The sequence below is a fragment of the Pagrus pagrus genome (assembly GCF_965226575.1).
Source record: "Pagrus pagrus genome assembly, chromosome: 22".
Taxonomy (NCBI): Eukaryota; Metazoa; Chordata; class Actinopteri; order Spariformes; family Sparidae; genus Pagrus; species Pagrus pagrus.
The window spans coordinates 16,507,512-16,636,124 of NC_140204.1; the positions used below are offsets into that span (position 1 = coordinate 16,507,512).

Below are 128,613 nucleotides of genomic sequence, written 5' to 3' on the forward strand. Positions count from 1 at the left end.
CCGTCAGCTTAGAGGCATTGAGAAAGACAAATGTTTGGCTTTCACCCCACCTGTCATTTGCCCATGAGAAAAGCCACTAGAAAACAACACTAGTTAAAGGTGCACTATGTAGTTCATGGGAAGAAAATGTAATCGGAAGAAGAAAGATCTTCCTTAACTGACTTTTTTTTATGCCAAAACAGACTAAATGAACAAACTGTCTTTGTTTTCATGACTGAATAAACTCAATAAACAAACTGACCTCAAAGGACAACACAATTTCATTTACTTTGTTTACATTTGCCGGACCCTGCCACCTTTCTTGCTTCAAACAGTGTTCTGGGACCTTATTTTCCTCTGAGAACAGCTTGTTATTCAGTTAATTTGTCGTTTAATATTGTAAATATTAAGATTCTTAGTTTGAATTTCTTCTCCAAAGTATATTGTGCAAAATGTAACTTGGCCACCTGTCAAATTCATACTTAAAACAAATAGGGGGCAACATATCACAAGGCTAACTGTAGCTGCCGTTAGCTAGTTAGCTCGGTAAGCCATGCATCTAGCGGTTAAGACTGGGATCTCAGAGCACCAGGGGTGTGTTGGCGTTTCACCATGCAGGAGCTTTAGAGCGAGAGAGGCCGGGGCCAGCTTGTTAGCATGCAAACTTCAGTTGATATCCCTGCAACACAGTACATAAACTTCTTCAACATAACAGTAACACTGTCATTTCTTTTAAGACAGTTACAACACATATTCCTATTCGTCTTATCACAGAGAGGATCCGTCAGATGCAGGAACTGAGAAAGCAGCAGCTAAAAGAAATGTGTGATGGTGACAAAGAGGCATTTCCTAATGGGAGCCGCAGTTTTGAAGACATGAGTGACAACGAGCTGAAGAACTTCATTGTGGATGAAAATCACGGCATCATCTACTGTTACATTCCCAAGGTGATACAGACATAAACCGACCCAACACACTTACACATTGGTTGTTTCCTAGGCATGTCAGACCTAAACATCACGTAATTGATTGGATTTTGCATTTCTCAAATCAGTCATTTGTACTATGCTAGCCTTGGGCCTAGCTAAAAGAACTCATATGCTTTGGTACAGCATCACAGAGCAGCTAGCATGGCCTTAGACTCTCTGTTCTTATCTACAGGTGGCTTGTACCAACTGGAAGAGGGTTATGTTTGTCCTGAACCAGAGCAAGCCATTTGATGACCCCATGTCCATATCTGGTTACCTGGTCCACTTACCCAAAGTGTTCACTCACCTAAACAGCTTCCCAAGATCAGAGATGAAGGTCAGTTCATACAAGGACATCAGAAGTGTCCTTAAAGTATCAAATAGAAAACTAACAGAGCAGGGTTCGTGTGTCAGAGCGTTGATGTATACTTACTTGTTGACTACAGGCAAAGCTGAAGCACCACACCAAGTTCCTGTTTGTCCGGGACCCATTTATCCGTCTCATCTCTGCCTTTCGAGACAAGTTCCTGAAGGAGAACCAGGTCTACTATCCAAAATTTGGCCGAGACATTCTGCGCCGGTATGGCAACCAGCCTGATCCTCCACAGACAGCGGAAGAGGCCTTTGCATCTGGGGTGCACCCCTCATTTTACAACTTCATACAGTACCTGGTAGACCCAGAGAGAGAGAAGGAGGGGCCCTTTGACCCCCACTGGAGGCAGATGGACAAGCTGTGCCACCCCTGCCTCATACAGTGAGGCCATTTATTTAATCAAGGCTGTAGCTGTATTTTCATGTTTCTTTATTTTAAATGGCTTGTTGACCTGAAGACAAAATGAAATACATACAAATTGCACATGGTGTTTTTCTTTTTTTCTTTTAAACACAATTTTCTCATTAACAGCTTACAATTGATTAAATAACAAATGATTTATTGTAACAGCAGGAGAATTACACTTGAAGAAGCTTAAAAAAGCAACTGAGCACAAAATTGTGTGGTCCACTGAGCAGCACTCCTCAGGATGAGTGAACTGACACTGATGAGTCGATGCTGATTTCACTTGTGTGACATTGTTTTTTTCTTTTAAACTTCTCAGGTATGATTTTGTTGGCCATCAAGAGACTCTTCAAGATGATGCTGAACTGCTGCTGAAGATCTTAAAGCTGGAGGACAACATCAAGTTCCCTCCTTCCAATGAAAACATGACTACCCCTGACTATGTGTTAGACTGGTTCACAACAGTGCCCCTAGAGGACAGGAGGAGGCTGTACAAACTCTACGAGCGAGACTTCAGGCTTTTTGGCTACCAGAAGCCCAATGAACTGTTTGATGGTTGAGAGAAGGTCATGATTTGGACAACCCACCGGTGTTGAACCCACAACACTTACCACTGAGAAAATAGCAATCATTAAGGATTTATGCAGGAAAATCATGAGGAAATTATACATTTTTGATTAACTGTTCTCAAATACAGGCATCTTAAGCACTCTAATTTAATTATGGCTCTGATCTGATGTAATTACTAAGTCTAAAGACTACTAATTCTGTACATCTCTACCTTTCCTACACTACAGCACTGAAATAAAAGCTAAAACATGCTAAATGTGTAAACATTTCATGTTGGAGGTTTTCAACACTGCATATCACGGCTCCACTTGCCTCTTAGACGTACAAAAAGTAACTTCTGCCACTAGGGTGCTCTCTATCAAATCAAAATCAAAAACATTTGCCCATGTTGTGTGGGAGCACCGGGCAGAGTGGGTGGGTAAGCCACTGCTCAGCTGTTCAGAGCCCGGCTGGAGATTTGGGTGCAGAGCCAGACCTCCTGGAGGAATAAACACCAGAACCACATCAGATTCTGAACTGATACAGAGCTGTGTACCAACAGAAGGAGAGCTGAGAGAAGACTATCGAACTCTTGGGGTTAAAATGTGGATTCTTATTTACTCCTGTTTATTAACCTGACTGCAGCAGTGATCCACAGAGGTGGCCTCCATTGTTATGTATTTACATACTGTACTACTGACTGCTGACTGGAGATGGAGGGAAAATATACTTAACTATACCAAATCATGAACATCACATTACAGAGAGGAGAGAGGAAAAGAAGAGCGAGAACCACCTATCCTATCCATAGCCTATCTTACGGCTAAGGTACAGTAATATAATCTGGCTGTTTGAGAAGGTTAAACCACCAATGATGATGAAAGGTATCCAGATAAGAGCTCTGCCTATTTTTGGCTGCACTTATTTTCCATGTATATTCGTTTATGCAGCTAACAGTGCAAAACTACAGTACATCCAAACACAGAGGCTCGTTTGTTCTGAAGTTAGCTACTGCAGCAGTGGGAGTTACAGGGTTTTAACAATCTGTTCCCAAGTGGTTGAGACATGCCATTTGTCCCCATTTTCATCATCATTGCCATATAACTCAATAATTTAACCTGGATTGTTTATAGTTTGTAGTTATACAGTTCCATCACTGATGTGTAAGTTATACTTTCCTGGGTTTGTTTGCGTCTAAGGAGATCAATGGGCAAAAGGAATAAGTTACCAACCACTTCCAGAATCGTTCACCTGTTTTCAGGAAAGGTAATGGATTTACCTGCAGGAATGGTCCAATATGTTGTTGGGACCCACAGATGAAGTCATTCATTGTGGATTTCAAAATGGACTCTGAACTGAACTCAGTGTCCCAGGATTTCCCTTTCTTCACACCTAGGTGCAAAATTCAGCTTTGAGCTACTATTGGTCAGGGTGACAGATAGGGTGACCAGGCGTCCGGCTTTAGGCCGGACAGTCCGGATTTTCAATGCCCTGTCCGGCGCACCGGCGCAGCGGAGTTTTTCATCTCTGCTATGAAAAACTCCGCTCTTCAAGCCTAGTGCCTCAAAAAGGAGGACAAATACGCGTCCGGCTTGCTGCGCCGCAGAGGAGGAAAGGAGCGAACCGTTTCCTCCTCTGCCGACTTTCATCAGTCCTTGCACAGCAAGAACAGCATTCAACATTGGAATCCCAACGTTCTCCTGCAACCACCAGCACCTTTTCTTCAAAGACTGGTAACGTTGAACTGGGCTTAGATAGCGTAGCATAGCACGGCTAAGCACAGGACTTTAAACTCTGGTTGATGTAATGCATATGTGTTCAATTTATGTGTCCACTGTTTGAGTGTTATTGTGATCTCAGGTCAGGTTATTGGTAGTTTGCTTTCCTAGATGGCTAATTCGACGTTAGTCGAATGATGCTTCACACAGACTCAGGGTCTTTGCATGCAACTAACCATCTTCTATAACCTGGCATCACGTCACACAGACACACACACACACACACACACACACACACACACACACACACACAGTCCTTGAGCCTGGAGCATATCACACCCACATGCGAGATCAGTGACCACCATTGTTTCTTTGTTCTGCCAGACACACACTCACACACACACATACACATACACATACACATACACATACACACACACCTGTATAAAGTACATGTTAGTTAGTGTGTTTTCATCTTTGTGTTGAATAGAAGACTTTTTAACCCACATGTTGTCTATTTAATATTGTACAAGAGTGAATGTTGCCAACCTCTACTCTGTCAAGAGCTCCAAAATCCTTCGACCATTACTAGCTGTTATGGTAATATTGGTTGTAGTTATTAAATTAATTATTAATCAGAGTTACAAACAATTTAGTACCTTTTCTGAGACTGATTTGGTGAATGGCTATATTTTCCCTTCTTCAAGGGTGGTGCCCCAAGGTGATCTAATGTAAATTGGATCTTATTAGTAATCAGAATTAATAATTATCCCTGATAATCATTAATTATTATTGATAGCCAAATTTAACCCCAAACTCTTGCATTAAGCACTACATTATGGTGCCTCGTGTGATGTGAGCACAACAATGTTATGAGTGGTTATTGTGTAATGGATGTGCCAAACCCATGTAAACTATTTACTGTTATGATTTTCTTTATTGTGTGACTGAATTTAATTTAATTTAAAACTACTGGATGCCAGACTTTAAGTGAAGGTGCAGACTGGATTTTGTTGCTTGCTGTTAAATTTGCTTAGTTATTCTTCAATGATGACTTTTAAATTTGTATGGTTAACATCTTCATAGCGTTACAGTTCTGCCTGATGGTTAGACGTCAGTGTTTTCTACATACCTGATAAGACTTTATGTGGTTACGGTAATGATCAATGTACTTAGTTCCCTTCCTGGAGAAAATCATCTGCAGTGTAGTCGTTTGTTACCTGAAAGCAACATTATGTAGGAATTCGTATTTTGTGCGATTTGGATATCACTCTTCACTCTTAAATATGTCAGGGCGTTTGTTTTAATGTCTAAGTACCTGTCTGTCCAAATGAAAGGAGGCGGGACGTGCCTCTTCATGGGTATGTTCCTGTTTGTTTCCTTCTCTGAATTCAAGAGTTTGCTTTGTATATGAAAGTCCTCACAGCCCAATTGTCAAGTACATTAGAGAGCTTAGTGGACACAAACAGTATTGGGACATGTTTCTGTAGTCTGAGGTACTCATCAGTGGTTTTCTCTTGGAGAACAAGATCATCTATCAGAGAACTCTGCAGCAAGGTGAGTGATGTGATTAGTGATTGTGATATTTAGGTTGTGGCAAACCTACTGGAGCATCAGAATACATTACATTTACATTTAGGGCATTGAGCAGACACTTTTGTCCAAAGCGACTTACAATAAGTACATTTGTCACAGGAAAGAAACCACAACATGCTTGTTGCTTCTCTACGAATTGATGTTGTTGTCACTTGACTTTTACTACAACACTAAATGAAATCCGTATGACTTCAGCTTTGATGTAATTGTGGGTTTTGAAATCATACTCACTCACAGTGTTAATAAAAACTGGAACAAAATATTTTTTACACAGTCCATAGTGTTTAACTGTACAGTTTTGGTAAAACGTGTATGTGAATCTTTTGTGACTGGTATGTGCAGCGGTTAATCAGGGAAATAAACAGCAGATAATGGATTTTAACCTTAACCATTCAAGTGTCCTTAAACTTTCGGCTCACTGACAAAGGCTGATATGTTGTATAACTTCAGCTGCCATGGCAGCATACAGACGGTTCCTGCTGCTCATTGTATTTGGGGGATCCGTGTGTCTCATCATGATGTCCCTTAACCAAAGGAAGATACCACAAGACAAGAGAGGTACAATATGTGTGTGTGTGAGTCTGTGTTTGAATTCTTGCTGTTCCTGCTGTATATCATATTTGTGGTAAGGCTGAATACAGGTTTGTGTTATGTGCTCCAGGGCATGTGGCAATAGTAGATTGGCAATCTCACCCCTGATGGCATTTGGATTAAGGATTCACTCTCATTCCGTCAGCTTAGAGGCATTGAGAAAGACAAATGTTTGGCTTTCACCCCACCTGTCATTTGCCCATGAGAAAAGCCACTAGAAAACAACACTAGTTAAAGGTGCACTATGTAGTTCATGGGAAGAAAATGTAATCGGAAGAAAAAAGATCTTCCTTAACTGACTTTTTTTTATGCCAAAACAGACTAAATGAACAAACTGTCTTTGTTTTCATGACTGAATAAACTCAATAAACAAACTGACCTCAAAGGACAACACAATTTCATTTACTTTGTTTACATTTGCCGGACCCTGCCACCTTTCTTGCTTCAAACAGTGTTCTGGGACCTTATTTTCCTCTGAGAACAGCTTGTTATTCAGTTAATTTGTCGTTTAATATTGTAAATATTAAGATTCTTAGTTTGAATTTCTTCTCCAAAGTATATTGTGCAAAATGTAACTTGGCCACCTGTCAAATTCATACTTAAAACAAATAGGGGGCAACATATCACAAGGGTAACTGCTAACTACTGCTAACTGTAGCTGCCGTTAGCTAGTTAGCTCGGTAAGCCATGCATCTAGCGGTTAAGACTGGGATCTCAGAGCACCAGGGGTGTGTTGGCGTTTCACCATGCAGGAGCTTTAGAGCGAGAGAGGCCGGGGCCAGCTTGTTAGCATGCAAACTTCAGTTGATATCCCTGCAACACAGTACATAAACTTCTTCAACATAACAGTAACACTGTCATTTCTTTTAAGACAGTTACAACACATATTCCTATTCGTCTTATCACAGAGAGGATCCGTCAGATGCAGGAACTGAGAAAGCAGCAGCTAAAAGAAATGTGTGATGGTGACAAAAAGGCATTTCCTAATGGGAGGCGCAGTTTTGAAGACATGAGTGACAACGAGCTGAATAACTTCATTGTGGATGAAAATCACGGCATCATCTACTGTTACATTCCCAAGGTGATACAGACATAAACCGACCCAACACACTTACACATTGGTTGTTTCCTAGGCATGTCAGACCTAAACATCACGTAATTGATTGGATTTTGCATTTCTCAAATCAGTCATTTGTACTATGCTAGCCTTGGGCCTAGCTAAAAGAACTCATATGCTTTGGTACAGCATCACAGAGCAGCTAGCATGGCCTTAGACTCTCTGTTCTTATCTACATGTACAGGTGGCGTGTACCAACTGGAAGAGGGTTATGTTTGTCCTGAAGCAGAGCAAGCCATTTGATGACCCCAGGTCCATATCTGGTTACCTGGTCCACTTACCCAAAGTGTTCACTCACCTAAACAGCTTCCCAAGATCAGAGATGAAGGTCAGTTCATACAAGGACACCAGAAGTGTCCTTAAAGTATGAAATAGAAAACTAACAGAGCAGGGTTCGTGTGTCAGAGCGTTGATGTATACTTATTTGTTGACTACAGGCAAAGCTGAAGCACTACACCAAGTTCCTGTTTGTCCGGGACCCATTTATCCGTCTCATCTCTGCCTTTCGAAGCAAGTTCCTGAAGAAGGACCAGTTCTACTATCCAAAATTTGGCCGAGACATTCTGCGCCGGTATGGCAACCAGCCTGATCCTCCACAGACAGCGGAAGAGGCCTTTGCATCTGGGGTGCACCCCTCATTTTACAACTTCATACAGTACCTGGTAGACCCAGAGAGAGAGAAGGAGGGGCCCTTTGACCCCCACTGGAGGCAGATGGACAAGCTGTGCCACCCCTGCCTCATACAGTAAGGCCATTTATTTAATCAAGGCTGTAGCTGTATTTTCATGTTTCTTTATTTTAAATGGCTTGTTGACCTGAAGACAAAATGAAATACATACAAATTGCACATGGTGTTTTTCTTTTTTTCTTTTAAACACAATTTTCTCATTAACAGCTTACAATTGATTAAATAACAAATGATTTATTGTAACAGCAGGAGAATTACACTTGAAGAAGCTTAAAAAAGCAACTGAGCACAAAATTGTGTGGTCCACTGAGCAGCACTCCTCAGGATGAGTGAACTGACACTGATGAGTCGATGCTGATTTCACTTGTGTGACATTGTTTTTTTCTTTTAAACTTCTCAGGTATGATTTTGTTGGCCATCAAGAGACTCTTCAAGATGATGCTGAACTGCTGCTGAAGATCTTAAAGCTGGAGGACGACATCAAGTTCCCTCCTTCCAATGAAAACATGAGTACCCCTGACTATGTGTTAGACTGGTTCACAACAGTGCCCCTAGAGGACAGGAGGAGGCTGTACAAACTCTACGAGCGAGACTTCAGGCTTTTTGGCTACCAGAAGCCCAATGAACTGTTTGATGGTTGAGAGAAGGTCATGATTTGGACAACCCACCGGTGTTGAACCCACAACACTTACCACTGAGAAAATAGCAATCATTAAGGATTTATGCAGGAAAATCATGAGGAAATAGTACATTTTTGATTAACTGTTCTCAAATACAGGCATCTTAAGCACTCTAATTTAATTATGGCTCTGATCTGATGTAATTACTAAGTCTAAAGACTACTAATTCTGTACATCTCTACCTTTCCTACACTACAGCACTGAAATAAAAGCTAAAACATGCTAAATGTGTAAACATTTCATGTTGGAGGTTTTCAACACTGCATATCACGGCTCCACTTGCCTCTTAGACGTACAAAAAGTAACTTCTGCCACTAGGGTGCTCTCTATCAAATCAAAATCAAAAACATTTGCCCATGTTGTGTGGGAGCACCGGGCAGAGTGGGTGGGTAAGCCACTGCTCAGCTGTTCAGAGCCCGGCTGGAGATTTGGGTGCAGAGCCAGACCTCCTGGAGGAATAAACACCAGAACCACATCAGATTCTGAACTGATACAGAGCTGTGTACCAACAGAAGGAGAGCTGAGAGAAGACTATCGAACTCTTGGGGTTAAAATGTGGATTCTTATTTACTCCTGTTTATTAACCTGACTGCAGCAGTGATCCACAGAGGTGGCCTCCGTTGTTATGTATTTACATACTGTACTACTGACTGCTGACTGGAGATGGAGGGAAAATATACTTAACTATACCAAGTCATGAACATCACATTACAGAGAGGAGAGAGGAAAAGAAGAGAGAGAACCACCTATCCTATCCTTAGCCTATCTTACGGCTAAGGTACAGTAATATAATCTGGCTGTTTGAGAAGGTTAAACCACCAATGATGATGAAAGGTATCCAGATAAGAGCTCTGCCTATTTTTGGCTGCACTTATTTTCCATGTATGTTCGTTTATGCAGCTAACAGTGCAAAACTACAGTACATCCAAACACAGAGGCTCGTTTGTTCTGAAGTTAGCTACTGCAGCAGTGGGAGTTACAGGGTTTTAACAATCTGTTACCAAGTGCTTGAGACATGCCATTTGTCCCCATTTTCATCATCATTGCCATATAACTCAATAATTTAACCTGGATTGTTTATAGTTTGTAGTTATAAAGTTCCATCACTGATGTGTAAGTTATACTTTCCTGGGTTTGTTTGCGTCTAAGGAGATCAATGGGCAAAAGGAATAAGTTACCAACCACTTCCAGAATCGTTCACCTGTTTTCAGGAAAGGTAATGGATTTACCTGCAGGAATGGTCCAATATGTTATGAGTGGTTATTGTGTAATGGATGTGCCAAACCCATGTAAACTATTTACTGTTATGATTTTCTTTATTGTGTGACTGAATTTAATTTAATTTAAAACTACTGGATGCCAGATTTTAAGTGAAGGTGCAGACTGGATTTTGTTGCTTGCTGTTAAATTTGCTTAGTTATTTTTCAATGATGACTTTTAAATTTGTATGGTTAACATCTTCATAGCATTACAGTTCTGCCTGATGGTTAGACGTCAGTGTTTTCTACATACCTGATAAGACTTTATGTGGTTACGGTAATGATCAACATACTTAGTTCCCTTCCTGGAGAAAATCATCTGCAGTGTAGTCGTTTGTTACCTGAAAGCAACATTATGTAGGAATTCGTATTTTGTGCGATTTGGATATCACTCTTCACTTTTAAATATGTCAGGGCGTTTGTTTTAATGACTAAGCACCTGTCTGTCCAAATGAAAGGAGGCGGGACGTGCCTCTTCATGGGTATGTTCCTGTACATTTCATTCTCTAAATTCCAGAGTTTGCTTTGCATATGAAAATCCTCACAGCCCAATTGTCAAGTACATTAGAGAGCTTAGTGGACACAAACAGTATTGGGACATGTTTCTGTAGTCTGAGGTACTCATCAGTGGTTTTCTCTTGGAGAACAAGATCATCTATCAGAGAACTCTGCAGCAAGGTGAGTGATATGATTAGTGATTGTGATATTTAGGTTGTGGCAAACCTACTGGAGCATCAGAATACATTACATTTACATTTAGGGCATTGAGCAGACACTTTTGTCCAAAGCGACTTACAATAAGTACATTTGTCACAGGAAAGAAACCACAACATGCTTGTTGCTTCTCTACGAATTGATGTTGTTGTCACTTGACTTTTACTACAACACTAAATGAAATCCGTATGACTTCAGCTTTGATGTAATTGTGGGTTTTGAAATCATACTCACTCACAGTGTTAATAAAAACTGGAACAAAATATTTTTTACACAGTCCATAGTGTTTAACTGTACAGTTTTGGTAAAACGTGTATGTGAATCTTTTGTGACTGGTATGTGCAGCGGTTAATCAGGGAAATTAACAGCAGATAATGGATTTTAACCTTAACCATTCAAGTGTCCTTAAACTTTCGGCTCACTGACAAAGGCTGATATGTTGTATAACTTCAGCTGCCATGGCAGCATACAGACGGTTCCTGCTGCTCATTGTATTTGGGGGATCCGTGTGTCTCATCATGATGTCCCTTAACCAAAGGAAGATACCACAAGACAAGAGAGGTACAATATGTGTGTGTGTGAGTCTGTGTTTGAATTCTTGCTGTTCCTGCTGTATATCATATTTGTGGTAAGGCTGAATACAGGTTTGTGTTATGTGCTCCAGGGCATGTGGCAGTAGTAGATTGGCAATCTCACCCCTGATGGCATTTGGATTAAGGATTCACTCTCATTCCGTCAGCTTAGAGGCATTGAGAAAGACAAATGTTTGGCTTTCACCCCACCTGTCATTTGCCCATGAGAAAAGCCACTAGAAAACAACACTAGTTAAAGGTGCACTATGTAGTTCATGGGAAGAAAATGTAATCGGAAGAAAAAAGATCTTCCTTAACTGACTTTTTTTTATGCCAAAACAGACTAAATGAACAAACTGTCTTTGTTTTCATGACTGAATAAACTCAATAAACAAACTGACCTCAAAGGACAACACAATTTCATTTACTTTGTTTACATTTGCCGGACCCTGCCACCTTTCTTGCTTCAAACAGTGTTCTGGGACCTTATTTTCCTCTGAGAACAGCTTGTTATTCAGTTAATTTGTCGTTTAATATTGTAAATATTAAGATTCTTAGTTTGAATTTCTTCTCCAAAGTATATTGTGCAAAATGTAACTTGGCCACCTGTCAAATTCATACTTAAAACAAATAGGGGGCAACATATCACAAGGCTAACTGTAGCTGCCGTTAGCTAGTTAGCTCGGTAAGCCATGCATCTAGCGGTTAAGACTGGGATCTCAGAGCACCAGGGGTGTGTTGGCGTTTCACCATGCAGGAGCTTTAGAGCGAGAGAGGCCGGGGCCAGCTTGTTAGCATGCAAACTTCAGTTGATATCCCTGCAACACAGTACATAAACTTCTTCAACATAACAGTAACACTGTCATTTCTTTTAAGACAGTTACAACACATATTCCTATTCGTCTTATCACAGAGAGGATCCGTCAGATGCAGGAACTGAGAAAGCAGCAGCTAAAAGAAATGTGTGATGGTGACAAAGAGGCATTTCCTAATGGGAGCCGCAGTTTTGAAGACATGAGTGACAACGAGCTGAAGAACTTCATTGTGGATGAAAATCACGGCATCATCTACTGTTACATTCCCAAGGTGATACAGACATAAACCGACCCAACACACGTACACATTGGTTGTTTCCTAGGCATGTCAGACCTAAACATCACGTAATTGATTGGATTTTGCATTTCTCAAATCAGTCATTTGTACTATGCTAGCCTTGGGCCTAGCTAAAAGAACTCATATGCTTTGGTACAGCATCACAGAGCAGCTAGCATGGCCTTAGACTCTCTGTTCTTATCTACATGTACAGGTGGCGTGTACCAACTGGAAGAGGGTTATGTTTGTCCTGAAGCAGAGCAAGCCATTTGATGACCCCAGGTCCATATCTGGTTACCTGGTCCACTTACCCAAAGTGTTCACTCACCTAAACAGCTTCCCAAGATCAGAGATGAAGGTCAGTTCATACAAGGACACCAGAAGTGTCCTTAAAGTATGAAATAGAAAACTAACAGAGCAGGGTTCGTGTGTCAGAGCGTTGATGTATACTTATTTGTTGACTACAGGCAAAGCTGAAGCACTACACCAAGTTCCTGTTTGTCCGGGACCCATTTATCCGTCTCATCTCTGCCTTTCGAAGCAAGTTCCTGAAGAAGGACCAGTTCTACTATCCAAAATTTGGCCGAGACATTCTGCGCCGGTATGGCAACCAGCCTGATCCTCCACAGACAGCGGAAGAGGCCTTTGCATCTGGGGTGCACCCCTCATTTTACAACTTCATACAGTACCTGGTAGACCCAGAGAGAGAGAAGGAGGGGCCCTTTGACCCCCACTGGAGGCAGATGGACAAGCTGTGCCACCCCTGCCTCATACAGTGAGGCCATTTATTTAATCAAGGCTGTAGCTGTATTTTCATGTTTCTTTATTTTAAATGGCTTGTTGACCTGAAGACAAAATGAAATACATACAAATTGCACATGGTGTTTTTCTTTTTTTCTTTTAAACACAATTTTCTCATTAACAGCTTACAATTGATTAAATAACAAATGATTTATTGTAACAGCAGGAGAATTACACTTGAAGAAGCTTAAAAAAGCAACTGAGCACAAAATTGTGTGGTCCACTGAGCAGCACTCCTCAGGATGAGTGAACTGACACTGATGAGTCGATGCTGATTTCACTTGTGTGACATTGTTTTTTTCTTTTAAACTTCTCAGGTATGATTTTGTTGGCCATCAAGAGACTCTTCAAGATGATGCTGAACTGCTGCTGAAGATCTTAAAGCTGGAGGACGACATCAAGTTCCCTCCTTCCAATGAAAACATGAGTACCCCTGACTATGTGTTAGACTGGTTCACAACAGTGCCCCTAGAGGACAGGAGGAGGCTGTACAAACTCTACGAGCGAGACTTCAGGCTTTTTGGCTACCAGAAGCCCAATGAACTGTTTGATGGTTGAGAGAAGGTCATGATTTGGACAACCCACCGGTGTTGAACCCACAACACTTACCACTGAGAAAATAGCAATCATTAAGGATTTATGCAGGAAAATCATGAGGAAATAGTACATTTTTGATTAACTGTTCTCAAATACAGGCATCTTAAGCACTCTAATTTAATTATGGCTCTGATCTGATGTAATTACTAAGTCTAAAGACTACTAATTCTGTACATCTCTACCTTTCCTACACTACAGCACTGAAATAAAAGCTAAAACATGCTAAATGTGTAAACATTTCATGTTGGAGGTTTTCAACACTGCATATCACGGCTCCACTTGCCTCTTAGACGTACAAAAAGTAACTTCTGCCACTAGGGTGCTCTCTATCAAATCAAAATCAAAAACATTTGCCCATGTTGTGTGGGAGCACCGGGCAGAGTGGGTGGGTAAGCCACTGCTCAGCTGTTCAGAGCCCGGCTGGAGATTTGGGTGCAGAGCCAGACCTCCTGGAGGAATAAACACCAGAACCACATCAGATTCTGAACTGATACAGAGCTGTGTACCAACAGAAGGAGAGCTGAGAGAAGACTATCGAACTCTTGGGGTTAAAATGTGGATTCTTATTTACTCCTGTTTATTAACCTGACTGCAGCAGTGATCCACAGAGGTGGCCTCCGTTGTTATGTATTTACATACTGTACTACTGACTGCTGACTGGAGATGGAGGGAAAATATACTTAACTATACCAAGTCATGAACATCACATTACAGAGAGGAGAGAGGAAAAGAAGAGAGAGAACCACCTATCCTATCCTTAGCCTATCTTACGGCTAAGGTACAGTAATATAATCTGGCTGTTTGAGAAGGTTAAACCACCAATGATGATGAAAGGTATCCAGATAAGAGCTCTGCCTATTTTTGGCTGCACTTATTTTCCATGTATGTTCGTTTATGCAGCTAACAGTGCAAAACTACAGTACATCCAAACACAGAGGCTCGTTTGTTCTGAAGTTAGCTACTGCAGCAGTGGGAGTTACAGGGTTTTAACAATCTGTTACCAAGTGCTTGAGACATGCCATTTGTCCCCATTTTCATCATCATTGCCATATAACTCAATAATTTAACCTGGATTGTTTATAGTTTGTAGTTATAAAGTTCCATCACTGATGTGTAAGTTATACTTTCCTGGGTTTGTTTGCGTCTAAGGAGATCAATGGGCAAAAGGAATAAGTTACCAACCACTTCCAGAATCGTTCACCTGTTTTCAGGAAAGGTAATGGATTTACCTGCAGGAATGGTCCAATATGTTATGAGTGGTTATTGTGTAATGGATGTGCCAAACCCATGTAAACTATTTACTGTTATGATTTTCTTTATTGTGTGACTGAATTTAATTTAATTTAAAACTACTGGATGCCAGATTTTAAGTGAAGGTGCAGACTGGATTTTGTTGCTTGCTGTTAAATTTGCTTAGTTATTCTTCAATGATGACTTTTAAATTTGTATGGTTAACATCTTCATAGCGTTACAGTTCTGCCTGATGGTTAGACGTCAGTGTTTTCTACATACCTGATAAGACTTTATGTGGTTACGGTAATGATCAATGTACTTAGTTCCCTTCCTGGAGAAAATCATCTGCAGTGTAGTCGTTTGTTACCTGAAAGCAACATTATGTAGGAATTCGTATTTTGTGCGATTTGGATATCACTCTTCACTCTTAAATATGTCAGGGCGTTTGTTTTAATGTCTAAGCACCTGTCTGTCCAAATGAAAGGAGGCGGGACGTGCCTCTTCATGGGCATGTTCCTGTTTGTTTCCTTCTCTGAATTCAAGAGTTTGCTTTGTATATGAAAGTCCTCACAGCCCAATTGTCAAGTACATTAGAGAGCTTAGTGGACACAAACAGTATTGGGACATGTTTCTGTAGTCTGAGGTACTCATCAGTGGTTTTCTCTTGGAGAACAAGATCATCTATCAGAGAACTCTGCAGCAAGGTGAGTGATGTGATTAGTGATTGTGATATTTAGGTTGTGGCAAACCTACTGGAGCATCAGAATACATTACATTTACATTTAGGGCATTGAGCAGACACTTTTGTCCAAAGCGACTTACAATAAGTACATTTGTCACAGGAAAGAAACCACAACATGCTTGTTGCTTCTCTACGAATTGATGTTGTTGTCACTTGACTTTTACTACAACACTAAATGAAATCCGTATGACTTCAGCTTTGATGTAATTGTGGGTTTTGAAATCATACTCACTCACAGTGTTAATAAAAACTGGAACAAAATATTTTTTACACAGTCCATAGTGTTTAACTGTACAGTTTTGGTAAAACGTGTATGTGAATCTTTTGTGACTGGTATGTGCAGCGGTTAATCAGGGAAATAAACAGCAGATAATGGATTTTAACCTTAACCATTCAAGTGTCCTTAAACTTTCGGCTCACTGACAAAGGCTGATATGTTGTATAACTTCAGCTGCCATGGCAGCATACAGACGGTTCCTGCTGCTCATTGTATTTGGGGGATCCGTGTGTCTCATCATGATGTCCCTTAACCAAAGGAAGATACCACAAGACAAGAGAGGTACAATATGTGTGTGTGTGAGTCTGTGTTTGAATTCTTGCTGTTCCTGCTGTATATCATATTTGTGGTAAGGCTGAATACAGGTTTGTGTTATGTGCTCCAGGGCATGTGGCAATAGTAGATTGGCAATCTCACCCCTGATGGCATTTGGATTAAGGATTCACTCTCATTCCGTCAGCTTAGAGGCATTGAGAAAGACAAATGTTTGGCTTTCACCCCACCTGTCATTTGCCCATGAGAAAAGCCACTAGAAAACAACACTAGTTAAAGGTGCACTATGTAGTTCATGGGAAGAAAATGTAATCGGAAGAAAAAAGATCTTCCTTAACTGACTTTTTTTTATGCCAAAACAGACTAAATGAACAAACTGTCTTTGTTTTCATGACTGAATAAACTCAATAAACAAACTGACCTCAAAGGACAACACAATTTCATTTACTTTGTTTACATTTGCCCTGCCACCTTTCTTGCTTCAAACAGTGTTCTGGGACCTTATTTTCCTCTGAGAACAGCTTGTTATTCAGTTAATTTGTCGTTTAATATTGTAAATATTAAGATTCTTAGTTTGAATTTCTTCTCCAAAGTATATTGTGCAAAATGTAACTTGGCCACCTGTCAAATTCATACTTAAAACAAATAGGGGGCAACATATCACAAGGGTAACTGCTAACTACTGCTAACTGTAGCTGCCGTTAGCTAGTTAGCTCGGTAAGCCATGCATCTAGCGGTTAAGACTGGGATCTCAGAGCACCAGGGGTGTGTTGGCGTTTCACCATGCAGGAGCTTTAGAGCGAGAGAGGCCGGGGCCAGCTTGTTAGCATGCAAACTTCAGTTGATATCCCTGCAACACAGTACATAAACTTCTTCAACATAACAGTAACACTGTCATTTCTTTTAAGACAGTTACAACACATATTCCTATTCGTCTTATCACAGAGAGGATCCGTCAGATGCAGGAACTGAGAAAGCAGCAGCTAAAAGAAATGTGTGATGGTGACAAAGAGGCATTTCCTAATGGGAGGCGCAGTTTTGAAGACATGAGTGACAACGAGCTGAATAACTTCATTGTGGATGAAAATCACGGCATCATCTACTGTTACATTCCCAAGGTGATACAGAAAATAAACCGACCCAACACACTTACACATTGGTTGTTTCCTAGGCATGTCAGACCTAAACATCACGTAATTGATTGGATTTTGCATTTCTCAAATCAGTCATTTGTACTATGCTAGCCTTGGGCCTAGCTAAAAGAACTCATATGCTTTGGTACAGCATCACAGAGCAGCTAGCATGGCCTTAGACTCTCTGTTCTTATCTACATGTACAGGTGGCGTGTACCAACTGGAAGAGGGTTATGTTTGTCCTGAAGCAGAGCAAGCCATTTGATGACCTCATGTCCATATCTGGTTACCTGGTCCACTTACCCAAAGTGTTCACTCACCTAAACAGCTTCCCAAGATCAGAGATGAAGGTCAGTTCATACAAGGACATCAGAAGTGTCCTTAAAGTATGAAATAGAAAACTAACAGAGCAGGGTTCGTGTGTCAGAGCGTTGATGTATACTTATTTGTTGACTACAGGCAAAGCTGAAGCACTACACCAAGTTCCTGTTTGTCCGGGACCTATTTATCCGTCTCATCTCTGCCTTTCGAAGCAAGTTCCTGAAGAAGGACCAGTTCTTCTATCAAAACTTTGGCCGAGACATTCTGCGCCGGTATGGCAACCAGCCTGATCCTCCAGGCCTGAACTGACACTGATGAGTCGATGCTGATTTCTCTTGTGTGACATTGTTTTTTTCTTTTAAACTTCTCAGGTATGATTTTGTTGGCCATCAAGAGACTCTTCAAGATGATGCTGAACTGCTGCTGAAGATCTTAAAGCTGGAGGACGACATCAAGTTCCCTCCTTCCAATGAAAACATGACTTCCCCTGACTATGTGTTAGACTGGTTCACAACAGTGCCCCTAGAGGACAGGAGGAGGCTGTACAAACTCTACCAGCGAGACTTCAGGCTTTTTGGCTACCAGAAGCCCAATGAACTGTTTGATGGTTGAGAGAAGGTCATGATTTGGACAACTTTACACTTTCCTTTGCAGCCTACCGGTGTAGAACCGCAACACTTACCACTGAGAAAGTAGCAATCATTAGGGATTTATGCAGGACAATCATGAGGAAATTATACATTTCTGAATAACTGTTCTTAAATACAGGGATCTTAAGCACTCTAATTTAATTATGGCTCTGATCTGATGTAATTACTAAGTCTAAAGACTACTAATTCTGTACATCTCTACCTTTCCTACACTACAGCACTGAAATAAAAGCTAAAACATGCTAAAAGTGTAAACATTTCATGTTCGAGGTTTTCAACACTGCATATCACGGCAAAAAACATTTGCCCATGTGTTGTGTGGGAGCACAAGTACATAGTGTACTACTGACTGTTGACTGGAGATGGAGGGAAAATATACTTTATATATATAAAGGAGAGAGGAAAAGAAGAGAGAGAACCACCTATCCTATCCTTAGCCTACCTTACAGCTAAGGCACAGTGAGGTAATCTGGCAGCCAACCTGTAGCTAAGTTTAGATAATTAATTGGCTGCCGTCACTATTTGGGGCCAGGCTATTTCTGGGAAATTAAAAGCATTAATTTCACAAAGTTCCATTGCAAACTTTAAAGACCTTGCTGCTATGCAACATCTCCAGACTCTCTTCATCTGTTCTTGAATGTACTGTAGCGAGCGGCAGAGGGCGAGTTATAGGCCTACCCAGGATGCCATTTGGTTCACAGTTCGCCTTTTATATTTTGTTGATACAATTTTTAAATGTAGTGTTTTTTTTAATTTTTTTTTTTACATTTTTAATCATTTAGATAACGTAGGTGTTTTCAACTAGCGAGGTTAGCCTGTCAGCTAGCCTAGATGGCTGCCTCAAAAGTTCTGCATTTATACACAATAGTGGAACCAGTCACCGTTCTCTCTGATTTGTAAATCCCATATCCAGCAGAGGTCGGAGCTTTACTGCACATTTTCAATAGACGCTCACTGCAACAGTGCACTTTTCTGGGTTCTTAGCAAAATCACCGTGTGTCAAGTTGATCAGATGAATCATTGCCAAGATAGTACATACGTACATAGACACAGATGGAGACTCTTTCCATTTTAGTTAGAAATCAGTAATAACCACAGACATTTTCTATCACAGAATTAACTTGGTCTATTTTTGGTAAGATAAAAGAAACAACTTCTTTGAACTGTCGCACATCCATAAACCAATGACACCAGGTTAACGGCACCTTTTTTAGGCTTTATTACAAAACAACATGACAAAACAATACACTTTTATGTTGAAAACCACGCTCACAAAACAAGGTGATAGTTGCTTTGTGTCCGGCAAGGTCCATTCTGTGAGTCTGAAATGAGTTTCACATCCTTTTGAAAACCATCTGCCTGTGAACACTGACGGATCCGCAGCTGTCAGTGACTCACACCTGCTGTGCGTCTCGAGCTTTCCACACTGATGCAAGTCTGATAGGTGGCCATAAACCCTATCATCCTCCTGACCGCTGTGGCAGTGTAGGCAGGGACAGCCCCGTCACGGTCACTGTAGCCCATCTGAGGGCTCCGCAGTGAATTCATGGTTCCTTAGTCTCTGACAGGACCGGTGCAGTCTGACATGTCAGTCTATGGCTCAGCAGTCCTTTGGTGCCTTTGGACCCTTCAAGATCTGGGATTTGAGTGGTGTGTCAAAGAGAGAAATAGAAACAGAGAAACAGAGAGGTGCTGAGAGATTCAAAGTGCACTTTTCTTTTGCAGTGCCACCAGGAGGAGAGAATGCAACAACAACAGAAGTTAAGGAGAAAGACAATATGGCTTTTCCATGTCTACACAGGTAGACATTTCATCTTTGATTCTTTGTAACATTTAAATAGCGTGATATCACGCTAAGCTTCACATCCACAGTCGACTCCAGACTGCTTCTATTTACAGTTTATATTTACATCTGACACATTTATTTAGCTGTGGTTCTCATCCTGAGCGACAACACTGGAACAAGTTTTCTGTCTCGCAGTTTTTTTTGCCTCGTCTCTCTCTCAACGCTTCCACATAAACTCATCATAAATTTCTCATATATCTCTGTAGTCTCTCTTCATGCCACAGCTCCCATCCAAAGGCATTTGGCAGTAGCCATTTTGCATCCCTCCCAGTAGTATTCAGTTTTTGGAGGACGCTAAATGGTGCAATCATTAGAACGTTTGTATTAGCTCTTCATATCGAACTTTCTTCACACTTAGCTAACGGTGCAGGTGATTTAAACATCGGAAATTTGGCCAACTCCTCCTCTAGTCCTTTCATCCCTTCCCCTACCCCGTCCCCCAGCCCCTCATCCACATCGTCCCCCACCCCCGACTCCCTCTCCATCTCCCCCGTCCTTCCATCCAGCATGTCTGCAGCTAAAATTTCGGAGGCAAACTTCAGCCCGCTGCTACTTGTGTTGCAGTTGGAATACAGGGAATTCCCATGGCCGTTGCTGGGGTTGCTGTGGATCAGGGTGCCGCTGTAGCTGTTGCCATGGTGACCACCATTACCCTGGTTGCTGAGGAGCGTTGTAGACGTGGTTGAGGTCGCCGTCCCATTACGTTTTTCTGTCAATCTGAATCCCTCAGACAGCAGGCTTGCACTGCTAGGAGACTGTGGCGTGGCCGAGGAGCCCAGCAAGTCCCGCCCCTTCTCTGATGACAGCGAATTATCCGGCAGGTGGTGGCCCTGGCGACTGAGGCTACGGCGACGGGTCACAAAGTAGAGGAGAAACATACCAAGCGCTAAACCACCGCAGAAGAAAAGGATGTAGACAGCCAGGACATGACGACCTCCTGCTGTCGCCACCGTTCCTCCAGCAGTGGGGCCAGCTAGTGTCAGCTGATAGGCTGCTCTGCGGCAGGGAGTGGGGTCTCTGATGCCTGGTCCCGCCTCCTGGAGTAGAGTGACATGACAGAGAAGAAGAGATAGTCGTTTTATTTGTTTGAGTTGATTCTGTGGAGTCAAAATTAAAGGTGCAATATGTACAAATTCTATTTTATTTAGTCAGTCAGTACTTTATTTAAACTTATCAACAGAATGAGAAGAAATTACAGTTTTTACATTGTGATGTCTATATTGTGTTGCATACACATCTACTGAAGTTAGCATGATAACCAGCTAGCCAGTCTCTGCCAGCTCCTGTGTTAACAACAACAGCAACACAGCACTAGCTGCACAGCTAACTTGGCTAACTAGCTACAGTTAGCAACAGTTATTTTGGTGATATGCTGCCCCCTATTTGTTTTTAGTATGAAATTCAACCCATTCTTACATATTGTACCTTGAAGTACCTTGAATAGTTAACTTTACTTATTTTATTATTAAATGAAAAATATAAATTAATAAATAATGAGAATAAACTTTGCAGTTAGTTTCCAAGTGTATATATTTGCATTATCAGTTGTGTTTGCTGGCAAAATGTTTGCAGCTAACACTCTACTTCCCATTTATTATTTATTAAAAGTGAAATAAATTTGCTCCTGCATAAGTTTCAGTATGCTTTGCCTGTGTACCTGGCATGTGCAGATGTATTTTCCGAGGCTTTCCTCTGTGACAGTCATCTCCAGGTCAGAGTGGTGCTGCCTGGTTTGTCTGTGGGGAGGGTGCTCCCAGGTACAGGGCCTGGGAGACAGCTGGACACATGGCAACAGGAGGCGCAGACCCATAGAAACCTGCAGCTCCCTGATGGACGGAGTGCAACGCCCTGGAGGAGAAAAAAAGCACGGAGACAGAAGAGAGTTGAAGGAGAAACAGACATGGGAGCGCATCTGTCATCTCCAAGTGTTAAAATGAGATACACTCACCGTCTGTGTCACACTTTCTCAAGGCTTCATCTATCACATCACCTGGACCAGGCCTGGACACACACACACACACACACACACACGCACAAAGAAAATAGAGTCACACTTTAGCATTAAAGTTTTAGTAGGAACAGATTAGTAATCAGTTCAATTCAAAATTGCAAAGATTTAGTTGGTTTTATGCAATTCAATGCTTTTATTCTGGTATTATTATTTCTTTTCTTCTGTTGGTTACACTAAATAACTGCAGGACTTAAAGGAGCACTACAGAAAATAAGGTCCCGAATCTACATAGTGTACCTTTGACAACGACATTTAACAGCTCTATTATTCTCTGTGTTTATATTTGTCATACTCTGATGTCATTTTTATTAATGATTTTTTGGCACGTTTTTCATTTTCTTTTATAAAATGTGCGTAGGTGTAAGCAAAATCTTGGTCCCTGATAAAAGCTTTGAAGCAATACGACTAATGAGCACGCTATAAAGACAAATGGGTCAGTCTTTACACATAACTGAACCATTTTCTAACCCTGTTGCCGTCTGCCTTTGCTTTTCATTTTTGGAAGCCTTCCAGTTCATTGTGATATTCCTGTAGTACTCACTCGGCTGTTGTGTGCCTGCAGGATGATTCGGCTGCGCTCCACACACAGCCCAGGCCTCTGGCTCTGGCACACACCTCACAGCTGGGATACAGAGCGCAGCCTTCAGCCTGGACACGAGCCAGAGACAGAGGGCTGCCCACCAGAGCCCGGCCCTGGAAACACAGGGAACCGTTACAAAAACACTGAGTAATATAACAGGTATTCTGGGCACTTAATATATTTATGTCTGTGTGTTTTTGCACAGTATGAGTGTGAATTAATTTGTAAATGCTCTACCTGGTGCAGTAATATGTTGTTGACAGGCTCATGAGAGCTGAACAGAGGAATCTCCTGCAGTAAGGTGGCATTCTGGCCCACTACTGCCACCCGGTGGAGCTCCCCACGGTCTGCAACACACAAACACACTCCAATCAAAAAGCTCTTCTCTTTCACAGCTTTCCTCTGCTTTAACTCTGTTTTTGAAAGCCAGTTTGTTTCTCTTTCCCTCACCTGTTCCTAGGTGCAGCACCGCTCCTCGCCGCTCCTCCCCGCTGCCCGTCTGCGTCACAGCCAGCTTGGTGTAGGTGATCCCCTTCCGGACCAGCAGGGGCGCTGCTGTAACACTGTTCTCCATCAGGGGGTGGTCCCTCACAAACGTTAAAACCTTGTCGGGAAGTTTCAGGGAGGACTCGAACCCTTCAGCCTTTAGAGCATTGTTCAAACACTAAAAAAGAAGAGTGAAGAGGAAAAAAAGAAACGTCGAGTAATTTCTGTTAATATAGTAGAACGTAATGAAAGGCAGAGGTTTTGATAGTACAATTGCAGTTGTTATGTAGTTGCACAGTTTGGTACCTGGCCAGGCCTCGGTGTGGGGACAGGTTCAGGGTTGATCCAGTTCTCGCAGGTCTTCTTCAGCTCTTTAAAGGGACCGTCCATCACTTTGTTGATGTCAGAGAGACTGAAAACACACACGGCCGATAACTCTTCACGCTCCCTGAGAAAAAGAAGAAGAATGGTTAACATTAAGCCACAATCTACTTTACTTTTGACGGGAAAAAGTCGTATTAAGAGTTCAATATCAAAAGATAGTTCGACATTTTGGGAAATCCGCTTATTCGCTTTCTTGATAGATAAGATCGATACCACTCTCATGCTGTACGGTATATGAAGCGCCAGCCAGGAGGCGGTTATCTTAGCTTAGCATAAAGACAAGGATCAGCTAGTATATTAATACCACAACTTTGTATGACTTTGGTTTCCTTAGCGTACCACTGTGAGGTGAACAGTCCGTAGAAGTGTGTGCTGCCGGGGTCGCCTGGTGTGTGTTGCGTGGTGAAGACATCAGTCAGGATGTTGTAGCGCTGACCGCTGGGTTTGTCCTCACACACGAGCTCGGCCTTGAGGAAGGTGGTCCAACGTCGCTGCAGAGTCTTCATCCCTCCCACGTCAGACTGGACGGATAGGGGGAGAAAGATTAAGCCCGACAGCGAACTCACACGAGGAGATCAATCAGTTATTCAGTCAATCACTCAGTCAGGATGTTGGGTTACCTTGCAGACTCGTGCCACCCTGGGCACTTTGACTTTAGTGTAGAGGTCGTACTCTTTGGCCACTTCGGTGAAGAAGAAGTAGATCTTGTCGTCGTCTCCTGTCGGGTTGCTGTCTTGAGACTCTTCTATGAAGGCTGAACTCACAAACTCAGGGTCTGAGAGACAGACAGACACACACACACACACACAGACAATTTGACTTTTTCCTGTTTGTGTCGGAGCGTCTATGTGAATATGTGGGTTTACATGTGCATGAGCCCATGCGTGCGTGATTGCGCGCCTCACCGCTCAGCCAGTTGATGGATCGTTCAGTTCGGATGCGCTCCTGCTCGGGGCCGGTTGCCCGGGAGATGTCGAACAGCGTTCCCAGGAAGTTACTGGTGGCTGCTGTGTATAGGGTACCACCTAGACAAAAGAAACAGGCTGTGATTTACAAAAATAGCATGAAAATAACACCAGACAACAAGGAATCAAGTTTATGAATTCAATCAATTAGTCAAACATTCAGCCGGACCGTCCTACCTGCCATCACAGCTGTGTAGTGCTGACTGGGCTCAAAGGGACACTTGCCCTTCCCCGTCTCCATCTTCACCCCTCCTTCCTCAGCTTTCTCCAGGGTGAAGGAGGAGAGCTCCTGGAGGACGACAGGGAAGGCCAAAGAGAAGTTAGAAGGGCAGTTACCACATGAATAATGTAAATCATGCAGAATATTCTTTTATTCACAGCTGTCTCGAGTGAAAAAAATTCAATTTGATCTCTCCATGTGGTCTGCTTTAAATGTCACTATAATTGACTGTAATCTTCTTCTTTTATGCTAAAAGCTTTGGTGACTTTAGTGCTCAAATTACCTTCTTTAAAATGTCACTCGAAACAAAACGTCTAAAAGGCTTTTGTTGGCTGACTGGCACCAAATATTTCTCAAATAATTACTGAGAAAAAGTGTGAAAAAACGACAAAAAAGTTTTAATGTGAAAATGTTCACTGCAACAGCAAGAGAACAGCGTGTGTGTGTGTGTGTGTGTGTGTGTGTGTGTGTGTGTGTGTGTGTGTGTGTGTGAGTGTTGTTGTGTGTGCCTGTCCGTTTGGTGAAGGACTTGGGTGTGAATGAGTGTGGGAACCTGTCACAGAGATTCATTTGCAGCTCTTGCACATGCTGTAGGTGCAAACACACATGTAGTGGGACACACATGCAAGCAAAAACGCACCAGTTTGGAATAATGCGCTGCTGCAGCCGTGGGTGCAGTGCTGTGACACATCATACGGACCCCTCAGGCCTGGATCTGCCCTACAATGTCTCCCTCAAGAATATACTTACACATGCAGGTACGGACCAGCAGGAGAAGGGTCTCTCTAACACACATACAGACGCACACACACACACAAACTAACCAGGAAGGCGCACTGGGGGTCGAAGGCGTAGGTGCCACACACATAGATGCGTCCGTTGCCCAGGAATTCCAGCAGACGGATGTAGTTGTGACAGTCGACCTGCAGGGGGAGACAAACACCCAGAAATAAAGACAAGCCAAAAAGTTCACTGTATGCGATTTATGTATCCACTTAAACCATAAAAACACCATAAACAATCATCTTGCTACGTATCAGAGTCGGTGTCACACATTTTATAAAAGTACATATTTAGTTTTAGAACTAAAAACAAGTCTGTTTTGACCCTGATTGGTCCAACGAAGCAACACAAATAAGTGGTCCTGAAACAACCACACTGAGCTTTAGGAGAAAGGTTGGGGTGGATTCTGGGAACAGCTGGAGTATCAATGATTCTGATTGGAAATTGGAGACCCCCACTGCTGGGACAGACACATGAGACCCCCACTGCTACCAGCAGAGATCATCCATAGTAACTCACACTAACACAAGCATGCAAACTGCAACTTAAGACCACTCATGTTCATGCATGAATAACACACACTAAGCACACTTATGTGCTCCTTCGTCTGCCTCATAAACACACATTAGTGATGATGCATACATTGAGCTTTCCTCTCTAAAACCATGACGCAGGCAATGTTTTCAGTCAGTGTGTGCGTGTGTGCGTGTCTTTGCGTGCCATCCTCAATGAGCTCCAGGCCTGAGTCACCTTCGCCCCAGGGACCTGATCCTCTCTGATGCCCAGATCATGTCACCCAAATCAGCCCCCACCACCACCACACACCACCAGCCCTCACAGCGGTACAGCTGCACGTGAGACGGACAGAGAGCCAGAGAGAGAGAGGGGAAGAGAGGGGGAGAGAGAGAGAGGGGGGGGGAGAGGGGGAGAGCTCAGCCTGGTAACAATGGGATCAGCTTGGGATTAGCTATTTCATTGGTCCAAATTAACCTCATTCATTCTAATAAGCTTCATTCACGATCTGGCATGGGGTGAATCGAATGGCTCTTTTCTGTTCAATTCTACTCTGTTTTACTCTACTCTGTGTGAGTGTGCTGGAGATAATAATTAACATTACACTTCCTTATGTTAACAGCTTCTGTGATTTTAGAACTCGCTGTGGAAATTAAATGTCCTAGCACCAAAACAATGAAAAGCTTTCACGCTGACTGACGCCTGCGAACTAAAGGCAGTTTTGCAATCATTACGGAGAATTACAATTATCTACTTCCATTCTGCACTTTATTCATTTCCTCTCTGATGCAAACTTAATCCTCCATGCATGACTTTCTCTGTTTTCCATCAAGAGGGTTGCTACTCCACCGAAGTTCCACATTAGCATATCAAGTGACGTTGCCATAAAACAACCTGAGTAGATCTGTAGTTTCATATCAACAATGGATCAAATAAAAAGGTGCTGCTCTACATAGCCTTTTAGTGTCCTTCAGCTCATTGTTTTGGTTTTTCAGACCTACAGCTTTCCTGTTTTGGTTCGCCAAAATCTTCAGAAGGCAATTATATGTCAATGTTGTGTTCCCTTTAATGATGTCACTCAGTGGCTGAATTGCATTGTGGGTAATAAAGCTGCCAGGTTATGAAACAGGTCATATCTCTGGTTCTGCTGTACCTACTTTGATCATTTGTTTTCAAACCGTCCATAATGAGCCCGACAGTGTTATAAGAGTGCGATGCCTGACCGGCTGACTGCTTTTCACAACCAGTCTCTGGCTTTACCCACAATGCAACAGCTGGAGGCAATTTTTCAGATTACATGCAGCTTCCTCTGGAGCCACAGAAGGCTTTAAACTTTTATATTTACTTATAAAGTTGTACTCCCATAGACCTGTAAACACACTTTAATGTGTTAAATTGGTGGTTACACTTCAAGTGTTGAAAGGCAGCACAAAGCTGTGTGTATTCAGGTAAACAACTCTTCAGCTGGCACAATCACTGATGAGACCACAGTTGGTGACATGTGAATTAACTTGAGAACATTAAATATTAGATTTCTCCTGCAGGATGGGATTTTGTGTGTTGTGTTTTTTGATTACCTTACGAGTCTCAGAAAAGGCTATACATTTATGATGTGTCATTCTGTCAATGCACACTCTCACCTTCAAGGTAGCTTCTTGTTATGTCTATGGTCTTGCCTCTCTAATCATAATCCACTTCTCTCTCTTAATTTGATAAGTTACAATCAGCTACAATTCTTCCCGTTCCTGTTTCCGTCCTTCTCTCCCGCTCCTTAATCCTCCTGACTCACATGTAATCTTGTAATCAATGTTTTCTCAGAAAAAAAGCCCAACCCTCCTCTTTCCTGCCTTTATCAGTCTTACACCTCTTTGTCTCATCACAGTAGAAATCAGAGTGCTGTGCTGATGAAGATTGTTTAAAATGAGTCAAAACTAATCGCACTTTCTGTTTAATACACGCAGACCTCCCCGTGGCTTTGTTTATCTTTTGATTTGACCTCATTTCGCCGGACTAACGGCATTTTTCAGGCATTTTTGAGCATTATCTGCTCATTAGAGTCATTTCAGTTAGGATGCTGAAGCTGGGAGTGGCTCAGTTAACTGTCACAACCGATGAGTCATTACGACGTTACTCAATTAACACAGTTCCAGTGTGCAGTTAGTTTACTGTAAGCAGTTTGGTGGATGTCCTATTGTAGCTTAGAGCATAATGAGATGTACAGCCTGAGTGTACGGTACGCTCTATTTAATCACTTTCCACAGACAATCACCGGAAATCTGTGACTTCACATACACCCTCTCTTACTCTTACTCTCTGTCTGACTCAACACACACACACACACTCACAGACACCCCTGATGAGGATTTGGCACAAATCCCAGAACTTCCCATCCGATGCCTAACAGCGCCGGGTTGTGACACACACAAAAATACATGTCCATACTGCAACACAAAATATGGGCTCCATCACACATTTCAAATGTCTGAGGCAAATTGAATCCAATATATCAGCTTTCATTTTAAATCTTTATCGTTCCACAATTTTTGGTAAAAAAAACTGTGTAACGAATTTAATATTCAATAACTAAATCTCACAATGTATAATCAGGCATCATCGAGTCAAACCGCCTGTTCCTGCACGAGCACAATTTTAGTGGTGGGCTTGATAGAAGACACAGCTACTGTAAATACTGTGCGTCACTGTTAATCCCTTCACATACGGGCACCTTCCTACAGTTAAATTAAGTATTGCAGAATTAGACAAAGGAAGACGGTACACACACACACACACACACACACACACACACACACACACACAAAGCTCTCACCTCTGTTTTTCCCTTTGCCACACAAGACCTCCTCTTCTCCTCCGGCACATCCCAAACAATCTGGAACGAGAGAAAAAGAGCCAATAGGATAAGTCACCTGCTCAGTCATTAGACTTACCACACCACAATCACATTTCAGACGCTGCAATCAGAAAATGTTGACTCCTTTTTTTCTTTCTTTCTTTCTTTTAATCAGTCACACAAGCTTCCTACCTTCTGCGGCGCTTGGTTCAGTTTGCTGGTGTCCACGGCCAGTATGGCGTCCCTGGCACCCAGGAACAGCGTGCCTGATGAGGGGTCCAGCAGGAAGGTGCTGAAGTTGCCCACGCCACTGAACTCTGCCGGGCCGAGAATCTTTTGGTCTGCGGAGCAAAGGGAAGAGAGAGAGAGGAGGTGAGATTTTCAACATCCGAGGGAAGTCGTGCTGCTGTCGGTCATCAGAAATTGATTTTAAAGGATGCGCCCGTGAGGTTTACGGGAAACTGCGTGCTGCAAATCCCAAAGATAAACATGCTCAGTGGCTCATTCGCGTGTGTAAATGTGAGAATAAGTGGTTGACAGGATGAGATAAAGCAGACGCCATATTGAATATATTCTCAGAAAGAGAGATGAAGAGATAAAGAGAGAAGAGGGATGGGAATAGGAGGGAGAGAGATGATAGTGACCCTGGTTTCACCCTGCCCTCTCACACAATCACAGCCACAGATTAACTCTCTTTAATCCCACCCAGTCTCCATCACCCTTTCTCACTCTCTTCTTCACAGTCACATCAACTCCACCCTGTTGGTCTCTATATCCCTCCATCATCCTCCTGGTTTCCTGTCCAGTTCCCTCTGTTTTAATGTTCCCTGCATATATTCATTCAGATTTAAACCCACTGCTGAGGAGAGAAACAATAAACTAAATTATGCATAATCATGATAAATAATAAATAATGCATTTGTCTTTTACATGTGCGGAGTCTCTGCTATATTTGTCTCTTTAATCTCAAAACTATCATCTGAACCAAATCCCAAAGCTTTCGAATAGCGTTCCAGCTCTTGTTTGTTCACTCAGTCTCTCCCTCCTACTCTGTCATCATCAAATACAGGACAAAGCATACGAGTGTGTGCATGTGTGTGTTCATATCCCAGCTGCTGGGAGGAAAGAGCACAGCTGTGTACTGAACATCTATGTTTGTGTGTACACAGGGAAACCCTGCGTGCGCGTCAAGGATTCCTACAACGCTGACATTTGCTGACCTTCGTGCTAAAGGACAGAAATGTTTAGAAGATTCATAGTGACAGTCTCGTTTTCAAAGGTGGAATAAGTGGTCGGTTTCTGAGTCGGACCACAGGACCGAACAAACAAACAGACTACAAAGAGAGGAACCCATTGTGGTGCAGATTAACTCATCAGGGGGATGGATTAAAGACTGACGCTAATGAATAAAGCCTGTGATCTTAATTTAACCTCAAACAAACCATCAAGAGCTAAAGATGATATTACATATTACTCATTACACATTACTCAGTGTGTTGGCACAGTTAATGAAGCTCGACTAATGACAATAACAAAGTCTACGCCCATGTTTGTGCAAACAGAAATAGATACTGTGTTAGTCAGTGCACAGTGATCTACAAACAACAAAGTTGTTTAACACCAAACAGCTTATTGGGATTCATATAAATACCATATTGGCTCTTTATAACTCATTAAAAAGTACTTATTCAAGCTTTATTCTACACAGTTATGTTCTACAACTACTAGTCCCCTAATTACTACTTGCTGGTAGCAAGTTAGAGAACTGTTTTATTAATCATGAACTTGTGTTTTGCTCTGATTTTGGATGCTGTTATATCTGGATATGGCATAAATTGTGTCTTTTCCTGGTTTTAAAGGCTGTATTACAATAAAGTGATGTCATTTTCTGAACTTACCAGACTGTTCCACTTATTGTCTTTACCCACTCAGTCATTATATCCACTTTACTGCTGATTATTTATCAAAAATACCAGCAGTCATTCCTACAATGCTGTTGCAATATGGATATCGAAGTAGGGTCCGTTTGGTCAAACATATTGTTTGTCGCCCAGTCCTTACATCTATGAACTGCTTTTGAGAGGATTTCAAAATATCAAGGTATATATCATGTATCGCGATGTCATGATATCAAATTTAGGCCATACCGTCCGGGCCTACACATGACTGGTAAGGAAAGACAAACTTCTGACAGCTTAACACAACCAGACCAATATGAGCTCACTGCAGTAGAGTTGTTTCAACGTTTATCTCTTAAGTAGCCTTATCATCCTCGATAAACACCCAGCCTCAAACACTCACACACAAACACACTGTCCTCTGCTTAATGTCCTCGACAGAATAGCGAGCCCATAAATGGTTGATAGGAGGAGAACAAACAGCATTCCTCTCAGTAATGGGCTTTTATAACTCACATGTTATTATGGGAAATCGGAGAAGAGGAATAAGAAAGGAGGGAACAAAAGCACTCCTCCTGCACACACCCTGTATTATTCTGCAGGCAGAGGTGAGGCAGAGGAGCAAATTCAAAAGCAAAACAGAAAGGAGCTGAAGTCTGATCATCATTTATTTATTCAGCTTTATCAAGATAATTCATAAAAGCAAGATGGGCGACTAATAACTACTATTAGAAATGAAATCAAAATGACATGAAAGAGAATACACTTTGAGGAAAATCCTTTGAGGAATCAATTTGGCAGCTGTCGACTAAAAGATTTAAACTGGCCGCATCGTCCTCTGCTCCTGTTATGGTGAATGGGACTCAGAGTACCATGTCAGGGTAGTCTGATTAATGGCATTCTGCGTCGACATGGTTTTCCACTTAGAGCCTGTCTGTGTTGTGAAAAGAAGAGAGAAAAAAAAACAAAAAAAAGAAGCTCCCGACAAACTGACATCTGGCCGTAACTGAATCACAGACATTTTCTCCATCCAGACCCCCTCATCCATCCAGTCAGCCTGTGTCTGTTTCCCGTAACATTTCGAATGAATGTCATTTCTCATTCACTAAGAAGCCATCTGTTCAGCTAAAAAGCCTCCAGGCAGTCAAATAGTGAGCCGCTCTCTGATTTGCCCGCGTGGGGAATGCACTTCCTGAAAATCGGCCAATGCGAGAGACGAGGGAGATCGCAGTCTGTCGAAGCAGATGCATTCGACAGACAGAACACACACACGCACACTTTTAAGTTTAAGTGTTCCGCATGTGCAATAAAGCTGCTGATCTGATGTGTATATCTGTGAAGTTTCCCTGTGTTGCCCTTGATTAAAAGTTTCCTTCACTTCTACGCCCCAAGCTAATTAAATAAACACTCCGCTCCTCAATCTGTCAGTCAAAGCCGACTTGGACTTAAAGCTGAAGGAGATGAAAAGTGAGGCAACAACAACATTGGAGACCTCGCAGTCCCATTCTCTCTCCTTCAGCGTCTTCCTCCTTTCATACTCGTGTCCCTTCTGTCGCTCCTCTTCGTCGGCTCTGTCATCCATCCATCCTTTCATCACCCTGCAGCCTCACATCGCCGAAAGACAATGCTTCTTCAAACTCACTTTACAGCCTGTGTCCTTCTGCTGGTGCGATACACAAACACACACACACACACACATGCAGCAGAGTAGACGTGAGTGTTAGTGACACAGGCCAAAGGCAAGGTCTGGAAAGATGTCCTTGTATGCTGGTCCTCGCCGGCTGTGACTGCACATACACATATATGCACACAAACGGGGCCACCACCTGCTGTGCAACCTAATGTAGAGAGATGACTCCTAGAGCTACACCATCTGCCCTTACCACACACACACACACACACACACACACACACACACACACCTCTAACCCTGCACATCCAGGCACACGGTAAAAAATAAAAGGCCTCAGAAATGACATATGACATACAGTTTCTCGTTTTCCATCCCTTGTTTCTCTTTTATCCTCTCGATGACATGCGTAGCTGTTTGTTGAGAGCACTTTATGAATAAATCTGATTTGGCATGTGTCGCACGGGAAGAGAGGACGCTCTGCAGGTTGGGTAAATGCCTCCTCTTTGACAGCGGGGGCCTGCAGCTCACCATGTATCAAATATCACCTCCTGCCCGGGTGTCTTTGTGGCCTGCTCATAGCGTGCCCATTCATGTGTGATGTGTGGACGCAGATGTGCATGTGTGGTGGTAACATTATCAAATCGATACAAAGGACATCAGGACAGATTTTTGTGAAAATATATCTACATATATTTTATTTAAAATATATAAAATATGCACTGTGGTATAGAATGAAGTAAATATGATGGTTCCTCTGTACACTGAATTAACATAGACTTCTGTAAGTGTGTTCTACTAAATTAATAAATAAAGTCATCAGCACTCACAAGTAAGTATAGACTATAAGTCAAAGAAGCAACATTGGCATTCATTTGGGGTCGTGCTGCTGTCCACTGAGTGAATTCAAGTCTAATATCCTCTCTTTTTAGCTCTGTTTCGCTCTCCACTAACTCCTGAGGGAAACATCTGGCTCATTAGCTACTGAATGCCCCACCATATTTGCTAGCAAGCCGCTAACTTTGTCCGTCTACTGTTGGACGATAGTACACAAAGCTGTTTCACAGTTTCTAAGCACTGTTTAACAACAAAACAGCTGCTTGCTGTGGCCGAAAAAAAGCTTCATGTGAGCAGTGAGACTGAGCCAAAAACCAAAACAAAAAGCTGAAGGATGCTAAAACGCCACAAACCTGAGGGGAGCCGCAGTCTGTGATAGTGATCTTTAGTCTCATTAATCACTGAGAATGACGCTTTAAAACAAGCTAAAATATTGATAAATGCATCTTTAAGGATGAATCTGAAGGCAGCCAGGTGCTGCTGTGTTAAAGAACAGCCACCCCACATTCTGTAATCCCCGGATAAATAAAAATCAAAAATAAAGCAGAGGTTATTAAAGTGCTTTATAAATGCTGTGACACAACGGGGGTGTAAGTGGGATAATATACAAAATACAGGATTTACCAATAACTGAGGAACTTCGCATTAAAAATGATTCGGATGATGCGTCTGAAAAACCTGGTGACCTTACATGCTGATAAAAAAAAAAAAAAAAATCACACCCAGGATATATTTTAAAAAGCGACTGGTGTGGGTATAAATGAATAAGTAGTCCTAAAATACAAAATCCTCTCCCCTGCCATGAATCATTCATTCATTATACATTAAACATGACTGAAAGGCAGCCAGGGAGAGAGACCAACAGAGTGTGTGTGTACGTGTGTGTGTGTGTGTGTGTGTGTGTGTGTGTGGCGTGTCCATTAAGGGTTTAATAAACTGGCTTTTGCTCTGGGGGACCAACCCTGGTCTCTGGCTGCGGGGCATTGTGGGATTGGCTGAACCAGGAAGTGATAAATTATACACCTCCCTCCTTCATATGTCAATCAAAACTGACGGGATGGAGAGAAGAGATGCAGAGAGGCATACACATGCATGCTCCTGCCCCCACAGTCTCTTGACACACACACACAGACACACACACACACACACACACACACACACACACACACTCTCAGCCCCTACGGTGAGACAGGACACAGCTGCATGATCAACACAGTCCCACACTCTGCGGTAACACACATTTATAGCACCATCATCCACTCAGCTCAATGCCATTTTCCAGCTGCGGTTTCCTCTGAATTGTTCCGCAGCAGTCAGACAGATGTACTCCACAGGTTAAAAGAAGACAACAGCTTTTGGCAGATTGTCCCATTAGACAGCAAAACCCATTAGAACGCTCCCCTAACACTTCAGCATGCATTATGATGAGTGAGCGCAGACGTGCAGCATCATCCTAAGTGAGACAACCATCCTGTCATTTACACACAGGTATAAAGCCTGACTGTGGTTTTTAAAATAGAGCATACATTTAAAAATAATCTTGTCAACATTGTTTAGTTTTTCAGCTGAACAAGTACATTGCCTTATTTGCAGCTGTACAGTCTCCCATCTTCTGATACTGTGTGTATCAAATTTCACATTAAAGGTCCTCATCATGTTCATTTTCAGGTTCATACTTTTATTTTAGGTGTCCACCAGAAAATCCTTACCCGCTTTCATGTTATTTTTCTCATACTATCCATTGTTGATGCACCTCTGTCCACCCTTTGTCTGAACACTCTGTTTCAATGCCTGTCTCTTTAAGGCCCCCCTCCTGAAAAGCCCACTCTGCCCTGATTGGTCAGCTCTCACAGGCCTGAACAGGAACCGCCCACCATGCTGAAGTTACATAGCACAGAAACAAGTGATAGAGGGGTGGATTGAATGATTGCTCGATTGCATCTGAGGCATGTGTAGCAAACACTTTAGAGAATGTGCACAGCCAATTAACTTAAAATAAAACACATTATAATGTTTATGAGAGGAAAGTCACTTCCACTGAATGTTTTGTCTGCTGCACAGACGTGGTGAAGTTTAACATAAGCAGGAGCTTGATTTACAACAAGAAAACTATCATGTCTGTTCCAGCATCCAGACAATGAAAACGGTCACTGAGATTTTGTGCATGTGTGTGTGTGTGTGTCTTATGTTAGGTTAACCCCTTGTTATTGTTCTAAGTGGCTCATTGTCTTTACTTTGATTGATGACAGAAGTCAGCTATTCAGGCATATCCTGTGTCAAGTGCTGTTTCTACAGCGTGTTAAAACACGAGAGGAGGGAGGCTGAGTGTTCAGCGGAGGGTTTCTCAGAATGTGAGTTGAAAACACTACGACACACAGATAAATATCTTGGCCTGCATCTGTTGTTTAGACGAGATATCTTCCCCCTAGACTTCCTGCTCTTCTCTGACCTCGGTTTGACAAAAAAATCTTTCATTTGTGCGCTTGTGTGTGTGACAGAGATCAAGAGAGAGTGAGTGAAAAGAGAAAGACAAGCCTCCTCTTGTAGCGGTCACAGTCAATTTTCAACCCCTTTTCAGTCGATAGAGGGCCTTACAAAGGCCTCAAAGCATCAAAGCTGTGCGCTCCTTAGATCTCCTGAGAGTAATCGTTTAGTAATCATTTAGCTCCTGTTAGCATCGGGCGATGCAGCCCAATGCTACAGAGGCTGAAACACGACATCTGTGGGGCACTTTGGAAAAGTTCATTTCGCTGAAGTGTGTGCAGCTGTCATTTGGTTCCTTGCGCTGTAATCATTTTGGAGTGAGCAGCATCCAGGGAGACAGTCTTTCTTTGAGATTGTACACAAATGTCTGAGCAATAATCTCTCAATAGGAGCAACATTAGACCACAGGATGAGAGACGAGATGCACCAATGTCGTAGCTGAATTATAAACTGCATACTGCAGTGTTATAAAGCCAATATATGAACACACCTACCATAAACGACATAAACATCGGTCTTTACTCACAGCTGAGAACACATAAACATTATAGAGTCTGAAAGTAAGGTCCTTCTAACAGCTTGCTTTGCCTTCGAGGTTCGATTTATTAGAGCCACAGCAAAGGATTGCCTGTGTGCTAGCGTGTCTGCAAATTTCATCAAGTCAAATGTAAAACCTTTTATGGCCACTTTAATAAAATACAAAACCAATTTTGCCCATGAAATGAATGTCTAAATGAAAAAAACAGTTTGTCCTATCAGAGTAAAGCGTGAAAGTGTGTGCGTGTCCGAGCTGATTTCTCACAAGAAAAACAGACAAGTGAGAGAACACACAATTGTTCGCAGCATTAGCAGCGAGTCAAGACGGACAAGAGTTGTGTTTAACAACACGGATGGTGCCTTTTCATTTAAGCAAGTCGATTGCAAACATTTTAACCTCACGTTGCACAATTCCCGCCTATATTAGAGACGCGGTTAGCAGCGCTAGCTCAGGCGTGTGTGAGCTGACCTATCTGAGCAGACATGGTATTCTTTGACTTCACAACTAACTTTAATAAATACTTTATAAAACATAAAGCCTCATAGATCCTTTATATATATAAAAAAGCACCTCATTAGACAGTGGTACCCACTTTGTAATACACATCTGGCCTTCTCCCTCCTCTCCACTCGGAGGTGAAGACATCAAAAACACCAAATGACCCTGACATGACTCTCCTTTGAGGTTCTGCTTCACTGGGAGCAACACACACACACACACACACACACACACACACACACACACACACACACACACACACACACACACCTGTCCTGAGGGAAGTGGAGGATTACCAAGTGTAGAGAAAGCAGGTTGAGAGAGGAAGAAGAGCAGAACGTGAATGATCCAAGGACACTAGGAGAGGAGGACATAAAGGTTGTAGGGAGGAAGAAGAGGAGGCGGCTGGTTGCACACTTCCATCACTGAATGCTCTACTCCTCTTCTTCTGTGTCTTTTTATTATTCCCTGTTTCCTCCCGGGGTGTGTGTTTATATTTGGATGAACTCTGATGAAAAAAATACTGATACTGAAAAAGGAATTCCTCTGTGTGAATCCACATACAGTACATTCAATTCCCTTAACCCCCCCCTTCTCCCAGTTTCCAACCTCCCACAACCTCTTCCACTTCCCTAATTTCCCTCCCACCTCTCTCTCCCTCTCTCTCTCTGGCTCTGGGTGATAAGCAGTAGCACTACTAATCAGGCTTGCCCTAAATTCGCCCATGCCCTGCAGGATTAGCATGTGCATGTGCGAGAGTGGGAGCGGTGCGTGCGCGTGTGTGTGTGTGTGTGTGTGTGTGTGTGTGTGTGTGTGTGTTGGTTCAGAAGCCGGTGCCTGCAGCATTGATCGGCCCTCACACACTTCATGTGTGCACATAGAGCCCAGTGTGTATGTGAGGGAGAGTTTCAGTATGAATGAGTCATTGAGTCAACACAGTCCCGTTATTTTTATCTTACTGTAAGTAAAACTGTACCGCTGGATATAATAAAGCCATCTTGTTGCATAATATAAATATCTCATCATGTTGTCCTACGAACTGATGAATATTTTAATATAAAGGAATATGAGGCCTTTTGAAATGTTGTTGTGTGTACTCAAAGGGAGGAGGGAAGAGGCAGGAGGAAGATACATAAAATATAAATATTTGTATATAAAGTTATTCAGTATATACTTCTGTATTGGCTTCTGGGGGCTAGTGCATTCTCCAAATAAACAATGCAATTCAACTGTCGATTTTAAGGCCATGATTTGATTACATTTTCAATATAAACCTTTATTTTTTCGTGCCATTGCTTTGCAGCTTTTGCGTGTTGTTTTTGCTTTTCTTTGGACGTGCTGCTCCCATTATCTGCTATTACAATAATTAAAATGCTTATTTAGATTGAATTTTAATTTAGAATTACCTGCTGGTGTCAAAAAAAAAAAAAAAGTCTGGTATAAACGTTGGTGTAAACATACTCCAATTTTACTGGAATCAAGAAAACGTGTTTTCAACAAGACAAACCTGGCAGTCAATCTGGCTGGAAGCCTTGTTACTGTATAATCCAGTAACATCTTTCACACAAAGGGACACAGTGCTCACCTGCCCGGCTGTGTTTAGGTTCTGGCCGGTGGATTCAGACTAAACAGTGAGACAATCTGTGTCTCTTTAAAGCCAAACGGAGCCGGAGCAGCCATAACATCTGTCACACTAGTACAGTTGTTCTCTTCCCTTTCCTTTGGTAAAAAAAATTAGGTACTGGTGCTTTTATTATATTTCACACTCCTACTCCACTACATTTGTCAGAGTCGTCAGACGTTCCAGCAAAGAGATATTACCTCTGAACTTGGCTGATGTTTTCATTTAAATGACTGCTCAAGCCCTTCGTTAAGAACAAGTAGACTAAATTACCCAACTGTGTCTAATGTTTACTTTTGTTACTTTTGTGTCTTGTTGTCGCCGTCTCCTTTCTGCTCACCTGTGTTCCCAGTGGTGCTCCTGTGCTCCTCCACAGCCTGCTTTCCCCCCACACACCTGTCTCACATCAGCCTCGTTAGCAATGCCCCGTTCCCACCGTCTCCCCGCCTCCACCTCATCCCCTCGTTAGTTTGGTTTGAATTTAAGTCTGTCTTTTTCTATTTTCTCTTTGTTGAGTCATATTTTCTCATCTCGTTTTCATCCTGTGTCTTTTCCCCGGTCCTCTTGTGCTCCCTGTGTTCTGGATTTGTTCCCCATAGCTTTATGGTTCATAATCCATTTTTGTTTCACTGTTCGGTTTTCTCGATTCTCTCTGTTGGCAGCTTCTTTTGCTAATCACATTTTGGATTTTGGATTATCGGAATGTGGTTAGCGGCTTTCATTAAGGCTCAGTTTTTGTTGTTTTCGCTGCCTCCGTGTCTTCATCTGGATCCTTTTTTTGTAAACCTGATGTTATATAGGTACTTTTACTTCCATCACTGCGAAACACCACTGAAAGAAGGCTATAAAACTATCACCTATTTGCGAAAAGAGGATTTAAGTTACCTGCCATTTAACACTGGCACAAATTGGTCATTTTAATAGAGAAGATGAAACTTACATCTTCATTTTCATAAACTGAGCTTGTCAGAGGGAAGTGCTATGGTTTCTTTTCCACCTACAACTCTTTGCATCAGTTGCAAAAAATCTATTTCTGTGTGTTCCCTGTGCTCTGGTGATGACAGTGTGTCCCAAGTGGTTCGTAAGAATATAATTCAGCTGGGTGACGAGAGTTTAAACACCCCATTGTCAGCAGCATCCACTGTGCTGAAGTGCAAGAGACTGTGAGCCTGTTTCGCTCTCAGCTCTAGGGCTGCTATTCTGTAGCTGACCTTTGACCTCCCCGAGGAGGGATAAACAGAAAAGAGCATTTCTCTGCAGGGATCAGTCAGGTAGGTAGTGTTCTAAGCGCTGAAAGCTTAAAAAGAGGTGCACAACTATCAACGTCAAACTCCCCCCGGAGAATTTACAGCAGGAGGGAAAGATGTTATCCTTTCTGATTGAATGACCACACAGCTTGTGTAATGTGCTCACATGTGTAATGTCGTTGCCATGGTTGTTTTCTCTCGGGTACGGTGTAAACAACAGGAGACTGCGCGCAGAAGGGAAAGAAACTCAGTTAAAGGGGCAGAAGCAGCGTGAGAGAGAGGTTATCTGGGCAAAAACCAAATGGCGTGAGATGAAGCCACTTGTGCCAGCACCGCAGGGACATTTACCGATGTTTTTCACCCGATGTGTTTGGCGGGTAAATTGTGGGTTTCCGTTTGCGCTCACTATTTAGATTCAGGCCAGAAAACGCTGTGGCACACACACACACATTGATATGGACTGGCTCGCTGCAGCAGCCCATGCAACAGCTCTCGTTTCTTCTCCTGCAGTTCTTTTCGCCTTAAAACTTAACTACATGTCTGCACACACAACCACAGAGACCCCACACATTTCTCATTAAAGCAGCAGAAACCACACGGTTCTAGCTAACATCTGCATGTGGTGAGACACACACACACACACACACACACACACACACACACAAAGGACTGATACCACATGCCAGTGCTGAAGCAACAGCTGGTCAGTGTCACATCCATGTCACTGATGACCTCTGGGGTCACACGCCAAAGGTCGGAGTTTGCACGCTGTTCGAGAAGATCTTAAGGATCAATAGGAGCTAAGTCCATGTGCACACACACCAACACACACACACAATTCAGTCTACTTTGAACTACTTTTGCAAATTTTTTTAACTTACTTAATTGATTAGTTGATCAAAAGAATTGTGATAATATATCACTTGTTTCAGTTATTTTTCAAGAAGAAATGTCAAACATTTCCTGCTTCCAGCGGCTGTTTTGTCATCATTTATGATAGTAAATGAAGAGTCTTTGGGTTTCAGACTGTTGGCTGGACAGAGGATGCACAGTGAAGATGTCAACCCACAGCGCCCTTGTGAAATGTAAAAAGACGATAGTTTAGGGGTCAAACATTTAGTGAATTTCCACAGTGAGCGATCAATGAAGTTTGATCTTATATTTACTGATTAACCTTGAAGATAATAATTGTTAATTGCAACCCTAATCTAAATTGGGAAAAGTCTGTTTTGCACCTTTTGAAGAAACAGGAATGCAAACATCAGACTGAATCTGCAGAGGGCTTTGATTTGGTTGGTATCTGATATCTTTCATTTTCAACACTGATGAATTCATAAAGAAAAATGTTCTGCATCATTCTCAAGAGGCTCGTCGGTACTGATGCTGATCTCCTTTTCATGGAAAACCACACTGAGTCATGTTTGTATTTCTACATAAAACCAAAGGAAGTGAATAAAGGTCTTTCGCAGAAACTGCACCACACATCAGTCACAAAACCCAGAGATGCAATAGGTGATAGGGCAGTTTTGTTTTGATGACATGGTGGAAGGGTTTTTCACTGACACGGTCAAAAGTCAAATAATGACTAAGATGGGTAGTGAGTGAGTGAGTGTGTGTGTGTGTGTCGCAGAAGAAAAAATCCCATGACTGGCCTTATGTGTGGACAGAAAGGTTTTATAATTAACAAAGCCAATTTCCTGTCCACTGCTGATAAAGGCATTGTTGATACACCTACTGTACACAGCTGTCCGCCACAAAGGCTTCCTGTGTGCTTGAAGTCCCTTCTCCTCACCCACACACACACGCACACACACACATCATTCTCACATCTTCACTTCCTGTCCTGTGTATGGACATAGTTTAAAGCACAGGAGTGGATGGATACTCAGAGCGCGGGTTTTAGCACAGAGCTAGCAGCTTGTCCATTAGTGGACTAGATAGTAATAGAGGCTAATAGGGGAGGGAGACTGAGCTGATCAATAATAGATAGGTCAATTAGGAGAGGAGAGGAGAGGAGAGGAGAGGAGAGGAGAGGAGAGGAGAGGAGAGGAGACTTCACTGCCACCCACCCATCAACCATCTCCATTTCTGTCCTCCTCATGATGTCATCGTCCATCCCCTGAGGCACCAATCAGGGGCTAAAGGTCAAGCCTTTCATAGTGATTTGACTGTGTCTCACACAGAAGAAGAAGTGGACACAAGAGGGGAATGAGAGGCATGTGGGAAGAGTTGTTTCAACATCAACACTAATGACTAATGGCCACACCTAATGATGAGTGTGTGACAGATGAGCCTACACACAATATATAGAAAGAGGAATGGAAAGACAGTTTAAATGCAGAGGCACAAACAGACATTAACAGAAACCATAGAGGTCTACCTCCCATCTGGTAAAGAAATATCTTCCATCCACACAGCCAGCTGGAGAGGCCGCCACAGACGGCCACAGAAACACACACTCACATACCAGGTGACCCCACATCCTAGATACCGCAGCCTAACCCCCTCATCACACTGCTAAACACTCGCATGAACGTCTGCTTCCACGGACCACAGTTGTTTCCATCCTTTCCATCACGTGTCCTATAAACCCAGCCGTACTACCATACAAGAATGTCGATAGACCCTGGCCAAAAATATCATTATCGTTTTATGATCTAAATTGCATAAAACTAACACGTTGTAAGATATTTTAATGGCCTGTTAATGAATTTTCTAAATGTTTTTTAGCTCCCTCTTGTAAGCATTCACTTAGTGTATACTGGTATAAACTGCTAGACTCTTATTGTGAAAGGTAAAAGTGGATGCCGGCGTCCTACTCGGGGGTCAGAATTGAAAAATGTGACCTGCACAGAACTGGATATATCTGACACTGGCCGGTCGATCTGTGAATATCTACTGGCTACATCATTGTACTGGTTTGTTCACATCTAGCGAATCTGCTAGTCAATGAGGTAATGTGAATGGAGAACTTTAAATACCATCATCTCTACAAATCGCCTTTAAAGCTACAATATCCAGACATGGCAGCAACAGCACGGTCAACGAAATGGTCAGTTATGGAAAAAAATAATATGGTCAAGGTAAGGGGAAAAGGGCGGTTTTAGTAATTAAAAAAACAGTTATTTGCAGGACTATGATGGTACAAAACTTATTGAAAGTCAGACTGAAGCACAGCTGTTAGCAGCGGCAATTCAAACAAATGTGAGAAAAGCTGAACACCATGGCCAACAACCTTCCTGTCAAGGGTTAGTACGGAAAATCAATGTATGGAAACACATTGATTGGGAAATGATCTACTTTGTTGTGAGTAAGCTCATCTGCATGTGTATAACATGAACAGACCGATACTGTTCTCCACACTGCATACTGCTCGCGCTACTTCCTGCGATGATCCTTAAGGTTAGCATTGGACGTAAGTCATGAGGCGAAGACTCATGCAATATGGACGGTCCGAGCAGTAAAACTCCCAACAAACCTCTCTTCAAGAGCTGATTTATGTGTTGAGAACGACACATCTCCATGTTCCCTCCAAAACACCCTTTGTGTTCATGATGTCTGGGGCTGGGTCTATTCTGGACGACGGAACAAAGTGGCCAGTGTGTTGAACTGAGTCTGGCCACTGACAGAGACCAGAGATCAAAGCAGCCAACATTTAACCACTGGCCATTGACTAACCCTGAGGCTGTGTGTGTGTGTGTGTGTCTGTATGTCTGTGTGTGTGTGTGTGTGAGGGCAGCCATGTGTGAGCCAAAATACTTACAGCCTTCACTGCTGCCATCTGAACAAGTGCCCAAGTGAGTGTTCAAGTTTGAATTAAACTCTAATTTAACAACCCTCAAAAGTCTATTAGCACTCTGTAATAAAGGTAAATCTTCCTCTCTCCTCCTCGGCCCCTGGACTCGCTCCAGGTACAGTAACTGATGCTCCTCACTGATCCGGGAGGCTCTGCTGGAACTCTGTGTCCCATATGTCTCATCCTGAGTGGGGAGAGATGCTCTCAGCGCCTCACCCCGGTCCTCCGCTCCTCTCCTCTCAGTTTCACCGTACAGAATAATGAACACTTTGTTAATGCTGCTAAATGCTCTCTGTGTCCATCTCCGTGTGTCACATTACCAAAATAACTGCCCCTTCCTGCACTGTACAGTCCAAGCTACAAGCTGTCAGGGCCAGAGTCATACAAACACACATCTCACCATGCTGCTGTCAGCGTATTTATACTGGAGGTTCAGCTCGAGTAGTTCTCACCAGACACTGACACAAACATGACACCCTCTTTGACCTGCGACCCCTCTCTCCACGCGGTCGGAGCCTTTCACACACTTTCAGCGCCGCGGCAACTGATAACACTCTGGAAATCAGCGCAATTGTGTGTGAGAGTGTGTGTGCGCGTGACCTTGCAGCTGCACGGACACCAGCCTCGCCAACCAACGCGATGAAAACATGGAGAGTTTCCAAAACAGAAACAAAGAGAATGAGATGCCTCCTCGTAGGAATACAAAATTCCGGCGCTTCCTCTCCTCTTTCACTCTCTTCCCTCCTCTCACTGGCTGCTATCCTTCTTTCCTCCCATGCCCGGCTGCTTCATCAAGGTCAGCTGGATCACAGTGTGTTGTGATGCTCCTTCAAATTGCATTTTTTGGCAGTTCACTACCTCAAACCCTCTCTGAGAGCGTGTGTGCGCACAGTTTTAGAAGCTATTTAGCATAGCAGCAAATCAAACAAGAGGAACTCCACAGGGGGAGGAAGAGGGAGGGAGAGGGAAAGAGAGGAGGAGGCACTCGGGAATGTGAATAAATAAAGGTGCTATAGGGAGGGAGGGAGAGAGAGAGCGACAGGCAGGAAATGGAGGAGATGGAGAGATGATGGGAGAGTCCAGGTAGTGAAGAGCAAACACAAAAAAGCCATCTGCACCTCCAACTGTTTCTTACGTACTGTACATTACATTCGTGCGTGTGAATCACTAATGTGCTGCAACATTCATTATCATAATAAGAACCAGCTGATTAATTATTTAGACAATGCACATTGTGATTTCCCACAATGGGCAGGCGCAAAAGACGTCTTGACAGCTGATAGTACGCAGAAGCTAATGAGTTTTTTATTTTGGCACGATGGGGGGAAAAAAGTCAAAGTTGAGTTATTACAATGTGCACCAACAGCTCACTTTCAGTCATGGTCTGACATACAGGAGATGAGATGAGACACGACAGTCCTGTAAACTGTGACGTCAGCAGTTGTACAATATGTGCATATCTGCTACAGATTACTGGGCCGCTGTGACTACAGGTGTCTAGCCGGCTCTGATTATCTTACAGTGAATCTAACGATGACGTGATGATATTTTTTTTGATGAGGCATAATCATGACGTTATGAACTCACGTATTCTCCTCATATGATCAAATCAAAAGCTGCTTTTTGAAAAAGAGAATAAAGCTCTTTGCAGTTTTGTATGTACAGTGTACATACAATGAATTACAAATGGGATTTCTCACATTCGGCATGTTCATATTGATCAAGACGAAAACATGTTTGAAACCAATCAACACTTATTCGATTTTCTTGCTTTGACGGCGGCCCTCTCTCTCTTTGCAATAAGACATGAACTCGCTGACCTGAGAGAGAGAGGGAGAGAGAGGCAGAGACATGGAAAGTGCAAGGTGGACAGATGCAGCCTTGTAGAGAAACTGGGGCCATTTTCTGAGCCCTCCTTTAAAGGGAGTGCTGCGGCGGTGTCTGAGGTGATATATGGCAGTAAGGGTCGATGGGTTAAGTGCTCTGTTCTTGTGAAATGGGTGCCGAGGTCCTCTGTGTGTCGGCAGAGCTGATAGCTTTATCTGTCCTGCGGGCAACTCTCAGGATCAAGAGACCAAACCGAAAGAGCAGATGGAGCATCGTGCGCTTCTGGTTCTGCCATCAGTCTTTTTAAGTCTTATTCATCGCAGCACGTTGACTGAAAACACACTCAAGTCCAGGCTGAGGATTCATATGGGGATATAATTACCAATAATCAATGACCACCAGCCTGATGATGCAAATGCTCAACAGTTAACCGCTTGTCTAGCTCGGATGAAGAATGTGTTTGTTGGATGAAAACGTGGCATTTCCAAAATGTCAGCCTTCCAGGAAACACAGCATTTAATTTGGCGGGACATCCGTTCTTTGCTGAAATTAAATTTTGGGTGGATTTTAATGAGAACAAAGGTTACTGAGCGTCGACCCCGTGGTGTAATCCCTCGGCTAAAGTGAAAACATAAATTAAAAACTGATCAGCCGGGGGCCTTTTGGAGATTTAAGATATCCGAGAGAGAGAGAGAGAAAGAAAAACAAAACAAAAATACTTGTGTCTGTGTGTGTGTGTGTGTGTGTGTGTGTGCGCGGAGGCTAAGTTCTGAATCTCTGACCCCGTGTCATTGTCTGCCTTGGGTGCTGTTGTTGAGTTGAATGACCAAGGAGCCACACCTCTTACACACACACAGTCACGCATGAATAAAACATTTGGGTGTGTGTATGTGTATGTGATTATGTGTCACAAACAATAGATCACTGCAGAGTCACAAGGGACGAACGCCCTCATAAGTGTCTGTCCCATACAGAAGGCTTTATTTATTCATTACGTGCCACGCTCAAAGGCTCCTGCATCAGCATTGTGACATGACCGAAGTCAGAGTGATATTCATGCGGACAGAGATGGATGATTTGGTTTTCTTCAAGTTTGAGCTGAAAGAATTAGGAAACTAATCGATTAGTTGATCAACAGGAATAAAATCAACTACTTTGATAGTTGAATCGTCATTTAGGTCACTTCATTAGAAAAACAAAAACATTTAGTGAAGCCTCTTAAATATGAATATAGAAATAAATGTTTTTTTTAAAGAAAGATACTGATTACAGATACAGGGGTTTTCAAACTGCGAGGCACACCTGATGTGTGGAGGCTTCAGGTGAAGGCGACAGGTGCATGCTGACGTTCTTAAAACGAACAGAAGTTGGTTATTGCACCCGCACGGCCAGCAGCTGGAGCTGCAGCAGCGGCTGTGACGAACAATTCACGGAGGCAATTGAGGAAATTGGCGCCCACATGCTACAATTAGCAATAAACATCCATTAATCCTGAAGATGCTCATTATAACACCAGAACTGGTCTGAAAGTCAGAATATTTTTCAGTTTCCTCCAGTGACATCTGTATATATATTGATGAGTTAATTGCAAAGAGGTCCTAGTAACAGCTCATCTAATATACTTTTAATGGTGCAAATTTGCCAAAATGTGAACAAATAGAAGCAAAAAACAAAAAAAACTCAAAATGTAACTCACTGAATCTGCGAAAACTTCCTGTTGTAGCTTGTTTTGGAGGAAACATAGTTCAAAAACATGAACTACTATCCATAGAAGTAAGACAATGAGTAATTTGAGAGTAGGACCGTGTGTGGTTGTGGGGAAGTTGGCAAAGCGTATAAACGACAGATTCCCCAGAACACAGACAAACGACTTTCCTTGACTTGCATATGAGACACGCCCCCTTCCACAGCCATCAATCAAAACAGTGATTAGTACCAGCTTCTAAAAATCAACCCCAATACTGACTTATTTCATTACTAGCACAAATTACAAAAGACAACAACACACAAGTCAGTCCAAGTCTGTGTGCACATGAGCACAGTCCTCATCACCAGATCTGTGTATGAGTGTATCAGAAAATGTTTACATGAAGGCATGCATAAAAATGATCTTTGTCATTAGATATCATGCTGGCACAAATCAACCATCGCTCAGCGTGCACAGCTGGAAACGCTGGTGTGTGACGGTAATGAGCGTCTTTGTTACCTTCTAAAGAAAGTCATCTTAGACGGGTGAGAGCACAACTTACTCTTACATAACACACACACATGCACACACACACGTTTTACAATCATGAAAGCTTGCGGGCCTTGTGATACCTCACCTAAAACACACACACACACGCACGCACAGGGACAGTTCACGCTAAATAAATGATGTGTGTTATTTCCACATGGCTGAAGCTCCTGTGCTGATTCACCGCACTGTCACACACAGCAGAAACATATGGGTGTTTCTGCTGTGTTTCTGCACGCACGCACACACGCACTTTCTGCATGTACACACCATTAAGTTGCACTGAAACATTAAACATGAAGCATGTTGTTCTGAACTCAAGCGCCTGACGTTAAAGGCAGTTTGAGCGTTTCAACACAGAGGGGGAGTAAGGGAGTAAAGGGGTGAGGCAGAAGTCGTGGCAGATTGTTTATGTGAAACATTTAAAGTGATGCAGGATGAGGGTTGAGACAAAGTTCAGCCAGCGAGGAGTCACTGCTCTGCAGCTCTCAGGCCTGGTAGACTGATTCAGTAGTAATGAATAGCTGTAGGCCTCCGTTGGTCAATGTTTTCTTGTTCATTAACTCAGAAACAAGAGCCATTCTGAGGAAATGTTGTCACACCAGCTCCTGACACTCACAGATAACAGGAAACAAACTGTGGATTGGGTTACATGGAATGTTTGCGTGCTGTAAGTATTAGGTTTAGTTCCCGATTTGCACATCCCTGCAGGGGGAAACAGCCTCCAACATGGCGGAGCTTCGATGTGCAGCGTTTGGCGACGCAAAGAGAATTGTGAGCTGCGCCCTCGTCAGTTTCCTGCTCGAAACACTTGTCACTCATCTTGATTGGATGTCAACCTGAAATTGCCTCCAGCCTGAAACGGGAAACCAGGATCCCTGAAGCCACCTCAGGTGGTGAAGTGGAACGGGTCTATACGTCTACTTTACATTTCCTACTGCCAGCCTCTAGTCATTGCTACAGTCAAACTAAAACACAAGGCGCTCTCTCTCTCAGCGTGTGAAAACACTTGTATAATGTAATCTGAGTCTCTGGAGGAGCCTCGTCAAATCATGATGACATCATCAAGGTCATTTCCTCAGCTTGGGCAACAATATAATAATATAATATAATATAATATAATATAATATAATATAACAAAGTTCTAGTCATTTTTAGGCATTACAATGCGATAATGTTACATATTGTGTCTTTAAAGAGATGTTTTTGCTTGCATTATGGGACTTGTAGTTTTAGTAGCTTGATCCATAACATTGACTAAAAGCCAGGATATCTCAAGCTCTGCTGCCTTATAAGATAAGCCTCCATTTATTTGTAGCCTTTTTATTGTTAAGAGGATTTCTTCAACCATTATTAACTGTTGGAGAGCTGAAACAATGAATCAAATGTATTGATTAGTCCACTGACAGCAAAGTAATTGAAATCGTAGTTAAGTATCGTCTAAGTCAGTTTTTCGAGCAAAACTTCCAAAGATTCTCTGGTTCCAGCTTCTCCAGTGTTAGGATTTGCTGTTTGTCTTTGTCTTACATGACTGTAACTTGAATATCGTTGGGGTTCTGGCCTGGTTTTCTGACTTAAACTGCAGCTATGTGTGTATTTCACTAAACAATGAACTGAAACTTAAAGACATATATGTCCAAAATGCAAAGATCAAGCGATAAAGCCCAGTAATTCCATGAATCAATAAATGGACATTATCTCCTGCTCCCTCTCTCCCCCTCGTATGATTCATGCCTGACCAGAAATCAATACTCTCCACTCCCACATGTGGGATGCAGAGAGTGAGGGGTTCTTGGTTTACTGCCTGTGCACTCTATGTGCGCCATTTCCAGTCTTGGCTAAATGTTTGTAAGCTCGAGACAGGGATCCGACAGTGAGAGCTGGAAAATACCATCAACAACTGAGCTGTTTGTCTCTAACGCCCTTTAGGACACGCCTGCTTTCACCTTCTCTGCTATGACAGACACACACACACACACACACACACATACATTAGACTAAATAAATCCTATTTGCCTGCGGGGAGAAGATAATGTAGGTTTGGCATTTAGAATATATCAGTTGTTGAGAGGAAGTGAGGAAGATGCAGCACACATGATACACACACACATACACAATGATGTGTTAGATGGATGGTGGGTCTCACCCCTGGAGCAGTCGTGTATCCCTCTAGACTGCATTACCCATAAGCTATTTGCCTCCCCCACACTCACACGCTGTATACAGCCTGATAACTATATGTTCATATCTTCCTCTGCATACTTGGCTCTTTGATGACATGAGCCATTTCATAATATTCGCTATTAAAGAGCGTTTCCACCCAAATGCACTTCACTTGCTTAGCCTCTGCTGCTCTGAGAGTATCTCTCTGAATGGAAACTAGTTTCATTTGCTAATTAATTCCACTCTTCTTCCCTGGTGCTAAGCTACCATCAGTCAAACTCTACACTTGCTGCAGATTTTTCTTGAACTACAAGCCTGCGATTAAAGCAAACTCTGGAGGACGTGACTGCCGTACTGATAACATGTTGTGGAAATGAATTTACGAAGACAACATGCAAATATAGGGAAACTATCCAGGGAATAAGGGAAATTTAAAATAAAAACCCGTCCCTAATAATAAGGCCTGTCTCTGTCTACAATCCAAGCCCTGTGAGAATTCATGGTGTTAGGCAGGTTACATCAATTTCAGTCAGGAAGGAATTCATATCAGGGCTGCATATTGAGATTTCTTTGATCCTGAACGTCTTGAATGCATTAATAAGCAATCTCCCAAAATACGTTTTCCTAAATGAAATCTAATCCAAATTTTATTTTTCGTGATCATTGCTGTTCATGTGTGAAAACAAACATGAACCCCGACTAAACATTTTGATTTGTAGTTTAAAACTGTGACTGAAAACTGAAAATAGTCTTTTAAATACCCAACAATAGTCTAGACTATTAAATATAAGTTGCATGAGCTAAAAAGTTTTAACAACTTGAAATTATTAGACTACTTATTTGGCCATTTTGAGGTTATAACTTCCCATATAACCACCCAGAAAGTTTTACAAGGCAGACTATCACTTCCCATTCACATAGACATGTGTGGACAAATACACAAATTATTGCAAAACATCATGTAGTCAGTGCGCTCGCTGAGTTCGCTGAAGCCTGCACTGCTATTCCCTGCAAAACCACGCCCACCCGTGGATGTTTTTTGGCAGTAAAATCATGATTTAAGAGGAAATTCCTCAGTAAAACTAAAAAAGAATACGACAAAGAAGCCAATACCAATTTTTGGTATTTGACAGACTCATCAAATGCAAAAATGATCAGGTATATCCCCTTTAACAGATACCACTGTGATCACTGTAGGTGCTAAATAAGGTCACTCATGTCAATATTAGATGACCAAACCCAATGTGGACACTAAAATACAGGCTTTGTAACGCCGTGTTAACACCCATTTGATTAAATGCTTAAGGACTAACACTATGACCGATATTGGCCACAAATGTTGGGAACAATAGTGGTGACTTATCATGCACGTTTCTGCTCACTGTATATTCATCATGCAGCTGTAGCTGCACAGTGAGAAGCTCACTTACAGTGGACACACAGTAGATGTTGCTTACTGTGCACAGCAGCACAGTTTATTTCCATGAGATTCGATTAATGTTAATATAATCCTGACACATACAGATTGAGGTTAGTAGCAACACAGCAACACACACACACGCACGCACGCAAGCACCCTGCACGCACGCACGCACACACACACAGAAACACTTGAACACAGTATGTCAAGTCGTTAATCATGTCAGAGGGGTTGCTTCAATCCATTTATCTATTCCCTCCTCTCTCTCTCTTAAACACACACACACACACACACACACACACACACACACACACACACACACACACACACACACACACACACACACACACACACACACACACAGTGACAAATTGCTGACATGGGTAGAATATTCCTCTGTCTGGAGATGAGATACCCATTCCCCTCGAGTCCAGTCCCCTAACCTGATTCCATATATCGCCCTCTCTTTTCCTAAATCTCTCGGGCTACACACACACACACACACACACACACACACACACACACACTGTTTGTAAATGTGTCTGTGTGTGCGCCTGTGTGCATCTCCGTGTGCTGAGGTCTTAAGGTCATTTCCCACGATGCCCTGCACCCCCAGGCTCTTCTGCGACGTCATCGTCACTCCGGGCGACAAGGGGAAATAAGAAGGCGGGGCTTTCCTTCCTGACCCCATCTCCAATACAATGGAGACACACACACACACACACACACACACACACACACACACTGTTTTGGGCAGTGCAGGAAAACCTCCTGCATGGGTTTATGCAAAATCTGTGTGTATGTAAATGTGTGTTTGTCCTTGATGTTTTTATGAACTCCACTCTGCTGTTCATGTGTTCAAGGAGAGTCATTCGGGGGTTAAATTTTGGAGTAGTAACATGCAACAGGAAGTAGAACTAAATCTGAAGGTACAGGTAGGTGAGAAAGCAGATGTTTGCGGTTTTTGTTCAGCTTATTATCAACTATAGTTCTTGTGAAAGTCTGACTGACAGGGGAAGTGAAACACAGCGAAGAGCGCCTTGGTGCCAAACATGGAAGCACAAACATTGGCACAGGTTATGAAATTCACAACCTTTTAAAAACAACCATCACCAACAAATTCAGTGGAAATAACCAGTGCACTTCCTGTTAAGGAATATTGTCCGGTTAAGAGGAGGAAACAAGCCAACGTGTGTAGGGTCACAAACTCAAACAGACAAAAGAATTTGTTGAGCTTCAGCGGCGTTCGATTTCACAGATTTGCACAGCAGTGTCCTGTTTTTTTAAAAAGGACGTTGATTAAATTTAAGTGTAACATTGGCCGAAAGTTGAGAACAGAGCACACGAGACAGCACAAATGAGCTGCTGCTGGAAGAGGGAGGGCAGGAAAAAAAGTATAAGAGGCTAAAATGGGTCCGTTAATATACCTGGGCGGCTCACCCAAGTAAACTATATGTGTGGGAAACACTGCGCACACACAGAGAAGATTTAACAAGGAAACACACTCTCATTCTCACATACTGTACACTTGCCTTCAGGCTGTTATGTAGAACCCATATCCCCAGGTACTACCCGCCCCCTCATTCTTTCCCGCCAATCCCCCACACCTGCAGGACCTGCTCTACAACTGACTCATGTGTGTGTTTGAACGTGTGTCTGTGTGTTGTGAAATACTAAAATTAGGTCAGCTCGGAGGGGTCAGTCATCAGCCACAGCCTGCCAGCTTGTTGCGGTGCCCAGAAACAAGATAAGGAAGCAGACTGAAGCAGAGAGGCAGACAGTTAATGGCTGCTGTGATAGAGCCGGACTGCAGTGGAAGGTAACTGCATTAGCGTGAGTCTTTTCCTGGAATGCAACTTTTTACAGTGGCAACATCCTCCATGTGTTTCCTCCTAACGGCCTGCTGGTTGACACACATTCTGCACTTTGATTTGGCCTCCTTTTTGAATGCTTGGAGTTCAGCTAGAGAGTTTCATCGAGTGAGTCATTTTCCATGAATTAGATCAATGTATTGATGTGCTTGTTTGCTCTCTACTTGCATCGATGGTTGGAGAGAGACTGTGCCAGATGCTTGACACTGCCCCTCTCTGCCTTCCTTTTTTGTTGTTTTTGTTAGGAAAACACAATATTCTCACCTGCAAATCGTATTTAATCATTACTTGAACAAAAACATGCCGGCGATGAGGTTTTGCTACCCTGAGTAGTGCCTGCAGTGTCCTTCCAGGTTTGTACACCCACAACAACACCCCAACATCTGTGATGGTGTCCCAGTTTGATATGACATTACAAATGAATACATTATGTGCTGTAATCTTCGCTGTTCGCCATTTTTAGCTGTTAATATCAGGTTTGGGACGATAATGGATATCATCAAATACAGCAATGTCTTTCAGAATATCGAACGTCTTTTACGGCATCATCGGGCTTTTATTTTGAAAAGAAAATGCATGTGGAGCTGTCATGGCCGCAGAGGCAATGTGCGTTGATATTTGACTGGGAATGAGACTGAGCTGGCGGAGCTTACTACAGCTTAATTTGCCTGAAGTAGCGCCATGCACCCAGCGTTTTAACATACAGACATGGAGGACTAGCGCTAGCTCGCCAATTTGGCAATATTTTGGGTTTAAAGTGTGAGAAAATGGCGAGCGAAGGGATTTTACTGAGGCTAGGAGTTAACTAAACAAGGGCAATGCCACAAATTCATGAGTTCATCCACCACCAACACCACCCCCCACACCCCAACAATGATAATATCGTCTATTGCTTTAATTGAGCAGTATGATGACATCAAATTGTGGATATCGGCCGAGCCCAGTTAGAATCAAAGGACTCAACATACTTTACTGTTTTATGCTAACAGAAAATTACACTTTAGGCCTAAAAATGTAAACGTTTTGTGTTCCTGGAGTTTTTGCACCAACATTCATAACTAGTTTTACACTTGAGTAGCTCGGCCATTTCATGCTGCAATGCATTGTTTGCACACTAACTGTTTTGCGCATACTTTCCAGTGTAAACACACTTCAGACTGTCAGAGCTCGTTGAGGCTGCACACGGCCTTAAGAGGACTGCAGACACAGCTCAGGGCAGGAAAAACTATGGCAACCTTAAAGAAAGGCATCATTTAATCAACCTTTCTAGTAACAGGCAAGGCACTCCCTACTGCTGTCTGCACTGTAACAACAAAAGACAGCCAGATGAGCAGCATTCTCAGCTCCACTCAGCATCTTTGATTTGGATTATGGCAGCCAGAGTAAGAGGGCACAGTTAAAGAGATGTTTGTGAGTTAACTGAACTATGAAATATTAGAGTACAAATGTAGGATGTTGAAAAATGAGGGGTCAGAACACATCAGCTAAATATTCAAACTAACAAATTAAATTATTTCAACATCAATGCAAGAATATAGCTATTTCTTTAGTATAAAGCAGCATATTGCTTCTTCAGCTGCTCTGACCAGCATGTTGCTCCGCTAATTAACTTGTTTTGCATGCAGTCACTATGATACCAAAGATCACTCTGTTCCTCCCTCTGATTGGCCCACTGTGTGTACTGCTTTGCTGGCACACAGAAGCGTGAGTCAGCACTGTGCAGCATCACAACACAGGAGATTTACGCTCCCTTCAGCTTCCTCTCTGCAGCTAAACTAGAAGCCATAACTCCGCATGAGGGAAAGGAACTCGCTAAACTGCAGCGGGGGGGGGGGAAGGAGAAAAAAAAAAGAAAAGAAAAGTAAGAAGCTGCAGCGAGGACTTTATAAAGTATTGAAAGGATGAGTCTCATTACATCCTCCCTTCGCCTGAGGAGACCCTGCCTGCGCTGGGACAAAAACTCTCGCGGAGCTGCTGTGTCATTACGCAATCAGCACTAAAGATCAGTCATTCGTGTGTGAGGACAGTGTGTGACGGGGTGAGGAGCAGAAAGAAACGCACAAAACGTGCACTCCACGATAAATAGAAAGGAGGTGAGATAAGTGCATGTCTCATACACACACACACACACACAGAGCAGTGTACTGTAATGATATTGACATGGACAGCACCAGCTTCCCCTGCACATCTAATTGGTGTTGACTTTCCAAACAAAGACAGCTGATCTCTGCTGTCAAACTCAATGAAAATGAACTCCTCCCGTTTATTCTCCCTGTCACCTCCGTCTCCCTCTGAGGAAAAAAGGTAGTTTCTTAAAGTTTAATCACTATCTCTCTCCTCCTCCTCCCCTCCCTACAGTGTGACTTTCCCCTCAGCCACCTCTCTCAGCCAGTGTCGGCTCCATCCATTGTGTAAGCCAGCAGGGGTGGTCGCTCTCATCTAATAAGCCCCTGTCACACAGATTAATGCCCGCTGATGATAAATCCCCCCTCCCGGAACGGGTCGAACCAACTGTCTGCTTGATCAAACCCAAAGGGAGAGACAGAGCAGGTCACACAGCAAGAGAACGAGGGAGGGAGAGACAGATAGGGAAGGGGAGAAAAAACTCTTTTCATCTCTGCTCCTCTCAGGCTGCCATCGGTCTACAGGACGTGACAGCTCGTCTTGACTTCCTGCCCCTGTGTCTCATCTTTCTCCTCTCTTCCCATCTACTTTCATTTTCTCCCAATGATGAGAAAATGTCCTCTCAGCTTCTCTCGCCCCTTCTCTCTCTTCCTAATTTCTCCTCCCTTTCTGACCCTGCCATCCACGGACACGGTCTATTCCTTCTCTCATTTTCTTCCCTTCAATCTCCCATTCTTACTTCCTCTTTCTCTCATTTTCCTCCGTCCTCCATCTCATTCACTCCTCTCATCCTGGAAACACCTCACCTTGTAAATTTTGTGGCACCATCATCTCGTCATACCAAAAGTCATATATTGTCAAGATATTGTTGCAATGATGGTGATGAAAATATATTTGGTCAAAAATATTGTGATAGAAGTTTTTGTTGCCCATTTATGAAAAGCTTTTGAGGAGATTTAAAAATATCGAGATATCAAGGTTCTTGCTGATTCATTTGTCATTGTGCATTATACACAGGGTTGCATAATGAAACAAAAGTTGGTTCTTTGCCTGAAAATATCATGATATTCTCATAAGGCCGTATTGCCCAGCCTTATTTGGCTGACATATATATGCCGATCGACATATGTGTGATGAGCTAAAATCATCTAATAATATGAGCCATGCTGATGTATCAGTCAGACTCCAGTGAAGACTGTTAATAAGATTAAAAAAGAAAGAAGAAAAAAAAAGCTCAGCTTCTGCTCAGCACTAAGAGGGAAACAACTATTTTAATCTTCTGTACCCCCTGCCTTCATAATCACTAAAAGGTCACAAATCCTCTTGTTCGCTGCAGTGGCTATAAAATCCCTGTTCACCACCCAAACAGTCATCTGGCAGGTCGGACTTGTTTTTATGCATTTGTGTGGAACACACTTACATAACACACACACACACACACACACACACACACACACACACACACACACACACACACACACACACACAGATGATCATATACTCATGCAGGTTCAAATGATGCGTGACCCAAAACAAAACCAGGGGAATTTCAATAGCCCCGCACCACCCTGTCTGGGACGATGCTTTACAAAACGCACGCTTGCATACACATGGTTGCACCTGCATGTGGGGACACACCTGGAGGGAGGAGCTTCAGGAAGACACTGGACAGAAATAAGACAAAGGGACAGGGCTAACTTACAAGTGAAAAAAAACAAGATGGAGGGATCTTAAAAATAGAAAGAGAAAGATTTAGACTGTTCATTCCTTCTGTTTGCCGGTGTGTGGAGTTGTCCTTGTATGTGTGGTGTGTATATACATGCTCTGTGTGTGTATGTGAGCAAGATTAATGACCCTGAGCTCATTCCTGGCAGACACTACGATCTGAGTGTGTGTGTGTGTGTGTCGTCGACCTAACAAGTGAAGCTTTGTCCGTGAAATGGCTTTCAGCTGCACCTTATCCGGCTGATCAGGAAGAACTATAATATAGGCTTATATCATCATTTTACAGTATCTCACACCTTGTGACTCACGTTCACACCATCTATAAACTATATTATATTATACTATAAGCTCGGTTTCAGTTCCAGTTAATTTTGCCTAAAATAAAAATAACATCTGTGTAGCCGGGGATGACAGCTTCTGACAGCTTCCTCTCTGGTCTACCAAGTTATTTTCATAACATTAGCGGTGCATGCTATTTGACATCTTTATCAGTGCTTGATAGCTGCGCGGGCAATATAAGAGCGGTGACTGCTTCACAATGGTTGGGTTGGCCTGCTGACAAGCCATCAGCCAACACACACACACACACACACACACACACACACACACACACACACACACACACACACACCCAAACAAACACAACCATGCAGATAAGCATGGGCACAAGAACAGTGAAAAGCAAACACATGAACACGCAATATAATGTGTGTGTGGAGTATACAACATCACGCCTCATGCATGAACACAAACACACCTCATAAAGGTCAAAGTGAAGCTGGCTTATGGCTCATTCGCGTATCCTTCATAAGGACTCTTCATACGTGCTCATCATATAGCACGTATGGCTCTTGTGAAGGCACACACACCAACACACACTTGAGCACACAAGTCAAGCTTGTCTAAAGCGATCCAGTAATATAACAGACGGTAAAAAGGTTAGGAGTGAATAATTGACTAGTCCATTAGCTCCCTCTCTTTCTGGCCTTCATTTCCTGTCTGTCCTAACCACACGTCAGTCTACATTACGTTTTACCTGTAGTTTGCAGCCTCTGACAGCAGAAACTACAATACTGACACTGTAATTTTATGTCATGTGCATGTTGATTGATAAACTAACATATTCAGTGTGGTTGCTGTCTGTACAAAGTCTGTCTTCAGGTCCTGAAATCAACAGTGAAATTAGACCTGTGCATCACTTTTCAACTTTTTCACTGCTCGGATCTTCTGCACCGCAAGTATAAATAAAGTATTTATCTGGAACAGCAATGAAGCAGAAGGACAAAAGACCAAAATTGCCCAAAAGCAGAAGCGATTTTGGAGCCACCAAGCCCTTAGCCTTATACAAGATTCAAGATTCATTTATTAGTCATTTCAAATGCAGGGTTGTACAACGAAATGTACGTGTTCGTCCCTTGATGCTACTCAGGAGATTAAATTATATAAATGAATGAATAAATAAAAAGTCATAAAAAAAATATATTGGATGAACTGAGGTGTGCACAGCGTGACTGTGGCGGACACAGTCTTTCAGTATCCTTTGGGCTCTGTGAAGGCACAGCACCTCACCAATATCACTTGTTTTGCAGTGTCGGGTTATGTCAGCAGCCAGTATCATTGCTTCATTAGCCATAAAATCAGATTCTAGCCTGAAGACCAAACTACACTGGAGACTTTTACAGCCAAAAAATGTACTTGGTGACAATGGCGACATGCAAACTCACCGCCCATTCACGATGCAAAGCAGAAAGGCCGACTAAAGTAAACTAATGATGTTCAACATGACATGGAGTACGGATAATACAGACACAGCACCAGTAAAGAGCGATACAGTCAGGAGCCAAGACTACCTTTCTAAAGGTCAACTTTGGTTTACCTTAACATGACTTTAAAGTTAAAAAGACACATTGTGCTCTCTGCCCCTGTACAGGACTAACAACAGCTTACACTGTCTCACTGTTCACCCCATCAGTGTGTAACATACACAAGCTGAGCTGCTAATTTCACAATCCCATTCTTGGTTGACCTTCAGTTGCCAGGCTAGCCTTGTCTCTCTAACCTTTTCCACTATAAATGATGTTGTAAATGACATTTATGGAGGTCATTAATGGAGCTGCGCTGTTAAAACTAAATGAGTAGCACTTTGTATGCCCTGCTCTTCACCTTCAGCTGTCACCGCCACCACTGACAGCGTGTTCATATGTGTGCATTCTGTGAGCGCGTCGCGTCAAAAAAATGATTCACACGCAGGCTTGGAGGCAGCTGACGGTGCATTGAACTTGATACTACAAACAGACACATATGCAGGTATGCACACACTGGCATGTACGGTATGAATGCAACCAAAGGATGGGAAAAAAAAAAAGGGTAGGCATGCTGGAAAACACACATGCAAACGGTTCACAGGGTGCTGCTGTATGGTGCTGACAGGAAGACTGGAAGATTTTCACAAGCAATCTAATTGTTGATTTGACTAGACAGCAAAATATATCGTTTTTCCAGGCACCTTTTTATAGCAAATTTTTCATTTGGGCATGTTTTATGATAATTGTGCCATCTACTGCTTGTTGTGATAAACATATGAAACATACGAAAATTGTTTTACCTTTCTAGCTTCAAACAGTGTTCTGGGGACCTTACTTACCTCTAAGAACAGCTTGTTTATTCATTTATGGAGAAATTACATATGTCTGAGTTTATATTATTGCCTCAAAAATATTCTGAATTTGAACTTCTTCTCCAAAATGACATACCGCCCCTTTAAATCTACCTGTCCAACGGTGGACTTGTGTGTTAAGTACAGGCATGTTTGCACTTCAAAATCCTGTTATACAGCACAGAGCAGTCCACGGAGTAGCTCATTATTGTATTTTGTGGAGATATTTGCCCAGGTAGCTACACAACAGCTCCCTCGGCTCCATGAATAAGCCATTAAAACTGTTAATCATTCATCAACTCTGAAAACTGGAGGCGATTAAAACAAACACATGAGCAAATCTACCAGGCTAACACCTCTGTCTACGGCTGACATGTGTGTAACTAGGTCACCTGACTCACAGCGATTTCCTATTTTCGCACGTACACACACACTTCCTCTGCTCGTAAACACAGCAGATCCTGCCAGCAAAAAGCACGGGCATGTGTGTGTGTGCACTCTCATAGGAATAGGACACACATGGACACACTCAGACAATCATAAGCAGAACATTAACACTCTTCAAGCAGCCACCTACCCAAGTGCATGATTTCAACTAAGTACACATACAAACACACGCAAAAGACTTATACAAACTCATTATCAAAGTAATTGACATTAGGTCCCAAACTACAGGCTTATTCCCTCTGCCTTGTTAAGCCCACAAACACACACACACACAGTTTGACCTGACCCATATGTTTGGGTCGGATAAGTCCGCATCACCTCTTAGTGTCCGTAATGCATTAAGTCCTTTCTTTCAATTCTCTACTAGTGCAATAGCCATGCATGCACAACCACCCACCCACACACACACACACACACACACACACACACACACAATCCCATTAACAGATTGCCGTCCATTCAATACCTGTTAGTTCAGTGGCTGAAGAACATTTTTAAATGGATGCGGGCATTTGTTCAAGTCTGCATCAAGCTAAAGTTAGATAATTAGACTGTACAGGCAGACTGAGGAAGTATCGCAACAGTGATGTCATGGAAACACGTTATTTCTGTAAAAAAGCAAACAGGACGCATTACACGCAGTATGTGTGCAGTACACATGGGCAGCATATCAAGCGTGTCGATATTTTTATCATGTGCAGACAAGAAGCAGGTTACACGTCATATACTGTTATCTACAACTTATTTGGCGATTGTTTTTTCAATCAGTTGATCATCACTTAGTTTACAAAAAGGTGAAAAACGACCCACAAAATATTCCAGAGCTCAAAGGGACGTCTTAAAATTGTAATAACCAAGAGTTCTCAACCCAAACAAGTGCAATTTAAGGCAATATTAAACTGAGAAAGCAGGACATGTTCACATATTATAATCTGAAATGTACACTTGGTATCATACTTTAATAAGTGGCTTAAAGGATTAATTGATTATCAAAATTGTTGACAATTCATTTTTTGCGACAGACGAGCCAATTAAAAGCACTTACACAGCAAAATACTTGACAGCAAAACAGTAAATGAGTCAGCAATCTGTTTAATTCTTGATTTAATTCACAGAGATTTTAGCATTTACGTGATTGCACGCACCAAAGTTCAGTAATGTGATTTATTGAGGAGGGAAATCTGAAGGAAACCTCTGATAGCTTTTACCAAACTGTTGCTAGCCTGTGAAACCTCTCTAAACATGAACATTTTATTCATGTTTCAAAAAACATTTTGGGTTCACACAAGCTACAGCAGTAGGAAATGTTCAGTTTGCATTCACAATAAGTGAATACAGTGCTCTTCAGATGGTGAGGAGATGTGTGGTTTTCATTTTACCCCTCACCCTCTAACACAAGTTGGTGTAGGTGCATCATGCAGGATGAAATTTCGGTAAAAGTGCTTGAATTTGTGAAGTCGATGTCCACATGCATGCGTTCTGTGCGTCTGTGCCGGCATACCCACACACTCTGTGCTTCTGCAACATACCAGTCAGCATGAAATTAATCTAATCTGGACTGCTGGGATCTCATTCCGTCCCATGTGGACGAGGGGGGCCGTTATATAAAAGCACTTAAGCTGATGAGATCGTTTATAAGACGCTGGACAACGTGATGTCATGATGCCATCTGACTGGACGCTGTGGAATAATGTCACGGCGGAAACTTAGAACTTTGAATCCTAATTGGATCAGTTTCCTGCAGTTTGATGATGCAATTATTTCATATTGTCTCTGACTTCAGAGGTCAGATACCGTCTGAAAACTTGAGTGAATGTGTTTCGTCTATAGATCCAGCACCGTGGCACGTATTACACTTATTTACATTCATTCCATTCAAACAAAGACTCGGTTATTGTGTTCTTACTTTGATGTCACCGTCTCTGTCTCTGTAGAGCTTTGTAATGTCGACATGCTTTCTAGATCAGTGAGATGATGCTTTTAGGAGGTTTGTCCTGCCATAGCCATGTTACACACACACATGCACACACACACTGAACCACTCACGTCAGGCAGCCTGTCTTCCATTGTAATGTCGAGCTAAAAGATGAAAGTATGGTGGCTGTCTGGCTCTAAAGACCCTCTCTCTCTCTTCCTGTATTCCCCCTGGACGCGCACACACTCGCACACACGCGCAAAATACACATACAGGCTCAGCAGACACCTCAATTATGATAATGTGTATCAGCATTAATGTATCCTTACAGCACGGCTGGCTTTCAACGATGTTGTGTGTGTGTGTGTGTGTGTGTGTGTGTGTGTGTGTGGGTGGGTGTGTGTGTCCCAGACAGCAGGAGAGGAGGGGCAGCTACTGTATCTCATTTGACGCAGGTTACACCCTCCAGGAAAGCAAAATTCTGAGGCCTTCAGCATTTCTACCTTCTTCCGCACGCACGCGGCGATAAACACATTTACCAACAAAGACCAATGCGCGCCGTTAAAATGAAAGTTTCTCAAGACTGTGACAAAGAAAAATAAGGACAAACAGAGAGATAAGAAAATTCTGAGAAATGCTGAGAGAGGGGTTAAGTCAGACAAAGAAAGAGACAAAATAAGAGAAAGACGCGGAAAGCTCGCGCCGGGTTCCTCGTGCTTTATTTCCAAGAGCGTACAGGCCTCGGGGGAGATGAACCCACTGTGTGTTTTTCTGTCTGCGTGAATGTGAGCATCAGCCAGTTTCAGCAGCCCAGATGGCCTCGAATTTGAGCAGAAGAAACTCAGATTATACAGTCCAAACAATGTAAAACATTCGGAATACATCGTAATTCACAGGCAAAGAACAAGCAGCAGTGCAATAGGGCCGCACTAAGTCAGAGACCAAATTATTCAGAAAACATGTGAGCAAAAAGTGCAACTTTATCAACCTACACACCTGCTTGATTAACGAGTTTAAACTCATTCGTCTGCACCGTGTCCCCTAATGTCCACGTTATAGACAGGAAGTGGTGCAGCAGCAGAAGAACACCAGGATCCATTTTTTCAGTCAGTTCTCCAAAACTCCTCCTGAAAAGGTGTCTCCCCTCTCTCATCCCCTCTGCAGCTCCTTTCACATAACCCCGCTTTTTCTTCCTCTTCCTCCCTCTCCTCCTTGGCCTCCTCACCCGACCCCCCCCCACTCCTACCTCCTACCTTCCTCCTCCTCCTCGCCCAGACTCCATCCCTCCCTGTAATTACCACCTCAGACTCCAATTAAAAGAAACCACAATAAAGAGAGCAGAGGACGGAGACCGAGGGGCGGTAAGGGAAAGACAGAGGGGACGGCGGAGGGAGAGAGACAGAGGGGGGAAATTTAATGAGACGTTTGTCCACACACACACACACACACACACACACACACACACACACACACACACACACACACACAAACACTCATATACATAAAGACATACACTCCAAAGCTGGCAGCATATCCAGGAACAATATTTAAAAATAAAGTCAAGCTTTTCTTAACAGGCTTAAGATAAGAGAGAGGTATAAAATAGAGCAGGAAGTGAGTGCATGTGTGTGTGTGTGTGTGTGTGTGTGTGTGCGTGTGTGTGTGTGTGTGTGTGTGTGTGTGTGCGTATGTGAGTATGAGGGACTGCTGACAGTTTTTCCTTTGTGTTTTGCCCCAGCCTGTTTCCTGACATTAAGGTTTCCAGGGTTACTCTGATTTCCTTAACGGCACACACACACACACACACACACACACACACACACACAAATTGAAAAAAGAAAGACACATAAGGTCAATATGCAGACAGTGGACGATGATAAAACAAGAGAGAAAAAGTGGAGATCAACAAGTCACAGAGACAACATGGAGATAAAAAACAACACAGTCAATATTTGTGTGTATGCTTACATGTGCATGGAAGCATACACACACACACACACACGCACACACATCAACATACACAATATATTTCCAATGAAACTCTCTCTGCAGCAGCGGAAGACACAAACAATCAATAAACACAAAGTAGGAACAGCAGGGTAGCCCTTACTGTCAAGTTGTCTTTGTGTGAGTGTGTGTGTGTGTGTGTGTACTGTATGTGTGTAAGGAAGAAATGGGCCTCATGGTTGTGTGCCAACCGAGACTGCCAAAAAACACAGACACACACACACACACACACACACACACACACACACATAGGGAGAGAGAGGGGAGTGCCGAGAGGTGGGTTGATTTACTAGGCTGCCAAAGAGAGAACGGGCACAATATACAGAGAGGAAATAGATATCTTGGTTCATTATGCACACACACACACACACACACACACACACACACACACAGACGCACATGCTCACACACACACACACAAATACACACAAATACACACGGTAGCCTCAGACAGCCTTATCAGTTTATCCGTTTTATTTAGAAGATCTATTACTCAGCCTTTCTTTGAAGATTACTATTGTGTGTGTGTGTGTGTGTGTGTGTGTGTGTGTGTGTGTGTGTGTGTGTGTGTGTGTGTGTGCGTGTGTGTGTGTGTGTGTTTTGCAGACAGGAGTCGCTGCACTGACTTTATGACCAGGTGTGTGTTACCTTGATCATAGCAGGAGTGGTAACTTGCTCTGCATGAAACACCAAACACCCTGTGGTGTGCGTGTGTGTATGAACACACACTGACTGTCGCAGCTTCATTGAACTGTAAATTCATCTGTAAATAGCATCTCTGGCGCGTTTCTCTTTTTCTCTGAAAACCGGTTGGACCGGCATCAGTCGTGTTTACATCACTAAGCCGGCTCAACCTGAAGGTTCAGTTCAGAGGAAAGGTGAAATTTCAGAGTGTCCGAGTGTGTGTATTTATCTGTCTTGACTCTGTTATCACCAGGCTAATAACACCTATAAAGATAAAAGGGGGTGGAAGGAGAAATGTGTTTTAAACATCATGGCTGGACTTAGAAGCTCCTATCTGCTCAAATGAGCTGTCAATCAAACGGCCGTCATCTCAGGATCTCCGATGTGGAGGGCGAACGGTGTCTGCTGTGAAATGAGCATCTTTTTTTGCCATTTTCTCACCATTTAATCATGGAAGACTGTGTTTATGACGAAATATGTTACTGAAATGGATCTCCTGGACATTTGGGAATAAGAGAAGTTAAGGTTTGATGAACCGAATCACCCAGACACTTCAAAACTTCTCCCATGCTAGTTTGTTAGCTTGTTTGTTGATTGTATCTTGCTGATGGTGGTTTTATCTTGAAATGGCGTGCGAGAATCAAAGCTTTCTGGTTATGATCTATGGCAAGACTTTACAGTTGAACTGAGGCCTTTGCTCATTTGCTTAGCTGTGCTCGTAAAGTTTGGCGAACTAACTGGGCGCTGACTTTTAACAGGTTACACATATTTATTTAGTAATGTGGAACATTTGGGCAAAAAAAGTGAAATAAAGATAATCCTAAACCTAGATTTTGACACAAGAATCCTCTTGAAGACACGCTTGGTAAAGCAGAACCCACCTTCATCACGTCAGTTGATATTGTGGTTTAACGGTGGATGTTCCCAAACAAGAACACACAAAGCCGGGAGCTTTGGGGGGTCTCAGGAGATCCCCGCGGGTAATTGTCCGTTCTGCCCAATGAAAAACGATCTCACACATCTAAATGCGAGGTAAGCTCGCTTCATACCTGACACCAACACAAAACAGATGGATGTATCAGACATGATCAGGCCCGATCCTGCCTAAATTATACTCCATTCTTCCGATGGTGGGCTACACAAACTCACAGGAGTGGAGGTAACGTCTATTTTGCGGCCGCTGCCTTTTAATCGTCATGTTTGCAAACTGGAGACGGCTTTGCGTGTTGTTTGTTGTTACTGAAAGACAGCAGATTACTCAGCCTTTCTTCAACTTCCTTCATGTTGGATTCACCATCAACAATCTCCGCATTAAAGCATTAAAGGCTTGTAAGAGAAAAAAAAAGCCCACACAGGCAGCCCACGCCGACCAATCGCAGTTCTCGCTGTCTCCATTCACATCGTTGTAAACGTTCCTCGGCGAGATACAAAGCAGAAATATCGCTGCTTGGTATTTCCAAGACGTCTCCTCTGCAATCTACCTCAGCAGTCTGCACACAGTGGCTTCTACAGCATCCGACTGTCACTGAGAGTCAAAAACGCCAACAGGCACAAATCTGGAATAAGCTGACTGCTCGCTACTGCCAGTGCCGAGCTCGGGCGAGGAGTTTCACTACAAAAGGCTCTGAAACGACCCCTTTTGACACCAGCACTCATGACATGGACGTTCTGTCCGTGGAGCTCTGTATTTGATTGTGGCTGCTGGAGATCAATGACCTGAAGCAAGTGTGGCGGGATGAAGTGGTGGGCTTGTTTGTGTGTGCGCGTCTGGGAGCAAAGAGCCGGAGGAAGTATAATATTCTGCTCACGAGAGGAGTGAAGGGAAAAGAGAGCCGTGTGTTTCCTTCCTTCCCCTCCACAGTCCTGCCTTTGCTTTAAAGCTGACACGGATCCTGTATAAGAAGCAACACACACACTCTAAGCATTACCTTTAAGTGTAGGCACATCACTTCACAGTCTCAACACCTCCCGAAATGTATCAGTTATTAGTTAGAAAGGTAGAATTATGGGGAAACAGACGTAAAGAGAGGTGAACAGATGGAGCGTGTCTTCTCATTCCAGTCCTGCCATTAATGGACACACTGACTGACCTGACGACACGCACACAGCAGACAGACACACACACACACAGGTTGACAGGCCAGTCGATTGATGACATTTGTTGATCCCAGACTTCCAATCAGTCTGGGTAAACAGCCAGCAGCTCTCTGAGGATCGTCTCATTGTGATGAGAGAGAGCAAGACCTTGAGAAAGCCACCAGGTTAAGTGGATGCTGTCAGTGCCTCGACGTGAACAAGGTGACCCTGTGTGACCTCCGACCTCGTCTCAAACCGGTGACGCCCATCAGCTCCTGTCTGTCTGGTTGGTTTTGTTCCTGGCCTTTCTGCTGTCTCATTTCATCAATAACTATTAGTTTCTTCTCTCTCCCCCGAAGCTTATCAGATCCGTTCTCATCTCTCTTATTTTTTCTTTTCCTTTAAATTTCACACGTTCCTGCTTCTCGCCCCGTTCTTTTCATTACGTCCCGACATCATATTGCAAGTTCAACAAGCATTCAACCATCTCCTTTACTTCACCTTCAGTGGCTGCATAATAAAATCAATACTGATTGATATGATTGACGATGGGGCCCAGACAACAGTCAGCAATTTTGAAAGGAATGACCTCTGAGACAGGAAATACAGCAGTTCTCAAACTTATTCCAGATTTCATAAAAAAAAAGTTAAGTTTTTATAATTCAAATAGCCTCTGGGGTTGTCCAGGTTTGATTAAAATACTAAAAAGGCTTCACTTTAACTCAAAATTAAATAGGACAGGGCGTAGGAAAAAATATAACTCTCCAGCTTAAGTGCACCCTCTACGTCTAAATGCTGAAAACTGTTCTCTATGCATTATAATTGTTTCAACTCGCGCTCTATCAGATGGGATTTTCACACAACAGAGGGCTGCAGGGGAAGGAGATGAGGGCAGAAAGCAGGACTGAATCCCAATGAGTTGATGATATATGCCTGTGCCGTGCACTGCGATCATTTCTTCCAAAGCCCTCCGTAGGTAATACACACTGAACGCTTGACACACACTCACAAGCACTTTCTACTAAAACCTTGAAGACTCCAGAAACATTATATATATATATTTCACGTCCTGACGCAGCACATTTCACGGGACTTTTATGAACGAGGGAGTGAGAACAAGGCAGGAAGGAGGAAAGAATGAATGAAGCGTGACGGAGAATTCCACGAATCCTCCTACAACATCATCCCACCACGCCGTTGACCTTCAGGGGTCTTGTGATTAAAGCGCTCGCAGCGGTCACACTGGGAAGGTGGGCAAGAGAATTAGGACCGAGCCACCGAGAATCCCAATCATGAAGTCCTCCTGGGAATGCGACAAAGGGAATCTGCTTGCGTCGACTCTGTGTGTGTGTGTGTGTGTGTGTGTGTGTGTGTGTGTGTGTGTGTGAGTGTGTGTGTGGCCTTTGACATCTGACTCGGTTTGACCTTTACTCTGACAAGCTCCAGTCACAGGAGTGCCTGTGTGGGCCGAGCGTTCACAAACAACGCGGGAGAGTGCACGGACAACTATGTACGTGTACAGCGGTAATGTAATTCTCAGAGTCACAGAGAGTGCATTATGAGGGGAGAGCGTATGAGAAGCTAATGAACTTCTGCTGACGAATGTGAGGAGCGAGAGAGTATTTTCTGTAGGCCGATGACAGCTGAGAATGTACTCCGCTCGTCCTTCTTTCATTCACTTCCTCTGCCTCATGTTTAACTCATTTTTGCTAAACACGTTACCGCCAAAACACTTTTTTAGCAAGTCAAACTAAAAAAGAAAACGTTTATTTAACATAAAAACCGGCCTGTTGCCTTGTTCTTGTTCTTGTCTGGCTTTAGCTCAGTTTGAGGTTTAGCTTTAGCGTTAGTCTAAGTCTCGGATGTCAGCCGGGTTAGTTAGTTCTTTGAAATATTTTGTTTAAAGACATGAACCGTTACCTTTATGCATGCGGTCTGTGTGTTACATGGCTAGCACGCTACCGCCTTTAGCTAAATATGCTGTCAAAGTAATGGCTAATTTGTTCATGCTAACTTCCTGTTAGCTATGTGAAAACAAGGCATGAAACCAAATAAGGAGCAAGAGAAAAGAGCTGCTGAGCTCTGAGTCAGGGACTGGCCAGAGAAGCTATGGTGGAAACTTTTTAGACCACTTGAGGTATTTATGACCGAGCCAAATAGATAGATAAGAAGACAGGTTTTAAATTGCTGCTATGCACTTTGGCTACGACCAGCAAAGAGCGAGGGCTTGTCAGACAGAACTGGAAGAAGTGCAATTAGCATTTTTTTTGATGCATGTCTCCATCCCCATCGTACCACTCAACACCGCCAGGCCCCATCAAGCACCCTTAGAAGAATGAGAGGAATGAGGGCTAGAGTGGCAAAGAGACAGGGAGAGAGGATGGGATACAGGGATGAGAAAGAGGGGAGACTGTTCTCTTGTCTTTAGAAAACCACTTCGTATTCCCTGGTGGGAGACGACAATGCAGCCTCAACCCAAACACATAATCTACTGTAGTCCATATGTATCCTCACAGGCAAAGCCCTGTGGAGACAGTTTGGTGGTTACGCTCTTTCTGGCCGAATCCCAAGGCATTTCTGTGATATGAAAATATGCAGTGATGAGAATTTTGCACATCATGAGTCTGATCCCTCCAAACAATGGATATCTTTGACCAGATTTCCTGACAACAGCGTGAAATCCCCACATCAATTCAATCCCGGCATTGTGTGTCACATGCATCGTGTGAAAACGGTCGGTTTCAGGAGCATGACTGCGTAAAACTTGAAATAAACAGAACATAAGTCGCCTTCTTACACAGGATAATGAGAACTGTTAGCATGTAATCACTGTATTAGTACTAAATGATCAAACGAGGGTGATTCATCCAGCAGCATCATGAAACATTTCTACATGAAACAAACAATGCGGCTATTGTTTAGACCACCATCTGCTGACGAAATCGATCATACGATGAGATGCTTCAGGCTGACCATCTGAATTAAACAATTTGCTGGAGGAGATCCTCAACACTTCATGTGATGTCTTTGTTGTTCTCTGGATTTAGACTCCCTAAAGACCATTTCTGTTCCACCTCGAGACGAACGGCAGGACCAGCAGACGAGCAACCAAGTGAAATTCAACTGAACCCGTAGCTTTCAGTTAAGCTTGACGGGCAAAGAAACGTTGGCAGCGCTTGCACTTTTCACTCACCGTTTATCAAGGTTGGTTGCTTCCTTGTCTCCCTACCAGTGTGAAGCAACCGTTCTACCTGGCAAGTAAAATTCTCGAGAAGCACAGACCAGACCAGACCAGACCACAGAGCCTCCAGCCCCACCCACCACACAAATCAAGGCGCTAACTGTGTTTTCCAGCCTGCTTTGATTAGTCTTTGTTATAAGGGACTCCCATCCATCCACCCACCCACACACACATAGTTCACCGCAAGCCAAGTGAAAATGTTGGCACAAAAACAGAAAACTACAATAGAGTAATAACTCTTCTATCACTGGAAGCTACTGGAGTGAGAAGTGTTTGAATAGAGATTCTGTTAAGCTCCTGTTGACTAGAAACAAAGAGAAAGTACAGTTTTGGTGAGCAGTGAGGCAAACTGATCTGCCAGCCGAGCAGGTGGTACGGTAGGTGGACACTGGGTGGCCTTACTGGCGACATAATGCTTATATACCTGCATAGTTTCTAGCTAACCAACCTAATCAAATCAGACATAGCTCCTCTCTCCCTCACAGTAAATGGACTCTGGTGCATGCAGTGGGTGCACCAGGCCCTCCCCTGTGTGCCGACACCCTAATGACTTTCATGTGAGGAGCATTAGAGGGGCTGCCGGACCAGTGAAACTGACTGGAGCTGGCAGAGGAGCACTCTCTGATCCAGTCACAAATTTGAATCACACTGCCCATTTAATCATTATTTCCATTGCTATGGACATGTCAGAGCTATTTTTGGATTTCTTTATTAGGAAAAAGACTCCAGCACACTTGCAATTAAGTTTATTGATTTGATCTTCGGAAACAACGTTTCGGTACTTAGACCTTCATCAGGTTATCTTTGGATTTCTAGATAGAAATGTGTACTTTATGAAGATGTTCTTCCAGGCTAAATTGATTGCAAAAACACGATTACGATGAACTAAATAGGCTTGTTTGTGATTTCTTTAAACGGGAATCCCACACTCGGATGGTAACTTCATTACGGAGCGGGTGATTTCAGCCGGGAAGTTTTACGACTTTCCCCCGAACACTTAACCAGAGAGTTGGAACGATTCCACATCAGCCTAATTAGCCAGCCTACCATTTAATATTACATCGTACCAGCACAACAGACGCAGACGTGTCATAGCAGCAGTGAGGCGGTGAGAAGCAACAACTTTGTGATGCAAAACAGATGGATGATATGGACCAAAATAACTTCAGAAAGTAAAGGTATCTTCAGTAAAACTAGTGTGACGCCAGTCATTCTTAACTTCGTATGAGGATGTTGGCAGGGTAAGTCGTGTCAGTACTTTAGCCTCAGAGTTCAGCTGAGGCTGGAGGTACCTCTGTTGAGCAAGATCAGCCTGTTGGTTTCACGAGCCGTAGAGACGGGGTATGACCAAACTCATCAGGATTCATCCCCTGGTGACCACACAAGTCACCACATTACATGTCTGTATTAGCTGAAGGCGGTGTACATGAGCTCCAACACTCTGAGCAGGGCGTCACTCTGATATCTTACTGTACATGCAGGCCGAGCTTAACACACACAGACAAAAACACACACACGTCACCGGACCAGTCGCTCATAACAACTACACTGTCTTACATAAGTGTTGCTCTCCAGTTATCATAATACGCATGCAAACACTGCAGCATGTGTGCAAGCACACGGACACACGCCCGGGTCAAGGTGGCAACTATCTTTAACTCTGCTTGAATGAAATGTTGCTCCGACTTCTAAAAGGGGCGAGTTCACCCACAGCAAAACAGCGTGAGGGCATTCTCCGCCATGGTTTAGGTTGTTATTTTACATTTTTAAAACAAGTCCCCATCTACTTCAGATGTCTAAGAGAATGCTGCAACGCTGGTTTGCTGTCAAGATCCAGAAATGTTTGGTTTCACTAATAAACATCACCCTACTTTCCATCGACAAGGGGTGCAAGTAGATATTGAGTGAATTTTCGGTTTTGCGTGAACTGTTCCTTTAATCAAGATAGGAGTCTTGCATGTTTGCACTTAGCAGGTGCCCTTTAATATAGAAAGACAAGATGCTGCAACAGATACTAAATATTATTACATTGATGCCTCCCTCTCTGCCTCTCATTGCTGTGTGCTGGCACTCGCTCCAGCTGTATTTGTCTCGGGGCCAGCGTGCCACAGGCCACAGTTGCGTAATGACACACAGAGGCCGGGAGCTAAATTACAGACACCGCATTCATTCAGCAAATGAGCTCCAATCAACGGCAAGCAGCGACTGTCAGTCTGGAGTAGGAATTTAGATGTAGGTCGATCACAGATTGGAAAGCACAAAAGGGTTAAAGCACACTGAGATGTGCTGCTAGACTGAGGCCGTGGAGCAAAGCCCATTAAAGCAGTCAGGTGACCGGGAGTGCAGGCTGATGGTCAATGGAGGCACAGTGACGCATGCAACCTCTAAATCTTTTGCTCCTCGCTGCATCTGGGTGTAAACACCATCACATGAGGGGGGGAAAGGGCCAAGAGCAAATAATTGGGTACAGAAGAGTGAAAGGGGAATGAAGAAAAACACAGACAGAGTTAAATGACAGTTAGCAGAGATAGTGAATGCATTCATAACATGGACAAGTGAAGAGATACAGACACACTCACACACAATGCAATCTCCAAAGGGTCACGAAATAGCTCTGTATGACTGTTGCCCCATAAGCTTCTTATTATTTTGCTGTGAGGAAAGTCTCCTCTCTGATCCTGTTTTCCATTTTAGCTGTCAGTCAGTCTTCAGAAAACAGGAAGGCTGGCCAGCCTGTGCTGCTGACCCCGACGGTCACGGCACAAAGGGGGAGCTTGTTAGAGAGCTGGACTCGTCTTCCATTCACTCTTAAAGCCATCCCGATCTGTGTCTGGTTCTCTTCCACCGGTCGGTCGTTGAATATGTTTGTGAATGTGCTGCACCCAACAACCACTTTTCAAGAAAACTAACAGGTCCTGCTGGAGATCCCCACAGCCTGAACCTTTTTATTTCACTCTGCTGAAGTGTCCCTGAGCAAGATGCTGAATCACCTCTGCCTCCTCTAAAAAAAAAAAAGACAAACTCCCCACATGCATCAATCCCCTCAGCCGGGTGAAGCGCATTTGACTGGACTGTCCCTTTAAGTTTGAGAGCTGCTACGTGTCTGGATGAAGCAGCAGCAGCCGGAGGTCTCTGCCCAGTCTGTGTGCACTTGTTGTTGGCGTTGAGCAGAACAAGTCTGGCACCTGCTTGCTTCGCCAGCATCACCATTTATCAAGCCACAATAAAAGGCGCAGGGCAGCACTTTGGCACCGCAGCCCGTGCGTAAAACAGCAGCGCGGAGCAGAGGCTGACGGCGCGGACGCAAATGCAGCTTTAACTTTGGGTTTAAATGGTGTTTTGCGCCACATTCTGCCAAATCTGATCACACATCATGTCGGGGTACTCTGTGCATGTGGTGAAATGATATGGCGCAACGCTGCAAGCTGCAAAGTTGGAGATGTGGCTCCAGGCTCATGCGTGTTATTGTTTTGATAGCTGTCATCATCGTCATCAGACAGGATGCTGTGGATGATGAAGCCACCTGAACCACCTTTTAATTTCCAAATCCTATTTAAAACACATCAAGTGAATAAGGTGCCCCCAATAAAGGGGTAATCCGCCCTTTAAATATCACTTCTGTTTCAATCAACACCATACTGCCCTCGTGAGCTTTTATTTTCCTGCGCACTCACCTCCCAGTCCGCCCAGGGTCGCTGCCCAGGTGGCTCCGCGGAGCAGGCACAACACCGGGAGCAGGATCAACATCGCTCCGCCAGGACTCATCACGACTCGGCTCCTGCCCAGGTCCCGGAGGGAGGTTGGAGGTCCGTCCGATCTGATTTCAAACACCAAAGTCCCGGACTCGTGCTCTCAGCTGCGATGCATCCTGATCCTAATCCGGGCTGCGCAGGGTTCTCTGAGTTCAAAAAGGCGCAGGGCTCGGTCCAACAATAAAAAAAACGATAAATAAGTTCTAAATTAAATAAACGCTTCCTTTAATATTTGACTTTATTATTCTGCTACAGGTCACTGCTTTCCCCCGGAGCTAGAATCTGCACAAAGCGCACAGAAGCGCATGCATCCGCTCAGCGTAAAGTGACGCTGGTATTATCCACAGAGGACAGCGACATGCTGAGAACCAGAGGACGGGATGTTGTGGTAATATCTGTGCTGCACCCAGCCACAAACAGCGCGTCAAAGTAATCCAAAGTACCGTCCTCTCCTGCGGGGATAATGTCCGGTGTCCTGGGTTACAGCAGGCTGGAGCCTCGCGCTCTGTGCCCCGGTGTCGCCGAGCCTGTCCCGCTGCTGCTGCTGCTACAACAACGAGAACAACAACAACAAAAAAAACCTCCGCTCGTCTTCAGTTTTAAATCATCTGAGTGAATTAAAGTGAGAAAATCACTGGAGAGGAAATCCCGAGCGCGCGCTGTGTCGCTCGAGCGCTGGCACGGGAGCACTACAGTGACCGGCTCGAGGAGGCGCTGATATGAAGCTCGAGCGCGGCTGACTGGAGGAGAAGCAGACCGCCTCGCGGGGCCCCGCCCTCCGGAAAAAGGCAGCGCGAGGGTAACAGGTAGCCTAAGAGGATGACGTCACGGCGGACAGGTGCACTTTTCCTCAGAAAACCCTGAATTACATCAAAGTTCACGGGAAGTGACGCTGGTTCCGGTGAGGTCGTTCAGGACTGAGGATGAATTGTCGTTACAACAGAGGTAAAACCTGGAGGTCGTGACCTTTTCTACTTAAAGGGGCATTATGTAGTTTTGGAGAAGAAATTCAAAGTCAGAATTTTTTAGTAATTACAATATTAATGAGGTAATAATACAAACAGAAGCATTTATTTTTTCCATAACTGAATAAACAAGCTGTTCTCAGAGGAAAATAAGGTCCCAGAACACTGAAGCTAGAAAGGTGGCAGGGTCCACCACATTTAAACAAAGTAAAACAGTATGAAAATGAGTTGTTCTTTAAGGTGGCTGATATCACATCACATTTTCTAAGCTCCAGTATCAGGACGGCTGAAATATATAGTGTGAGCTACCTGATTTATCTCCCTAAAGGGGAATGCGGGTGTTTTGAAACCCTGAGCCCTGCAGCTGCATGTTTGGGTAGGTGTGTAAATGACTCAAACAAAAGTTTTGGGATCGGTCCTGTAGGTCGGCGTCGAAATGCTTCACACACAGTTTTCCCAGACTAAACCGAACGCCCCATCCTGTGAATTCCCTGTAATACTGAAGCCATTGAAGGGGTGGTGGATTTAAAAGTCCTAGATTATGAATCAGAAGCACAGATGCCAAGGTTTTAAAAGCACGATCCAATTGTCATCCATTCAAAATATCAATTTAAAGACCACACATTTGACCTGGCGTGTCCCCTCTGCTCCTGTGGTCTGCTTTCCTTAATCCACCTGTCAGTCATCTGACATCATGGGGGGGCGGAGCGTCTAAAGTAAAGATGATTAAACAGTAGGTGTGAGGTCACGGTCGGCAGGCCTTAACCACACTAATAATCCACAGAGAGGTTATTTTCTGCCATGTGCTGTTAATTCCTTCCTTTATTCTTCAGGGCTTCAAACAGACGGATCAATATGTTTTTTGGTGGTGGTGACACACAGTTATTTGAAAAACAACAAACTGCAGCCTCCTGAGTCGAGAGATTGCACAAGCCTGTGTTGTAATTTTAATAATAATGGTGGAGCAGTCATAACCGCAACACTGAAAGCCCTCTCCTTCCCGCCCCCTCTCCCTCTTCTCTTTCTTCGAGGAGGAGAGCAGGGACGGCTGGCGGACTGGACGATTTCACGGGGCGGGGGTGCAGACATGTACCCCGACTCCCGAACAAAAGGGAGGGGTCACAGAGGAGTCTGGATTAAAGGATTTGGTGGACGTGGAGGGGGGGAAGAGGAGGAGGAGGAGGACAGGGGTCAGAGGTCAGGGAGCGTCGATAAAGAAAAGCCAAATGGAGCAAAGAAGCGAGTGGCGCCGTCTCTAATCGAGCGTGATTAAGCTCACACTGTGCACGTCTCATCTTCACGCCGACGATGACTTTTGAATGAGTAAACGTCACTCGGCATCACAATGAATGTCTTCATCAGTGGCGGCTGTAGTGGCCGTTGGTGATGAGGGCACTTTGGAAACCCCCCCCCCCCCGGTGCCTTCACCCATGACTTTTGGGTGGCTCGTGTATTCATCATTGTCAGCGTGAGGGTCCCGATTCACGTCTGGGTCACTTACTGTTCAGACTGACTCGCAGTGCATCTGGGATAAAGCAAATAAGGAGACTGACACTTTGATTGGTGAACATCTGTTAAACTCAACTGCTGCCTCCTTCTGGACAGGTGAAGCAGGTGCTTAAAAAGATACAGCAGTGAACAGGGATCCCTGTGAGCAGACACAAAGACGAGGCGAGATGCAGCACGGGCACACTCAGATTGATCGAAGCCTTCAAACCAGTCCACACACACACACACACACACACACACACACACACACACACACACACACACACACACACACACAAATTGACGCATTTACATAAATGGGGCACACAGATTGGCATGAATTAACCAGGAGCACCAACCAGAGAGGAGTGTGGCCTTAAAGGGATTGCCACGGCTGCTTATCTGTCCCCTCACATTAATATTCAGACCCTGATGTAAGGAGGCTGCAATCCGTGACCCTGCACTCCTACGATTAATGTGTCAGCGTGCGTGTGTGTGTGTCTGCACATTGTCACAAGTCTGTAAATGTGCTTGTACAGTATGTGTGTTCATGTCTGCAAGCATGTGTGTGCATATTTTACATTTTTTACAAAGACAAGACACTGGGTGGGGCCAAAGGTTTTATATGTGTATTTGTGCATGTGTGTGTCTGCATGTGTGTGTCTGCGTGTGTGTGTGTGTGTGTGTGTGTGTGTGTGTGTGTGTGTGTGTGTGTGTGACTAATGGTTGAGCTGGAGGGCCCGTTGTGGGTGGAGAGGATGACAGAAAAAGAAAAATAAGACAGAGGACAGAGATGGAGGGAGACAGACGAGCCACCAACCTCCAGCAAATGTGATTATATGGCTGGGATACAGCGATCAGCTGCTGGGGGCCACGGACCACACATGTGACATTGACCTTGGACACGGAAGCTGTGACTTTGTTCAAAAAGGTGAAAACACTGCTCGTTGTTGAATTAAACCTATCAAACGAGTGGCTGATCTATGTGCCGGAGAAGTGATGCATGCAGTCATGGATTTTAATTCTGTTCTCCCACTTAATCAGTAAGAGCCTGTGTGAGAGTGTGTGTGAGGGAGAGGGGAGGGGTCACAAAAGGCAGGGGACTTCTGCCCTGAGGAGCAGAGGGGCCACATGCACACACACACACACACACACACACACACACACACACACACACACACACACACACACACAAACACACACAACTTCATTTAGCTAACAGCTTTCATTTCCTTAATTAAACCCAAGACATAGTGCACCCTGATTTTCTGTCCCCCTATCTCTCCCTCCCTGCACCCTCCAACCTCTCTCGCCCCCACGTCCCTGTGTCCCATCACACTTACCGCCTCTCCTGCTGCATCTGCGCACACACTTTCACTCCCCTCTATCTAAACCTATCAATCCAGCCGTCAATCTGAAGGCGCCACATAGAAATCACGGAGCAGAAATCCTGAGCATTTCACCCACAACGTCTGACTCAAACAGATTACAAGGCGAGCGTGCAGGTCAATCCCCACCCCGTGTGATATTCACTTCTTGGTTTTTGTATCGCGGCTGGCTGGTTGCCAACTGATTTACCCCCCGCCCCTCACCTCTGCTGAGGAGGAAATGGAACAAACGGCCCAAAACCTTTTCCCTTAATCCCCCCAACAATGGATTCTGCTGTTTTATTGAGGGCGGGGATGGAAGGGATTCAGGTATTGGGTCTAAACTGCTTTACTAAGCCCGGGTCGGCTTTGAGATTTGGATCAACGCTCGAGTTAAAGCGTTTGATTAACTTCGTTCCACCAAAATGAGCTGTGAATGTTTGGGTTTCTTTTGTCCAGGTTATCAAAGATACACAACAAAATATGAACCTACCACTAGAAGGTTAATAAAGTGAATCTGTCCCATAAATGAACTCCACTAGTCCTGCTTCAAAAATGGATTAATAATACAGTGTGATCATTTCTCAGAGGAGATGAAGCTCAGTGGTGGAGCGCATGAGGTCCTGGGTTCAATCCCCAGCATCTCCACCTCTTATCTTCAGAGGAGCTCTCATGCCAGCACTCCTGTGGGTCATTAAATACTACACCAGATATGATGTTCAACACAGTGAAGGCTTTCACCCAAAAAAAAAAAAAAGAGTAGCAGCCTTGCACTGCCTCAAAGGTGAATTAATAAGAAATATGTGGGAGGAAGTGCTCCTCACTTCATAATGTTTTTGGCTCTGACAGCCTTCAATAGATTTTGTCCTCCAACTGATGTTTCCATGGCGTGTTTTCCACGTTTCATAGTACGTCACTCTGGCAAGTATAGGACACTCCAGACCAGAGTACAGGGGTCTGTGTGCTGTTTAGAGCATGTTGTTATTATCGTTACACTACGTTCACTAATTGTTTTACTTTTTTCAGTTTTCTGTCGCAGTTCAGTTAGATTTAGGCAACAAAAACACTTTTGGAAAAGACGGTTTGGGGTTAAATAGACCGTTTCACAATGTTAACCAGGTGTTAGAAACAACTTCCTCCATGTACATGTGTTTCTGGTCTTTTTCCTGAGTCACAAAGCTATGACATCACAATAACGTGATTGGTCAGCTGCAATGACAGTCCTGGACTGACACTATTCATGATGTACTAGTAATAACACCACCAATATCAGATCGTGCTGTAAAGCAGTACGAAGCTTACAGATTAGTTAGGTGCAGGCACAAACACGACTTGGTTAGGTTTAGGAGAAAATGATGATTTCGTTACTTCTCAAAGGTTTCTGGAGCTTTGTTGTCATGGATACAATAATAAACAAGTTGGACTCACTGCGGTCATTCTTAAAAAAACAACAAAGTTAATAAATTCCAGTTGGGAAATCACCAGGTGTCTCCCGTGTTTCTGTATTTTATCTCACTTATTTCATCATGTTGTGATTAACTTGTGTTAACAGTTCCTCAAAGAATGTCTCATGTCAGACATTATAACCTGGCAGCACGTGCTGTGTCAACAGAAGGATGTGAAATTTCACAATGTGGAAGATAAGCGATTTAATAAAGTGAATGTGTCATATTTCATTACATTGTTGCTTTGAATAATTTGGGATGATTCATTAATCCTAGTCAGAAAGATAAAGATGTTGTGACCACCTCCCTCAGATGCCAGATGTGTGATAATACAGATGTCTTCCTCACAGAGGGGATGTAGCTCAGTGGTAGAGCGCGTGCTTCGCATGTATGAGGTCCTGGGTTCAATCCCCAGCATCTCCACTTCTTATCTACAGAGGAACGCTCATCGTCAGAAGGTTTATGCCTATTATGAGTCATTAAATAATACACCAGATATTCATCATCATATCATGTTCAGCCCACAAAAGGCTTCGACCAAAAAAATCTGTTGCTGAATGAATGAATGAAAAAGCAGTGGGAGGAGGTGATCCTCTTGCAAAGACTACACCAATGCTTTTGGCTGTAACAGCCTTCCTCTAATTGATGTTGTTATTCAGCACACACACAGCGGTACCAGCTCTCTGTGGCTGTTTGATTAAGTCTAGGCAATAAATTTTTTTGTTATTATGGACCCTTTCACAACCATCAGATTGTGCTAAAAAGCAATATGAAACACAAGATGGTTTGGTTAGAATCAGGTACAAAAGCGACTTGGTAAGTTTTAGGGGAAAATAATGGTTTCGGTTAAAATGACAACTTTGTTAAGGTTTGGAAAACTTTGTTGTCGTGGTTGAAATACAAAAATAAGAACATGTACCACTTTCATGTCTGTGCACTAGCTCATCCAGCCATCTCAGACTTCAGTTTACGTACCGTGATGTTACTGTCATCTCGTCAGGTCTGTAGGGCTCAATAACACAATGCATTCTGACTTCTTCTAATAAGTAACATTTTAATAAAGTAGTTGTTTTAGACAGTTCTCTCTGTTGGACATACTACAATGTCACACCCATATTGCAATGAACTGTAGGTGATTAAATCAGTGAAGTAGAGTGAAGTCTGCACCCCAAGCAGGACTCTCTGGACATCTGCAGAGAGGTCGCTTGAGGGCCTCTTCTTCTTATCTTCTGATGTTCTCTCGCACCTCCAGGATTGGTTCACCTTTGGGCCACTAAACACTACAACCATTATGCAATGTTCAAGGTAGTGCAGCCCTTCACCGAAGAATCAGTTGTATGCTTGCTCTGCCTTCAAGGTGAATAAATAAGAAATGACTGAAAGAAGGAGCTCCTCATGGAAAAAAATAAATAAAATAAAATACAATGTTGAATCCACTATTTTGGGGGCTGTAGTACAACAAGCTTTGTTTTCAGCCACTCAAACTGATATTTTCATTCACCATGTACACAATGGTGTTATGTATGTGTTCATAATATAGAGTTTTTCACTGTTAATGCTGTGGTTAGAGGGTTAGGTTTAGGTTTATATACTGCATATGCGTAATCAATAAATTGACATGATCACCACCCCTCTGTCTTTGAATGAGGGCTGAAGTATTATACAGTGGAGTGACTGGGCAGAGGGGATGTAGCTCAGTGGTAGAGCGCATGCTTTGCATGTATGAGGTCCTGGGTTCAATCCCCAGCATCTCCACTTCTTATCGGTCTTTGTGCCATTTAACACGACATCAAAAACAAATGTCAAAAACTCCCTCATATCTGCCCGCTAGTGTCTTTAAATCCATGGGTTACAATGCTCCCAGCATTCCCAAATTGCATTAATCTGTCAACCTGTTCTTTCCCCCTTTCCAACGTGACATGAACACGACATGACTGATGCTTCCAAGAAACACAGGCCCATGTTGAGAGGCCCCTCCTGCTCCAGCTGCACCTGCTGAGGTGTTGCAACACGATGCTTGGCGGAGGAATCAAAGTTGATTCTTATCATCGTATACAGCGCGTTGTCCGAGCTCTCAGAGCTAATAAAAGTCTTTCAATGTGTCGAACAGGAGCGCATGTTTACAGGCACTTCTTTCATGCAGCACTTGGGGGAGAACTGTGTGCTATCCATCGCTGAGATGTGAATTAAAGATGTTCAAACAATGCTAGCCGATTAATTATTTACATGTCAAACACACATACACAAGCACAATCTAGACAGCAAACACATACACACGTGTGCACAGTCTCACACATAGACACACCATACCCTATTAAACAGCCCTGTCTAATTAAAGGGATCATTTCAGCTATAATTAGCCTCTACGTCTGTGGAGTTGCCATTCTTCATTGTGAGTTGAAATAAAATCATTAGCCTCGTCCCTCAAAGAGCAACCAAGAAGTGCTTCGTAAGACACATGCTGCTTTTCAATAATGGCTGCTTACTTCAGTTCAATACAGCTGATCATCTAATGCAGTGATTCCCAAACAGTGGTTCATGTTACCCCAGGTGGTAATTCAGCAGGCGCCAGGGGGTAGCCTATGTAGAAAAGTTATGTAATGGCTCAAGTACATTTATATAATTAAATTACAGATTGATTTGAAAAAAGATACTTCTACATAATGAGTTGGAGATGACAGTTAGCCAAAAGTAATGAATAAACAGTTGAAATGGGCTTACAAAGCTAAAAGTAATGGATATTTGGCTAGCTAAAAGTCACAGATAAACAGTTGAACTAGATAGCTAAAGGTAATAGATATTTGGTTAACTAAAAGTTATGGGTAAACAGTTGAAATACATAGCTAAAAGTATTGTGTGCATGGTTAGATGGTTGGAATGTGGCCTAAAAAACATCAGAACGAGTGCTAACGTTACTCATTTGAATGCAAACGTAACTAAACCAACCTTAACGACTGAACATTGAATTGTATGAAAAAATATTGCAACCTCCTCCTCTATATCTTGAGTAAAGCTAAGAATCATTGTATTTTTGTTAGCTTAGAACGAGTCTCTTCGCTCTACAGAGGGAGCCGTGTTGCATTGCCATGTTTCTACAGTAGCCCAGAACGAACAACCAAACTGACTCTTGAGAGGGCCTTAGGCATTTTTCACATTCTAGCAGCTACGTAGGGGAGCACAGTGAAGGGTGTTCAGTTGTTTGCTACCTCACCACGAGTTGCTACTAAATCCTTCACCCTGGACTTTTAAAATCAGTTCAAATAAGCACATTCGGAGTATGATGGGTACTCCACCTGTCAAGATCTGCACTAGGTGGTGGTTGAATTCAGCTGACAGAGCTCTGGGACTCTCTGACAAAAAGGCTTTTCTAATGCATGCTGATGTGCTGAGTTCATCTGGTCATATGTCTCCGCTTGTTACGTGTGCGCACATTACTTTTGATCGAGGAAGTATTTCCAGATGAATCATTAATTTTCGGGATGACAGACTTGCAGCACACAGAAACCCACATCACTGCACTCACATCCATCCTGCTTTGATTATGATAAAAGCAAAGTGTTCGATACAATTACCCAGTATCAGTCTCCTTATGGCGAAGAAAGGTAAAATGTAATTACCCAGTGTTGTTCTAACCTAATTCCTTATGTGGCATTCTGGTAGATTGATTCCACGGCAGATGGTGATATCAATTATTGAGCCTGGGAAGAAGACGCTGCCCTCAATCAGATTAAGTAGATTATGCCAACATCAACTCCCTTATGAACCAGTCTGAGTGTCTTAGATCAACACACACCATCAAGATGCACACCCCCCAACACCCCCTCCTTAGCCCCCATTTACAGTGTCAGGCTTGTTCTCTCTTGTGGGATCTATCTATCTATCTATCTATCTATCTATCTATCTATCTACTGGTCCTCACTCGAAAACATCCTCTGCTCCTATTTGTTTGTGTTAATGTATGCATTTCTCAAATCTGACCTAAATACGCTCCACGTCGAGCTCTCTGAACACCAGTACATACCATGATGGAGTCGTCGACTGCCAACGTACTCAGTGTTCCACCCATCCCAATGCAAATGTCCCCTTAATCCTGTTAACCCACTCTTACTGCGTGGAGAAGCAGAGAGAGCCCGGGGCAAGTACGACATTGTACCCCTCCACCCGGCTGAGATCTAACTGAAGGAACAAGTGCTCGGTACAAAGTGGAGCTCCTCGGCTCACTATGACATTAATACATGACTAGTGTTAAAAAAAAGAAATGCCTGTGATCCGCAGCGTTTCAATCTGAAAAACAGGATTGTGAATGTGGGGGTGCAGAGGAAGAGGAAGCAATTTTACGCAGCAGCTTACACTATGTTTAAGTTGAGGTTTATAGCTGCTTACATAGTGGATCATCTAATCCACAGGTGCTTTGTGTGCGGTCGAAGAACAGGTGAAGTGAGTTTGATTTCAGTGTTGTTTTATTGACTCCATCAATAAAAAGATACAAGATACAAAGTCCACAAGGAAACGTTCTCTTTGTTTCATGTTATCTCTTATCACACTCGCATCAGCGGAAACAACACGCTGTTAGACACAACGTTTGAAATGTATAGCACTTTTGTTTACAGTAAAATGTGATGTATTATAAAAACTTGATATCCCCTGACTTTTGTCCAATTGTCCATCTTTGGTGAAATACTGTGGCTACAAAACTAATAGCAGTCCCATCAGCCTCTGTTGTACTTAAACATTAACATAATATTCATTTGGTGGCCAATCATTGTCCAAATGGGCAGCCGTCCAATGGATTCTGGTAGCAGCGTGTTTCATTTGGTGAGATGGGGCATCAGGTTGGCCTCTATCCATTTGGATAAAGTTGAGGTCAAGGCTACTTTATACAAATCACCAGCATCCAGCGCAACTTGCCATCTCTGGAAACTCCAGAAACACATTTCGGTGAACCGTTTCCAATAATACAAGAGAGAGTTTCTGAACGAGCTTCCATGTTGGTCCTATTTAAAGTCTGGGAGCAGACAGCCCATGAGTGGTGTTTGTCCAATCAGGTGTGTTTTGTCTGTAAAGCGACGTGGCCCCTCACCCCTGTGCACACGTACCATTAGTCTTGTTTTAACTGAAATCATGATCTTTTATTAGTTTTAGTTGCCTAAACCCGATCGATGGCTAATATGGGTTTTTAGAATAATAAAAAAAAATATATTTAAATTGTAGAAAGACTATTTCTATTCTACTCTTATACTTGTACTCTTTCTATCTACAATAATAATCACTACCTAGTGTGTGTGTGTGTGTGTGTGTGTGTGCGTGTGTGTGTGTGTGTGTGTGTGTGAGGTGGTAGGTGACAAGCTGTTTACGTGTAGATTTGTAGCATGTGAGGCGATTGAGGTCGTTGTTTCTTAATGATAAGATCTGACCTCTGAAAGGATGAGACAGGTCTGCTGTGTGCTAAGCTGCTCTTGACAACATGTTTTGATCACCCGGCAGAAAAAATGGGGTCTTAGAAATTGAACGGGGGTGAGGTGGGTGGATGCACTGGGCATCACTAGCGGCAGTAAGATAGTCTACATTTTTTTAAGTTTGAAAAAATCTACATTTCAGGGAGGAATGACATTTGAGTTGTGACACTATGCTAGATTTCATGGTAGATTTTTTGTTTTTATTGCAGAAAAATGCTTGTTAGCACAGTTCCCAGTGCTGGGAGATAAACTGCTGTGGGTGGCTGATAGCAGAGAGATTTAAACCCTTTGCTGCACACACCCCAGCTTCTGACTCTGGCTGGGGTTGCCTCTGTTCGCTTTATCACTGTGCTGCAATGTGGGCCTGAGCAGATGTCGAATATTCCCATTTCAGAGGCAAAGAGTTGCTTTGGTGAAAATGTTCAAGGTCTTTCAGTGTGAAAGCATTTATTGTTTGAGGGAGAAGAAAGCTTTGGCTGCACTGGAGTCAGAGCTGTTAAACTGTTCGGCGCCTGATACCAAGACCAGTTGTAGTCATATTCTACCCAGAACCAAAAATGTTGTATTCAGACCCAATTTTAAAAAAAGAGTTTTAAGGCATGTAGCACTATGCCTTAAAGTTTTTTGGTTAAATCCCTGAAATAAGATTGGTTGCTTACGGAGACTCATCTACTCACTAGTCTGTCTTTACGGGCCGACTTTAGTCGCAAAATACACTTACTCTGACTTTACAACTTGTAGATTCATCAGTTTACACAACACGTGTAGTAATGGGGTTGTAAGACGCTTAATGGCTGTCTGTTTGTAGCCTAACATTAGCTTTTTACTGCTATAATTTTACTTACACTTCAAAAATCATAAAAGTGGAGTTCATCTGTGAAGATTATCCGGCTGAACAACATATGCAGGTATCATAAACTTAAGCTGTAGTACTTCCGGGTTAGCCTCCGAAAATTCGTCATCCCTGCAGCACTCTGTTAGCCTCAGCCATAGCTGCTTTGTGTTTAATGCTCATTAGCAAAAGTTAGCATGCTAACATGCTAAACAAAATTGGTATACATGGTAAACATTATACCTGCTTGGCATCAGCATGTTAGCATTGTCATATCAAACATGCTAGCGTGCTGGCATTAGCATTTAGCTCAAAGCACCGCTGTGCTTAAATACAGGCACACATGCAGCGAGCATGGCTGTAGACTCTTAGCTTCGTTTACGTTGGCAACTTAAATTCTTAAATTGAGCTTCACTTAATGTGTTTTTGGAGCTGACTGGACTTCGTGTGTTAAATGCATCTGTATCAATGCAGATACTTTACATTGTGTAGTTTCAATACGCTCAAACCTTAAATACAGTCAGTTTTAACTCAGCAGCACAGAAAGAAGACTGCATTTTAAGCTGTGAAAAACACATGGCAGCCACACTGTATAAGATCACATTGGAATAATTACACAGCAGCAGTGCTGAAAGGATAAGAGGTCATGATTATATGCGAGGAACTGATTATTTCATTCAGCTGATTCAGTGGTTGATTACACAGATTATGCTGAACTATAAATCACTGATTAAATGATTCACTGTGCACATGTGGCTGTCTGCAGTTATAATTACAATCCTCAGTCTGACATGTTGAAGACCATACGTTACAATACTGTCCACTAGCTACTGTACATATTATTTATACCCACAGTCATTTTGTGTGGAAAGAAATAGTTTTTGTTTTGTTTATTAAAAACATGAGTATCATCAAGTGACTAACACAGGATTTAAGTACACCAGAGACAGAATACATGCAGTGTAAGTCGGCTCTTTTATGCTGTAGCAAGCTCTGTTCATCGTAACATACAAGCTCATTAAAGTGTAATGGGGACCCAAGTGAATTAGATCTGCAACATGTTCTGTGAGGACCTGTAGTTACACAACCGAAAGATTTAAGAATAAGGTTGTTTTATTGAATACGTACTGTACTGTATTACTAAATAATGCATGAAAAGACTATAGAGCCTTTTCTGGCTTTTACCACCAAGGCTATAATGCAACATAGATTTTACAGTAACAAAATGATTTGCATTAAACACAGACACTAACTAGAAACTTAAGGTGCCTTGTAGAGTTTTAGAGGCACTATGGAGCAATGTTTTACAGACAATGTGTTTTGGTAAGCGACTAACAATAAACATGATCTTTTTTGTTTGTTTACATAAAAACTCCACACTGCACCTTTAATTTATCAGTCTCTGAAAAAGCCCCCCAAAAACAGAGTATGAGGATCTGGTTTTCAATCCCACAGCACCTCCAGTTTGTATCTCTCCTGGTCTGCTGTGAAGAACTAATCCGTCCAAATTGGAAAATATTGTCATGACTGAAATATTGGGTTGCTCAATAAGATACACGCTGTGTGAATCCGTGGTGGCCTTGAGCTTCTTCCTCACAGAATAAATTTGAAAGAGCCAAACAAATTGATTTCTGCTGCTCGGAAAGTGCTTGTCTCCGATATCACGGCCCTGTTTCATTTGTTACGGGTTGGTTATGAAACAACAGTTTAATCTCGGTGATGAAGGGCAGGAGTCCTGGGTTCAATGCGCAGCACACAATAGAGACTAACTCTATTATCAGTTTGTCCATGCCCTCCTTTGGGTCACACAATATAACAAGATGCACAATAGTCAAGGGTGTGTTACATAAAAACATTCACAAAAATCCTTGAACTTGACATGAAAAATATAAAATCCACACAAACTCAGGGTTAGTTGACCCCAGATGTCCTCCAACTTTAATTGTTCTTGTTCATCATATACACTGTAGAGTGATGAATGTGTGTATAGTATGAAAAGTGCTTTTATGTAATTATTCATCCTCATTTTATTGTTTTTTGTTGGTTATATCACCTGTTTGTTATTTTATGATTCCCCCTCTCCTCTTTCATCCCTGCGAGCCCTTTCCTTGAGCAAACAGATGAAGAGAGAGGTGATGATGAAATGAAGGAGGGTTGAGACTGGAGAAGGAGGTAGAAGGAGAGGGCGAGGAGTGGGGGTGGAATAAGGAGTAGACATGCTGAGGAGAGGGTAAATTGGTCCTTGCCTGGCGAAAAGGGAAAATGCTTGGATGGGGAGAGAAAAAAAGGCACTGTTAGACTGACAACACACTAACATCATGTCTATTAATAAAAGATATGGTTCAACAATCAGCACATGAATATGGATTCATCATTTCATCAGGAGGGAGAGCAGGTTTGTGGAGTGGAGAGAGGAGGGATGATTCCAGCTGGGCGTCTGCTCACATGACAACAGCTCCTTCATTTTAAGCTTTTTGCGAGCGGGGATAGAAAGAAGAAATTCAAAGGTAATTAAAAAGGGAGAGGAGGAGTGACAGGAGGACAGGAGGGAGGAGGACGAGAGTGGCGTTTGTGCCTCCCGAACATCTGCTGACTGATTAGCAGGAGAGGAGACGAGAGGAAAAGGACCCAAAGTTTGTCTGGGAGCTTAAAATAGATGTGGCGAAGCGAGTAGAGCGAATAAATCATGTGTTGTTAATACTGCACAAGATTAGGGAGTATATTAGTGAAATGTAAGTCCCTTTTAAGAAAAAAAGGGTTCATCCCTCATGAGGAGAGGGATTCAGAGCCCATGTCTCACTCGGGCTAGCAGCTCTCCTCCTGCTTCATGGGAGCCAGAGAGAGATCTGGTGTGTGTCCGAAAACCACTGGCTGTGCCTCAATTATTAAAGAACTTAAAAAAAACATTTTTTCACGATACACCAACATGAGAGACTGTTAACTTTAAAATGTAACTGTGTAAATTTAACCACTTTACGTGCACAGTGCGCGTGCGAGGTCATGGATGTACTGTACATAAATTACATTACACAAACCAGCAGGAGCAAAGTAAAGTGAAGTAATCCTGTATGAAACCAAAAAGTGAACGGTGAGTTATTTAAACCCAAACCATGATGTTTTCCTACAGCTAACCAAGTAGTTTTCCTCCTTCAACACAAACAAACTGCGTGGGTACGATGAAGGTCCAGTTCACCTACAATGCAACGACCAGCACAGTACCAATATCTCCAGTTAGTGCTGTCTAGTAACTTACTGCCTCCACAAATGAGCTTCTGAATCTTCAATAGAAGCACTCCACAAATCTGTGCCTGCTGTGTCTCAGTGATCACAAAACAGTTAATTTTCTTGGTTTCAGCGCTGCCTGCTCTTTGCCGAGTTGCTCAGATGCCGTCAGCTCTGCAGAGTGCACTCGAGTGTGTGATGCCGTCGCTGTATTCTGGAAGCGAACAGAGACGAAAGCTTGACAGCAACTTCCAGTGGCCGCTGATGTTTGTAATACAATGGCCCCTGCTGCATTGTGATGACAGTTTATCTCTCATGAGGACAAGACCGGAGAGATTTTTTTTTTCGACAATGTCAGAAAAAATTCTGTTGTTTTTCTTCTGAGTGTATGAAGAGGTAGTTTCTCTGGGGTAAATTTAACCTGACAGACACGGTCCCTGGTGTTACCCTTTGGGCAAAAACCAGTGAATACCGATCTGTTCAGAGAGAGGGGGGGGGACATGTCAGGAAATATTACATCAGTTTAGCCAGTCATTCACTCCCTTTGTCTCCATCACATGCACGTCTTGTACTAAACTTTTCTTAAGGCAAAACTGATGAGGAAACAATCAGGAATAGAGTTTTGTAGCTTTTACTATTATTAATCATTTTTTTAGCAGAGTGTTGTGTGTAAAGGAAGCTGGTGTCCTGACTGCTCCAGAGCACAACATAGTATCACGGCAGTTTGTGGAGCTGTCTTCTTGTCTTTCGTGCCCGCACCACGGTCCTTTAACTGAATGAAACGCCACATGTACTGCCGTGGGGTCGCAGGGCGGATGGCGGGGTGTACAAAACCGGGACTGTCACACCAGAATTCAGGGTTTTGCATCCAGTCCGTGGTTAGCTTTAGGCATCAAAAGCACTTTGGTTAAGGTCAGGCAAAGATTAGTTGGTGAAACAGTCACAACATTTTATCAATATAGGACACAAAGTTTCCATTTGTATCATGATTATAATTGAGAATTCGTGCCCATGTACAGGAATCCTATAGATAAAATGTCATCACACTGCCGTGATACTAGTCTGCGTAGCAATCCCAAGCTCCATAATCTTTCTTGATGAACACCTTCCACTGCCTCTAACACCATATAACTTTTTAAATGACTTTTCACGCTCAGATGACTTCTTGATCTTGTTTCATTCCTCTCAGTCAGTCCATCTATACTTACTCTCCTGCAGTTATTAAAGCAAACCCTACGATCAGAGCTGATTCATTCTGGATAGTCTGGGTACAACAATCCATCGATCCGGATAGACATATCGATTTAGAGATTAACAATCCTATGTCATCCATTTCATCATCTTTAGGATACGCCTTTATTCTAAAGAGATGTGTTTTTTTGAGCATTAAAGCATGTAAACCTATTGTAGTAGTAACCCAAAAGACCTTACCTGGCCCGATAATTTCCACCCTGTCCAACTCGGCCCCTGGTTCGGGTCTCTGTTCCTCTGATCCGTTCTTCCAAAATAAGGTGGCAAAAGCACATCTCAAGCAGGGTCAAGGCACACACAAAAACAAGTCGTTATTCTTTCAGGGTGTTCGTGGCATAGCAACATTCATCCGAGATAAAAGCAGGTTTTTACTTGTCACAAAGCCTCAAAATCCCTCTCTAACATCCTGCACCTGCAGCATAGATTTAATGAGTGAAGTTAAATGGGTCAAGGCTAATTGTTCTTACCTGGCACAAACTCATTAATAAGAGAGAAAAGAAAGTAACCCTGGTGTTTTGATACATAAGATCTTTTATTCATGATACGGGTCACACGCGGCCGCTGCTACTTCTTTATCCCTCCAACTACGTGTGAAGTGGCGACTGATTTGCTCCTGGGCTCAATCATTCAGCCTCCTTTTCATCTGTACACTCTCCTCGTCCTCGTTCCTTCCTCCATCGCTCCTCCAAACACGGAGTCCCTCCCAAGCTTCTCCTTTGAGCTCCATCAGCTCCCTGAAGACAGACGGGAAGACGGGGGAGCAGGCTTTGGGGGATGGGGGCGATGGTGGTGCTGATGGGGGATGGAGGAGAGGGTGTGAAGAATAGTGTTCCCAGAATGTCAACACCCACTCATGTGCACAACGACTTATATACATGAACACACACACACACACACCAGCTCTATAACCACCTTACCCACTGGCACACACACAGCAGCAGTCACACACGTCTGCTGCCAGTCTTTCCACCCAAAACCCCCGCGGAAGCCCCTCTGTGGTTTAATTGGTGTAATTATATTTGCATAAGGCTGTCCTGTTTCAGCTCACACACACACACACACACACACACACACACACACACACACACACACACACAACACACAACACACAACACACAACACACAACACACAACACACAACACACAACACACACACACACACACACACACACACACACACACACACACACACACACACACACACACACACACACACACACACACACACACACACTCCTGACAAGTTTTAATAGGCAGGATAATTGATTTTGATTCTCTCACTTGTGCCCTGAAGGCTCTATCTGCACTTTCTGCAAAGGATCAGCACTCCATACGTTTACTTTACAAATGGGAGCACATTTGCGACTAACTCAACTGTTAATTATGGACTTTAAAAGGTTATTAATGGACTTGATGGGAGAGTTTGAGGTCAATATTGTATTGATGATTGAGAGAGGCAACATGCTGTGTCCCATAGCCTGCAACACAGACGCTGAAAGTGAAAAACTGAAAGTGAGAAAGCTGCTGATGAAAAAGAGTAAAACATAACGAGAGGACTAATTGAAGTGGAAATCAACTTGACATTTTCCCAAGTGTAACTTTCCCCCTAATTATTACTAGGTTACAACTTAATATGAGACTGAACACGTGTCGGCTCCTTGTTCAGAATGAGCCTCAACAAGGGCAACATAATTACCAGCCCTGCAATACAACCGAAGATGCTGATTAAAGTAGAAACGAGGCTTTTAGTTGTTTTCTTTACAGCTAGTAATTGGAAGAAGCCTTGAGGTGGCTCATTAAAGGAAGGATTTATTCTATGGATAATTTTATATCATACAATATATTTATATTTTATGTTAAACCAGTGCCTTTGTATTACTTAAATTAGCATATGGTTGCTTTATCTAATTTTAAGCACATAGCAAAATAACAACACCTTCCCAATTTCAACTCGTCAAAGTCGGCAGCTTGGCCAGTGCCCTCAAACTGTGATGCTCTACCAACCCCTCTAGTGTCAGCTTTGCATGTGAATGGTTCCAAGGTCATGTTAGCACTAATGTGTTATATTCAACATCTGCTCAGACATTTAAAATAAACAGAGTTTGCATCGTTCTTAACATTGTCAAACAGTCGTGGTTTTGTTAGGTTTTGTTACTGAAGATAACGCGATACATGTAAGCATACAGTGTGTATTTTTTGCGCCTTCATTAAAATGCTTTATTTAAAATGAAAGTGGTGCATGACTGAAACGCCGGCGTGTGTTTGAGGGTGTCTTATGGTGCACACAAGGTTCCACCACTCTGCTGCCGTCACCTGTAGGTGTTGGAAAGACAAATACACAGGAGAAATGTTGTCAGCAGTCAAAGTTTCTACCAGTGACGAATGGAAAAGACTCAGATCATTTGAATATTACAAATCAAATATTAAAACTCTGACAATTTACCACCATGCCGTTTGTGACACCCACTGTCAGTATGATGATCATCTTTTACCAGTTTAGTTGTCTGTGAGCACGTCAGCAAAAGTGTTCCCTCTAATATTGTTTCATTTCAACAGAAAAAAAGTCTGAAACAATAAACGTACGTCACATGAATGCTTTTCTTCTTCTCTCCTTACTTGATAAATCACCTTGTGATGCCCATCTTGAAAGTACTAGATGCGTCCCCCTCCCCAGGTTGGTAAGGAGACATAGATAGTATTTACTGTAGAAAGAGCTTTTTCAGCTTTTAGAAAACATTCAGAGCCAATTACAATGATTCCTCTATCAGCAGAGTTCCCAAAAGCAAAAGTCAAAAGTTATGTGATACTAAGAACAATATTGGTCTTGAAAGATCTTCTTTAAGGCGTCTGAGCCTTATGTAATATGTAAACAAGAGTAAAGAGATGACAAGGTGGATTAAAACCCGTGGTGTTTTGAGGACATGATGTCTTACTGTGTATTATTCTCTGTTATCCATATTTTGTCTGTTTTCCACGAGGACGTCTCATTTATAATAGAGAGATAAGAAATGAACAGAGAAAACACACAAAAGGACAAAATGAGTTGGAGAAACTGGAAATGATGATAAAAAAATGGAGGAGGAAATCAAATGCTTGAGAGCTTCAACCGAACTTCTCCTTTGGTTTCATTTTAATAATACATGAAGGTCTAAATGGGTAAAACTGTATTTGTATTCCAAATTACATAAGAAAAAAGCTAAATTTGACTTTGTTGTCGTGTTTTTCTTTCTCCTTCCTGACCTGTTGATCATCTTATGACCCCTTAGATATTTATGGCCCTCAACCTGGGTGATGGAGCTAACAGCAAGTTAACGGTTCATATAAGGGCAACATTGTGGGTTCAACTCTCACAGGCCCTTTTTACACAGTACCTCTGCAACAAATGCCAGTTTTGTGTAACACAACAGCATCATTGTCTTGTGACATATAACATTAACATCAACAGCTGTTATTTAAACAATAATGGCATAACACGGCAGTAACAATCATTTACTGTCCCTACTGTCCCTGTCGTACGGCAGTTGTTTCCATCCTTTACCAGAACCCAATTTGTTTTTTGTGCTAGCTAAGCCGTCTTACGTTGATGTGAACGTGCCCAGGTTAGGGCGGGTCATGTCAGCTACTAGCCAAAAAGCTGGTTAGAAAAACTGCTGGAAATGAGGTGTCTACTGCCAGTGAAGCAGAATGCATTCCAGCTGAACAGCAGAAACTGGATTTCAGACAGGACACAGTTGTGGAGAGTGTAAGTGATATCATGGAGGAGAGGTTTTTTAAAGGCAACTGACTCTTTAATGGGCCTGAGTCTTTTATTTTCACCAGTGTGAAAGGAGTATGAAAGAGGCTACAGACTCCTGCTAGTATTATTCCCTCTCTCTCACACACATATGACTGCCTACGCTACGTACTGTACACACTGCTGGTGTATTACTTGCTTTACGTATGAGTAATATGGAGCCAGTGATACAGAAGCAGGAACGATCCCATTGTTGTAAATATGCAGTAAAACACCTTAAAGATTTTCTGAAAAAAAAACAACAGATTTTTTTCAGACAAATTGCCTTCAGAATTACCTCTTGAACAATACGAAACACCTCTGAAATGGTCTTAGCAAAAATATAATGCCGTGCAATCTTCTGCACCTCCAAGTGATTTTAAAATGATCTCTAATTCAGAGACACCACCGCTGGCCAGGCTGCTGTGACAGCTGCAGTTTTACATAATTCACTGTTGCATTTTTTAGGCTTTTCTTTTCTATATTCACAGAAAGCTTTTCCCTTTTTTTTTTTTTTTTTTTGCTTTGTTAACCACATCTCCCTTCCCCCCCTCTCCCTCTCTCTCTCTCTCTTTCATTTATGAACTCACCTCACCTACGCTATCCATCCCTCCCCCCTCTCCTCCTCTCCCTCCTCCTCCACCTCCTCATTTTCCACACACACCAAACCCCTCGCCTAAAAATGAAATCTGATTTTCCTTCTCTCTCTCTCTCTCTCTCACTCTCCTTCTCTCGCTTTCTCTCTCACTCTCTCTGTGGATGAGGGTCTCTGGGTCTTTTGTTCATCCACCCGCTCATGTGGCCTCCTCCGGTTGCCACGGCAACCGGGTGTATACATACTGTTGCTCCAGGAGTAGAGATCGAGGATTGGAAAAGAGAGATGCAGGGATGCGGAGAGAGGTTGAGTGGGATGAGATGGAGTCAAAAATAGGGGAGAACGAGAGAGAAAAGCAAAGAAAAAGGACAAAGAAAGGGAGAAATATGGAGTGATTTAGAAAATGAAAAGAGGAAATGGAGGAAAAAGGAAAGAGAGAACAAAAGGATACAGAACTGACTGATGTAGGAATGAGGACGATGCATTTGTCACATCCTCAGAATGAAATTACCCCTTAATACCAACCCACAAAACAAATGCGTACATAGTGCTCAGCATGTCTTCATTTCCTATCTATTTGTTTGGCAGAAGATAATAGATTTTTTTTTTTTTTTTAGATGCCCAGCAAAGTTTTAATCTAATCTTCTGTCCTGGAACTCATCTAGCGTTTTTCATATCATCGGCTGATTTAGTACGAGAGTTTAAAGCCTACTGTGCCACAGTTGCACACTGCAAAATGCTCCAGATAAGAATGTCAGCAAAATAACTCAAATGTTAAATGGACTGCAATGAAACAAGCCAGTGACATTGCTTCCCTACTCATTAAAGTTTATATTTTACATTGTTTAATTACACCATAATCACATTGTTCTATAAATCATTTGAGCTTAAATGTTTAAGTTGTACCGACATATAAATTGGAAAATGGAAGGGAGACAATAAAATACATTTCCTGTGTTTTTATTCTGTCTAATTGTCAGAAAACTCAAAAAGAGGACAAGATGGAACGGGTGGGAAACACTAAAACTGACACTGAATGAGGGAGGACAGAATCAAAGATAAGAAAGAAAAAAAATCAGAGACAATAAATATCAGCATCTACGTCCGGGCAGCATCTTCCTCCACCCAGTTGTCTGTGTTTGCTGTATTAGACACCCTGTAGGAATCCAAACCCTGCAGACAAGCAGCCATCTGCCATCTTGGCTCCTGTCCAGTGCTGCTCTGTGGAGCCAAGATGGCGCCCAGTCACACACATTCAAATGAATTGCGTTCAAATAAGACATATTTTAGAGCATAACACATGCGGACAGCAAAAAGCCAAGATGTGGGTATATTATTTGCTATGTGGTGAGAAAAATAAACTAGTTTGTGCATTTTGAAACCAGCTTGTTAAACGTTATGTAAGCGCAAACATCACCAGCTCATATCACACCAGACATAGAGACAAAATTGTCTATTTTTTATCATGTTAAATATTTGCTGTGGTTCCTTCACAAGTAAAAGCGGAGCCAGACAAAAAATGCAGGCTATCACGTTTTAATTACCTTCCCACTCAACCGCTAGTAAACACAGTCTGGCTGATATGACATGGCAAAATATCAAGAAAGTGAAAACGAATCTTAGTTAACGGGGAGCCTCAAAATAACATAATAATAAGAAAGCTTACATGGAGACTGATTGGCTGAGCAGAGAGCCCATGAAGGAATGATGAACAGAGGCAGGAAGGAGAGACAGAGGAGCTACGGCGTCATAGCGATTACCCATGCCAAATGCACATACATGCACACACACATAGTCCCGTGGAAGGATCATGACACCACTCTCTGATCTCAACTAATGCTGATCCAGACTCATTGGCATCAATCCAGTCTCTCTCTCTCACACACACACACACACACACACACACACACACACACACACACACACACACACACACACACACACACACACACACACACACACACACACACACACACACACACACACACACACACACACACACACACACACACACACACACACACACACACACACACACACACACTCTCACTCTACTGGCAGTTCTCCATTATGAAAATCTCTAGTCCCTCTCATGCATATACATACCCACATGCTCAGAGGCCAGCAGAATAACATAGAAAAAAAACCTCAAATTGAAACTGTATAGAGGTTCATTATGTTATCCAGAAATATTAGCATTTTCATGCCTCCTAAAAAGCTTGCCCAAAACCAAGCTTAAGCTAAATTTTTAAAAGGATCCCACCTCCCCCCTTCTGTCCTCCCTCCAGAGCCACTCCTCTGAACCACGTCACAGTGCACTGCCTGACTACACCGACACTGACCGCCCCATAGCTCTTGCTGGCCAGCTTAGAGATATGTGTTAAAGGCTAGTTTGCAACATTCCACAAGATCTCTTAGGTTTTTTAGACTAATGAATACATAACAACATAAACAACTCTGTTAAATGCCCCAATCATATAAACACAAGCAAAATAGCCGTCACGAACGTACTTCAGTCTGAAAAGCGACAGTTGCTGCTTACTGTTACGAGTCTGTAGCTGAATGAGTTAGTGGCTGAACAACAGCCTGTCACTGAAAAAAGAGGTGACAATCACTTGGAGAGGAGTAGAAATGCTTTTAAAAGCAGGTGGTTGAATGTTAGGAGTGTTGCTAAGTAGTTGCACTGGTGTTACTGGTGGTTGCGATGTTGGTGCCCAGTGCTCTCTTCATTTAATAATTAATTTCTCTGTTTGAGTCAATATCATTTATAATGAATGGATGTGTGCTTCTGTCTCTCTCTGTCAGTCTGTACTGTGCACCTCTCTGTAGTAGCCTGTGTTTATTAGAGGATTCACTTTGAGTTCAAGTTTGGTCAACTTTGACATGAATATTCGCGCCGTTGACCAACACCGAGTTGCCTCGACAGTGCTGACCTTTGAGGGGGACGTGAGCTCAAAGAATCCAAAACTGAGGAAGCTGTTGTATTGGGAGCATATCTATGGTCCACAGTTTCTTTGTTTCCCAGAGCAATATTTTGTTAGCACACGTTAACCTTTCCGTTTCAGTCAAATAACCCGAACTCTAGTTCACCCTAGCTACTTATTCAGCAGAACATCGACCCAAATTTATCAAAAATGTTTCCCTTCTGAGCCACATTATGTACATTTGATTTGATAATAAGATGCTATTAATCCTCCTTGTTTCGATCTGGAGTTGTCACTGATTATATAATGTAAATTTATCTTAGCCCATCTCTCTCTTTACCAGGTCAACGGGATTATATATGCCCCATGTTCAGTGTCTATATAATTACAGATTACATGTGATTACACAACACACACAGACACAGACACACACACACACACACACGTATCTGCTTAATCCTGAAATGATTCCTCTGACATGTGGTGAAAGTCAGCATATTTCAGTTGTTTGTCTTATGACTGACACTGATACGGATTAATACAGAGCACTTAATCACCTTAATAATTGGTGTGCATTTGATGATGAGCATGCGAGTGTGTAGTCTCACTAATTCCTCATTCTATGCAAAATCAACAATATGTTAAGCGAGGTCGCTCCCAGGTCAAATGCTGCATATCTATGGTGCATCTGTTTGTGTAGCGATGCATGCACCAATAAGCATAGCTATCTTATATGAGGATTATACATTATAGCACATGATGAGAATATGTGTGTTAATATATGTCCAGGTCTCAGCTGGTGTCACATGGGCAAATGCTGAGAGGGCAGTATCGCTCAGAGGGGATTGTCACATATAATAAAGATGCTGTTAATAACAAACCGTGGAGTGAGGGGTCTATAATCTGCAGGATTAGTGCCTGTGGATTGAGACTGAGATTAAATCCGACACCAAGCAGGGGCTCCTCCTGCAGAAAGACAGATTAATATGTGTGTGTGTGTGAGGTCCTGTGATTTTATTAATGACATCTTTCGAGTCCTAACCAAAAAAAACAAACATTGTCTGCTCAAGAGAAAAAAAAGGTCTTAGCATCATCAGTAGTTTGGCCCAAAGCAAATACAAGGAAGAAGACATTATTTCACTTGTATGATGCAAACCGTACAGACTTTTTGAGACGGGTCCAACTGCACGCCGAAGCCTCAAAGACAGTCCAACTCAAAAGGAATACCCATGAGCAACATCGCTCAAAAGCACATCCACCAGTGTGTTGTGCAAGAGAGAGAAAAGCCTTTTCCATATTTCCAAAATCTAATAAGAAAGCCCCTCTGCACTCAAAGCACACACACAGAAACACACTCACATATACACACACACACACACACACACACAATATTACTATAATCAAATCTTGCAGAATAAAAAAAAAGAAAGAAAAAAATCAGCAAACTTCACACTCGTGGTTTTGTTCTCACAAAAACATTAAAGTTTTAATTTTTTCCAAGATTTTTTCAAAGTAATTCTACCCTACTTTCTCTTAGTTTCCAAATTCCTCCATCCTCCCCGGCCCCGCACATTTACGCTCAAACACACGCAGTACCCCTCTATTCTCCAGTTTTGACCTTTAAATACACTGTCAGTTTTTTTTATATCTTTGTTAAGACACAAACAAAACCTGAAATTGCCTCTGGGCTCCTGTTCACAGTCGCACAATCAATGCTTTCTGACATTTATAGAGGGGGGGACGAGGGGGGAAAGAGTGTGCGCGTGCGTGTGAGCGTGCGCCCAATTTACTGTGTGTTGAAACCACCCACGAGATAGACAGGTGAGGTCAGTTTTGTTCTAACCAGCACCTGCTTGCATTTATTCAAAGTACTCATTTGAAAGCAGCCTACACGGAGAGACTGTAAATGTAATTCAACCTTGTTGTCACTTTCCTATTTTGTACCACCCGTCTGTACTAACAGGGCAATTTCTGGGACGCCAAGAATCATTTTCAGTCTAATATCTACAAAAAATAAGGTTGAAATTGACTGTTCAGAAGGCTGCCTCTGTTTTCCTCGAAGAGTGTCCTACATTTAAATCTTTTTACTTGTGAAAAGGTGCACTACGTAGTTTTGGGGAAGACATTTTAATGAGAAGAGGAAGATTTTCATTGGCTGATTTTTTTTTATGCCTGAACAAACTAAATAAACAAACTGTCTTTGTTTTCATGACTGAATCAACAGAATAAACAAACTGACCTTAAAGGACAACACTGTTTTATACTGCGGACCCTGCCACCTTTCTAGCTTCAAACAGTGTTCTGGGACCTTATTTTCCTCTGAGAACAGCTTGTTTATTAAGTTATGGAAAAAATTTATATTTCTGAGTTTGTGTTATTACCTCAATAATAATGTATATCAAAGAGGCACTGTGTAGCTTTGGAGAAGAAATTTTAACTCAGAATTGTAAGATTTATTTAAAAAGGCCCTGTTGTATATGTAGTTACCTGCTGTGACCCTGGCGTATTAGAACATACTGTGAAGCTGAAAAGCCGCCTGATTACACACAATACAAGCACTGTCTGTTCACAGCCAAATCAATGCACATCTGATGGCGCTATCCCAGCTAATGGAGGGCAAAGCAGCTCAAAGTGTGGACAGTGTGCATACAGTACCATTGAATCAATATCAGCCACTTAGGGCTGAGAAATACTTCAAAATAATAATAATTAAATAAAAAAACATTCAAGAGGCTACAACTGTGCTGTCAAGCTGATAGAAACAAACAAATGTTTTAGCATTTGGCCTATTGGAAAATTGAATAGGCCTTCTGAATAGTCAATATAGCGTAAAGCAGTGCAGACGCAACACTGTCAATATCAACAATGGGCTGCTCTGCACTTAGACAAGAGAGCACAAATTGACAACTAAAGGCAATTTCATGGTGCCCTGTGGTTAAAGTGAATCTGACCATGCGTGTCCCAGTATAAGTAGTTGAAAGCGTGCACTGTTTTGTCAAAACACACACACTTTTCCTCCATTTTTCCATTTCCTCCATAGACCCTAACAACCTGTTGCCCCATTGCCTTGTGAGTAATTATATATGAGAGTGATTGAATGTCTGCAGCATTGGAAATGCCACTTCAATCAGCAATCAGCAACATCATCATCCCTGTCATAGTGGGTCCACAAGGGCGGTTTGTCAACTGTGACGGTGACGGCTGCCCAAACTGTCAGACCAATGAAGGAGATGGTGAGGATGAAGACGCCCTCCAGATGTGACTATTTGTATCTCACGCATCTGTCAATTCTGACACTGACATACGAGGTGAAAGAGGTGCAGTCAGGATAATAAGTAAGACAAAACTGTCTGATTATTTATGGCTTTCCAAAGAAATAATGAACAGTTCCATCTATCTCTCTAAAGTTAAGGGAGATTCAATGATTGTGTTGGTATACACAAACACAAAAGGTCTGAAAAGAAGACCAGCTTCCAGAAAATGACGGAATGGATGTCGTTTTTCTTTCACAACAGCACAAAACAGTCCGTTCTTCTTGCAAACAGACCTCTACGTGCCTCAGGCTGTCCTCTGAGTCTTTGTAGGCTGACCACTTAAAGGTTAGGATTTGCTCCGGGGTTGAGTTCATCAATTAGGTGGAGGTCAAAGCATAAGGTCCATCTGAACCAGTTTATATTGTGTTTGCTCCTTCTTCACATTGCATTGCTTGGTTCTATTCTATTTAACTAAGTTATAATAAAATGGTCCTGTTTTTCAAGTATTTAAAAAGGCCCGTACTCATTTGCATTGAAGACAGTAATGTAATGAAAATTAGTATGAAATTAACTTAGTCTGAACTGAGGGTAAATGGCTTCGCACCATCATTTAGAAACTAAAACAGCCAAATATAGTGCAGAGCCCCCCCCCACACACACACACAAATCTTCTCAATCATAGTTGCTCTGGGTGAAATCATTTACATGAATATGCACACATTCAAAAGAAAATAAAGGTCAGTGCACTTTATGACAGTGGAGGATACTATAACAAGGGGGTTAGGACAGCAGGCAGGTCTGATATATCAAATAAAATATAGTACCAGAATGAGGGTTGGGTGATGTCATAATTGGCAAATGACGAGGTCTACGGTGACACATTGTGATGGACGTTGATATCATTCCATTACCACCGACATACATCCCTGTGCCAGGTGTAAAAGCGTCCTCGTCTCCGCACCACCTGTCCATATGCACAAAACAATGTTGGCCTACTAGCCAAGGAAGCTGAGCTAAGGACACTGTATAAAAAAAAGGTGCAACAGAGAAACAGCGGCCTGCGGGAAGAGAAACACTGCTGCCACAAATTTAAGTGTCTTGGGTACGCGTAACTTAGCTGGTTTAACACGAAAATTATAAACGGGACATAGAGACGTACGTTTAGTGCACTGAGCAGCAACATACTTCTTTTATTTCCTCTACCCACATATCACAAACAACAACAACAACAACAACAACAACTCTTGACCTACGGCAACTCTGAGGGGACACGCCTCTTAATTGTGCTCTCTGGTGGGGAGCCTTTTAAATCACGGTGTTACGATGGTCAGGGATCAGTAGTCCATGGCTGTCAGCCACCGGCGATGGATGATGGCATCCTCAAACTGTTTGTTGGAAACATTCAACAGTGCTTATACAGCCACAATCCTGGATCAACTTTCACCCCATTGTACTTGTCATAGTTGTGAACATTCATAATGTGCATTCATTTTTCATTTGACCTTCAAATAAAGTGGCAGCTAATCTGGAAAAACTGCATATTTACAACCCTTATTATTGTTCTCATTGCACAGTAAGACCTATTTTTACTGATCTCACCACTTTCCAAGATCTCAGAAATCACTTGGGTGAGTACAGTATTACCAGTACCGATAGAATCCATGGCTGAAATGGGTTAGCTGAAATATTTGCATTTTATCTTTTTACAAACTGTCAATCTACTGTGAACATTTATCTCACATGACTCACTCTGCTTTTTCCACTCAGATAGAAGAAGAAGAAGCAGTGCCTACTGTTGGTGATATTCCCATGAGATTCCCAATCCCGGATGAATTCCCACATTTCCTCATACGTGACCAAGGGGACTGGCTTTGTTTCTTCTTCCTCTACTGTTTTTTTTTTTTAGGTTGAGGTTATTAGAGGTGGTTTCGTTTCCATTTAGCAACCTCTACTTCTTCTACAATGCTTATTACAACCGTTTGATAGGAGGTAAAATGAGACAACAACTTTATTAATCCAGAAGGAAATTGTGCCAGAGATTGCTACAAAAATTTACAGTGCAATAGAAAAACCAGTAACAACCAGAGGGTTCCTCAGGTGAAGGTCACACACTGGGCCCAGTATGAGGCAATAGGAGTGAAGACAAAAATGCAAACTATAAAGTGTTTAAAGAAGTTAAATACATGCCTAAAACAATAACAATAGAAGTAAGACAAGTTAATTAATTACAAGAGTAAACTAAAAATGAACTAAAATTTAAAAAGATTAGCATTGGCATTGAAAGTAAAACTGTCAGTGGTCGTGAAGGTAGTAAAAAATAATAATTCTCCTGATAAGCAACATAATAATGCACATTTAAATTTGCTTGACAATGAGATGGAGAAACAGTTGCTGTCTTGAAAAGATGAATTTGGTTACTTGTTGGACCTGTGTTTGTTGTCCAGTCAAGTGGAGGGAAAGCTGTCTAAAATGACTATACTCTCCTCCAAGACTACGATGACAGAAGCAAACAAAAAAAACAAAAAACAAAAAAAAGAAAGCTTAGAATAGCCGGCTTGCAGTTGCTGCTTCCTGAGCTATGGTGTTGAATAATGGGCAGAATATTTTGAATATTATGACGTCACAGTGCATTTAACCCATTCTGGATATAAAATGTCATGGCTTCATCATTTTATTCTTTGTGTAAAATTGTATCGTAATTATCGTATGAATTCTTGAGTCATGGCCGACAATGTGTTTTGTAAGATCAAAGTGACCTTGACCTCTGACCTTTGGCCACCAAATTCTGATCAGTTCATCCTGGAGTCCAACTGAACATTTGTACCAAATTTGAAGAAATTCCCTCAAGAGATATCTCTCTCTTTACGCTCACAAGAATGGGAACGAAGGACAACCCCAAAAACATAATTCCTCTGGCCTTGGCTGTCGCAGAGGCATAAAAAAGAGAAAATTGCTGGCTTTGTGAGGCGAATATTGTGCTGTCAGGAACTAAACTACACATTTTGGTAAATGGAGGGATGATGGCCCTTAGACTAAACTATATGAACAGCAGTCTTTGGTCTCAGCTTGCATTACTCAAGATTTAATCTGTTTACAACATGAAACACCACCTAATACTGTTAAGAATGTACAAGGCTATGTTATGGCTCAAACTGTATCCAAACAACATCAAACACATAACAATTGGCTTCAAGGTTTAAGGGAATTTGACACAAAGAAGCATATTGCGCCAAATGCCATCTGTCTAGTCGGGAACAGAATCACCAAAACACAGTGACACCCCAAAGCCAGTCAACCGAGAGACACTGATGCCTTAAAGCCACGATGTCTCATAACAATGGGATCAAAACAGCATTAATACCCATGTTGAAAAACAACACTCAAACCCTTCTATCCCGCTATGAAATCCTCTTCCTCGATTCACCCCAAAAAACACTTCTCAAATAATCAGCTTATGAGATAAGAATGAGGCTTTGTGCTGAAGTTCACTATTAAAGACTGTAGCGATTCTTGTTCCTTTCAAGAAAATGACTACACTATTAACTATTGTAAGGTGGAAGAGTAAGAAATTAAATGTAGATGTCAGCGTTTCTATATCAGCTCCATTGTCGTCTACTAAGTATTCTAACTTGATCTTCTAAGAAAGGCCTCATCGCATTTGCATGAATCAGCCAGAACTTATTCATACTGACAATAGCCTCTACAGTTCATTTATTCAGACTCTGGTGTTGTAATCCATCTGAGCCCATTACCTTTTGTCTGGACCTTGAATAGTATCACATGAATCCGTATCGCAGTCCCAATTGTATCTGTCGTTGGCTCAGATTGGATCAATGGGGTTGATTTAATTCACAGCCAGGGCAGTCAATACCTGTAACTGATGCTAATTTAGATGTAAATGATGCCGTCCAAGTAAAACTTGCACAGTCAAGGTCATTCGAGGACAAAAGGCTGTTTATATAAAAGCAGGGAAATGGTGGACCAACAGGAAGATGTACTTCAAATGTTGAATAGGGTTGTGTAGGCTCTACCCAACGCTGACCTTGAAATAAAACATAAACTGAAAATAATGATCTACCTTGTATTCTATTCTGCAAGACATTAGCTGTTGAAATGAAAACCATGTTTTTGTTTTGCTGTGCTTCTACACTGCGTGACGATCACATTTAAACAATACCATTTGAATTGATTCATGTTTTTCTTACTTCCTTTTCTTTTTCAAGAGAATCTGATACAAAAAGAGCACCTCAATTGCACATTCAGCATTTTTTTTCTCCATTCTCTCTTGCTGGAAGCATTTTCTGAGCTTATCACCATGTATGCAGCACTGAGGATCTTGTACAGTACACTGTACACTGTAACATATGGTGATCCATGTCTTCTTGAAGGAAGACACAAAACATTATTCTGGTTTGTGTTGACATTCTGGTTTGTGTTGTGTTTAAGCTAAGGCAACATGCGCACAATGATAGTGCTAATATGCTCATGCTCAGTATAATGTTACCATCTTAGTCAGCACGCTAACATAAGCTAATAAGTATAGAGTAAGCAAAGTTGAGACTGATGGACATGTTTTGCAAATATTTAATGATTAACCATCAGAATCAGAACTTTTTGGGGATTTTTTCAAACCTGGACTTCTGAAAAGGACTCTCAAGCACCAATCTTAAATTTCAACACTATTAAAATAGGGGTTTTAATTCAGGATTAAAAAAAAAGAGAGAGAGAGAGATGGCGAAATATTTTATCCATAGATGTAGGTTTTCAGATAGCACACCACTGTTTTTTAATTTTTTTGAATGAGCTGTCTATTTTCAAAAAATCCTTAAAACATATAAAAACTAAACAAGCCTTATGTGTTCAAAAAAGCTTAACTACTTTAATTCCTGATTAATTCTGACTTTGACGGCGGCCATTTTCTTTTAACATCAAGCTCAGACGGCGGCCATTTTTCTCTAACATCAAGCACAGAAGCAATGCAAAATAATGCTGTTATGTTGTTGTTTTTTCATCTACCCCATTTGAATAGGGTTAACATTACGGAGGAGGTGGGAAGTAAAATATTCACTGTGATTCTCTGTAATTATATTCACTATTCCAGACAGTATCTTAACCATTGCACAATTTGGTGTGTAAGAGACTTCAGCAGGACAAGCCAAAAGTATCTACCTTACAATATCCCATCTGATGGTTCCCAAGTAGGCCTTTTTCATATAAAAGGCAACAACCCTACTGAGTGATAAAGTAGTAGGACAGGCAGCTCTTCCTGCAGATATCCACTTTAAAATACAAGGATGACACTCCAGACTGGACTTCAATTACAGGACGACCAGCGAGTTTGACAACTACCTGCAAGTGCACTGTAGTCCATTTTACTATCATTGACAAGCACAGGTAATGTTAAAATCACCCCACCTCCCCTGGAGAAATTATCTCAGTCTGAATGGAGCGTTGGAGGGACTCTGGTGCATAATAATCAGCCAATTTGCTCAGTTTCACTATTTTTTACTTCACTTAATGTAACCAAAGGCATTCTCTGAGCTCAAAATTGCATGCAGGCTGCAGGAGAAGTTCATTAAAATTAAAAAGACATTGATCGGTGTCTTCTTGCAACAGGAAACAGACAAAAACAACTTTCATGTGGGAGAAAATAAGTGAAACACACATCAGAACACGTCCATGTATTTTTTAACTGTGAGCCCATGAATATAAGGCATTGGTCCAATGCAATACGATTGGGATCTCTGTTGCGATTCCTTGTTAGCTTTAGACATCTGAGAAACAATCCACAGTCATTAAAATACAAAATTATTCTCCCTGCTTCACCAGCCGGTCACCTAAAACCCCACTTATTCACACAGTGCCTGCCCGGCCTAGGCATTAGGAGGATTGATGCTGGTACCACTGGGACCTCTGTGGTCACTTTAATGGATTGGCTGGTGAGACAATAGCTCACACCATATTGTATTTGAAATAAGCTAATACATTCTGTTTGACGACAGCGGCGACAGCCAATTCTGACCTGAGGTAACTGAGTGTGTGTGTGTGTGCGTCTGTAAGCAAATCCTCCAGCCACCAGCAGTGCAACCTTCTTTGACATTAAAACACGAGTTTAATCCCCAAGGAGAAGCCCCAAGTGTCCCGATACAGCCTCCAACACACACACATGCATACACACAGTCGGCTGATCATGAGGCACACTCCCTACGGCGTGGGAACAAACCCTCTTGACAGCAGACGGCGGAGTGCTAAGGATGTTGTGTGTGTGTGTGTGTGTGTGTTACTTAAAGTGTGTTTGTGCATTTGTGTCTCTTCGTTGCTCGCGCAGTCACCCTCTGTGTTTGATTGCAATCACCATCTCTGCGTGTGTGTGTGTGTGTGTGTGTGTGTGTGTGTGTGTGTGTGTGTGTGTGTGTGTGTGTGTGTGTGTGTGTGTGTGTGTGTGTGTGTGTGTGTGTGTGTGTGTGTGTTTCAAAGGGGAGCTCAGAGGACAACCGTTAACAATGATATCACTTCAGCCTCTATGAATCTCTCTCTACCTCCCACAGGGCGAGGAGTGGTGGGAGTGAGGAGAAGAAAACAGGAGTGTCAGGAATGAAAGGGAAGTGTGTTTGCGCCTGGTGGGTGATGAGTGTGTGAGGTAGAGAAAGGGAGGGATGAAGGAATAAAAGATGACAAGAAAGACGCGCTGCGGTTGGCATGGTGCAAGCATGTAGATCAAGGTTGGAAAGGACAGAAGAAAGACGTTATTAAAGGACACAGATCAGACGAGACTTCCTGTGATCCAAGTTCACTGTGAACATCTCTGTGTTTTCTCTCTTCGTTACTGGCTGTCTTTTTCCCCTCTCTTTCTTTCTTTGAGACTGTCTTGAGACTTCTAATAGAAGTGTGAAATATGACCGTTATGTCTCAGAGCCAAATTGAAAAGAGTGTAACACTGTTTAAGTGCTGCAAATCACTGCCATACACCTATGGAGGACTGAAGCTGCCAAAATAAAATGGTAATGAAAATAAATGTAGGCATTAATTGATTTATTAAAAGTTAAAATATATGGATATTTCCACTTTAATTTGCCTCTGTATTTATTTACCTTTGTTTTAATTCAACTATTTATTTACTTTCCCCTGTAATTTTCTATTTTATTTATTGATTCATCGAATTTTTAAATGTATTTAATTACTTGTTTATGTCTTGGGTTCACCGACTTAGCTTACAGCATCTACGACCAGGGCTCTAATCTGGATCATATTTGGATGATGGATGGAAATAATTAATTACACATTGATTGATTTATTGAGCCATTTATTTATTTTTGATTTTAGCATTTTCAGTCCTCCGTATCTGTCCGCATTGTTTTCTTGTGAAGAGAAAAGACATTTCAAGGAAAAACTATGCTATTCTTTTAAACACAACCTTTAGGGAACTTAAAAGCTGCACTTACCAATATTCTTATATGATTAATAGATTTGTATGTAAAGGGCTCACTGAGACTAATGCAGTTCCCCTCAGCTCTACGGAGCGGTTTATCCTTTTTCAGCTCATTGTTTTGGTTTCACAGCCCACTACTTCATTGTTTTGGTTGGCAGATAAAAGTTACACAAGGTACAGGGATATAGAAGGGCTTTGAAATTCACAAGGGGATTATGCGTATTCGTTGTTCATTTATTAAATTCATAGCGGTAGTGAGCTCGAGCGCAGGCTGGTGGCTCCCAGGGTGGTGCAGGTGGAGACTCACGGTTACGCAGATGGCTGGCTCAGTCATTCAGGGTTGTATCGGGTGGCAGAGGTGCGGGAGGCTGGATGGCGAGTGGTGGAGTTGGTCCACAGGAATGGTCCGGTCACACTGGAAGAGCAGAGAGGCTGGATTTAGGCACTGGCGATTGAACATAAAGAAAGCTTCTAAATACAAATACTCTAGAGACACTGAGAGAAACCAAGTACCACTGGAGCTGGCGACAATAATCTGGCACCGTGCAGAGGGAAGGTCTGGGTATAAGAGCAGGTGGTGATTACATCCAATGCGCTGCAGGTGTGTGGACAGCAGAAAAGCCACGCCCAGCCCCAATCGCCTCTAAACACAAAGTACAGAAAAACGTCACAAAACAGGCCACCACGCGGTCAAATCACATATAAATTATATACATGTTTGTATGTTTGTGTATATGTATATTACATATCAATTAATTTATTTATGTTTTCATGAGTAATGATTAAATAAGGAAGCTTATGCTGAATTATTAGATAGAGATTCATGGAGAGGGGGTGGGATTTGATGGAAGTTCACACTTCTTCACACTCCTTTTCGTACACATAATTTGAATTGCCTGTTTTCATATGCACTACTCTTTTGTTGGTTTGTTTGTTTATGGACTCGAAATACAGATTTCAATCAATCAAAGATCTACTCCATATGGTTGTGTGCTGACATTTAGAGGATAACCAGAGCCAAACACTTCCAGATGCTTTTTGGTATTTGTAGTCCCTTATCCTAAGTCTATTCTGCAGATAGGTTTTTTGCAGAACTACTGTAGGAGTCTTTCCTGAATTAGCAAAGCTCCAACAACTAAGTGGCCATGAGCGGGCCATACAGCCCTGACAGTGCAGATGTGTAAATGTAGACATGTGAATGTAAAGTCCTTGGTCATCCTGTCCTTTCTTCCCTTTTCCTCTCATCTCTGTCATTAGGATAACAGCACACGAAGCTCCCCAGGAAGTGGAAAAATTAATTTCTTTGGACAGACCACACTGATTCCCCACTCTCTCATTGCTACATTTCCCTTCTTTTTCTTCTCCCACTTCCTCTCCCCCTCCACCTTTTCTCTCTCTCCCTTTCTTACCCACGGTCTTTCATGTACAGATCAGAGAAGCCTGCCACTTATCACAGGAGTCTAGAGAGGCTTTCCTATAAAAGCTGCCGTTACATGCCTGATTTAACAGGGCACACGCACAAAGACCCCTCTCTCTCTCTCTCTCTCTCTCTCTCTCTCTGACTTTCTCCATCAGGATAACCCTCTCTCTTCCTTTTTTCAAACACACTTTTTTGCACACAGAAGTAATGTCACTCACTCGTGGACTCTCTCTCTCACTCACACACACACACACACACACACACATACACATTGGCCTGCCTCTGCTCTTGTTCTTTCACAATGGGATTAGTGGTGTGATTCCTCCACTCCTTTTAAGTGGGCACACAACCAATCCACTTACGATAGACTCCAGTGAATACTGAAAAGAGTGAAGAGGAGGGGAGGAGAGAGGAAGAGATGAGGGGGAAAATAGGGAGGGAAGGAGAGAGGAAGATGAAAGGACATGTGGGCAGGAGAAGAAGGGAGTGAGGAGAGATGAAAAGAGGAGATGGATGTTTGTTTGGGAGAAATATAGTCTGAGGAAATGAATCTTGTTTGTGTATTTTAAAATTGCATAAACACTTTTGAGATGACAAAACGTAATGCCACAGGGAAAAGAAATGATGGACGGATGGAGGAAAGAAAGAGAATAAAGGAGAATCGGTGGCAGACTTATCGCCAGAGGTGAGGCAATCACTGCATAACTCTAACAAGCACACACACACACACACACACAGACACTTGAGTGGACCTGTTGCCAGGGTGACAAGAGGCAGCAGAGGCCCCGCCCTCCCCCACCGCGTTTCACACAGTGATGTCATCGGTTGCCGCCGGCGCCGGGCGGGCCCTTGGCCAATAGGACAAAGGCACCGGAGGGCGCAGCCTGTCCTTCCCTGTGTTTTTTCTTTTCTTTTTACTCTCTCTCTTTCTCTTTTTCTTTCATCAGGTGCTCCCTCGCCCGCCCTCTCGTTTTCGGCCCCGCTTTCTATTTGACTTATTCAACTCGGCCAGCGGGCGACTGCAGAAGTTGAGGCTTTAGGTCTTTCACTGCTGGTGAAGAATGAAGCTGATTAGACGGGCTGGGAGAATATTTCACAGCAGGAGAGGCCACAGTGATTGTTGAAATCCAGTAAAGAGAAGGTCACAGATACAAGTTTGTCCGTTACAGTGCTGCCGCTCATCAGAGCATTATTCATTTTTCACAGCAGCTCTTTAAGCCCGCAATGGTCATTGTGCAGAAAACTGAGCCAAAGCATTGAAGAAATGTAAATGTTGACCTGATGATGACCCAAGATGAAAAGTCAAGGGATCACCAGACTCACCAAAGTCATTAACATCTGGGGACCATGACTGTCTGAACAAAACATATTCACAATCCATGAAATTGAAAAAGTTATTGAGATATTTCAGTCCGGACCAAAGTGGTCCACCTACTGACTGAACATTACTGCCGAACCTCGATCAACGCTGCGAGCACTCAAAGGGAAGCTGGTATGTTAGCTCATCATTGATAGTTCCAGGGATTCAGTGACAATAATCATCTTCTTCTTTGGAGGGGAGCTACACATGATCGCGGTCATTATTATTTGAGATTTGGGCGCGAGTCTGTGAGTCCTAGTCCCACTTAAGTAGCCACACATAGAGACTTGAGACTTGACTTGGACTCGTAGTCAAAAGACTTAAGACTCAACAAAGTCTGACGCTAGCAAATGTCTCCTATCTATGAGCTATCACAGCTAACGTTAGCTAACATCAACAACAATAGCTAATGTCAGAGTTGTTATGGATCCCACTCATGTTCTCTCGGCCTCTCCCGGTCTTCTGCTGCCCCTGTCGGGATCACCCTCTAGTTGGCTATGTAGATTTTTATCCATCCACCTTCATTTTAAAGTAATATATTACATTACAATATTACTGTCTGCGTAGAGTAATATATTACTTATTCCACTACTTTTTAGTAACTTTCAACAAAATACCCATATACCCTTTATAGAACAATTAAATAGCCTATATCTTTTTAAATAAACAAATGGTCTTGGACACAGGGATGAGCAGGCAGACAAAGGATCAAAGTCTGATATATTATGAGATAGGAATAAATATTTTAAATTGTAAGCTTGGTCATATGAAAAACAATAGACCAATACCTTCTGTAATGTAGCCTATAACTACATGATGAGACAAAAATCTCTTTTTCTATGCCTTTTCATTTTAGTCCACAGAACAAGGAATGCATGGGCATGTGTGATTCAAGAATGTAAATTGAAGTGCGCTTGGAGGATGAGGCTTCATCATCAGGCCTACGAAATACTGCTCATTTCAGTCACACAGAGACTGAACTTATAGGCTCGGCTATAACAAACACACACTCAGCCTATACTAATGTGGCCGTGCGCGGTGTGGATGGGTTCTTTAAAAAACAACAATAAACGCCTCACTTCAGTCGGTAACAGACTGTAAAGCGTTCAGTGCCATAACTGTCGTATTACATTACTGAAATATTATTAGTAACATGTTATATTACTCCGTTACCGCTAAAGAAATATATGACGCGTTACAAAAGTAACTGTTGATTTCTTTTAATCAGTGGATGCATGAACTATTTAGAACTAGTAACTACATATTATTATGGCACAATTTGCAAGTGAAAACCTTGGAAAATGTTCAACTATGTCGACAGATCAGGTAAGCCAAAACATGATCTTTTCCTAACCCTAACTGAGTGTTTTTTGCGCCTTAACCTAAGCAGACTTTAAGCACAATGAACAACAAACTTTTTTACATTGAACCTAAAGAAACATAAAGTTGCAGCGTGAAAAAACGTTTTAACAAATCTGTGGTTTGGCTTACAGAAAGGAGGTACATTGCCAACATTTATTCAAGCGACTGGGTTAAATGCAGTGCAGACTCTTCCAAATAGCTTGTGCTTAAACTGCATACACAAGTAATCATAATGTAACATTTACTGAACAAAATGAATAAAGACTTGATGTTCAGTCTAGAAATGAGTGACAGAAAAGAGAAAGACTGTCCGCGCCTTAAAAAGCTTGTGGTTAAAATGACCTAAACTCCAAGATTAAGGTTAACTAAGTCAGATGCTCGTCTGAAAATGCTGAATTGACTTTAATCTTTACCTTTGGGGACAATTTATCTGGTACAGCTGCCATGTCAGAGCGAATACTGAATAAGCACCCTAACAGGGCAAGAAAAATGCTGCGTTACATTTCAGACAACGTTCTCTTTGACTTGTAAACTCACAGACAGTCAGTCAAGAATTCTTTCTTGTGACCACCGAGAGCGTTTTGTTTTTTGTTTTGTTTTTTTCCCTCCGCGCTCCTCTGGACTCGAGCGTTACTCGCTCTCTGCTGTCAGAGTCCGAAGACCTCCCTTGTCAGGACACATTTCCCTCCAACATGCTGATCTTGCTCAAAGAAATAAATAAAATACTTTTTTTTTTTTGCATCTACTGTACTAAACGAGGCTGGGTGACTTTTATTGTCCGTAGCACTTTAATAGCCATTGTGCTTTTTATTTTTGATGCACACAAATGAGAGGAAAAGCTGATTACAATAGAAATGAGCATGTATGGAAACCTCATTACCTAAAGAGCCTCTTCCACTTTCTGTCATCTTAAGAGGTTTATTCCAGTGTGTGCACGTGCTCCCACTTCTCTATTATCCCGTTTTTTTCGTAATATGTTTTTGTACTTGGCTTAACCGTGTTTTACTCTCAGTCTTATGACAATCTGTGCCCACTTTATACCACCTGACTTTGTTTTATGTGTGTTCCTGCCGCCGTAATCTCGTTTTATTGTGAGTCTCTCCTCTTTTTACAGAGGGGAGAACTACATCCAAAGTGTTTTGGTGCCTTTTTGTCCCAAAGCTGGAGCCCACAAGGACTCTTCACACCAGATAAGAACATCCACTGTGTGTGTGTGTGTGTGTGTGTGTGTGTAGCAGGTCAGTGAATGGAGCCACCGGGGCGAGACAGATTGCTAATTATTGCATTGGATGTTGGCTGCATGTGGAGAGAGGATGAGATAATAGGAGGAGCAGAGAGGGCTGTCAAAGGCTTGTACATGGCACACACTCACTCAAAACACACACTTTCAAACCTGTTCTCGTCCTCAAGGGGCACATGCAATATGTAGCTCTGTGTGTGTGTGTTTGTGGTGATGAAAGTTAAAGGGGCACTATGTAGTTTTGGAGAAGAAACTCAAGCCCAGAATTGTAATACTTACAATATTAATGAGGTAACAATACAAACTCAGAAATATTTATTTTTTCCATTATTGAATAAACAAGCTGTTCTCAGAGGAAAATAAGGTCCCCAGAACACTGTTTGTAATATAATATAAACAAAGTAAAACTTGTAAAAGTAAACTTGTGTTGTCCTTCAGTGATGATCTTTCTCTTCTGATTAAAATTTCTTCTCCAAAACTACATTATGCGCCCTGAAATCCAGCTCAAAGACAAACCGATGGGATTTGACAAACCGCTCTGACCTCTAACAAAGTGTCCCTGTCGAAAGTGGTTAAGTGTTAAGTACCTTCAACTATGGGACCTTTTTTGAACAGTTACAGTCTATAGTTGTGTAACAGGACATACAGATTGTTGTTGACCCCCTCTGACAGCCCCTAGTAACACTTTCCTCGTTGCTAAGCAGAGACAGGAAGCAGGTATGGCCCCCACAGGACCTTCTTCCTGTTTGGAAGTGAACAAAAGGTGGAGTGAAGTTGAGTTAATTCTCACAACTTGCTTCCATGATAGCAGTCCGAGCCATAACAGTGAGGGTGGGAAATATCAAATATGACAGCAAGGTCGACCTGAACGTACATCCTGTTAAATTGCATATTTTGTCTTGCTAGTATTGTTTGTAGCCTTGAGGTGCTGCTGAAAAGATAACAGGTACTTGATGATATGGTTTAAAATTAGGACACAGTGTCATTTCACATAGCTCTCCATGTTTTGGAGATGTGTAACCCTTTCAAGTTTCATGCAACTGTGACAGGCATGTACGTATGAAAGATACAAAAAGCTTGTAGCACATACTAGCTACTCCACTCCAAATGCATAGGCTGAAGAAATAGCAAATACTGAAGAGGAAACAAGTTAAGGCCTTTTTTGTGTTTTCAGCTCTGGTCCATGTCAGTCATGGCGTCCTGAACAGAAAATAGTCCTCCGAGCTTCTTTGTTCTTTGTTTTCCTCACATCTGTTGAAACATGACGGCCTGCTGGGAAACGTACGTATTATATCTGAATCATGCGCTAAAATAGGATTCTGAAAACATTTTAAGCAAGACATGGGATATACAGTAACAGAGTAGCCATCCACACTGAATCAGCACTGTGAAGTTTGACCTGATGAAGCATGAGCTGAGATACATGAGCCTCCGTTCCAAAGCACAGCACAAAATGGCCACCGACTTACATAATCAAAGAGTACACTCACTTGTGCTTCTGAAAACATTTTGAATGCGAAACAGGTCATACTGTAATATAATCTTTATTCACATTTGATGAGTGTGTGTTCAGATGCCGCTTTCCTTTTTTCCAACTTATTGAGCGAATGACGCTCCCATTTGTTTTAGTTTGAGACGCCGGTGCTCTGGCGGGATATGTTGTGGCAGTGAATGTCGTATAGTTCACGTTTAAAGTGAGACTATGTAACTTTAAACAGAAAGAAAAAATGCATTTGTGGTCTTGCAAATAAAAAGTCTTTTACAGACTTAGGGGTTCTCCTCTACGGCTTAACTCGGTCCTGGATAGCCAGTAGCTTGTTGTGGCTAACGTTGGCTAATGTTAGCAGACTATATAGTACACTTCACTGGCTTTATGTCTCATGTCTACTGGGCTACTTTACTCTATGTTTTAGCACAAGTTGTTTGCTAAAATATTCATGAAACTTATTTTATCCACTTATTTATTTATCAAATTAAATGGGTTGAATGAAGAAGGGGTATGTCATTTAAACAGCATGGAAAAGGATAAAATGTTTTTTACTTGGTGTTTGTGGCTTAAAAAGTGAATAAAACATTGCACACGGTGAAGAACGGCAGCATTTCTCAGAGCTTGAAATCAACAGTGATCACAGACACGCGCTGGTTGAAATTATCCATTTAACCTCATGTTCTCTGTGATCTGGAGGAAAGTGAAACCAACATGATTATGTAATTTATTCCATAATCACCTCTTTAGTAGATGGATCTATACGGTGAGCGTACCGCAATCAAGACATGAATATTTGAGATGTAACATTTGCCAGAAACTGTGGATGTGCTTCAAATTCACAAGCCCTTGAACACTGATGATGCTTTGCTGATCAAATGGATCAGAATTATGTATATAGGATCACATTCCTGATTGGAACTTCTAATTGAAATCATGCAGCAGATGATATTTTGAAGGAGTTCTCTATTTTCAGACTTTATCAGCTAATGGCTGGTGAGATGCTCGACTGTAAGTAAGATTGACATGTAAACAGATTCAAATTCTGTGGGTACAAGCTCCCGATGTATTTGCTTCCAGCCATACCAGGAAATGACATCACATGAAATGAGACAAGGAGAGAAACAAGAAACAGGAGAGACCTAGTCTTACTGGTTTTCAAGACCACGGTGGATGTTATTATGTTGTCATCAGACACCAGAATAGCTTATATAAGGTGCACAAAACCCACTCGCTTCAGGTGTCACTGAGTGACCTCACAGCATTCTCTCTTTATTAAAATCTGTTTTTTAAATGCATCCAAAATAGGCTTAGACTAGACTACAAGCGTATGTAAAAGGGCACAGGGGACACACTTTTTTTGTTTCTGCTGCTGGAGGATCATTGCAGGTAATGTAGGCTAATTAATATTTTCCTCATTAAGGATGTAGCATTGGAGCCACTTCTCGTTGTGGCCGTACTTTGGATGTTACTTATTTTGTTTCTGCTGTTGTGATATCTGACATCTGAAACATTTTTATGCATATGGAACAAATGCACTTTTTACTGTGTATTTTGAGTGGATTTTTTTTCATTTTTAGGGTTAGTGTTATTTGAATTTTTAGCCTTGATAAAGTGAGATTTTGAAAGCTATTAAAAATGTGGCATAGACTCAAGGATGATCAGGAGGTTCCTTGAACTGAATGTTGACGACGTGTGCAGGAAGCCAATGTAAGTGGGCCAGAATGAAGGTAACATAGCTCATCTTACAAGTAGTGCTAACCAAGCTTCCAGGTCATATCAGGCCTAGTCCATTAACATTACTCATCTAACATTTTTGTAAACAGGTTTTTAGAAGAAAAAAAAATCTCTGTCCAGACGAGCGGTCTTCGTTCATACAGCACACCTGAAAACACATATCCCACGGCCATTCGCATGAGGAACATTCTGGCAGAACCGATGTTGTTTCATGAAGTTGAGGATAACAGAGGGTTCATTGAAGGGTGATTAGAGCTAACTGTCTCCATTTGACTGTAATCAAAGGCTGCAGACATGAAAACAACATCATATGACGGAATGGTGTTAGACTGCTGAGCCAATATCTTCTGAACCACATCAGGAGGAACAGAGCTCACTGCAGATAGCATGACTCATTGGGAAAGAGGGGGGAGGAAAAAAACAGTAACATGAAGAGAGGAAAGAAAGAAATATTGAGGAAGGTCTACCTGTTTTTACAAAGGTGAAATTGACACAAACAAAATAAAACAGATCTGTGGTTTGCAGAAATGTGATAATTTCAGCCTCTTTCATATTTCCAGATTTACATCCCAGTCTGCTACACCTTTTCAGTGAAAGTCCATAGCAACCTGCGTAGCAACAACAGAAAATGTTGCATTTTAAACGGGCACCATACAGTTTTTGAAGAACAAATTCAAACTCAGAATTTTAATATTCACAATATTATTGAGGTAATAATACAAACTCAGAAATATTTTTTTTTTCCATAACTGAATAAACAAGCTGCTCTCAGAGGAAAATAAGGCCCCCAGAACACTGTTTAAAGCTAGAAAGCTAGAAAGGTGGCAGGGTCCGCCACATATAAACAAAGTAGAACAGTATGAAATTGTGTTCTCCTTTAAGGTCAGTTTGTTTATTCAGTCATCATAACAAAGAGAGTTTGTTTATTTAGTTTGTTTAAGCATAAAGAAAATCAGCTGATGAAGATCTTTCTCTTCTCATTCTCATTCTCTTCTCTTACCCAAAACTACATAGTGCACCTTAAACAATTTTCAGGCGAAACCTGGACAAATCTTCGTCATAACTAACAAACTAAAGATTATACACAGTCTCTGAACAGAGATAATGAAAATAAACATACATTTAATCAAAATAAATAATAAATAAATAATAAATATTATCAAAACATTTTATAATGCAGAAACTATCTTAAAATATTGCATTTTCCACTGATAATTAAAGAAATGTCCACCATATTGTTTTGTTTCACAGACTGAAACTTGACAGTAAGATGACATGGACGCAAAAAAATAGAAAAGAATCGGTTGAGTATAATGTAAGTATCTCACAATTTGAAAGCCATTATTGTGAAACTACTACATCTTGCGCTGTGGATCAATGTAGCTATTGTACATTTTAATATGAGACTGGGTTGCTGTGGATCATTCATGCAACATTTAACCTCATTCTCATGTATTACTACTTGAAGGATCATTATGTTACTGTTCACCGACATGTTTTCAAAGCTAATATTATGCAGTTTTCGCTCTCCAAACATCTTTAAATGTACATAATTACCCCCGAAACCCCCTAGCGAGCTCAGGTTGTGGACCTTTGCGCCTTTCTAAAACCCTACGTACAGCCCTGCATGTTTTTTCAAATAGAAATTGACCTACTGCTGAAGTAAACGATCACTGAAAAGAAACCAGATGAAACATTTCCACATGATGTTCACAAGTTCTGAGACAAATTTGATTTTAGCTTCTGGCCTCAGTTCAACAAATGGGGAATTCAGTGAAACAAAATACTACCTTATCAGCTCACATGGATGGCTCGTGATAACTGCTGGTCGCTGGATGAAAGTTTCATTTTAAAGTTGCACACATTACAGAGGTTTGTGATCAAGGACGCAGCCTTTTGAATGCACGCACACGCTGCTTCTCTTACGGCACTGGAGACTACTGTAGGTAACAGACTGAGTCTAATGAAGGTCTCATGTAGCCGGATGATGATTATTGAAAAATGATATGATTGCACCCACCCACCCACACACACACACACATATATAGAAACACACACACACACTGATTTCCGTAGTCTTGTAATTCAGACAAAGTGGCCCATTAGTTCTCCATTAATGACTGGAACAACTACATGTCCAATCAAGCAATTTGGTCCCTTATTCATTTTTTGGTTTCTATGGCAACAGACCTATTGAGCCTCTCAACGCTTGATTAACAGTGAAGAGTGTGCACCATAATGTACTCCATTATGACAGATGAACTCCAGATGAACGGGCTAACATATTAATAAAGACAATAAAACACAACAGATTCAGTCCTCTGTGTCTTTTTCCCTGTCACAGTTTAATTCAAATCAGTTCAGTTCTATTTCATTTTTATTCCAGCTGTAATAAGGATTTTTGGTATCCTGTTTGCCACATTTGTAAATTACATCCTTAGAGAAGCCTAGCTGTTTTTCACAGTCTGCCAGCTGGGAAATTGTGACGGAAGATTGAATTCTGAGGCATGTAAGCACTTTATAGGTGTCTGATGACTCAAGTAACTTGTATGTTAGAGAGAAAATCCAGGGTCACTTGTTGCTTCTACTAATGGAGATAACATGGAAAAGAGAAATCTAAATGACAGTGTTGAAATCCAACCATTGCAAGCTGGCCTCAAAAGATTTGAGGCAACAAAACCACTTTGCAAGATCATGCTATTGGTCAAATATTAATAAAGTAAACATGTTGTGTCTCATTTGAAATATTTAACTAAGACCACAATCTTCCCTAACCTTAACCTCGTCCTGTCAGCGCCTAAATATGAGCATTAAAACACATTAAAAGTGCAATATGCAAGAATCTGCTACCTGTCAAATTTATGCTCAAACCAAATAGGGGGCAGAATATCACGGATATCCATGAAACTAAACAGGTGGATTGGTCTCGGCCCAGAATAGACCCTATTAACTTTTTTTTATTTAGTTGGCTATTATCTATTAGTGAGAACAGTTTGATCCAAATTAAAAATCTGGATCCAGTGGATTTAAAGGTGAACTATGTAAGAATTGGCTCCTTGTCCAATTCATACTCAAAACAAACTGAGGGCAGAATATCACCAAAGTAACCACTAGTTTCTGCTAACTGTAGCTGTTGGTATCTACTTACCTCAGTTAGCCGTGCAGCTAGTCATCTTTGCGATGAGCTTGGAGCACCAGGGGAGTGTTGGTGCGTACCAACACTGTAGATATCTCCTTAACATCCTATTTCTTCACATCCTGTTGATAACTTCGATATGAGTGTCATTCTGGTTGCACCTTTAAAAATTATTCAGATGCCATTACATGTCCCTGAAGAAGGATTTGCTGTAGAAAGTTAATGCCATATAAAATACATTTTTCGGGGGGGTTGTTATGCACCAAAGGGAGCCCATTAGACTTGTAACTTTTACTCATTTGGTCCAGAAACAACAGAAACTCACTTGGATATTAAGTCATCAGTTTTTAGAGCGTGATCAGGAATAAGGATGATGTTATGTTAAAATCATGCATACAGGGGTATAATTACTACCTGTCTCTATATTCAATGTGAACTTTGTCAGACTTATAATCAGGATAGAACATTAGTGTTTCTGTAATTGCACTGATGTCAGATCAGGGAATAAACAAACTAGATGAATAGGACATACTAATGAATGTCTAGAAGTGGGGGAAATACAATCAAAATACAAAAAAATTGTCCTACAAACAAACTAAGAAATGAGTGCAGTCTGCAGAATTTAAAGAGGCTAAATCAGTCCTTATCTCTCCACACTCTCCCTCCGTCTTTCCATCCTCGCAGGGTTATTAAAACTGGCCAATTCGCATCAGTACCAAAGAGACTAAGGCATTCAGCTCTATCTATTTTGAGATGGCTAAGCGCCTAGCCTAGTTTTTCTTTGTGGATTGAGCGGTTTTTAGCCCCAAGCAATTAGGCAAACTCACTAGCCCTGTCAGCGAATGCATTGAACACAATCCTGCATTGAGAAATTAACCAGTGGGCAGATTTTCTACCATCCTGTCTCCATTCAACACATCTTTCTCCTCTTCTTTTTACTTCCCTTTTCCTCTTTTGATGAAATGACAGACCAAGTGATTAACTGCTGAAATCTGCCTGTTGGCCTCCTCGCACACACACACACACACACACACACACACACACACACACACGTTGACACACACAAAAACTCAAATTCATCATTCATGTTTCATGTGAAAGGCGCTGAATTGTGCTGTTTGGAGGACCAATTTCCATGACAACAGGTCTGAGGATTAGGGTGAAAAACTGTCATTCCAGAGCAATTGTCAGAGCACCTTGATTCAGGAGAGCGCTTAAGAACGAAGGGAAGGAGCAGAGGACGGGGTTTGAAATGGAGGAATTTGGGTCCGTTGGAAGGATCAAGGGAGAAATGGAGGAATGGATAATGATCCTGCTGAAGATCACTTTACCCCCACATCCAAACTCAGTGTAAGTCGCTATGGATAAGAGGTTAACAACCAAAATGTAAATGTAAAGCAGTACAATATGAAGAGATCAGAGGGAAAGATGAGTAGAATCAGTGAAAAGAGAGAAGAGGTGGCAGTGTGAAACGAAGAAAGTGGAGGAAGTAGCTAATTACAAAACAGGCCAACAGTCTTTCACTCTTGAAGGTGGTTAAGGGTGCCACAAACTTGCACTACTGATGCTTACTCATGCCTTTGGGATTTTGGTTTGGTTGTTTTTGTACATTTATGGTTTCTGGCTCTTCAGGTATTTTGTTTTATTTCTACGTTATTTCAGTTTGTGTGGATTTTGTCTTATTTTAAAGCCCATCATAATAAACCTTAAAATACAGTACATTTTAAAAATACACTAAAATTATCATCAGTGTGAAAAAACAGCAGTGCTGACATTATGTCTAAAACATTATGTTCTGTGTTATAGAGATATCTACTGAAGTTAGCATGCTAACCAGCTAGCCTTGGCCCGACATGTCTCTTAATACCTCTTTGTATATATAAGAGGCGAGTCTCAGCTGGGAGACATATGCCAGTTTAAGTTACTATTTTTCACAAGCTCTCTTGGCTTTTAGTAAAATTAAATGAACAAAATAGAGTCACAAAAAGTCAAGAAACTGTTTACAAAAGGGTGAGGACCCAAATGCAGACACAGACTCAAAGTCCTGATCAGAACTATTGTAAATCACCTCCATACTGTATCTCCGGTCTTCAAACTGGCATCTTTTGGCCTTGGAGGCTGTGTTCAGTCAATGTCCAGCCGTGTTGACTCCTCTTGTGATCCAAGGTCCCAGTCCAGGCAAACTCTAGCGCAACTCGCTCCAACGCTAACTGAGCCATGAGATAATTAGCTAGCGGTAGCACGATTGGCCGACGATTGGCTTCCACACGAGCTGCACTGTCACAAAGTCTGAAACTCTGATTGAATATTTTGCTTTTCTTCAGCAGATGTTTGTGAAAAGTCTGCGAAACTGTGCACACACATCATTCTGCACAGTGATGCTCAGACATAAAAGCGAAGTGGCAGCAAGACACATTTTTCAGTGGAGAACATTAAAGGTTACTTTGACGAGATCATCAGTAGCATAATTTAATAATTTAACGATTGAGCGATGGTTTAAATTTGAACATGTATCATACAGCAGTAATACCACTTCAGTTGTCCCTTAAAGAGATTGAGGCAGGTAGGTGGAACAAGGAAGGAAAACATGGCACTCAAAACATAACAAATTCTTAGCAACAGAAGTAATTTTAGGGCTGCTACATAACGCTGGAGGGGACTGGAGGCAGGTTAAAGGAACACCTTGACATTTTAAATTCTACTTTCCTTTGCTTCACCTAATCTTTGTATGACAGAAGGATCCCCTCCCACAAATTTCTCATCCACTTTTCAAAGCACTGCCAGAAAGCAAAATCGTCTTGTGTGAGCATGATGCATGTGGTTTCTGCTATGGCAGGTTGTCAGTCTTTTTCTCTTTTCTCCAAAGTTTATCACAAGCTTTTTATATTTTTGAAACCTCTGCACAAAAAAGCGTTTATGTATTAATTTCATTTTTTCATATTCATGAGACTCTGACAGGTTCTGTTATCCCGATCCATATGCTTTACTGCCGCTCAGGCGTGATTTTCTTTCGTTAGGCACAAATCCTCAACCAGCCTGCAAATCTAACAGACAAGGCGCTTGTCATTGAGCTTGGTTTCTTCTATGATGATCGGCTTGGAACAATGTTTGCACGGGTGGATGCAGCCTCCCTCCAATTAGCTGTTCCTGAGCTCCTTCTGAAGTTAGCAGCCGTTCATGTTCAACTCAAAACATCTGCTGTATTTTTCAATGGATCTAACGAATACACAAGTTTTACCCCGCTGCAAAGCTGTGCTAACTATGTCTTTCTGTAAGTGTAACATCAGGTTAAACTATTATGAGCTGAAGGCATTCGAAAAATTCACATCTATCAGCAACACAGACGCTCAAGAAAACATTTTGCTCCCGTGAGAGGTGCATTGACACTTTACAATAACATATACCAAGTCATTGCCTTGGAGTCATGAAACCTAAACTGCATGTGGGAGACAGTGTTTCCATTTATGAATGTAAAATGGCCGAATACAAGATGCAGAGTTTATGAACTGATCAGGTGCCTTGGCGGTGTTTCACATTAGGTATTATGCAAAAACATACATGAACGTGACATGAATAATGATCAACAGGAGATTTGTGAATATATTTACAAGCCCCCTACAGAATACATACACACAAACACACACACACACACACACACACAAAAGTAAGCTGATCATTGTATAGCCCTGAGGAAGACAGTGAGCATATGGAAACAGTGGGAGAGTGGTGACATCGTCACCATGATGTGCTGAGCTCCAGTGTCGTCACCTCATACATACGAGACACGCTGTTAAGACCAGACATGTCAGTCTGATCAAATTAAAGGGGCACTATGTAGTTTTTGAGAAGAAATCCAAACTCAGAATTTTCAATATTAACCCTAACCCTTTCCATAACTGAATAAACAAGCTGTTCTCAGAGGACAATAAGGTCCCCAGAACACTGTTTGAAGCTTGAAAGATGGCAGGGTCCGCCACATATAAACAAAGTAAATCAGTATGAAATTGTGTTGTCCTTTAAGGTCAGTTTGTTTATTCACTTTATCAGTCATGAAACAAAGATTATTTAAAATAATAAAGTTTGTTTAGGCATAAAAAAAATTAGTCAGTGAAGATCTTTCTCTTCTGATTAAATATCGTCCCCTAAACTACCTTGTGCACCTTTAACATATTCAAATACAACTGACCTTGGATACAAAATGCCATAACTTAAAATGGTTCCACGTTGCTGTCACCTTTATGACATAAGCTTCAAGCTTCTTTAAAAAGAAAAAAAAAAAAAAAAGTAAAACAAACACACAGCCTCAAGGTGATTAGCACATCAGGCCACCACAGCTGACACAGTCTATAGTCTGTGCTGCTGATGCCTGCTCCTCCTCTGAATGTGGAATAGAGTCATGAGAACAAAGGGCAACAAAAGAGTGGATTGTTGGAGAGTCACATGACACATCGGCAGATCGGATGAGACCATGTGGTGCTGTGACTGTTACTGTACAGAGCTATACTCTCTATACTGTCCCTCAGCAGAGATAAGCAGGAAGTGCTTATGGCAAGAGGACACAAAGGGGACCAATGTCCATTTTGTCAGTTCAGTCCCATTTCACCACACGCCAACTGTTGGAGCTCTTTCCAACATGTGATCTGAGAAAGAAGTAGACCAATACCTGACGAAACATTAACATCTTCAGGATCAATAGAGAGATCTTGAATCTAGATCTAGTTTATAGCTCTCAGGTTTTAACACTCAAAGACCTAGACACCTAGATAGCCATTGTTCTAAAATGTTAAATAACTTTTGAACCGCTAATCCTATCCATGCTTTAAAAATTCACGTGAAGGTCTCACAGCTTTTCAAGTGGCATCACACATGTGAACATACGCCATCACGTTCTGCAACATTGATTCATCAAGGAAACCTATGTAGTTTCATCTGCTAGATCAGCAATAATAAATAAATACAGGAGAGTCAGGCAAAAATGTTCTAGATCTTTGAGGGTTAAAGTGAAACTCTCGCCAAAAAGCAACCGAGGCTTTATTTATGATTGGGTATGAGTCAAACCTTCACGTACAAGCACACTCATGACCAAAGAGGCACTTTTAAGATTTACCGTAGTTTCGTTTTGGGGCAAGCTCATTTTGAACGGGAGTACATAGGGCATACCACGACGGCATCAAAATGTCTATTTTTAGACCACTAAGAAGGCTCCACACATCATGAAACTTTACTGGTAGCATCACCAGGGTCTCTACTCATGACACGAGCAGTAAGAACATTGTTTGTGTACACAAAGTGTGTGAAAAAGACGGTTTTGAACTACTTACGCTTAGCTACTGGGACTCCGGCGCGCCGCCGCCATTCCAGGCAAAAAGTGTCGATCTCCGAGTGGCATCAACAGCCGGTGATGTCACGTAACCTCTCGCGTGGTTGTTGTTGCCGTACTGTTTGTAATATGTGGCTCCCTTGTCAACATGGACGTCAGTGTTGCTTTTGACTAACGACAGAACAACGAATTATCCGCGAATTCATCTGGAAATAAGCCCGAGGAGCGTCCCACCGTTACTCTCCGTCATGATGGCCGCACTCGGAGATCGACACTTTTTGCCTGGAATGGCGGCGGCGCGCCGGAGTCCCAGTAGCTAAGCGTAAGTAGTTCAAAACCGTCTTTTTCACACACTTTGTGTACACAAACAATGTTCTTACTGCTCGTGTCATGAGTAGAGACCCTGGTGATGCTACCAGTAAAGTTTCATGATGTGTGGAGCCTTCTTAGTGGTCTAAAAATAGACATTTTGATGCCGTGGTGGTATGCCCTATGTACTCCCGTTCAAAATGAGCTTGCCCCAAAACGAAACTACGGTAAATCTTAAAAGTGCCTCTTTGGTCATGAGTGTGCTTGTACGTGAAGGTTTGACTCATACCCAATCATAAATAAAGCCTCGGTTGCTTTTTGGCGAGAGTTTCACTTTAACATTACAATTGCATTAGCTTTTGGTTTGTCTCCAATTAGCATTGTCTTCTCATGTAGATATACTATGGGGCTGAATGAGTGGTACAGAGGACTGAAATAATAGCAACATATGCATGGGATCTTCAAATTGTCCCAGGTGTAAGGGATTCAGTAAACAGTATATTCAAAAAAAAGGCACCAATCTGGTCACAAAATGGTCATAACACGTCATACAGATGTAATAAAAGCACTTAATGACATCATGAGACACACAGGACCTGACCTGATCAGAATTACGTCATCCAACTCATCGAGCAAAACCCCTCGAGATGTTGATGTTCAGTCCGAGATGAGTCATCCATGTTCACAAGAACACTCTCTGGGGTTTTTTTTTCCTCCAGAGAACATCACTCCTGTTCATGTGGTACATTAGTGAACACTGACTTATTGATGAGGCTGCAGTCACAAGATCATCAGGAGCTTCTGTTGTTTGGTAGACAATCTGTTTCTTCTGCTATTTTCTCACACAGCTGATGCAAACCCCTTCACAATGAGCTAAGAAGACAGTGGAAATAGACCTATTGAGGATGCTGTGGTGATGTGGTGCAGAGCTGGAGGAGAACTTGTGTGTTGCAAAGTATCAGTTACATGTCTAATTAAATTTTGGGCAAATATAAAGGAGTGGTACCGACCTTCAAATCCCCTTCCTTCTCTAAAACAAAAAACAAAAAAAAAACAGCCATTTCCTGGCAGCAGTCCAGCCAAAGCTCTCCATCCATCATCTCATTAGAGGAGAAAGTGTCCCCTTTCAATAGCAAATTAGAGTGATTCATATGGAATGGGTAATTGCATTTAGCACTACTTGAATGATATCAGTTACATGCTGAATAAGCCAAGCAGAGGGCTGCAGAATTAATTGCTCTAAAAGTCTGTCGAAAGAAAGAAAGAAAGAAAGAAAGAAAGAAAGCAAAGCTATGATTGCTAAAGTGCACTTTGTCTCTATGAGGCATCGAGGGATGTGACAAAACAATGGCATTCAATGCCTCCGGAATAAAATGGCACCGAAAATATGCATTAATTAATTTTTTGCCTCTTGGGGGCATAGTCATTTGATTCCTGAAATTCAGTTAATTAAAGCATCTTTAAAGGTGCAACTTACCACTAAGTGCGGCTAACTGTTGCTGCCGTTAGCTAGTTAGCTCCGTTAGCTCTGCAGCTAACAGTCCAGACTGGCAGCTTGGGTACTGTCGGCGTGTTCGTTTGTTTGAGCGAAGACATACGACGACGTTCCATTTAACTATTTATTTAGAATTGTATCATTAAGCAAGCATGATCATCGACCTTTCTCTGTTAGACAAATCACAGTCAGCGGATTGCTGTTACTCTGTAACCCATCGCCCAGAAAAAGATGGAGATATTCACTTTACAATAACAGTTATATTTTGCAGTTGAGGTGTTGTAACTTCTCATTGGTCAAAAAGGTGAGGAGGCCGTGGTTAAGACTTGGCTCTCCTTTCGTTGGTGCACAGGCTGGTCCCAGCCTCTTGGCAACACGATTCCTCCAATCCGTGAAGACATCGCCCTGTGGAAAGACCCTCCCTCTTCCTGTTCTCTTCCTGTCTCATCCTGCACTGCTCTGAACTACTTTGAGTTCCTCTAAGTCACACTTTGCTGTCATTCCATAGACAGATACCGCTCACCTCAAGGTCATCATGAGCAGGCAACTTTGTTACAGAGACAAAGGCAGCTATGTTCTCTCTCTCATCCTGGCTTGTTTCTCCAATGTCTTAACCCTTCATAACACGGGGTCAATGCTTGTATCAATCGCATCAATCAACAGGATAAGTACAGCTCTATATGGGGACATCATTAAGTGAACATGTGGAGTAGCATATGACTGGTGGAGAAAAAAACTATTGTATCTCAACAGTACCAGGGGAGTGTTGGTGTTAACATAGCTAGAACAGGAGCTTTGAACCGGGATGGGTCGGGGCTAGGTGCTTAGCATGCTTTGTTTTCAGCTAAAATTCTGGAGCGAGCTTTCTGACCTGCAATGTCTGTACTCTCTGCCCTCACTACTCCGCCTAGTTATGCTGTCATTACTCTTCATTCAGGTATGTAAATCTGTAGGAAATGTGCTCTTGTATAGACATGGATCACCACTTGGTTTCACTCAGAGAGACATTAATGACTTCTGACGACTTAGCTATAGGAAACATGAGCTCTAGATCAGGAAAGAAATGGATCTTCCTGTTTATTGAGGATCATCCGATCTGATTTGCATCAATCTATTCCACTTTGAAATGTATGAAATCAAGCAAAGCAACAGGTCATTCTTTTTTATATGAAGACTGTCATCTGATGCTGATGCTCTCTCTGTTAAGGAACATATACTCTGTGCCACAGAAAGCACAACTCCCATTAGACCATTAAGTAGTAAACGGTCTGTAGTGCACCCGTCCTTTCACTGTAAAGCACCCCCATTTAGGTAATTGACCATTATATACATCCACCCTTTTAGCTACTTCTGCCCTGTTGTGCTCTCTAGTAGCACTAAACACAAGAACCACAGTAAACAGGTTTGGCTTTGTGCTCTGACATACAAAGCCGTGCTTCACGTGTGCACACACTCGGCCAGAAAGCATTCCAACGCAGTCATTTTCCCACCCAGATTAGCACAAACACTCAGAGTATTAATGCCTACCATCTGTAAGCCCAAAACACACACACCAACATCCGAATGCAACAATTCCCATAATACTCACCACCACACTACAGCCCAGACAACAGCATTGGCTCTGAAATGAGCCTCACGTGGATAAAAGAACAATGTGGTTTGTCCTTATTTGTACTTCAGAGCCGCAGCAGATTAAAATGGCGTCTCCTTTAATTGAACGTTTTCATTTTTCACAGGAGTTCAAACTAAAACTCTGTCTGCCCTGAGGGTTCGCTGGTGCTATCAGGTATAAAGCTCGGAATATAAACGAGAGGAAATTTTAATTTCAAGAAAATAATTTGCAGCAAAGGCAGCCTCTGATTAAACAGCTGCCTGTAGCGATGATATATCACCATCATTTGTGATCTCAAATAGTCTCAAACAAGTATTTCAAATTAAGTGTGCAGTGCAACGTAGAGCATTAAGTTATTTGCATTTTCTCCTCAGGGTAAAAACCTTCAGGTGGTGCAGGTAAATCCCCTGTTTGGCATGTTTACACGTGTGTTTCCTAACTCAAGTGGTGACACACGGCACCCTGCTGTGCGCTTCTAG

General features: G+C 42.3%; 5 protein-coding genes and 1 long non-coding RNA gene across 6 annotated transcripts; 4 read left to right on the plus strand and 2 right to left on the minus strand.

Moving 5' to 3' along the window:
- Positions 1 to 839: 839 nt before the first annotated feature.
- Positions 840 to 2,285, plus strand: LOC311251179 (carbohydrate sulfotransferase 12-like; the record flags this gene model as incomplete). Its single annotated transcript, XM_084343520.1, has 4 exons — positions 840 to 926; positions 1,141 to 1,284; positions 1,394 to 1,701; positions 2,045 to 2,285. Exons 1-4 carry the CDS (start codon positions 855 to 857, stop codon positions 2,283 to 2,285), a joined length of 765 nt encoding a protein of 254 aa, XP_084199646.1. The 5' UTR covers positions 840 to 854.
- A 4,903-nt stretch (positions 2,286 to 7,188) lies between these two features.
- Positions 7,189 to 8,625, plus strand: LOC311251180 (carbohydrate sulfotransferase 12-like; the record flags this gene model as incomplete). Its single annotated transcript, XM_084343521.1, has 4 exons — positions 7,189 to 7,260; positions 7,481 to 7,624; positions 7,734 to 8,041; positions 8,385 to 8,625. 4 exons carry the CDS (start codon positions 7,189 to 7,191, stop codon positions 8,623 to 8,625), a joined length of 765 nt encoding a protein of 254 aa, XP_084199647.1.
- Positions 8,626 to 11,095: 2,470 nt separating this feature from the next.
- On the plus strand, positions 11,096 to 13,660 carry LOC311251275 (carbohydrate sulfotransferase 12-like; the record flags this gene model as incomplete). Its single annotated transcript, XM_084343651.1, has 5 exons — positions 11,096 to 11,198; positions 12,123 to 12,295; positions 12,516 to 12,659; positions 12,769 to 13,076; positions 13,420 to 13,660. The coding sequence occupies 5 exons, from the start codon at positions 11,096 to 11,098 to the stop codon at positions 13,658 to 13,660; spliced, it is 969 nt and encodes a 322-aa protein (XP_084199777.1).
- A 2,470-nt stretch (positions 13,661 to 16,130) lies between these two features.
- LOC311251276 (carbohydrate sulfotransferase 12-like) lies at positions 16,131 to 18,598 on the plus strand (the record flags this gene model as incomplete). Its single annotated transcript, XM_084343652.1, is given in 6 exon segments — positions 16,131 to 16,233; positions 17,170 to 17,342; positions 17,564 to 17,707; positions 17,817 to 17,983; positions 17,985 to 18,003; positions 18,006 to 18,598. Coding segments are annotated over 6 exon segments (891 nt in total). The 3' UTR covers positions 18,291 to 18,598.
- Positions 18,599 to 19,523: 925 nt separating this feature from the next.
- sema4f (sema domain, immunoglobulin domain (Ig), transmembrane domain (TM) and short cytoplasmic domain, (semaphorin) 4F) lies at positions 19,524 to 74,357 on the minus strand. Its single transcript, XM_084343939.1, has 15 exons — positions 73,580 to 74,357; positions 29,157 to 29,305; positions 28,944 to 29,003; positions 25,645 to 25,743; positions 24,778 to 24,889; positions 24,541 to 24,660; positions 24,256 to 24,410; positions 23,975 to 24,156; positions 23,558 to 23,699; positions 23,216 to 23,429; positions 23,003 to 23,112; positions 22,727 to 22,878; positions 22,123 to 22,175; positions 21,832 to 22,022; positions 19,524 to 21,211 (listed from the first exon to the last, which is right to left on the minus strand). The coding sequence occupies exons 1-15, from the start codon at positions 73,668 to 73,670 to the stop codon at positions 20,507 to 20,509; spliced, it is 2,535 nt and encodes an 844-aa protein (XP_084200065.1). The 5' UTR covers positions 73,671 to 74,357; the 3' UTR covers positions 19,524 to 20,506.
- A 15,836-nt stretch (positions 74,358 to 90,193) lies between these two features.
- LOC311252103 lies at positions 90,194 to 108,261 on the minus strand. The gene is made up of 3 exons (XR_014621490.1): positions 108,171 to 108,261; positions 107,965 to 108,072; positions 90,194 to 90,475 (listed from the first exon to the last, which is right to left on the minus strand). It is a non-coding gene; the product is annotated as an uncharacterized lncRNA (long non-coding RNA).
- Positions 108,262 to 128,613: the final 20,352 nt, after the last annotated feature.

Bases quoted from the DNA above. Each gene is read 5' to 3' on its own strand.
- sema4f (XM_084343939.1), bottom strand. From the start codon at position 73,670: ATGAGTCCTGGCGGAGCGATGTTGATCCTGCTCCCGGTGTTGTGCCTG. The intron at 24,411-24,540 runs GTGAGGCGCGCA...TCTGTCTCTCAG, and splicing joins ATCCATCAACTGGCTGAGCG to ACCCTGAGTTTGTGAGTTCA. The intron at 21,212-21,831 runs GTACACAGGCAA...ACTCTACTCCAG, and splicing joins AATACATCTGCACATGCCAG to GAGGCGGGACCAGGCATCAG.